At 43.3% G+C, this 144,179-nt stretch overlaps 3 protein-coding genes and 3 pseudogenes across 3 annotated transcripts; 4 read left to right on the top strand and 2 right to left on the bottom strand.

Moving 5' to 3' along the window:
- Positions 1-16,040: 16,040 nt before the first annotated feature.
- On the bottom strand, positions 16,041-17,406 carry LOC147463222 (uncharacterized). Its single transcript, XM_086528233.1, has one exon. The coding sequence runs from the start codon at positions 16,956-16,958 to the stop codon at positions 16,611-16,613; it is 348 nt and encodes a 115-aa protein (XP_086384359.1). The 5' UTR covers positions 16,959-17,406; the 3' UTR covers positions 16,041-16,610.
- A 37,397-nt stretch (positions 17,407-54,803) lies between these two features.
- LOC147463220 (uncharacterized) lies at positions 54,804-86,622 on the bottom strand. The gene is made up of 5 exons (XM_086487763.1): positions 86,220-86,622; positions 86,062-86,140; positions 84,726-85,338; positions 59,758-59,880; positions 54,804-59,674 (listed from the first exon to the last, which is right to left on the bottom strand). Exons 1-5 carry the CDS (start codon positions 86,521-86,523, stop codon positions 59,462-59,464), a joined length of 1,332 nt encoding a protein of 443 aa, XP_086343889.1. The 5' UTR covers positions 86,524-86,622; the 3' UTR covers positions 54,804-59,461.
- LOC147463221 (uncharacterized) lies at positions 67,387-69,100 on the top strand. The gene has a single exon (XM_086487758.1). The coding sequence runs from the start codon at positions 67,387-67,389 to the stop codon at positions 67,807-67,809; it is 423 nt and encodes a 140-aa protein (XP_086343884.1). The 3' UTR covers positions 67,810-69,100.
- Positions 86,623-87,167: 545 nt separating the features above from the next.
- Positions 87,168-119,480, top strand: LOC147463219 (pentatricopeptide repeat-containing protein At2g03880, mitochondrial-like; annotated as a pseudogene).
- A 603-nt stretch (positions 119,481-120,083) lies between these two features.
- On the top strand, positions 120,084-121,237 carry LOC147463218 (pentatricopeptide repeat-containing protein At2g03880, mitochondrial-like; annotated as a pseudogene).
- A 139-nt stretch (positions 121,238-121,376) lies between these two features.
- Positions 121,377-122,810, top strand: LOC147463217 (pentatricopeptide repeat-containing protein At2g03880, mitochondrial-like; annotated as a pseudogene).
- The last annotated feature ends 21,369 nt before the right edge of the window (positions 122,811-144,179 follow it).

The following is a 144,179-nucleotide window of genomic DNA, read 5'->3' as shown; positions in this document are numbered from 1 at the left end:
TCCTACGACGTTAAAAACCTCTTCTTGTTCTTCTTTCCCTTCCTCCATATCTTCCCTCTCTCTCTCTCTCTGCCTTCTCTCTCTCTCTCTCTCTCTCTCTCTCTCTCTCTCTCTCTCTCTCTCTCTCTGTGTGTGTGTGTGTGTGTGTGTGTGTGTGTGTGTGTGTGTGTGTGTGTGATGGATAGATTACCCCCTTTCCATGTGTTCACTGGACACACCCTCCTTGTCTCTCACACAGACCGAGACTACTCAGCTCATAAAAAAGGACTTGATTCAGTTAGACACTAGGAGGACATGGATACGGCCTATGGTTGTGCTTGGCACAAAGAGGGCTTTCTACAGAGAGCATCTCCTTGAGCTTATAGAGGATGGTTTTGTGACCAAACCCGACTAAATGAACAATCATCTATCCCATGGATTACGATGTGTTATTGGACAGATGTGCACATCATCACATCAGTTAGAGATTGAGGCTGGCAGATCTAGAGGAGTACCAACAGAGGCTAGGGTTGAGAGAGAACGAGGTGTGGCAGGAAGAGAGAGAGACAGAGAGAGAGAGTAGGAGGCAAAGAGAAAGAGGGAATATATGGAGAGAGAAAAAGAGAGAGAGAGAGAGAGAGAGAGAGAGAGAGACAGAGAGAGCAAGAGGCAAAGAGAGAGAGAGAGAGGGAATATATGGAGAGAGAGAAAGAGAGAGAGAGAGAGAGAGGGGGGGGGGGGGGGATGCCTTTTTTTTTTTCTTTAAAAGAGGGAGAGAGTGGGGGGAAGGGGGTGCCTTAGGGGGGGGGGGGGGGGGGGGGGAACCCCCAAGCCAAAGCAATAGCGATATTGCTTTGGTTTGGGTTTTTTTTCTTTTTTTCCCTAAGGCACCCCCTTCCCCCCCACTCTCTCCCTTCTTTAAAGAAAAAAAAAGAAGAAGGCCCCTCCTCTCTCTCCCTCTCACAATTTCTAAACCCCCCCCCCCCCCCCCCCCCCCCCCCATCTCTCTCTCTCTCTCTCTCTCTCTCTCTCTCTCTCTCCGTGCCACACCTTGCTCTCTCTCAACCCTAGCTTGTGTTGGTACTCCTTTAAATCTACCAGCCTCAAGCTCTAATTGATGTGATGATGTGCGCATCTGTCCAATAACACATCGTAATCCATGGGATAGATGAGTGTTCATGTAAACCCTCCCCCCCCTCTCTCTCTCTTCCTCTCCCTCTATATCTTCTCTCTCTCTCTCTCTCTCTCTCTCTCTCTCTCTCTCTCTCTGTGTGTGTGTGACATGGATAGATTACCCCCTTTCCATGTGTTCACTGGACACACCCTCTTTGTCTCTCACACAGACCGAGATCACTCAGCTCATCAGAGAGGACTTGATTCACTTAGACACTAGAAGGACATGGATACAGCTTATGGTTGTGCTTGGCACAAAGAGGGCTTTCTACAGAGAGCATCTCCTTGAGCTTACAGAGGATGGTTTTGTGACCATGCACAGCTAAATGAACACTCATCTATCCCATGGATTACGATGTGTTATTGGACAAATGTGCACATCATCACATCAGTTAGAGATTGAGGCTGGAAGATCTAGAGGAGTACCAACAAAGGCTAGGGTTGAGAGAGAGAGAGAGAGAGAGAGAGAGAGAGAGAGAGAGAGAGAGATGGGGGGAGGGGATGCCTTTTTTTTCTTTTCTTTAAAAGAGGAGAGATTGGGGGGGGAGGGGGTGCCTTAGGAAAAAAACCCCGCTCTCTCTCTCTCATTCTCTCTCTCTCTCTCCACCACACCTTGCTCTCTCTCAACCCTAGCTTGTGTTGGTACTCCTTTAAATCTGCCAGCCTCAATCTCTAATTGATGTGATGATGTGTGCATCTGTCCAATAACACATTGTAATCCATGGGATAGAGAGACAAGGAGGGTGTGTCTAGTGAATACTTGAAAAGGGGGTAATCTATCCATGTCAAACGGGGGGGGGGGGGGGGGAGGAGAGAGAGAGAGAGAGAGAGAGAGAGAGAGAGAGAGAGAGAGAGAGAGAGAGAGAGAGGAGAGGGAGAGGAGGGAAGAGGTGGGGCCAGGGAGAGAGGGGAAATACAAGGGGAGAGAGGGGTGACAGGGGGTGGAGACACACACACACACACACACACACACACACACACACACACACACACACACACAAAACACAGGAGAGAGACGGGGGGGGGGGGGGGGGGGGATAGGGATATAGAGTGATAGGAAAAGAGAGAGGAAAAAGGGAGTGGAGGACCTTGAGGAAGGGAGGGGGGTTGGTGGAGGACAAGATGGAAGAAGGGAAGGGAGTTATAGGAGTAGATGGAGAAAGGAGGTGGAGGAGAGGGAGGAAGCAAGTAATGGTTTCAAAGTTAGGGGGAGATATATATATATATATGTAGAGAGAGAGAGAGAGAGAGAGAGAGAGAGAGAGAGAGAGAAAGAGGTGGACCAAGCATGAGAGGGGGGGGGGGGGGGGGGGGGGGGGGGGTAATACTCTCCCACACACACACACAAATTCTCTCATTGTGTGGAGTGCAAAATGAAAGAGCTCCATCTCCTTCTCCAAGTTTGTTGAGAAGTAGAGAGCCTACACCAACACTCTTGGCTATGGAATGCAAATCCAACCAAGAGCCATGCTTCAATGCTTAAGCTTGCCATCTTCTTCATATTCATTACTATGCTATTATGCTATGCTAAGCAAGAAGAGTGATGATAAGTGAGGAACTATTTCTTTCTCCTATGGAATGTTTCTTCTTCCTCTTCCCTACCCTCATTCCCCGCTATCTCTCTCTCCACCTTCGAAGATGTTTGAGGCCTTGGGACTGAGGCTTGGGATAGTTAATGATGTTTGTAAAGTTTATGTTAAGCTCGTGATGCATGAAGCTTTCCATCTTCATAGCATCACCAAGGTCACAAGGAACACAAAGATTGTATTGTAACAAAGTCTCTCTTGATGGGAGAATCTATAATACAAACACCTTTTGGAGGGGGGACCGGCTCCAAGTAAATCCGGTCCTCATCTATTGTCATATTCTCGAATATTCTCTCTCTTGCAAAATTATTGTTCATGCCAAGTTAATTAAGTACTATGTTTATGTTTCTACCATCAATTAAGTTCACCCTCCAAGTTCTCAAAGTAATCTCACAAAAATGCTCACTCTAATTATCTTAATTCCACTATTCACAAAGTTCATAGGCCATTTGCATTACATTGATATCAGAGCATTTAGTTTCTCTTTTCTTGCTTAAGAAGAGAGTTCCTTAAGTAATGGTTGATTTTGTTAATTATATTAAGGTAAGTGGGACTGGGATCTATTATCGGTTTTGTTGAGCGCACTATGTGGGATATGGTGCACACCTCGGGAGCTTTGGTCTTAATCATGGAGACTTCTTAGACTTGCCTACGGCTTTACCATAATTGATCCATAAGAAGTCCAAAAGGAGCTATCCCTCAACAACTTTGCTATGTTAGACGCGCTCCACTACTCTCTATAATTAACCAATTTGAGCCGTGGGTGTAGATACTTAAGTGCCTATTTTCAAAGGCTAAGAGGAGTAGCAACTAAGGTTTTGAATTGCCAAAGCATACACTAAGTAAAGACATAAGTTTAATTAACATGGCTGACAATAACAAAGAGAGTAGAATGAACATTGACAACTTTGATTTTTCACATGAAGGTGCTAAAGATGATGCCCCCATGTTTGTTAATTACCTTGTTACTAGGTTGCAATAAGCTATGGGCAACCCCGATTTGCAAGCCAAAGTTACTCAACAACTTCGTGCTTATGGGATTTCCTTTCCTCTCCAAGAGGAGAGAGAGCTTAGGAGTCCTCTTGATGAGACCCCCAAAAGAAGACTCTCTCCCATACGAGAGGAGGAATCCAAAGATCAAGAAAGTAATGAGTCCCTAAGTTCCTCCGAAGATGTGGCTCCACGAAAAAGGCGGACTAAACAATCGCCAACTTCTCCCAAGAGGAAATTGTTAACCCATAGTCCTCCTCCTTGTCACTCCAAGAGGAAAGAGAGGAAACAAACGAAGAAAAGGGAAAGAAAGAGGTCACCCTCTTCTCCTTCTTCTTCACCTTCCTCCTCTACTGATGAAAGCTATGGCTATTCTCCTAGAGAATACAAGAGGGGAGTACATCGCAAATCTTACCCTGCATGGCAAAGGTCACAAAAGCTAAATAAGTTCAAATAGGGAGGAAAGGGTATCTCTTTTCTCACCTATTGTTAGCAGCAGCTAACACAGGCTACACCGAATATGCATTCAGCAGGAGATATGCTATGGTTGTGCATAATGTTTCCAACTCACTTTGTATAAGTCTTGGGCTCACTTGGAGTTCCAAAGTTGTATATGCTAGCATAGAGGGATCAAGCTTAAACCCATAGGAGAAGGGATTGTGTGGTGAAAGCCTTTAAAAGGAAGCCTTTATGCAAGGAGGCTTCATTATTGAGTATCCACTCTTGAGGATCCACTTTTGAGATCTCCCTCTCTCTTGAGTTTTCACTCTATGGCCTAGCCTTGAGCTTAATGTCCATGCTTAAGAGGCTAGGACTAATCCATTGTAATTAGAGTAAGCTCTTCTTGATTAATCTAATCCCTATTTTCTCATTAGTCTACTCCTTCTCTATATTTCATTATGTCATGAAGTAGTATTACACTCTCATTATTCTAGATTTGAGAGAGGTATATACTTCTTGCTATTAACCACTCCTATTCCATAAGCACTCGATTTGTGATATTTAGCAACATTAATTAGGTTGATGAAGTTGGGGGGTATTAATCTTGTCACTAGTGTGTGTGCCCTATTTTTTGCTTGTGTGTAGATAGGTTCTATGAAGCTCTAGCACCATTCACCTCGTGTGTGTAGCTATTGATGAAGTGTCGTGATTGACAGGTGGTAATTAGTGTGTGCTTATCATTAGTGTGCTTGGGGTTTTTAGTCTATGGTAAGTCAGATTGTGGTGGGCTTGATGTGTGTAGGAGTTTATTGATTAGTGATTAGAGTAGGTTTAGAGTTAGTCTTGTCATGACTAATCTCTACTTGCATTGGAGAGGTGATCTCTTGAATCCTCTATTTCTTTTCATCTGATGCTCGTGCTTCCATGCCCTAGCTGGGTTGCCGATCCACGGATTTGATAATTTTGTGTGGGTTGCAATTAGGTCATGCTAGAACGCCTCCGAACACCTATGATGGCACCTTTGGTGCTACCAACAAAGTATTGGCCTTCATCCAACAATTTGATGCGACCTTTGGAGACGAGGGCTTCACGGAGTCCTCCAAGCTACGCCATGTAGCTATGCACTTCCAAAAATCGGCTCCTCAATGGTGGGCTAGCCTTTGTAGCAACGGTGAATCCCCAAAGACATGGAAAACTCTACTAAATTCCATCATGAAGCAATTCCTTGCAAGCGATGCAAACGACAACGTGCTCACCGAATGGCGGAGTTTGAGGCTTCTCTCTCATGAGTCTATCCACAAATATGTGGACAAGGTTTGGGATTTACATCTCAAGGCTACTATCTTTCAAAAGATAGACTTTGCCGAACAAAAGCAACAATTTTGTGTGGAATTACCTGAAGAAATCGCCGCGTATGTCAACTCCCAACGGCCTGGTTCTATCACCGAAGTAATCCACCACACCGTGGTTTCTTCCCGCATCAATTTCCAACAAGGGGTTAGACGGAATGTCAAACCCATGGAAAACAAAGACAAAAATGATGCAAAGGAAAAAACCAATGCCCAAAATTCTTTCCAAGGCACTTCCTACAACAACAACAATAGGTCCAAGGAGAAGGGAGTTTACAAAGGTAAAAACAAACTCTCTCATGAAGAGCTTGAAGCTTTTTGCAAGGACCATAAGTGTTTTAAGTGTGGGGAGCAAGGACATGGCTATCGTTCTTGCCCCAAGAAAAATGCTCGCAATGAGACTCCTAGGGCTTCCACCATTGAAGCTCCAAAAGACGATGCTCATTGCAAAGGATCATCTCTCTCCTATGCTTGGGGAAAGGTAAGGGAGCATGATGCCTTCATCTTGTTTGACCCTGGCTCTACTCACAACTTCATATCAATGGAGTTGGCCGCCAAGTTGGGCATTCAAGATTTTGAGATGGGAGATATTGTAACGGCTGACACAACTTTCAAGGGACAGCAAGCCTCCGCTACTCCCTTGATTAGGAAGTTGAGGCTTCATGTCCAAAGCTATGTCAACAAAGAAGACTTTTTCATCTCTTCTCTCCAACATGAGGATGCTATTCTAGGGGCGCCATGGTTTGATTGCATGGCTGCCAACATGAAGTTGCAAGAGAGGAGAATCTACTTCACCTACAAGGGAAAGAACATGTATATAGATGCTAATGAGTCTAGTCGTACTATACCACTTGTAAATCCTCTTGCCCTTGATAAATCAATGAAGAGCTCAGTTTTTGCATACATGATTTTTGTCAAAGAGTCCCTAAAAGGTCCTAATGTTTCATCAAAGGTGAATAGTAGGAATCAAGAAGAGTTAGACTTATCTAACTTTCTAAAATAATTCCAAGATGTGTTCATCGATCATATCCCTATGGACTTACCTCCAAAACAATGGGATGATGACCATCGAATTGAGCTCCTATCAGGAAGCTCACCGCCTAACAAACCTCCTTATCGAGTTTCCCAAGCTCAACAAGAGGAGATCATGAGGCAATTACAAGAATTGGTAGACAAAGGGATGGTGAGGCCTAGCTCCTCTCCCTTTTGTTCTCCAGTCCTTTTAGTGCAAAAGAAAGATGGAACATATTGCATGTGTGTGGACTATCGCGCAGTAAACCATATCACTATCAAAAACAGATTTCCCGTACCTCGGGTAGAAGATTTGTTTGATAAACTATAAGGCTCTACCTACTTCAGTAGGATTGACCTTAAAAGTGGCTATCATCAAATAAGAATAGTGAAGGAAGATATCCTAAAGACTGCGTTTCGTACAACGTTTGGTCTTTATGAATATCTAGTCATGCCTTTTGGCTTGACCAATGCACCTGCCACATTCAATGGTTTGATGGAGAAAATATTTAGACCCCAGCACAAGTTCACTGGAGTGTTCTTTGATGATAACATCATCTACTCCAAGTCCTTGGAGGAACACAAGCAACATCTCCAAGTGATTTTTCAAACATTGAGGGAGAACAAGATTTTTATCAACCAAAAGAAAGCGAATTTTTTCTTCAAGAGATTCAATACTTAGGACATACTCTCAAGAGGGTATCTGTATGGATCCATCGAAGTTAGAGGTAATAAAAGCATGGCCTAATCCAAGGAATCTACATGAGCTAAGAAGCTTTATTGGTATGTGTGCATACTATAGACACTTCATAGAAAAATTTTCTCAAATAGCAGGACCATTACATGACTTAACAAAGAAGAACGTTAAGTATTCATGGACTGCTAAGGAGCAAAAAGCTTTTGACAATCTCAAAGAGAAGCTTACCTCTCAACCAATCCTCATGCTTCTAGATCTCTCAAAACCATTTGAGGTCCAATGTGATGTTTGTGGTGATTGCCATGGAGCAGTCTTGCTTCAAGAAGGGCATGCCATAGCATATGAGAGTCAAAGGCTCAATACAGATGAACAAGTCTTGGGCATTTATTAGAAAGAGCTTTTAGCTATTCTACATGCCCTAGACACATGGAATCACTATCTATTGGGGACTCCATTCATTTTACAAACAGACCATCAAAGTCTCAAGTACTTCATGAAGCAAACAAAGCTTTCCAACAAACAAATAAAGTGGGCAAATTTTCTTTCACAATTTAATTTCACATTGCTCACATTGCCGGTAAGCACAATCAAGTGGCTGATGCACTTTCACAACGACCAAAAGTTAATGATGTGTCTATAGCAACTCACAATGATCTATCTTCTATGATAGATGAGTATGCTACTGACCCTGACTTTAAAGACATAATGTCAGTCCTTGCTTTGGGGAAGAAAGAGGAACCATTCACCTTACAGGATGGTTATCTTCTCCATGGCAATAGGCTATGTGTTACTCACTCCCTTCGTGAGAAAGTCATGTTTGAATCCCATGCTCCTCCCTATGTGGTACATAAAGGCATTCAATCTACTCTTCGAGGAGTAGAGACGTACTTTTATTGGCCTACCATGAAAGTGGACATACAAGAGTATGTTTCAAAATGTGTGGTATGCCAAAATACCAAGTATGATAGAGGGAAGCAACCTGGATTACTCCAGCCATTGACAATCCCTAATTCACCATGGGAGAGTATATCCATGGATTTTATCTTTGGATTACCCAAGTCTATCCATGGGAATATGGAAATATGGACAATAGTTGACAGGTTTATCAAGCAAGCACACTTTATCCCTGTCAAGAAGACTATTAAGGCACACCAAATGGCAACTCTCTTCATATCCCAAATTTTCAAACACCATGGATTGCCAACATCCATCTTGTCAAATAGAGATCCTAGAATGACAAGTAATTTCTAGAAAGGTCTCTTCGAAAATCTAGGTACAAGATTGAATTTTTCTTTGGCCTATCACCCACAAACAGATGGCCAAAGTGAGATAATCAATCTTACGATTCTTGATCTACTAAAGACCTATGCTATAGAAGTAGATCAACGCTCACAATGGGAAAAGTACTTACCTCTTGTAGAGTATGCGTATAATAATACTATCCATACTTCTACGGGAAAATCACCTTTTGAAATCATAGAGGGAAGACCTAAAAGTCCCTTGCTACTTAAAGTACATGGGAAGATCTTCACTACCGATGAGTATAGCCGTGACCTGCAAGCATCTTTTCAAAAGATTAAGCAAGCTATATCCATCTCTCAACTAAGGCAAAAAGCTGTTGCTAACAAGCACAGAAGTGCCTTAATGTTCAAAGAAAATATTTGGGTCTTACTTAAGTTTCCTAAGGCTCGATTGAGGCAAACAAGGGGCAAAAATCCTACGGGCCATCAAAAGTATTATGCTAAACTAGCAAAAAGATACTATGGTCCTTTTCAAATTTTGAAGCCAATCAATGAGGTGGCTTATCAACTCAAGTTGCCTAACCATTCACTCATACACAATGCTTTTCATGTGAGCCTACTTAAGCCCTACAAAGGAGAGCCTCCAAATGAACCAATTACTGAAGACCATGTGCTTACGGATCTATCTCAACACTGGGCCAATGGTAAAGGGGTCCAAATGAGAGATGGTCTGTCAAAGAGCAATGCTACCTAATGGAGCTTAAAATACCTTAGGGTTAGCTTCATTAAAGACCTTCAAAAGTTGTTAAAAAGTCCTTTGACCTTACGCAAACTAGGGCTAACCTCGAGGTGGGAATCGTACCCAAGCATGAGGTGCTAAGACGCTTAAAGTGGTTGTGGGAACCTTGCCCAAAGCTTGAGGTGATTTTTATGCTTAAATGACTAAGGTTTTTGAAATGTTAAATTCGAAGATAAGTTCTCAAGAAGCATGAACGTCCATGCTTGGTTGAATAAGTCCTTGAAGTATTCCATTCAACCAAATGACTTGATAAGCATAAAAGACACAAGCTTGCTTGATTGAATAAGTCCTTGAAGTATTCAATTCAACCAAATGACTTAATAAGCATAAAAGACACATGCTTGCTTGATTGAATAAGTCCTTGAAGTATTCAATTCAACCAAATGACTTAATAAGCATAAAAGACACATGTTCAAATGATCCTCTACATGTGGCCCTCATGATGTGCTTGAATGCTATTGGTTAGGTTTTAAAGGGGTCCAATGAGAATTAAGATACATAAAAATAAATAATTAAGTTCTTTCTCTCAAAAGAGGAAAAAGAGGACACATGTCCAAAGGAAATAATAAAATAATACAAGAGAGGGAGAGGGAGAGAGAGAGAGAGAGGTCTGGACCAAGCATGAGACGGGGGGCGGGGGCGGTATACTCTCCCACACACACACACATTCTCTCATTGTGTGGAGTGCAAAATGCAAGAGCTCCATCTCCTTCTCCAAGTTTGTTGAGAAGTGGAGAGCCTACACCAACACTCTTGGCTATGGAATGCAAATCCAACCAAGAGCCATGCTTCAATGCTTAAGCTTGCCATCTTCTTTATCTTCATTACTATGCTATTATGCTATGCTAAGCAAGAAGAGTGATGATAAGTGAGGAACTATTTATTTCTCCTATGGAATGTTTCTTCTTCCTCTTCCCTACCCTCATTCCCCGCTAGCTCTCTCCACCTTCGAAGGTGTTTGAGGCCTTGGGATAGTTAATGATTTTTGCAAAGTTTATGTTAAGCTCGTGATGCATGAAGCTTTCCATCTTCATAGCATCACCAAAATCACAAGGAACACAAAGATTGTATTGTAACAAAGTCTCTCTTGATGGGAGAATCTATAATACAAACACCTTTTGGAGGGGGGACTGGCTCCAAGTAAATTTGGTCCTCATCTATTGTCATGTTCTTGAATATTCTCTCTCTTGCAAAATTATTGTTCATGCCAAGTTAATTAAGTACTATGTTTATATTGCTACCATCAGTTAAGTTCACCCTCCAAGTTCTCAAAGTAATCTCACAAAAATGCTCACTCTAATTCTCTTAATTCCGCTATTCTCAAAGTTCATAGGCCAGTTGCATTACGTTCAGAAACCCCCATAGGTTGTGCATTTGCCTCATTGGAATTTACATTCAAACTTCCACCACTGAAAAGAGGCAACAAAGTGTCATAAATGTCTTGTGAGCTTACATTATTGTCTCTAGTACATGGCAGCAAGGGTTGAACATAATCTTCCATAAACACAACATCCCATGAAACCAGAATACACTTTGCTTGTGGATGGTACAACATGTAATATTTTGCTTTCAACACTATAAGCAACAGAAATACATTTGACAACCTTATCATCCAACTTTTTGCGTTGTGTTTGTGGCACCAAAACATATGCCAAACAACCAAAAACATGCATGTTCTTGATAGGAGGCTTTCTATCATGCCATGCTTCATATGGAGTCATTGACTGCAAAGATTACCTGTTAAGTACGTAAGTGGTACACATGATGGCCTCAAGCCAAAATGAATGCAACAAAGTTTGACTTTTGACCATACATCATGTCATTTTCGTAAGTGATTTGTTTTTCCTCTCAGCAACACCATTTTGCTGAGGTGTATAAGGCACCATACATTGGTGTTTTATCCCACGACTAGCCAGAAATGCATCAAATTCATGAGACATACACTCCCCCCCTTGATCAGAACTGAGGGTGCCCATAGTACATTTTGAGACATTTTCAACCATAGCCAGAAATTGTTTAAAGCACATTAATACTTTGGACTTCCCTTTAAGCGGGTATACTCCATGCATGCCTAGAGTGATCATCAATAAAAGTCACCAAGTAAAGGTAAATGACCAAGGATAGAGCTTGCAAGGGCCTACAAACATCACTATGCACAAGCTGCCATCTTCACGTGGCCCTAACTGAACTATCCTTTGGAAACTTAGAATGCTTCATCTTACCAAAAATATAGCCTTCATATACATGCTTCAAGAGGCGGCAAAGAAACAACCATATCATATTTTGGCAAACGTAGCAAACTGGCAATATTTGGATGACCGAAATGTGCATGCCAAAGTTTTGCATCTGAAATAGCCTTAGAATCCACAACTGCATTTGCAAAATTCTGCCCACACTTGTCATACAAAGTGAGATTATACAACCCACGACATACAATGCCAGATACAACAATTTCATCACCAAAACTGAGATCATGTATTGTACATCTGTCATCCACAAATTGGACTACAAGACCAAGTCTAGCAAGTGCGGATACATACAAAAAACTTTTCTTGATCCCAGGTACATAAAGTGCATCAACAAGTGTGAAATAACTGCCATTTGCAGCAATAAGCACAATCTTTCCAACTCCCTGAACCGGATAAGAGGCATTGTTGGCACAAGTAACTGAATTCCTATGAGGGACAAACTCAAGAGAGGTGAAAAAATCACAATGTGAGGTAATGTGCTTTGTAGCACCACTGTCAAAATACCACACATGTGAATCTCTAGTAACTGACATGCATACATCATGGACAATAATATTATAAGTGCATTCTACAATAAAAGCCCATTCTGCATCAACATCAGTATCATAGTCTCCTTTCACAGAAGACTCAACAATAGTTGTATTTGTAGTGGAACCAACATTAGTAGTGGAACCAGTCTCTTTCTTCTTAGCCTCTTTGGCCTTCAACTTAGTACACTGCTTGATCAAGTGATCATTAGCTTTACAGTAATGGCAATGCATCTTCTTTTTGCCCTTATCACCAGAATTTCCAGACGAATTTTTTCCATCAGAAGCATTAGGAACATGTGATTTTTCACTCGCAGAAGAACCATGAGAACTAGCTGCATTAGTGTTACACTGGACACTGTCTTGTCCTGTTTTTTCTGGAAAGTAACTATTGCAGCAGCAATGTGCATAATGCATCAAACTTGAAAACTTCAAGATTTCCTTGGATCATAAGTCTCCAAGTACTAGCAAAATATTGGTAAGAATTTCGCAAGGCATCAAGAACAATCTGCACAAGGAAACTATCTGAAATGACTTCACCTGCAAAAATAAGTTGTTCATTAATATCCTTGACACTAGCAAGGAAAGTGTCCATGTCATCTTTCTCATGCATAATCTTCAATTCCAGCTCTTTACACACCAATGCAATTTTAGTCTCATTGCGACTTGCATAAAAACCAGTCAGAATATCCCAAGCCTGTTTTGCAGATTTCGTTGAATGAATGTGAGGAGTAATAGTGCGCTTCACAGACAATGCAATCAATGCATGAGCCTGTGCATATTTTACATCCCAACGAGCTTGTTTTGTCGTTGGCAAAACAACTCTAACAACAGCAATCCTTGCACAGCGAAGACCTGCAACATCCTCAACATCGCCTACATCCTCAGAACTAGGACATACATCAATGCCTTGCACAATATTCCAGACACCCTTTGTCACAAGAACATGTTGCATCATGTAAGCGCACATAGGGTAACTGTCCCCATCCAATCTGTCCTCAACAACAAACATCTTGAACACATCTGTGTTGTTGTCGGCCATGATGAATGCCTTCACCTAATGTGAAAACTGCTTGAAAAGAGGAGAAACAAAGCAAGAATAACATGTGCTATACAATACAAATTGTAGAAGAGTGTAAGGGACATGTTATGCAGAAAACGACACCAACAGAAAATCTACACAAAATGACGAAATAGCATGTGCAGTACTGCTTATAGTGGAAACGGAGGTCGAAATGAGCCCAATCAAAATTTTGAGCAGATCAAGGCCTTCAAGCTCTCCCAAAAAGTTGTCGAACTATGAACGCTCACCAAAGATCACAAAAATCAAAGAAAGTGAGCAGGCGTGTGTTGGAGCTACTTGCGACTAAGCCCAGGAGGACGCAACTTGCTCTGATACCAATTGTTGGAATTAGGGTTGCAAGAAAACACACACATCTTGGAGAAGATGAAGGAAGCTCAAGGCACACAATAGAGAGTATATTACTTAGTGTGCAATGGAAAGATTGATAGCCCTAGAGTGATAGGCGTATATACAATGCACGGGGGAAAAAACCTCCTAATGAGGGAAAAAATGTCTGACGGTCCTAAGTGTGTTCATACACATTACTACCACATGTATATGGTAACACTATTTTTGTATAGACTTGAGTAGGAGAAGTTAGAAATCTATGCCCTTTCCTAGTGGAATAGCACTGTAAATGATGTCACATACTTGTAAATGACACCATATCCTTTAGTCAATATACCGACTTCATCCAAAATGGACAAAATGTTTTGTGTATAAAGATGGTTCTTTTTAAATGATTGTCGAGATATTTGAAAACAATCTTATTATAGCACTTATCATCCAAGAGGCCAACAACATTTTTCCGATTCAATATGACACTGTAAAGAGCGGAGGAGATGGTTGTGTTGCACTCCACTTTCTTGTCGGGTGAAGCAAAGATTTAGGTATGCATGTCAAAAGTAAGATATATGGAAGAGCTTGAACTTAAACTTAAGAAGGATAGATAGACTTACTTGATAGCTTGTACTCTCTTCTTAGTTCCTCTCGAACCAACCTTCAAGTCCTCGATGTCTCGTAGTCTTCTTTCTCTTTGTCGAAGACCTAACACAATTTTTTTTCTCTGAGTTGTTGCATAAGCTCCTTGATGGTCTCCTTGATGCCTTCACCTTGTTGAACACATTGTATGACTTTCTAGTGAAAGCGCATATTCTCATTGCATGCAATGTCTCTCTCTTGTTACTGCAGAACATCATTTCGTACAACCAACTGTCTCATGTATTCATATAGGCCATTGTGGCCACCTTCCACATAGTTCACCATATCCTTGAAAGGTGGACTGGAGTTGTGATGGGATACTTAGGATACATTCTGCCACCCACCCAAAGGTCTGCATTTTTCATGCTTTGTGATCTAAAGTTCTGCTTCGAAGCTTCAGAAATGGTGTTTCACTTGCTTTTCTTGTAGAGGGACTCGTACTCTCATAAGAGTTGTACGTGCATATGATACACATCTCTTTGAAAATGGTGTTTCGTTTGCTTTTCTTGTAGAGGGTCTCGTACTCTCATAAGAGTTGTACGTGCATATGATACACATCTCTCCAATTTCCCATAGAGGTTCTTTGTGGAGAAGATATAAGCTTCGACTGAGACATAGAAGTTCTTTGTGGAGAGGATATAGGCTTCGACTAAGATATGACTAATTGAAATTGTCTATAGGAGGAGGTGAGGACAATGGACCAAAGAACATTAAATATTCGTGTGTGAGAGCACACATGAGGAAATGAGGAGGAAGAATGAACTCAAAGAGCAGATCTTACAATTGAATTTTCTTTTATCTCTCTCTATGCTAACATGGCATTTTTTACAAAGCCGAAATTTGAGTCCAAATTTTCCCTAATGTATTTGTCAAAATATGGGACTAGGTCATTCTAAGGTATATGACTAGGTTGAATGATCCACCTTGGGGGAAGTAAATTCAAAAAGTCAAAAATGGGTCTTCCAAGTAACAACAAAGAATTTATGTAGTGTCAAGAAGCATTCTTTTGAGTACATAAAGTTGTGTTTCTTGAGAAATGGCTACTCAAACTTTGAAATAAAGACATGTAAATATGTGCAAAATCGATTGTTGCCCAAAACTCCACCTACACCTAGAACTCATGCAAGCACATCAATGGAAGGTCAATTATGCAACGACAACGAACATGAACAAGCTTGATTAACAACTATCAAATATTAACGGATCATGCAAGCAACCCATAAGTTTATGAGTAAAGAGAACTAAACAAAAATTGACGCTAATTAGAGCTTGCATACATAAAGAATTGATGATCTAAACCAGCAAAATCATATACTAGAGGGTAATTTATACAGGTGATCCAAGGGAAACTCTAAGAGATGTAGATATATCCCACATCATTAAAAGTCATGTTGAGCCTGTATAAAAGGCACATCTTATTGATGCAATACACCATTAAAACTTGCCATAACTCAAAGCTCAAAATACACTCACTATTGTGAGTTTGGGAGAGGACAAGAAAAAAGTTGCCCTGACTCCAAACTCAAAAATTTACTTTATGGGTCCAAGTTTTCTATCTTAGATGCTGATTGACTTGAATTAAATATCTTATCTACAAACACTATGCACTTTATGGTTAGCTGAATCCGTAATTGCTAGCATAAGGTCACTACACTTTGCTAGCTACAAGTCACACTTGTTCTTCTTGATATTGGTTAGAGTCTTCTTTAACCTTAGCAATCCTCCCTAACTTACCTGTCCTCACAAAAGAATGACCTCTCTAACTTTGAGAAAGAGGTCATTAGATTCAAGCAAGCTACGATAAATGTTTGGAACTCGGAGCACTTCACACACTACATGGTAAGAGTTCTTAATTATGATATTCCTTATTTACCTCATGTTGATTTATCTACAAATAGGGTTGCATATTTACTTCAATACTCGAGTATAATTTGTGTTGTTTCACTCATACATCTCTTCCAAATGCTATCCATCCATTTGAAAAAACTTTCCTAAATAGAAACTCCCATGCATGTGGATGATATATGTTAGTATGATGCTGGCACAACAAACGGGAGACGCTCCCAAACGAGCCCATGTTTTGCAAGGTGAGGTATACAAGCAAAGATGAACCATTCATGATCACGGCGGTTTTTGAGAATGGCCCACAACGTATCCTTACCCTCACTCACCAAACATTGCATCCATAAAGAGCTTTCTTTGTCCAAGTTCGCCCATGGAAGCTTGCTCACCACATGCCATTTCACAACAAAGGGGTGATCCTCCACCTCGAGCTGCATCACTGCTTGTAACTTGATGTCTATGGCATATGCCACATCATTGACGATAGCTACGCTTTGAGGAGCACCACCAGTAAACCAGAGATCATGCGGCCACATGTCCGGCACAAGCGTCCACGAGTTCGTTATGGGGTCATAGAACTCACCTGATTGGGGGAGGGTGCTTGACATGCCTTGGGGCTCGCCTCCTACCACAAAAAAGCGCCTCATCATTGCAAGCCTGATGGTTGAAACTTCCTTTCAATTTACATGGGTGGCAGCATCTCCCAAGTCCACGTCTCCAAGCTGAGTCTCTCTGCACTGTTTGCGGCCATGAAACCATAACCTCCAGCAAAATACACATGCTTACCAACATGGGCAGCAGCAAATCCGTAGCGACCCACATGATGCATGGGCCTCCATGGAGTTTCCTTTGGGGTAAGCCAGCGTATATGCCACAAATCGAATCCTTGAAGGGAACCAGGCGCACATGACAATGTGCCCTCCCCATACCCATCCTCAGCTCCACTACACGTTTGGCCATCGCCAGCGGCCCCAAGACGAAAGCTCGCCTTCACCAGCAGCACCCGCCCTCCAGTAGTAATTACCTGCATCGTCGAGGTGAAGATATTAGCATCCGTTTTCCTGTACAGCACCCCTCAAGAAGAATGAATGGATACTGTGAGTACGGAGGGCAGGGCGCGAAAGGAAAAGCCAAGTAAAGTAGTGATCATCTTCAATGTCCAGCACGAAGATGGCCAGGAAATGGGGCCGGCGCAGGCGGGCATCAGGGTATTGACGCAGATGCAGAGGCCCAGGAGCGGGAAACAACTCGGCAGCGCGCCACCGCGTCCAGAGGTAGCTTGGCCAAGCAGAGCTTGCCCAAATCTGCAGGCAAGCCCATAATATCGGGGCCGACATCCTCCACTTCTGCCGTTCTCTAGCTCGATGGATGGCGCTACTGATGAGGGCCAATGACAGCAGTGCGTCGAGACTCGAGAGCCGAACGAGCAGCAGAGGTCGGGAATGCAAGTTGAGGTGCTAGGGAAGGAGAGCTTTGGTCTTTTTCTCCTCTCTCACTTTCCAAATGCCGGGTCCTATGGCTACTCTTGAATTTGACCAAGGAAATTTCTGCACATTTTCTTAACATAAGGCATTAGTCACACGATGCATAGTTATCCGTTACATTTTGAAATAGCTATGTCTCATGCATGGTCACACATGCATCAATTATTTGTCTTGCAAGCAACTATGCAATGCTTCTTGTAACTATGTTGATTTTGGCATAGTTGCATCAGTAACATCTTACTGAGAATTGATGCATGTGTGGCCACATCCTAAGAAAAGAAACGTCAAGAACATAACTGTACTTGGTATACTTTACCAAACATATTTCGGCTATTAAATATAGTTTCTAACTTCCTTGAAAAATCTAGAAGCTCAAGGGTTCAAAAGCATAAAGGGAATACTCAATTCAATGGAGAGCACTAACTTGTTGCTCAAGCATTTCTCTTAGAAGGTTTTCAATTCAAAAGACACAATTTTGGCAAGCTACAAAAGGAGCCATAAGAAAAACTAAACTCTTCACACCACAATACACATGCTAAACGTATAGGATAGTATACGATGCATTAACTACATATGTGCCATATAGAAGTATGGTGGAGATTTGGCATTGTGTCTCTCCAAAATTTATTAAAAACCAAAGTAGTTCCTTGCCCCATTGTCAATGTTGTCCATCCTAAAACATAGGCATAGAGATTAAGAGCAAGATATGGAGCCTCTAATTCTTAGCATTGTGAATGTAGTGTTTTTTTGTAAAGACTACGTCGTCAACCTGTTTATTGTTATGACATGCAAGGCAAGCAGTCAAACCATACAAAGAAAACATTAGATTCTTAATAAACAAGAACCTTAAAAAATGATTAGTATCCCTTGATTTCTATAGCATGGGGTGTCCTGCCCTCTCTCTTTTTCTCCATCTCTTTCTCTCCTCTCATTCTCTCCCGCTAAAACCAAATTTGAAGCTACCTCTTGCTAGGGGGATATTTTTTGGCAAGTGCTTTTTTGGAATCCGTCAAGCAGATTCCAAAAAGATTATTTTATCTCTTCTCAACTTTATTTCCTCTTTTGATCCTCTCTCTCTCTCTCTCTCTCTCTCTCTCTCTCTCTCTCTCAGATTTTTTCCCTTGGTAAACACACCTCGATCCCACATCGTCGTCACCATCCCTTTTGCTCCTTTTTTCTCTCCCTTGACCCTCTCTCTCTCTCTCTCTCTCTCTCTCTCTCTCTCTCTCTCTCTCTCTCTTAGATTTTTTCCCTTGGTAAACACAGCTCGATCCCACATCGTCATCACCATCCCTTTTGCTCCTTTTTTCTCTCCCTTGACCCTCTCTCTCTCTCTCTCTCTCTCTCTCTCTCTCGGAGAAGTATACACTTAAATCAATTTACATCAAGATTAGTGCTAACAAAAAGAGAGATTAAAAGTTGTATAACCCAAGATAATCCAAAACATCTTTGCCAAAGGTCCAATTCCTACCCAATCTATATCAACTTCGCCAGCTACAATACATGGCGAAAAATGTGTCACAAAATTGTACAATCTTGGGCTTCACTCTAAGTTTGGATATATGCATTCACAACTAAGAGCATTGTAGACATGTACTTTGCTTAGCACGGGTTGATGTATGAACATGTTTTCATTTTGGCTCAATCCAAGAACTCTCAAGAAAATAAAGTACAAGTGCTTGCAAGCCAAATAGATTTTTTCTTGGCCTCCCTATCGGTAAAATCAGGGCATGTGCAATAGGGTTCATCCTTGATGTGCACCTCATACACCCCCATATGTCCATCTATTGTGTGATGCTCAATCTTGAAGACTACATGTGCTTTGTCTACAATGCATTTCTCTTCAATCCCCTTAGCCTTTAAACAAAGAGCGAGACCAATTTTCTTAGCTGCCTCCTTTGAAATGGAAGTTCGAAATTTGACTCTTATGCCATTTCTTAGTATTGAACCACTGTTACTTGCTTTTGTTGAAGCGGAAGAGGAATCACCTCCACTCCTAAGAGGAGTTGGCATGGTTGTTGCACTCTCTCGATCTCTTCCAACTGTCTCCACTTGAAATCCTCCTTCAAGTAGTACCTCAACTTCTTCATCTGTGAGATTTGTTCCTAGATCAACTGGCCAAAACCAAATCCATTGTCTGAATAGCCCATTTGGATGTTTTCTATACAACTCAAAGGATGGTGCAGGAGTCCCTTTACTATATGCCACAATATTTTGTCCACATTTTTTTTCACCATTGGGAGTGTCACTGCATGTCACACGACTACCGATAGGGGTTCTTCTGATTGCCCACATAGCTTCATTATCCTTTCATTCCAAAACACAAAACTTCGTCTTCTCTTTGGAATTCTCACCCCCATCTACTACCCTGAATCTTTCGTAAAAATGATCTTCCTTGGCCTTCCGTGTGTTGTGCGGTTTCGTCTATTTGCATTGTACCCTGGCCTATGTGTCGATTCATCCTAAACATCAATCACAATCGATAGCCCTCACTTTTGTTGAACGATTTCTTTGTCTCCTTCAACTGGGGTACGAGCCTTATACATGGGTGTTCCAGATGTAGCCTCATTTATTACTCTTATAACTTGTGTTGGACTAGAGGAAACTCTTTCCTTGAGCCTCTCTAGTGAAGTAACCCTTCCAATATGTTTACCTTGAGAGTAAGGAAATGCCTTCGTGCTTTGTAGTATTGCATTTGCCGTATATGAAGTACATGCATCATACAATGAGGATTTTCTTTTGAACCCTTTGCTTACAAGCCAACTACCATGCTTGCTCTCGGCTAAGTTGGTTCTTGAAGTGTTTGCCCCATCATCACTTCTCTATATTGCTAACATGATGCTCCCCCAATGTGCAATACATACCTCCCACCAACTCAACCAAGAGTCTATTGGGGTATAAAGCCCAATGTGGTCGCCCAGGTAAGTGGGCGGGCCGCCAGGTATGTACACATATTCTTTTGTTAAAACCTAATAAGAACGCACTATGCTCTACACATTACAGTAGAGCGAGTTCACCATATCGTCGTGCTCTTCTTCTCGCACTCTCTCTCGCGTCGCACTTCCGCTCGTACTCCTTCAACTGGTATCATAGCTCAGATCAAGGCTCGGGGCAGCATTGCAGGAAGCCAAAGTCACCTGCTCAAATTGGAGTGAGATTCGATAGGCGAAGACATGGCCCCAAATCCTGTGGGATGGCCCGAAGCGCTGAGTGTGCTCAGAATTTCATTCTGAGGTCATCTCGGCCACCGTTCGGCTTCGACAAGGTTCTGCACAGGCCATTTTCGACTACGTGGTCTCGGCGGGTGCATATCCGGACTATGCAAATTTGGGGTTTCGGCCTACGACTGCAAGTGCTGAGGATATTTGCATTTCCAGAGTGCTGATTTGTGGTTGTCTACACAACGAAGAACGGCTCACAGTTCTTGGAGGCGTGTCACATACGACACGGGCGCACCTACACACACACTGTAGGCGACATCCACTAGTTCATCAGGTAGCTTGTGTTTGCTGCTTGATATTCCAAATTTCATCCTGACATTGCAGGTACTTCCACATGGGATGTATTGTCAGAGATGATATATGTCTGTTGAGGGTTTGTTGGCTGTGAGTCACGCAGCAAACAACCGCCGCAGCAGTTACAGCATACAGTGGGAAATTTGTGGATGTATGACTTTGTGGGAAGTCTATGTACTGTCAGATTTACTGCAGCCTTTGTTGAGGGTCGAGTGAGGTTTTATTGAGCTGGGGGATTCTCGAATGTTGAGATCCTTTCGGTGATACAGGTCTTGGAGCGATCCCTCGAGCACCCTTAGATAGGCAGCTAGGATGTATTGACTGTGAGTTAGACAGTTGGGATTGCATCTTTGCTTTACTGCCGTTGAGGCATTATTGCAGTCTATGCTTACAGGACAGTGACAGTCAGTACAGGTGCAGGACAGGTTTACCCGCAACTTACACTGTTAGAGAGACAGTGTTTTTTGAGCTGTTTTTGGTCAGTTTTTTAGTACACCAGAGCCATTTTACAAAGGAGACTCTGTCGAAATTTCTGTAGAATCTGAAGCTATCTTGGTTCATTTGACAGGTTGATATTGGTTCAGAGGTCAGTTTACAGGGGAAACTCTGCCGAATTTTTCCCAGGAAAGTAAACTACTGTGAAGCGTAGCTATGGCTGGATCACAGGACACTGCTCTTTACAATATCAGGAAGCTGGATGGAACCAATTTCCCATTGTGGAAGAAGCAGATTTGGCATGTGTTGGTACAAAAGAAGCAGATAAAACCTATAAATCTCAAAGGGATAAAACCAGAAGATATGGACGAAGATGAATGGAGCGAAATGGATGAATTGGCACTTTCTACCATTATGCTGACTTTGGCAGAAAGCGTTTACTTCAATGTAGCAGACGAGATGTCGGCTTATGAAGCATGGACAAAGCTGAGTGATCTTTATGAGAAGCAGAGTGCAGCTTCAACACTGGCTTAAGAAGCTTGTTGACTTGAAGATGAAAGAAGGGACACCTATGTCCAATCATCTGAATGAATTCAACACTATCTACAGTCAGTTGTCAGCTCAAGGTGTCAAGTTCGATGAACCTGTTAGAGCTATGTTCCTATTGATCACATTGCCGGAAAGTTGGGACACTTTTCGCACAGCTTTGAGTAATTCTGCACCTCCAGATGGTTTGACCATAGCAGGTGTAGAAGGCAGTCTTCTTACTGAAGAAACCAACAGAAAGACAATGGACAAAGGCAAAGGAACAGCCTTATTTGTCAGGGGAAGGACCAAAGAAAAGGACAAAGGTGGAAAGAGGAATCAGTCTCGTAGCAAGTCCCGCAGTGCTGAAGGCAAGAGTGACATAGAATGCTACCATTGTGGCAAGAAGGGTCACATGAAAAGAGATTGCAGAGAATGGAAAGCAGAAAAACGCAAAGAGAAAGCCGAAGACCATGGTGAGAAGAACAAGTCCTCAGTGAAGATTCAAGAAATAAATGTGACAAACACTGTTGCAGAGGATGACAGTCTAGTGTCAGGAGACATCTACTTCTTGAAGAATACAATGGACTCAGCTCTTCTTACAGCATCTGATGGACATGCACTAAGTGACTGGATTATAGACTCAGGGGCATCACTTCATGTGTCTCCAAACAAGGAGTGGTTTACCTCTTATGTGACCACTAAAGATCATGTTCAGCTAGGCAATGGGCAGACATGTGAGATCTTAGGTGTTGGAGATGTTCAATTGAAGTTTCAGAATGGCTCTTCTTTCACGCTGAAGAATGTGAGACATGTTCCCGCAATTACAAAGAGCTTGATCAGCACAGGTTTACTTGATGATGCTGGCTATGTCACCACTTTTGGACAAAACATGTGGAAGATATCCAAGGGTTCTATGACAGTAGCACATGGAGTAAATTCTGGAGGACTTTACATGATTTATGTATCAAATGTCTCTAAAAATGTAATCAATGTAACCGAGCAGCCGAACATTTCTTTGTGGCATAGCCGGTTAGGACATATGTCCAAGAAGGGAATGGAAATCTTGTCTCATTCTGGTTATTTGCCTTGCTTTTCATTTAATGATTTTGAATTCTGTGAACATTGTCTGTATGGTAAACAAACACAGCAGCCACATAAGCATAGAAGCAGTAGAAGAGATACACAATTGGCACTTGTTCATAGTGATTTGTGTGGACCTATGCCTAACCTATCTCTAGGGGGAGCTTCTTACTTTATGACATTTATAGATGATTACTCCGGGAAAGTATGGGTTTACTTTCTCAAGCACAAGGATGAAGCGTTTAGTGTTTACAAAACGTTTGTGACACTTATGGAGAATCAGAGTGGCGAGAAGCTTAAATGCTTACGCACTGACAATGGTGGAGAGTATGTTTCAAAGGCCTTTCAGGACTTTTGTGAGTCAAAAGGTATAAAACGTGAACTTACTGCTCCTTACAATCCTCCTCAAAATGGTGTTGCTGAGAGGATGAATAGGACCATACAAGAGAAGGTCAGAAGTATGTTGTCTAATGCACAACTGCCAAATGGGTTTTGGGCTGAAGCTCTATCAATAGTTGTTCATCTTATAAATAGATCTCCTAGCAAGGTTTTGCAGAAGGATTCAGTGGCAGAGATGGTATGGTCAGGCAAAATGCCCTCATACAAGCATCTCAGAGTCTTTGGCTGTGAGGTATATACTCATATTCCAAAGGAATTTAGGAACAAACTTGAGCCAAAGAGTAGAAAGTGCATCTTTCTAGGCTATGGTAATTTTGGTGAGATGGGGTACAGACTTTGGGATCCCAAATCCAGAAAGGTTATCCGCAACAATGATGTTCACTTTAATGAAGCCAAATATCATTCTAAACCAGAGAGGGTTGAGGAGATTAGAAGAGTTGTCTTCCAAGAAGATGGACCTGCACGTGCAAGACAAAATGTCAGGGCTCAAGAGGAGCAAGGACAGGATAGAGTGGAACCAGAGGTTGTGGCTGAGCCTCAGCCACCTATTCTGCGTAAATCAGGACGTATCTCACGACCTCCTGATCGGTTTTTTCCATCTATGAACTATGTCATGTTGACTGATTGCAATGAGCCTTCATGTTACAAGGAAGCAGTGCAAATGAAGGACTCTGAGAATTGGCAATTGGCCATGCAGTCAGAGATGACAGCTCTGCATAAAAACCAGACATGGAAGCTAGTTAAATTATCACGGGGCAAAAAGGCTCTACCTTGTAAATGGGTTTACAGGTATAAGATCACCACTCATGATAGTCAGCCAAGATACAAAGCAAGGCTTGTTGCCAAGGGCTTTAATTAAGCAAGAACAAGGCATTGACTTTGATGAAGTCTTCTCTCTGGTGGTCAAGATGACTACATTGAGAGGCTTTCTTGCATTGGTTGCCATATTAGATTTGGTGTTGCACCGAATGGATGTCAAGACAGCATTCTTGCATGGTGATTTAGATGTGGAAATTTACATGCAGCAGCCAAAAGGGTTTGTTGAGAAAGGCAAGGAAGATTTGGTATGCCAGTTGTTAAAGAGTCTTTATGGCTTAAAACAATCACCGAGGGCATGGTACCATAAGTTCCACAATTTTATGCTTTCTCAAGGCTACAAACGTAGTGAGTTTGAACATTGTCTATATACAAAGAAGCCTAAGGATGGCAGTTGGTTGATCCTTATTTTATATGTGGATGACATGTTGATTACTGGCAAGCACTTGGAAGAAATTTCAGCTTTGAAGTCAAAGATGGCAAAATCGTTTGACATGAAAGACATGGGTGAGGCAAGTCATATACCTTGTATGCGCATTGAGAGAGATAGATCACAAAAGTTGATTTGGTTATCTCAAACAGAGTATATTGACAAGGTTTTGCAGCATTTCAGTATGGAGAAGGGAAAGGCATTGAGTGTTCCATTGCCACCATATGTGAAACTTAGCAAACAAGATTGTCCTGTGTCTGAGGAAGGAAAGGCTGAAATGGATAAGATTCCATATGCGTCTGTAGTGGGTAGTTTGATGTATGCAATGATTGCTACACGTCCGGATATTGCATTTGCAGTGGGAGTGGTTAGCAGATATATGTCAAATCCCGGCAAGAAACATTGGGAGACAGTGAAAGGAATATTGAGATACCTGAAAGCTACAAAGATTATGCCTATATGCTATGGGAGTCAGGAGCTAAGTGTAAAGGGTTTTACAGACTCAGATTACGCAGGTGACTTAGACAACCGAAGGTCTACATTAGGGTATGTCTTTACATTGGCTGGTGGAGCAGTATCATGGCATTCTAGATTACAACATTGTGTTACTCAGTCTACTACAGAAGATGAATATGTTGCAGCATCAGAGGCATGCAAAGAATCAATTTGGCTTAATCGACTAGTAACAGATTTGGGAATCAAAGAAGAGATGCCTGTGTTATATTGTGATAGTCAGAGTGCTATACAATTGGCTCGCAATCCAGTTTATCACTCAAAGACAAAGCATGTGGATGTGAAATATCATTTCATCAGGGAAATGCTTGAGGATAAGAAAATTCAGCTTGTCAAGGTTCACACCACGGAAAATCCTGCTGATCTACTTACAAAAGGACTTCCCTCAGAGAGCTTTGCGCATTTTCGCAAGCAGTTAGGTGTAGGGTAGTACATCCCTTGTATATTAGCTTGTATAGTAGCTTCTATCACACTTAAAGTACCACATTGGACTTTAAGTGGGAGGTTGTTGGGGTATAAAGCCCAATGTGGTCACCCAGGCAAGTGGCCGGGCCGCCTGGTATGTACACATATTCTTTTGTTAAAACCTAATAAGAACTCACTATGCTCTACACATTACAGTAGAGCGAGCTCACCATATTGTCGTGCTCTTCTTCTCACACTCTCTCTCGCGTCGCACTTCCGCTCGTACTCCTTCAGAGTCTATTGCAGAGATGTTTTTATCCATGCAATTTTCATTTCGCCACCATTGTCGAAGTAGACAAGACTCTGCTGAAGCTGCCTCTTGTCAGGGGGCTAGACGCCAATTTTCGCACATGTCTTTGTGAGTTTGCTGAGATGAAGAGACAATGTACTTTGTGGTGTGTGCCGCCATGCTTTGTTTCCAATGAAAAAGGCAAGATCGCTCTCGATGTTGTAGAACATTGTCTTTGCCACCATTGAACATGATTGTGCAAACTGCATTCCAATTGGCTTGAGCTTCGTCCACCATGAATCCATGGAAATCCACTCTCTCACATCCATGACCCTCCATAACTTCATGTATGCACTACCATAAAAGATTTTGTGCTTCCATGTCTTCCTGTTTCATCTCACAAGTTGCAATAGTGAAGAGATCTTGCATGCTGCAACATAAGACAAGCACATTAGTAAACACGTTGCTGGTTGTTTCTTAAGATATGCCAAACTTTTGAAATATGTTCCTAAGACAACAAACCCTGGATCATAAATGTGGCATGCGATGGTCACCCAATCCGACACTTGGTGAGTGTGATCAAACTGCACCCAAGCGTGCCGAAGATCTCCAAGTCCACTTTGTCGCATTCAATTAACCAATTCCAATCCAGATGCAAGACCAGTTGTAGACATCTTGAACACAAAGCAATGCTCCGCTTTCGCTTCTTGCCCTCAAAACCTACTTTGTGGAAAAAATCATATCTGCAATCTCATTTTAGCCGCAACAAGGAGTCCATACCAAAGCTCTCCTTTGTTGACCCAATCCTAGTTGCAGCCACGGACCTTCGAAACCTGTATTTCAGAGATAAATTACTTTGAAATATTATGTCCAAATAAGAGAAACATGAAAGCATCCTCACCAGTTGTCCTCCACCAAGGGACCCATTGCCTCAACGACATTTAAAAATTCTTGCTCACCAAGTACATGGCTAGAGTCCCCCCTCTTGCATCAAAGTTGTCATCACAATTTCCTTTGGCGCACACATTTGTACCTTTCTTGCGCCTCCATGTCTATCCACACTTAGAACTCATGAAACCATTTCTTTGGTTTTATCGATGAGTCCTTTTGACGACCCATCCCGCATGTCATGTTGGTGAGTTCCTTGATGTACCATTAATCTACTCATGCTCTCATCCCTTGGCATGACATAGTATATGAAGCAATCACATGTACACAAACAAATGGGTGGTTGACCGCAATAGGGGCAAGTAAGCTTGCCACCAGGTCCGTCTCAAAACTCGCCCTTGCAAGGTAATTTTAGCATGCTGCCATTGAAATGTATTGTGTTTGACTTCCCAAAATTAACCAATTCGGGACAACTTTCTTTGAGACATTTTAGAGCACCTGCACACTGACTTTTGCAACACATTCCAAAAAATGCGATATTTGAGGTTTGCAGTTTGGTCCAATGGTGTGGATCATACTTATGTTTCATAGCATCCATTGGATGAATCTTTCCTAAGGTCGGTGGAAACTCAAACACCATGTTACCATTGTACACCTTTGGTATTTCCGACACTTGCTTGATTTCCACTATCTTTAAAAGAAGCTTCGTCAAAGTGTTGGGCTTCGTCATTGCATTAAAAAATGACAAAATACTTTTGTACTCCTTACCTCAATAGAGTTTTTCAATGCATGCTCTCCAAAGAGTTGTTCCTTTCTTGGACTAGTAAGGTCTATGTAGGGAACATCCACCAATGGAGCAGCCATGCCACTAGAATTTGAGACTGTATCATCTTCGACTAGCACCACAAACTTTGTAGAAAGAGATTCTTCCACAACATAAAACTCTTGTCCCAAGTGATTGCTTGTTCTCTCCATTGGCATTGTCAACTCTTCACTCCCAACCACGGTAATTGCATGCACAGCTGAAAAAGTTTGTGGCGAAACATGCCCCTATAGATATTTAACCCCAAAGATAATCTTCCCATTGGTAAAGGGAAAAGCCCTTTCGAGAGAAGGGAAGACTCTAGTGCATGACATGATAGTCGAGAAGAAATATGTTACAAGAGATTGAAAAGATGAGAGTGAAAGTGTTTGGTTGTGTTTAGAGGATTTAAGAGCATTTTATATTGATATTAGTAGTTATTAGTAATGTTTAATAATTTTTTGAAATTCATATTGAATTTTCTTTTTAAAATTGCATTGCTCTCTCTCTCTCTCTCTCTCTCTCTCTCTCTCTCTCTCTCTCTCCCCTCATGTGACCCGTCCCCTATCCCCCCCTCTCTCTCTTTCTTGCGTGAATCACCTCTCTCTCTCTCTCTCTCTCTCTCTCTCTCTAATGTGACCCGCCCCCTATCCCCCCCTCTCTCTCTTTCTTGCGTGAATCACCTCTCTCTCTCTCTCTCTCTCTCTCTCTCTCTCTCTCTCTCTCTCTCTCTCTCTCTCTGCGGCAAGGCGACGCGCGGGGGGGGGGGGGGGGGGGGGGGGGGGGGGCATGGCGACAGGGAGAGTGCGTAGGTGATGGTGAAGGGAGCAAAGGAAACGGGGACTACAAGGGGCAACCAGGGAGGGGGGGGAGCACATGACGACAGGGAGGGGACGTAGAGGGTGGTGAAGGGGGCAAGGGAGACGAGGATTGCAAGGGGTGGCCGGGAGGGGGGTAGGGACAAAGGGGGCAAGGGACATGCATGACAAGGGGAAGGGGAGGTCGGTGGGGCAACTGGGGGGTGAGGGGGGCAAGGGCCGTTGCGGGGCCGCTGCAAGGTCCACGTGGCAATCCACGTGGACCCTATAGCAACCCCTGCCCCCTTTTGTGCACGCCCCCCTGCATCCCCGCCTCCCTCACGTCCCAAGTGATTGCTTGTTCTCTCCATTGGCATTGTCAACTCTTCACTCCCAACCATGGTAATTGCATGCACAACTAAAAAAGTTTGTGGCAAAACATGCTCCTATAGATATTTAACCCCAAAGATAATCTTCCCATTGGTAAAGGGAAAAGCCCTTTCGAGAGAAGGGAAGACTGTAGTGCATGACATGATAGTCGAGAAGAAATATGTTGCAAGAGATTGAAAAGATGAGAGTGAAAGTGTTTGGTTGTGTTTAGAAGATTTAAGAGCATTTTATATTGATATTAGTAGTTATTAGTAATATTTAATAATTTTTGAAATTCATATTGAATTTTCTTTTTAAAATTGCATTGCTCTCTCTCTCTCTCTCTCTCTCTCTCTCTCTCTCTCCTCATGTGACCCGCCCCCTATCCCCCCCTCTCTCTCTTTCTTGCGTGAATCGCCTCTCTCTCTCTCTCTCTCTCTCTCTCTCTCTCTCTCTCTCTCTCTCTGTGTGTGTGTGTGTGTGTGTGTGTGTGTGTGTGTGCGGCAAGGCGACGCGCGAGAGGGAGGGGGGGGGGGGGGGGGGGGGGGGGGGGGGGGAGGAGGGGGGGGGCATGGCGACAGGGAGAGTGCGTAGGTGATGGTGAAGGGAGCAAAGGCAGCGGGGACTGCAAGGGGCAACCAGGGAGGGGGGGGAGCACATGGCGACAGGGAGGGGACGTAGAGGGCGGAGAAGGGGGCAAGGGCGGCGAGAATTGCAAGGGGCGGCGGCGGGAGGGGGGTAGGGACAAGGGGGCAGGGGGACACGCACGACAAGGGGAAGGGGAGGTCGGTGGGGCAACTGGGGGGTGAGGGGGGCAAGGGCTGTTGCGGGGCCGCTGCAAGGTCCACGTGGCAATCCACGTGGACCCTACAGCAGCCCCTACCCCCTTCCGTGCACGCCCCCCTACACCCCCCGCCCCCCTCACCCCCCCCCCCCCCCCCCCCCCCCCCCCCCCCCCCCCCCCCCCCCCCCCCCCCCCCCCCCCCCCCCCCTTTTGGACTCATAGTTACTCTTTATTGGCTTTCTAAAAGAAGCCTTAGTACTGAGTTGGGTTAGGCATACTTTCATTGTTTTCAGTGTCATGATGGAGACTTACCTTAAATGTTATTTCCATTTTAAAATATTAAATGGATCTGTCTATTTCACCTTTCATTTCACATCCTTACACTGCTTGACTTCACTTGCATTCTATTCTTTTGGACAAAAGCTTATAGGACACTTCGTGGGATGGCAATGAACTGTTCAAAATGGCTTAGACTACCTATGTCTTTGCTAGCGCAACTATTGTGGAAGGTAATTGTAAATTTATAATACATATGCATTAGGTAAGCACATGGGTTTTTTTTTTTTGGAAATGAGTTTGATTTAGCGATTTGTATTGTAGGAAGAGTTCGATGCAATGTATTGACTGCAAAAACAAAAAATCTACTAGTGAAGGGGAGTAGAGAGTATCACATGCACGAAGATGATTACAAGGCAAGCTATGATTTGGTTGTGAAAGAGACCGAGAAAATTTTTGTGCGAAAGGGACTAGAGATAGCAGTCATAGCCAATCCCAAATGGAACATATTTTTTTCAAAAATGCATCTTTTTTGTGGATTGGGGAGAGAAAGGTTGCAAAATGACCCCCTTCAGAGTCTCCAAGGTTACATGGGCGCGGATTAGTCCTTCGGAGTAAGTACTATCTACTTTTGACAGTGTTGTTTGTTCTCCTTAATTTATTAAGTATGTTATCCAATAATAAATTGTAAAAAACATCGCATGATTGACACATTGGCCAAGGGTGATGTGTCGTTAGTGGAAGCATCTATTCCGACAGAGGAGAAGCCCTTCTCACAATGGTTGACAATGCACGTATATTAGTGGTAGCTTGAAAGGTGAGTGTACTAACACTAGACTTTGGGGTCTTATCTAGTATTGCCACATTACTAATACTTAATGTGCAGGGGTGTATTGAGTGCGGCCAAAAATATAGAGGCCGAGAACTCCACGTTAAAGAAGCTACATGCACGCGCCGCACGTGATTGTGGTATGTCTCTAAGCAATGCACTGCATGCTTTTTGACAAAAGCACTTTGGCAAGGCTTTTGTGTGATGGAAGCAAACCATACGAGCTACCCACAACACAGAGGAGCATCCACATTTTGCTAATATTGTCCGATGCATGCTATATAGATATTGAACTATACAATATTAAAATTGTGTGTTATGAATGGTGGAGTTATTCCTCTTGTTTTTTGTAGATGGTGGTTGGGTGCTCTTAAAATAGGCCTTCGCAGTCCATACCCCGAGCATCCCAACGATGCGTGGGTGGATTCTGAGAGAGAGGAGAGCGGTCTCTATCTTGACGATTGGATAGAGAAGCTCCATGGTAAGGAAACATGGAGAGACTGTCCATGGTTTTTGGACTATTTGGATAGCGAATTTCCCAAAGACGAAGCTGAAGCATACAAGATAAAGTATTGTTTTTCTTGTTCAACTAATGTGTTTAATCTGCTATAGTCTCCTCACTTTTTTTGGACTTGCAGCATTGCACAAGAAGGTTAAGGGTAAGGGAAAAAGCAGAAGTTCCACCATCAATCAGCCTCCCACCGATGCCATTTCCCCTAGCATGACCAAGGGACATCGAAGCCCAAAAACTTCTCAGGACATACCTAAACAAGGTAAGACGAGAGGACGACCAGTCATCAATGATTTTTTAGAGTTCTCGGAGGAGTTTCAAAGTAAAAGGAGTAAGCATGAAGGTGGCAGGTCAGATTATGAGCAATGTGATTCTGAACGTCACTTGGAGTCATGAAGATCTAGTCCTTCCCAAGCCTCGAGATCCCGAGGTCCCAAGCGAACCATATCCATTTCTACTAGACACAACGAGGATACCCAACAAGTTTTTATTCGGCCACCCAAACCACTTGAATCCTTTCCAACAGGTAAGAAATGCCACCACAAACAAATGCCTATTTTGACAACAACAAAATTGTGATTTTGCGTTTGACACAGTTTTGACTCACTCTAACACACAAATGACAGAAATTTTAAGTATTGGGATAGTCCTAGTATATCTCAAAGAATCTACTGATGTATTCCATCTACATAAGGCTATCATGGATCCAAAGATTTCTTCTGAGTGAGTTTATGACACTTTGGCTTCCACTTTGAATTTGATAAGCACTCTCTCAATCTTCTTTTGCATGGTATCTATGTATTGCAGGAGCCTTTGAGTGATCCAACGTTTGATTGAATCTCTCTCACACTCTGGCAAAATGGAACCTGATCAATGACTTAGAGGGTTGTGACTTGTGTGGGAAGACCTTACCACACATTGCAAACTTGATTCCGACATTAGTGGCATACCCCGATGGAATGCATTCTCTATCAAGCTCGTTCACCTTGGCTGTAGAGTTTTTACTATTGGATGGCATAGTAGTCATGGCATCACTCATCACCGAGGAGTCCCGCTTACACGATTTTCGCCATCTTTGCACTATTTTTCTTTGTATGGTGTCATGCACGTACGCTGTGATAGATGACTTCACGGATCCAATAAGTTCTCAACCATTTCTCCACGAATGTCATGGTTGGTAGATATTGGTGTGTTTTTTGTTTGAAACGGTACTCATATTGCAGGTCAGGACCTTATTGCTGGTCATGGTCACAAGTAAAATTGAAGGCCTTCTAGTGATTCCACTATATGATTGTCAAGCAAGAGATGTTGCAGCTGACAACGATGGGTTCGAGTTTGATTGTGACATGATCCGAGAACCACTATGGGACTTTCCATGGATGCTAGATACCCTTGGAGAACCATTTTGGCATGGGGTGGAGAAGAGCTATTTCTTTGCTTGGTAAGTCTAGGAGGGCACCTTATGTTTGGTTCTTGCCATTGAACTAGTCCGCTAATGTGCCATTCAAATGTCTGCTAATGTTTGTGTCTTTGTAGACAGGTGGTTGTTGGGTACCTTCACAAAGGTTGGGAATGTAGTTTTAGATAGTCTAGGAGGTTGTGGTGGCTTGGAAATAGAGTGTGAGCATCTACAATGACATTGCATCAACATTGATCGGGACAAGAAATTATTTTTGGCACGTATTCAACAGCAATAGCGGCTTCCTACTAGTCTAGGATCGACTTATCATGTGGGCCACGTATCTCGTAGAGCACAGTCACAGCCACCCTTGTCTCCTTTACGACGTCGCCAAGAGTCGATTATGATATTTGTTCCTCCTCCGAGTAGACCTCCAGCCATAGTTCCTCGTTGGCTAAGCTATGGTCAACCGCTCTATCGGCCATTGTTTCCCACACTGCCCATGGTGCCCCCACTTGCACACGTCCCAGTAGGGCAACCCCCATAGGATTTGCGACCACCGGGAACCTAATTCCCGACTTGTATTGATTACTCCATATTAACTTATTTCTATGTAATGGCACACCTGAACTTACTTGTTAGTCATACTATGTTTTAATTTTCGCTCAATCTGATATGTGTGCTCTATGTTTGTTTTTATTTTTGTAACTATGTTTAATTTTTGAAGGCAAGTCAATCGATGGTGGTTAATCTTTGTCTTCGTAATATTTTAAGTGAAATATTGCGAAGGACATGATGTGAATGACCCTTGAAGTAAAGACGCTTAGGTTTTTTTATAAATAGCCAAAAGAACACAATGTTTCATTCATTCATTCATTCATTCATTCATGTGCAAGTCTCTCCACTGAGTATCTATTTTCTAAAGTTATTCCTTGAATTGTTTCTCATTCACATATTTACCATGCCTAGGCGAAATCGCAAACAATGCGATCAGTGTGGCCAACCCCCTCCCCGTGTTGACGATATCAATCAAGTTACGACACTAGCCAACAATGTAAGTATGATTTGGGGGGAACATGGTTTTCGCACCCCACAGGAGTGTGCATCCTTCGAATGACACGTGGAGACTTGGGTAGAAGTGTGGATGGCATACATTGTTGGGCATGGAATAGCCAATGGAGCCAAGAACAACGACAACAACTAGATCTCACCTTTCCTCGCTAATGTTGGAGAAATAAGGCCTTGACACCATATTAGCATATTGTATTGTTTTTTTTTCCATATCTAGCTTATTATAGTTGTTGTTTTATGTTGTGTACTCTAAACCCTTTTAATAATATTCTGTGGTGTTTTTATTGCAGTCTTTAAATGTTGTTCAAAATCGAATTTCATTATTATGGAGTGTAAACCGTTGAAATTGATTTGTTACATTTGTACGAGTGCTCACAAGTGTGACAAAATAGAAGGACACTTATCACGTTGGTGGTTTATCTTGTTGCCCAACATATATCGCAACAAATGAGAAGACAAGTCACATGTATGAGTGAGAGGATAGTGACACACAAAGCATTATAAATTATGAATGTTTGAGAGAGAGAGAGAGAGAGAGAGAGAGAAGAAGAAGAAGAAGAAGAAGAAGAAGAAGATGATGGAGAAGAAGAAGTTTGGGTGGTATAGTGATAGAACCATTTATCACTTTTTTTTACACACATACAACCATCGCCAAAGCACACACATATCTGAGAGAGAGAGAGAGAGAGAGAGAGAGAGAGAGAGAGAGAAAATAATGTTGAGAAGGGAGAAAGAATCTTCTTGGAATGTGCTCGCCGGATTCCAAAAAAAGTGTTCGTCAAAAAATGCTCACCAAAAAATTACGTCCCTCTAACTTTGTGGGGATCATGGAGCTATCCACATCAACGTGCTTAGAACATAATCACACACTAATTTTCATGAGCCCAATAATAAATCAGTGTACGATTATGTGGTATATGCATTGCATTTATCAGCTTGCAAAACCCAAGATGAACCCTATAGAATTCTTCATCTCATTATATCTTATTATTTATATAATTCCATGTTAAGCATCAAGAAATCGTCATCTTGCTCTTGCATGAAGTCAATGGAACACATGACATTGAGGATGGCCTTGTGTGATCTTCTACCATGAGAAACTTAAATGCTCTTGATGCACTATTTAGAGGATTATGCAACAAAATCTAATGGCTATAGCCTTAGAAATCATATTGTACATTGAAATAAGCATATTGAAGGGTTTGAATCTCCTGGGTCCAACATGTCGATCCTTATGTAAAGATTCTAATGATGATGATGACCATAATGTCAATATAAATGGAAATGATGACCAGGGCCATATAACCCTGTAATTTTATCCACCTTACCTATTTGTGATTGATAACAAAGGAAACTATTTTATTTAAGTAATAAACCTTGTATGGCTAGTCTAGTCTAGGTGGTAGACTTGTAAATCATATTTTATAGGGAGGGCAAGCATAAAGTGAGTGCAAAGTCCAATGCTCCATGCAAGGAAAAAAAACATTGAGGTGCACTACTACATTAGGGACAAGGTCTTTTGGAGAGGAGCTCCATAATATAGAATAGGTTGCTCACAGATATGTTGATACATGTAGACAAAGTGCATACACATAGACCTTGAGATTTATGATATTGCCATATGTTACTTTCCACAAAGGTACCATGAAGGGTCTCCATTTGACTAATTATTAGGAAATTATCAAATATCTTACCACCAAGGGTGTCTTGCTAGCAAGAGATTCTAATGCTCACATAGGAAACCGTCAATCAACTTCCTATAATACATTAAGAATTCAGTGGTTCATGTCCCATCCTAAGCAATGATATCCTTTATCCTTCTCTACATGTAGCCCATGTCTTTGGTTCTGCCTAGGGTCTGGAAATGTTTTGTGAACAAGAAATTCATTTATTCAAACATCTAAAAGTGGAAAATTTCACAAAGCAACCGAATCAATATGAATTATAGCTCAAGGAGATTCCCAATGGGCAATTTTTAAAGAACGAGGTTATCTCCAACTATTGATATCATAGAGAAAAAACCTTCTTTTTTCCATGAATTGTGTAGACTTCATAAGCTTGAATCTTTTTATAGTTTTCATTGACACGTTGATTTCCAAGCGAGTGACTTATGAAATGATGTGTTCATCTTAATGACACCATGGAAAGTCATACAAATCACATGCTTAACAAGATGACCCCAAAAAAGGCCCAAATACTATCTAAGCTCATAGAGTTTTTCTTGTGTCACATTGGGACTTTAAGAGAGGACTACAAATAATTTTTTGTGTGTCTAAGTCCTCCTCTTCTTGGTCATCATCCATAGGTTCATATGTTTCATTACCCTGAGTCTACATTGACCAAAACCAAATTAAACAAATTAACATCTCAAAACAATTAATACAATATGATTTTTTTAGACTTACTGCTAGTAGAGATCCGACTATTGAGTCAAATTGTTCGCGAGAGATGTGATGGTTCTCCAACAACCATCGCCAAATATCGAATTCTGTGTGTCACTCTTGATACTTGACCATCTCTCTGGTCAAGCGAGCTAGAGTGATATTTTTCTAAGTAAGCAATAACAAAAGAAATTCATAAATTAAACCTTTTTTCAAACAATGTAGGATCCAATTCAAAAAAATTTACATATTTGTCCTTCCAAGCTGCTTTCCCTTTCGAACCATAGTGTGTGGGAGTTTGTCTGGCTCGAGCTTCGCGATGTTGTCTATAGGATGAGCTCGTTTTGCAGCTTGTTCGCCCTTTTCTTGCATGGCCCACTTCCACTCCGAATCTGCCATGTTGCCTCCGCAATAGCTCTTATTTGGATTTGCAACTTGGTTGGCCATTACGCACTGTACACTTGATTCCTTGCTTTTCAAAACTGTTTTAATGTATCCCTCCAACCATTTTGCTAAAAAACGCTCATTCGGGGCATTTGGGAATCGAACATGTAATGCTTCCTCGATGTAGCGTGCATGATCGAGATGCCTGTCTCTGAATTTTACAAAACAATTTTTATACCTCGGGTGTATAGGAATCTAAAGATGGCATCAAAACGCTCTCTCTTGTGTTGTACCAAAGTCCACTTTGTCGCCATACTTTACTCTATAGTAGCACCCATGCGTGTCTAGCATGGGTGCGTCAGTATCCTTGTCCTCTACGGCTGGGCGGCACACTCTGAAATAGGGGACACTATACCCCCCCCCCCCCCCCAACTACCAAAACAAGCAAAGCCACATGATCCCTCGCCGCTCCCCCTCTCTCTGCACTCATCATCGCTATCCTGAGAGGAATGTCGACGTGCACGCTACCCGAAGAAGTACATCAATGATGCTCGGGGGAAGCATGAGTGGAATGGAGTGGGTGGGGTCCTCGGATGGAAGGGGAGTAGGACCCTACGATGGAAGGGGTGTAGGTTGGTAAGAAGGGACTATAGAAGGAGGTGTCGGTATTGCAAGGCTCTGGATGTAGGTAGTCCCTCCTTGGCTCCCCCATGGCGTGGTCTTCTGAGAAAGATCGTAGGCCGCAAGCTGATGTGGAGTGTAGCGTCCAAACAATCCCTTCGTCAAATGGAGGTACTCATCTCGTAAAGAGAGTGCTCGTTGGAGGCTTGGAGCTACCATCAGTGGAGGAACCTGGGTAGGCCGACACCTCCGTAGGTGTAGAAGGTCCATGCCTGCAAATAACAAAGAGAACCCTACACAGACTTGGGCCACTAGAGACGACGTCCACCCTGAATGGAGACCCGTTTGGGATGTGAACCAACCAAAAGAAGAATATGGTTTCTCCTCACCAGATGGTGTCTCGTCTAACATCTACATTAAAGATTGATAAGTATCAGGACCTAACGCTATATCTAATCTACATACCTCTACATGTCTACATCCAATCCACTCTCTACACCTAAACATACGTATTCATCTACCCCTTTATATATCTCTCTATATCTAGCCCTTTCCTCTCTTTCTCTCTCTCTCTCTCTCTCTCATGTATAGAGAGGGTAGAGATGGATAGAGATTAAAGCTTCGGTCACTACTTCTCTTAGCCTTCAAAAAAATATACTCAAGTAACAACACCCATGGTTTTGAATATTCTTTATTGCAAAGAGTAGTGGAGTGGGTTTAACAGTGCTAAGTTGGCATCGGTTCCTATCAAACTTGCTAATAGCTCAATAATGGTTAAGCCATATAGGAAAGTCTAAAAAGACTCCATTATTAAGACCGTAGTTCTCGATGGTGTCCCTCGAACCCTATAAAGAGGAGTGCCAACGGAGATAATAAATCCCAATCCCACTTACCCTATTGCAATGAACAATTCCAACCTTTTGTAGATTAGAGGAGTGCATCTCTTCTTAGGTAGACAAGAAACAAAGTTAAGCTCTAATCACTAGCTATTGATCTCTACCTCTCTCTCTATCTCTATGCCCTCTCTCTCTCTCTCTCTCTCTCTCTCTCTCTCTCTCTCTCTCTCTATCTGTACTCTTTCTTTCTCTCCCTCTCTCTAAATCTCTAGTCTCCCCTTCTCTCTCTCTCTCTCTCTCTCTCTCTCTCTCTCTCACTTTATCTCTACTCTCTCTCTCTCTCCCTCTCTATCCCTCTTCCTCTCCCACTCTATCTCGTCTCTCCCTCTATCTCTACTCTCTCTTTCTCTCCCTTTGTCCCTCTCTACTCTCTCTATCCCTTTCCTCTATTTCTCTCCCTCTCTCTCTCTCTCTCTCTTTATTTTTACCTCTCTCTCTCTCTCTCTCTCTCTCTCTCTCACACACACACACACACTATGTTTTTATTTTTACCTCTCTCTACTCCACATTGGCTCTCCTCTATATCTATTTAAATCTCTATTTTCTTCTCTTTTTATAATTCTTCTTTCTCTCTCTCCATTCTACTCTTTTTATTTACACTTGTATTTTTTGTATTCTTTTTTCTACTCTAATATTTCTTTTTTCTATTCTAATCTTTAACTATTCTACACAATCTCAAACAAACCTAATAGTTTACCTTAACTTGTAGACACGGTTGACGGTTAGGTTGAGCATCCAAAGTAATTCGCGGTAAGTCCCCCTTTAAAAAAACTCTTTCCAAAGAGGTATAAAATTGTGTGTGTATGTGTGTGTGTGTGTGTGTGTGTGTGTGTGTGTGTGTGTGAAAGAGGAGAGAGAGAGAGAGAGAGAGAGAGAGAGAGAGAGAGAGTTTGGGGAGAGGTAGAATAGGGGAGATGCTTGGGGGAGCAGGTGCGATGGCAAAGGGAGTTTGAGCAGGGTATGTTGTAAATGCACGGCATAGTCTATTCTCCCCTTCTTTTTTAGGTGCCAATTATTACCGGAGCATTACCGCAGATATTACAGTGAACATTACTGCTACTATTACCGCGAGGCCTTTTCAAATAGACACAAAAGTATCCGAGGTAGCAAGGGGGTACAAACCACCTCCCTCTATGCTTAGATTATAAGATGTCCTATCTATAGTCTTTTAATGTTTTTAATAAAAAAAATTTAAATGATAGTTTAGTAACTTTTGTACTAACATACTATTGAAAAATTAGCCATCTACTCTAGTAATTATTTAGTGTATAGAGCACATGAGTATTTTTACTAATTTTTTATTCCTTTTGTACCACTTACTATTGAAAATTTAGCCATCTACTATAGTAAATATTCTAGCTATAGGACCCATGTATCTCTTAAATTATTTTAGAGCTTGTTTTTAAGTTAGTATAGTTCTCTTTAATTCTAACTCTCTTTCACGCGTGTGCAATACGACTGGGATGATCATGGCTCTTCAAACGGACCTGAATGTGATCAATGGCTCAAGGACAAACTCCCTTGCCCTTGCACCAAGTGCAAACGAGCAATCTCTTGATTGAGCGGCATTGCTTTGGAGCACGTGGAGAATGAAGGGCTTGGACATCCTCCAAAAAGTGTTCGAGTAGATGAGAGCGCCTCCCACCCCTCACTTGAAGAGGTCCCCCATTGTTCTATGTTTGGTGGTGGTGCTCTAGTATGCAAGGCCGAAAGACAATGACAAGAGCTATTCGAAATAATCATGGCACATGGTGACCCTCCCACTATCTCTACTTTGACAGTTCCTCCACACGCGTCTCGGGGACACTTTGAGCTTGAGGATAAGCACATGTTTGACATGGTTGATGAGTTATTGGCTCACAAAGCCAACATGTGCAAGGAGGATTGTAGACCATGCACTCGACAGGCAGTAGCACAACAGAGGATAGGTTGTTGTCGAGTACTCGAACACCTCTTTACCATGGGGCACAGTACTCAATGCTCGAGGCATTGTTGAAATTCCTCAACTTGCAAGAAAAATTTGGTTGGATCAATGCAAGTGTAGATGCACTACCTGGGTAAGTTCTATCCATGGATTTTTATACATGGCACTTCCTTCATGGCGCGGGTTTGCATTTGTATTAATAATCTTTTTTTGTTGTGGTTTGATGGGCAAAATGCTTCCTAAAGATCACCACATGCCTATGGATTTCTAATGAGCTAGATTGTACGTCATTGCACTTGGCATGGAGTATGAGCGTGTTCATGCATGCATCAACGATTCCATACTATATCGTAATGAGCACACACATGCCACCTCATGTCTCGTGTGCGGGGAAGCACGCTACAAGATAGGAGTGAGCAGGGCGCACCTGTTTTGCAAGGTATTGAGACATTTTCCACTAATCCCTCGCATTCAACACATGTTTTAAAGCAGGTCTATGGTGGAACTTCTCACATGGCATGCCAACCATCACTCAAATGATGGAATGGTACGTGCATGTGCTAATCCATCTGCATGGAGGTACATAGAGACTCAGTGACCAGAGTTTCAGCTAGAGCCTCGACACTTGAGGCTTGAGCTGGCAAGTGACGATGTCAATCCCTAACACCAAGTTCACTTCATGGAGCACTTGGCACATGTAGTGATCATCAACTACAATATTCCACTGTAGGAGACAACCAAGAAGGGCAATATAATTATTTCCTTGTTTGTGCCAGGAAAGTATAAGGTGGAAAATATTGATGTCTACCTCAAGCTCCTCATCGAGGATTTGGAGGAGTTATGGAGAGGTATCACCGTTGTAGATGTCTCACTTCCAAAGGAGAGGAGAGAAATCATTGTGAGGGGGATCTTTATGTGGACTATGCACGACGATCCTGGGGTTGGAATTTTTTTTATGTTATTTTCATTCTCCTCTCTAGTTACCATTTGTAGTTTGAAGCTTCTATCTAACAAAGTGTGTGCAGGGTTGTCCACATCGCGCCACAATGCTTGCCCTCCTTGTGGGTCATCATTGGTGATGGAGAGGCCTTGCGCAAGGTAATTTATCCAAACAACCATCATTTCTTACCCCAAGGCCATAGCAAATACAAGGCTCCAAAAAATGGGAAGACACCTCTAAAGTGTAAGATGGCAGATTGGGCAACTATTTGGGATGAGCACTACAACAGTGATATGGTGCCAACTACTCCACCAAAAGGTATGTCAAGGTATTCCATATTTTTAAAGCTTTCATATTAAAAGGACTTAAAAATACAACACCTCTTGGATCCCATGCACATATTCAAGAATGTAGCTCACACCCTGTGGGTCCACATTATTGGCCAAAAAGACTCATTGGGGGTGAGGGAGGATTTGAGGGCCTTAAAACGTCTCCCCGTTGTTACCATATACATGTGATAGTGATGTGTGTGAACACACTAGGACCGCCGGGGCATTTTTCCCCTCTTTAGGAGGTTTTTCCCCTCGTGCATGTATATACGCCCATCACTCTAGGGCTATCTATCATTCCATTGCACACTAAGTAATACACTCTCTGTTGTGTGCCTTGAGCTTCCTTCATCTTCTCCAAGCTGTGTGCATTTCCCTGCAACCCTAATTCCAATAATTGGTATCATAGCACGTCACGTCCCGGGCTTAGTTTCCAACATTGCCAGAACACCTTTGCTCATTTTCTTAGATTTCAACAAGCTTTGGCGAGCTTCAGTAGGTCTCCACAGAATTTCATTTCAAGCTCATTTCGACCTCCGTTTCCACTACAGCCAGGTCTGCACATGCAATTTTGTCATTTTGTGCAGAATTTTTGTTAGTGTCAATTACTGCATAACATGTCCCATACAGTCTACTGCGGGTTGTGCTATATAGCACCTGCTGGTCTCACTTAGTTTCTCCTCATTTCGAGCAATTTTCACATCAAGTGCAAGCATTTTCCATGGCTGACAACAACACACATGTGTTCAAGATGTTTACTATACTGAGGACAGATTGGATGGGGATAATTACCCTATGTGGGTTTAAATGATGCAACATGTACTTGTATCAAAGGGAGTTTGGAACCATGTCCAAGGAATTGATGTACGTCCTAGTACTGTGGATGCAGGCGATGTTAAGGATGCTCCAAGTTTTGCTACCAGGATTTTTGTTGTACGAGTTGTTTTCACTACGACTGAGCAGGCTCGTTGGGATGTAAGAGATCCACAGGCTCATGCATTGATTGCATTGTCTGTGAAGTGCACTATCACTCCTCACATCCGTTCAGCAAAATTTGCAAAACAGGCTTGGGATATTCTAGCAGGTCTTTATGCAAGCCGCAATGAGGCTAAAATTACTTTGCTGCGTAAAGAGCTGGAATCGAAGATTATGCATGAGGAAGATGAAGTGGACACTTTCCTTGTTGGTTTCAAGGATGTTAATGAGCAACTAATTTATGTAGGAGAAGTCATTTTTGACAGTTCACTTGTGTAGACTGTTCTTTATGCTTTGCCAGATTCTTGCCAGACTTTTTCTAGTACTTGGAGATTTATGACCTAAGGAAATCTTGAAGTTGTCAAGTTTGATGCATTATGCACATTGCTGTTGCAAGAGTCACTTTCCAAAAAAACAGGACTAGGCAGCATGCAGTTGAACAAGCTTTTATCGCAGCTCAACGAAGGGCGGGAACGGCAATGTAAGCACTTCTTATGGTTCTACTACGAGTGGCAAAACTTATGTTCCTAATTCTTCTGCTAGTAGAACTTCGTCTATAAATTTTGGTGATAAGGGCAAAAGAAGATGCGTTGCCATTATTGTCCAAAATTGAAGGCAAAAGAGGCAGTGTCCAAAATTGAAGGCAAAAGAGGCTAAGAAGAAAGAGGTTGGATCCACTACAGGGTCCAATACAAGTGCATTGATTGTAGAGTCTTCTGTCAAAGGAGATTGTGTTGCTGATGTTGATGCAAAATGGGCATTTAGTGCAGAGTGCACTTATGATCCTATTGTCCATGATGCATGTATGTCAATTACTGCAAATTCACATGTTTGGTATTTTGATAGTGGTGCTACAAAGCACATTACCTCACATCATGATTTGTTTACCTCTATTGAGTTTGTCCCTCATGGGAATACGGTGACTTGTGCCAACAATGCCTCGTATCCTGTTCAAGGAGTTGGAAAGATTGTGCTTACTGCTACAAATACAGTTCTTTCACACTTGTTGATGCATTGTATGTACCTGGGATAAAAAAGAACCTTTTGTTTGTATCTACACTTGCTAGACTTGGTCTCGCAGTCAAAATTTGTGGATGACAAATGTACAATTCATGATCTCATTTTTGGTGATGAAATTGTTGCATCTGGCCTTTTGTGTCGTGGGCTGTATAAGCTCATTTTGTATGACAAGTGTGGACAAAATTTTGCAAATGCAGTTGCAAATTCAAGGGTTGCAAAATTGTGGCATGCATGTTTTGGGCATCTGAATTTTTCCAGTTTGTTGCGTTCGCAGAAATTTGATATGGTACTATTTCTTTCTCCTATGAATGTTTCTTCTTTCTTTTCCCTACCTTCATTCCCCAGTAGCTCTCTCCACCTTTGAAGGTGTTTGAGGCCTTGGGACGGATTTCAAAGTCTATGTTATGTTGGTGATGCATGAAGCTTTCCATCTTCATTGCATCACCTAGGTCACAAGGAACATAAAGATTGTATTGTACCAAGTCTCTCTTGATGGGAGAATCTATAATACAAAAGCCTATTAGAGGGGGGATCGCTGGCTCCACATAAATCCGGTCCTCAATTGTTGTCAAGTTCTTTAAACTCTCTCTCTTGCAAAAGTATTGTTCATGCCAAGTCAATTAAGTATTATGGTTATGTTGCTACCGCTAATTAAGTTCACCCTCTATATTCTCAAAGTAGTCTCACAGGTATGCTCACTCTAATTCTCTTACTTCCGCTATTCTCAAAGTTTATAGGCCATTTCCATTACTCTCTCTCTCTCTCTCTCTCTCTCTCTCTCTCTCTCTCTCTCTCTCTCTCTCTCTATATATATATATATATATATATATATATATATATATATATATATTATGGGGCCAGGTGTGTTGGGTTTGCAACAATGTCCAACATAATAAGAAAGAGTGTTGTCAGCTCAGGGCCATCGTCATAAAGGTCAATCTAGTCAATAGTCACACTGAAGCCATGGTAACATTAGTTAGAAGCTTAAAAATGAGAGAGAGAGAGAGATAGATAGATAGATAGATTTTATTATCGTCCTCGGAGGTCAAGTATGACCTATGTGACCAAAGTTACATGTGATGTAGTATGTGTATGGCTAATGAGTGGCTCTCGATGCTCCAAAATTGTGGTGATGAGAGTCGCAATGGAGAGCCCACATTGTGACTGAGAGAGAGAGAGAGAGAGAGAGAGAGAGAGAGAGAGAGAGAGAGAGAGAGAGAGAGAAGCTGAGAGAGGTTTCTCGGTCCCTACATATCGACCAGAGTTGTGTGAGAGAGTACGCTTCCCGTCTTGACGGGGGGGAGAGAGAGAGAGAGAGAGAGAGAGAGAGAGAGAGGGAGAGAGAGCGGGGGGGGGGGGTCACGCCTCCAATTTCCAATTACCAAAATTCCCCTCTAATTTGTGGTTATTCCCAAAATACCCCTCTAATTTCAAAACTTCCCATTATACGCCACCAAAAATTCCCAAAATACCCTTTAATTTCTCCAAATTTCCCAAACTACTCCTAGCTTGGAAATGTATATGGGCTGGAAACAGCATTTTTGTTCAACAATGTTTTCCTATCATGACTGCCCATGACATTTATAACCTAGTAAACATCTCTAAAAACAAATTTTTGAAGTTTTTTTTCACCTTTTCATAGGAAAATTGGTTCTTCCTCAATAGAAGATGATATAATTAGGATTTGATATGGTATTGTGGACTCTTAAGATGAAATTGCTCATCTTTTTTAGACACGAATGTCTCTACTTGTGAACGCACTAGTAAATAGTTTCGTCTAGAAAACTTAAAAATGACTCTCCCTTGTCATAAATATATGCAAAAATCAAGGCTAACCCATCCCAAATGCTACAAGGGTATATTACGAATTTTTGAAATTTGAGGGGTACTTTGGGAATTTCCAACAAATTAGACACATATTTTGGTAATTTTCCCTAAATAATATCATCATCCTCAGTAGAATCTATGTTTTGAAGTCTATGTAAAATCATGCATGCATATCTCCTATTTTGCCCTACTAAAAATCTCTATTAATGATGAGTCCTTTCTAAGGAAATTGCTAGGATACTAGCATCCAACTATGCCTCAGCTTCACATGCTTGTTCGGAGAGAGAAGGGTACTAGCAACAGTTATACTTTGCCACCATAGTAGTGCACACCCTTGTCGACACATTGTCCTTTCTAGGAGGCACATGAGAGAGAGAGAGAGAGAGAGTCTCGATAAGGCCACAAAAATAATAGATAGACTCCACATGCTTGGAGGGGTAGATCATATTATAATTGTGATCAACTATAATATCTTGATGTATCGTTCCATAATTCTAAGTGTTTTTGGAAGAAAGATGAATGAGCAATTTCTACTAGTGCAACTGGTGCCCACAAAAAAGGTACAAATTTTGGTAGACAATGGCTATTATTTTGGTGGAATACGCTCGGTTTTTGGTTCGCTCAAAAAAACTTTCTTGGTGTTTGGTATTGAAAGTATGCTTTTGGAATTGAAATGGATACCCATGGAATGCGGGGCTTGGCATTGATGAACTAACAAGAAAAGTTGATGTTGTACTTCATGTTGAAACTTGGGAGCATGATACACAAAGGATTAACGGCTTGGAGGATTACAATGTACATTCATTGATGTGGTCAAAGAATCTCAAGCAACAAAGAGGGCAAGGAGGGGTAGCATGTATGGTTAAGAAAGGATTGGAAGATTTTGTATCAATTGTGAAAGATGACAAGTACAAACGTTATGTATGGCTGAAAATTATGACACCAAAAAGAGCACACATTTTTGTAGTCGGTTGCTACATTTCTCATCATGATTCCCCCTTTTATGCTTGCATGAATAGAGATCATCCATTTTTTTATTTAGAAGAGGACATTGAATTTTTTCAAGTTCAAGAAAAGGCACGTGCATGTGGAAGATTTTGGAGAAACTCGAGGGGCAAACGGGTTGAGAATTTTGGTAATTTAAGAGTCTTGTGGGATATGTACACACATTGTAGACAACTATATGAGCAACCAAATTCTGAAAAAATGCCATTTTATAGTTCCCTCCCATGTATGCCCTCTTTTTTTACTATTGAGGATGTATGTGGTGGGCTTGAAAAATTGGCCACTCACAAAGCGCAAGATCTTCAAGGTAACAAGCCGGAGATGATTAAATGGTTGGGCATGTGTGATATGTTCAACCTTGCACTTCAACATGAGTGCATGTGTGATATGTGCAAACTTGCACTTCAACATGGTATGCCTTATGATTGGAGTACTAATTGGGTCAAGACGTTGCATAGAGGGGATGTAAAGAATGTAAACAACTATCGGACAATAATGATTGGGTCTCTTATGGCAAAGTTATTTTGGTCCATAATGAAGATGAAATTGAGTGATTGGGCTGAAGAGAATGACAAACGTGCAAAAGGACAAACGGGTTTTCGTCGATGCCATAGCACCATTGATCATCTTGTCACTCTTCATGTTCTCATAGAGGAAAGTCGGTTGAAAGGAAAGCGGTTGTATTATATTTTTGTGGACTTTAAGTAAGCCTTTAATATGATTCCACGCAACAATTTGTGGAGAAGGATGGAAGAACTTCAAGTGCCAAGTGAGTTTATGCTTGCAGTTTCTCAAATCTATGAGAAAGTGATGCGTCAATTGCGTATGGAAAGAGAAATTTCAAAAAAAATTGTAGGAACTATTGGAGTTAAACAAGGATGTCCATTGTCACCAACTCTCTCTGGTCTATGCATCGATCAATTGGAACAAATGGTACCTGACTTTATGAAAGAACAAGGCATTGAAGAGGTCACTATTTGCAATGCGGTAATCATGCTTTTGTTGTATGCGGATGATGTAGTGCTTCTAGCACACACTTTAGAAGATGCACAAAAGCTTATGGTTGTCCTTGAGAACTTTTTCTTGCATATTGGGTTGATTGTGAATGAATCCAAAACAAAGGTTATGCTTGTGAAAACCAACCATAAGGAGAAGCCATGCATTGTGTACACCAATGAGACACTTGAATTTCTTGAAAGCTTTAAGTACCTTGTCCTTGAGGTTCTGGCCAATCTTGCACTAACCAACCCCGCCATCCTCTCCTCCCTCTTCCCTCTTGCATCGTGCAGACTCTGGTGCAGAGAGAGAGAGAGAGAGAGAGAGAGAGAGAGAGAGAGAGAGAGAGAGAGGATCCTCAAGGGCTGCAAGTGTCTCCATGCTTTTGGCAAGCTAAAAATTATGCATGTCCCTTATGTGTTGCAGACCCTAGGAATTCAAGGCTTGTCTTACAGGCCATATCTATAGAAAGAGGCGAATGCAGCTCCCCGCATTCGTGCTCTAAGCTTTGATGACTCGACTAAGAGAAAGAGAAGAAGAAGAAGAAGATAATTTTAACGTTGTGGGAAACTATCCCAAGAGACTTTAAAGATCTATCAGACGAGAGTTGAACTCAAGACTTGTTATGATAGAGAAAGAGAGAGAGAGAGAGAGAGAGAGAGAGAGAGAGAGAGAGAGAGAGAGAAAGAGAGAGAGAGATTGAATCATCATCCACGGAGGTCATATATGACCCATGGGACCAAAAAACACAACATTACAACAATTCCTTCTCAATGGGAGCTGATACATATTACTTAAGGACTGAGGGTCCATCAATAGGGTAGAATAGAGCCAAAAAAAGAACAAAAGCTAAGGAGGGTTGGCTGAGGGGAGAGACGGTTTGGGATTTCGAAACTCCTGGATGATCGTTTTTCCACCTTGATAGACTGCCCATTTGCCTTGCTTATGTGCTTCATGCATCCTCTTGAGCTCACTCGCTTTACTCTCGAGTTGATTCATGGTCAATCCTTTAGCAATCCAAAGCTTTTTTCCCTTGAGAAGCCGAGATTGACATAGTAGCTTCATACGCTCGTCTTTGTCCTTGAAAGTGAGTATGCAATGCTTGGGTGGCACCTAACTATGTGTGTCGTTGATCTAAGCAATAGTTTCGGGCTTGAATAGCTTGAAGAATGTCATTGAGCTTCGTGATTGCTTCCTCAAGGGTGTCCTCCGTGGTACACCACGGTGAGTGTAGTCCCCCAAATCCTGACCTTGAGGCCAAGAGATTCTTGTAGCCAGCATTCTTGTAGGGCCGCCTCTACTTGGTGTCAATTTTCTTATGTGTTGCTTCATGTGATTCTTTCTACACTGCCATGACGGTTTCAGTGAGTGAGGCTTCAACTGTGTGTGCTTTTTCAAGCAGAGCTTGGCTCTCTACTTCCTTCGCATCTTCAAGCTTGCGTAAACGTTCTTTGAGTCTCTCATTCTCCCCGATGAGTTCTTGAATATGAGCCTCAAGGGCTGTGATTCGTGCTTCTTGGCGAGTGGAGGGTTCCTTCCTTGGTGCCGCAACCACCGCAAGAAAGCTCTTGCATGCAGTAGGAGTGCCAAAAGACAACATCAATGCCACAAATGGGTAGTGATGCCTGCACAAAGGTTATTCCTGTTGAACACATAGTGATGCTTGGGAACGCTTGCAACTCTGTCAAAATGAGAGTGTGGTGAGATCAAAGGCTTATTTGATTTAAACAATTGGAATGGAAGGCTTAAGCTATACTCTGTGTAGGCGGGGTGGCAGAGAAATAACGATGGCATATGTTGAAGAAGCAATGTGTGCCTTGGATGCAGGTCGGTAGGAGATGTCGAAGCCATGTTGTGCCTCAGCAGACAAAGTAGAGAGACTTAACCACTGGCGAGCAAGTCGCGCATGGACTAGGTAGCATGAGTCGAGCTTGGGCATGGGAAGAGCTCGTGCATTGACGCCCCCCACAAGGCCACCCTCGCCCAGGGGAGACGCGCAGAGATGAGAGTTAGGGTTTGAACAAGCTGAGAGAGAGAGAGAGAGAGAGAGAGAGAGAGAGAGAGAGAGAGAGAGAGAGAGAGAGAGAGAGAGAGAGAGAGAGAGAGAGGAAAAGGGAAGAGAATCCTTCTCTTCCCTTTTCCTTGAGGTAATCACCCTTCCCTTTTCCTTCCCAAGCTAATGGAAGTAATTTTCAATTGAAATGAATTGGTCCCCCTATTCTTGGGGTTGTTCCCACGAGGTTCACACTTCTCCTCTCTTCTTCTTCTTCCTTGGGTGATTAGAGAAAACATATTGAAATGGGATACAGAGAGAACTTGGACTAGATTTTCTTTCCCCCATGGCACACGTATGGCACATCACCAAATTTCTTTTCTTGAGCTCTCCACAGAATCAAGATGGGTTAGGTCACCATGGGGTCTCAATTTTTACGAGGAAAGATCAGTAAAAGACCTTTCCCAGTTTAGTGTAATCCCACCTACAAATTTTGAAATTTACCTCCAAGTTTTATATTTGAAGGTGAGAAAACCTACAAAATTTTTAAAAAAATAGTGTAATTCAAACCTTCAAATTTTTTCAATTTACCTATGTTGTTTTACATTTGTAGGTTTGCGAAGTTTTTGGAAAAATGTTTTTTTCGAGCACTCCAAGGGAGGGGGGCCAAGCACTGGTCTCTGACCACAAAGGGGGTGCAGTTCTACAGTGTGAGTACATCCTCCTCACTATCTCACACGATCCTGGCCCAAGAGGGGATCAATGGCCCACGCCCATTTCGGGGATCAGGTGCAATCCGCGTTGTCAGATGCGCTTTCTGTAACTTCGAGAAAATAGGTAAACTCGGGTGCATCAAAAATTGTAAATTCGGGCCGCCCCCTCCCTTCCTCCCCCAGATTCGAACCAAGGACATCCCCTTTGCAAGCTTACCACCTCGCGTGCGCATGCTTATTGAAAGTATAGGGAGAAGGTTTCCTTTTATGATGAACCCGTCGTTGTGTAAATTCGGGTCAGTTGTGTAAATTCAAAAAAATTGGTAAATTCGGGGGGCGTCGCAACATCAACGGCCCACGATTCCCGCACTCCATGTAGGCCATTGATCCCCTCATGCCCATGCCCGTGTGAGATAGTGTTGAGGGTAGGCGGGTGGGAAAATAAAGAAGGAGAAGATTGCATCTACAAGCTTTGTGAGACTATCTCTGGGAGCTATAGACGCAGGAGCGATAAATTGGTGGATGGGGCGGATGTTCGATCTATTATTATATTTAAGATACCACTGCTTAAATCATAAGGGCTTTGGGCCCCTACATACAATGATGCATATTGAGGACCAAAGATGTTTAGGTCTCTTTCTCTTGGAGCTCTAGAGATGTCAAGCAATCATCCTGTAGGAAAACAATCCTCACTAGCCACTCCCATTGAGGCAGAACACATTCATCAGCTTCTTTTTTGTCAATCAACCAATTTTGGGTAGTACTAAATCCATCACTCATGCTTCATTGACTTCGTCATAGATACATCATTGGGGGTCTTCATCTTCGAGAGGTGTTGCCTTGGATGGAGAAGCAACACTCACCGAAGTGAGACAACCAGCTCCATCCAAGAAAAGATGTAGACACCCACATCACAAATAGATTAGAGCAATCATTGTCTTACCGAAGTGAGACAACCAGCTCCATCCAAGAAGAGATGTAGACACCCACATCACAAATAGATTAGAGCAATCATTGTGCACCATTGGAGGTGGGCATCATGACATCGTTTTCATACATACCTACATCTTCCCTTGAGGGTGACACTACATAGAGAGAATATTTTAGGGATACCTTGTGTGATTGCATTGTCAATGTAATTTCTACACATAGGGCTTCAAAAAGTCTAGCATGGCATACATCATGACCTTAGTTAGTAATATTGATTAATTACCACCTTGATAATCTCAGAAAAAGAATGCTGGGAAAAGTTTGAAGGGAATTTATCATCACAATCACTTACAATCCTCTTTTGCATAGACTGTCAAGGTCGCTGGTCGGCGGGCAGTGCATCCTGGCCCTTCATCAACTGTCAATTCTGGAGCGGAATCTTTACTGCAGCCGACGGATTGACGACAGGTCAACAGCCGTAATAATCGAACTGCAGCCTCTCAATCATTGTGAATGATTCCCAGCCCCGTCAGCAGCTGTAATTAATCGATCAAGCTCTTTTCAATCATTGCCACTGATTTTAAGCCACATCAGCACCCGTAATTCACCCCTACCCCCATCACCCGGCTCATCAGCACGTGTTCTCTGCTGAACTGTACCTCTACTGTTGCAGGTTGTACCCAACATGCAAGGCGAATTCGTAGGTGCAGCAGCAGCCTTGCTAGAACATCAAGTGTGTAACATGCGACGATCATGGCCCGCCTCCCAGCGACCCTTGACGGTCGGGAATGGACACTAAGTGTCCATTCTCTCATAATACCTACTCCCCTATGGCTCCCGGCCTCCGCAGGTCGCCAAGGGGTCGCAGGTATTATGAGGAATGGACACTAAGCGCAGGTATTATGAGGAATGGACACCGTAGTGTCCATTCCCTACCCATCAACGTCGGGGGTCAAGGGTCGCGGGGCAGTCCCTCCCAACTGTCAATCTACTACACGTTCTACAGTAGAATCCACACTTGCACCATTAGATGTACGACAGGTCAACACCTAGAATCCAGTACTCCCATGCATCCAATGAGGAGCAGGCATGTCAGCGCAAGGAAAGCATGAACTTATAATACCTCAATCGGAAGAATTTTTGAACTCAAATGCTCACAACCTGCCACCTCAGCTCTCGAAATTTGGAATGTCTAGAGATTGTCCTTGCATGTCAAACGACACTATCGCCACACAGGTTGGCACGATTCCCACTGTGATGACGTGTCTGCTGTAGGTTCTTCCAAACATGGCCCCCGACCTTGATGGCCGGGAATGGTCCTGTGGTGACCATTCCCTACAATGCTTGCTCCTCCATGGCTCCCGGTCTCTGCCAATCACCAAGGGGTCACAAGAATTATAGGGAATGGTCACCGCCACGGTGACCATTCCCTACCCCATAATGTTGGATATTTCCTTGGTTAAAAAGAAACCTATATTTGAAGGAATAAAAGTGGTATTGATTGGAATCAAATGTGCCGCTTTACTGAGCATGTCATTCGGAGGGTGTTAAGGGCCTTGGAGTGACTTGGACATATGCCTGTAAGGAAGAGATCCACTTCAAGCAAGTCATTCAAAGGGTTAGCAAACTAACTAACATAGGTTTCAACGATAATCTTTGATGGCTATTGATATTCCTTATCTCCCAAGGCAGCTTAATCAACCTTGTCCAAAATTGGGTTGTTGACAATTCAAATGCACCCAAAAGACATTTTAGCTAATGGAAAGTAACATTCATGGTTAGAGATAATGGAAAGAGTACAATAGAGCTCCTTATATAGGAAAGTTGTTGGCATCTAGGCTGACACACACCATGGTCTAAGCTTGCAGAGTAAAAAATTCACCCCTCACTCATAGAGATCCTAGCTAAATCCTTGCACTTGCTATGGGAGATTCTCCAGAAGATACAAGACTCATCATGGTACATGTTCCAACTGGTAGTAGAAAGACAACACCCAACAATCCTAACCTTGGACTTTGGATTGATGACTTATGGAGACATCCTAACACCCAAACATAGTAAAAACCACACATGTTTTGCTTTGATTAAATATGGACACAAAAACTCCCTTGCCCTTTTGAGCGAGTGCCCCTCCATACTCTGTGTGTATTTACGCAACTAGATGGTTGTGTTATTATTGTCTAAACAAAAGTAAGAGGCTCCTCCGCCCCTTCCTCTCTCTGCCTATTTATTGGATGATGGTTACATAAGTTAAATTCTGCAAAAAAAATGTAATAATAGTATCAAAGTGTTGGGTTTCATTTTTATGACAATCCAACTCAACCCTTTTTTTGAGCTTGATGGGGGGTTTGATATTTGATATAATGTCAATGAGTAATAGGGTAAGCCTTGATCTTCTTGGTAAGTAACCAAATTTGTGTAAAAGGAAGCACATGTGCTTGCATGGAAACACTCGTTTAGAGTCCATCTTGTGCACACTACATTGGTGAAGATGATTGGAATTTTTCCCCCTCTTTTTGATTTGTCATTTTGGCCACCTAACTCTGATCCTCAACCCTCCCAATGCCTCACATTCAAAAAACTTCCAACTATAACAATTTTAGCATGATTTTCTGAGACCTTAGAAATTTCTCCTCTTCCTCTCTTCACTATCATTATCTGCTCATCCACAAACCTCCATATGGCCCCAAGATTTACTCACTCTTAGTTATAACATTTTTCAATTAAACCAACTACAAGTTTGCCAGATAAACTTGGTCGAATTCTATGGCAAGAGCGATTGTTTCTGCATTGAATTTAGCTTTTGCACATTCCATGTAAGCTTGCACACTACCCTCGTTATTTATAATTCATACGTATTGTGCTAACCTTGCTAGTGTCTAATCCTTAACAATCCCTTGCAAGCAATATTAAATGCTTTCCTCTTCACACTAGTTAAACAAAAGTGGTAGATCAAGATTTAAGATGCAATTAATTTTGGTAGGCGGCAATCATGTATGGCAATGCTTCAATGCTTCACATAGTCACCAAAGCAATTCATCAGATGTAGCCTAAATATGACACAACCACTTAAATGAAGCTCAATTGAAGATGCGTTTTGGGTAGCAATGTAATGAAATTTCACAATTGAAATCAGTCACCCCAATGTTGCTACAACCTTTTTAGCATGATGAGGTTCCTAGTCAAGCCCTCAATAATGCGATCAAGCAAGGCAAAGTAAGGGTGAAAAAGCTCAAAAAATCGGGATTGATGGGTGAGTGGATTGTTCCCCACATTAAGCATTGCATGTGATTGTGTGTTGAGAGCCCACAAAATTAACAAATAAGCATGAGATGCTATGCTTGAAAATAATTTAAAGGTCATGCACAAAAGGCAAAGCCTTTAAACACTATGAAGGAAACAATGGAGGAGACAACTCGGGGAATAGTGAATGAATTCCCCGAGAATGGTCATCAAATTTGACACAACTAGGAAGGAATGGAGTTGCCAGATGGAAGAGTGGCTTGCATATTCACATAGATGAGCTCATGATTTCCCAAATAGGTGGCTTGCATATTCACATAGATGGGGTGGGGCTAAACTTTTCAAATATCAAGATCTCAAACGCTTTTCCTAGTTAAACAATCTCAAGGATTACCTTCTCCACTAAATTAAAGCCTCCAATAAAAATTTGTAGAAAGTTTATGAAACCTTTCATGTGGAAGAGTGATTTTGAGGGTGCAAAAGAAGGGGTTAGAATGCATGACATACCCTTCCAAGTGAATAGTTCAGCTCTCATGTTAAGCCTAACTACACTCGGTACTCTTTATGAGACATGCAAAGTGAGTCATTTGTTGGAGTTTTAAAAGATTGGTAGAGTGAAGTGCCAAAACTCAGAAAGATGGCAGAGAGAGACTTGTCAACATTTGAATGGAGTCTTGATTCTATCGTCGGTGGGTGTGGGCACACACACACAAGCTTCCGAGGTGTCATTGAACATACAGAGCCAATTGTAACGAGACAAAGTGACCAAAACAAAGTAGTATGCAACATCAAACAATGTGTGGCTCTCAATTAGTCCATACACACGACCTACTCATATATTCTCTCCACCTATACAAATATGGCATTGCATACTTGTATGCTCTCTCTCTCTCTCTCTCTCTCTCTCTCTCTCTCTCTCTCTCAAGCATATACCTACTAGTATCTCTCTCTCCAAGCATATACCTACTAGTATGTTCACTCCAATGTGTGTGCACGCTGGGGCGGGCGGGGGGGGGCGGGGGGGGGGGGGGGGGGGGGGGGGAGGGGGGGGGAAGAGAGAGAGAGAGAGAGATGAAATGAAAAAAGTGCTATATTAACGTCTTATTAAGGCCATATTGACCTATGAGACCAAAGAGTTACATCATGGTGAATCTAATACAAGCTCAGAATAAAAAGAAAGAAACTAACTAAAGAGAAAACTAGTACAGTTGTAAAAGAGGGCTTGAGAGGTACATATACAAAAAGTGGGTGTGTGTCTCAAAGAACAGATACAAAATGGTGGATGTGTGTATCAAAATCCAGAGATGGCTCGCATCGATCACTGCATGATCGTGTCGATGTCCTCCATGGTGAGAGTCTGCACAAGGTGTCTCCCATGTTTAGATATGATCTTGTTGCAACCTCCTCCGTTGATGGGAGCATCCCCTCATCCTAGGCCTCTTGGATCTCCCCAACTTTGCTGCTTAATCACACAGTATACCTCTACTAGTGATGTGCCCTCTATCCCTCCTGTCTCAATGGTGTTGTCTTTGCTCAATCTCTGCATGAAAGAGCATTGCGATCTGTCTCTCGGTGTGTCTCCTGATGTGTGTCAGTAACCCTACTTGATATCACTAAATCTCCAAAAGATAGAGACAAAGACATTTTTGATCATGTTATCGCATAACTCTAGATAAGAGGCCCAAAACCCTCTCTAAAGAGGCAATGAAAGCGGCCACGCATCTCATACGATGTTGTACAATGAACTTGGCCTCAATTGAAATGCCTCGATATCAAACAATCCCAAGCCCCAATCTCCAATTGATGTGATGATACCTGCATTTGTCCAATAGTACATCGTAATCCGAGGAACAAGTGACTGTCCATGTAGACAGGCCTAGATAAGAACACATCCTCTGTGAGTTAAGAGAACATGCTCTCTATGTGTAGTCATCTTCGAGCCTAGCTTTTGTATAGATTGTATCCATGTCCTGGCATCCAACTAAAACAGATCCCGTCATAGAAATCTAGTGACCTCCTTCCGTGACACACACACACACACATACAAAGGGTGCATCTAGAGAATATTAAAAGGGAGGGAGCTATCCACAGGGAAAACATGTAGCACAAACCATGCTACCATTTGTGCATGCCAACATGATGTATCTCCCTATGTTGTCAAGTGTCAGGAGGACTCCAAGGCAGCCGAGCATAATGATCTCATGCGAGCTCCCATAATCTGTGTATGAATGGCATTGATCTCATAAGAGCCTCAACCACCAAAGGGGAGGGGCAGCCACGTCTACTTGGAGGATCACATGAAGAACCGAGGCCTTAGCCTTGACAATCCTGGAGATCATGGAGATAAGTGGTTTCTCCATGTCTCGCCACCCATATGTACGTCCATGATGACGACTATGATGATCTACTAAGGGTCCCTATATTTGCACTCCATATAGCATAGTTGAGGCAACCAGAGTATCAAAAAGCCATAGCTTGGTGAGAGGCTCCTCAAACTGAACCTCTGAACACATCCTCTTCAAACCTCCCAAAGTTGTCTATGCTCTAGTCAGTCTAGTCTCTGCCCCTCTCCTCATGGAGAAAATCGGGCCACAAAAGTAAGCGTATATCGTATACCTGTTTACTCCACTCGGCCATGTCCATAAGTAAAATTGGGTGTTGATCGCCTGACCCATTGCACTGTAGTATTGAATACCATAGCCTTCATCTTCCCAAGGTCAAGAGACATTCGAGTATCCTACACAAATGTGTGTAAAGCTTCAAGATGGAGTTGCATCCCCTCAGTTAATCTGAAATAAGCACAATATCATCTACGTACAACAATAGGGGTATCCACGTCCCTGACAACTGAGCTCCTTTGTCGCCCTCCCTCTCTATGTAGTCTGAATCCGCATCCACATACATGCCAAAAAGAGGGTGATAGTGGGCAGCCCTATTCCACCCCAATGGTGCAGTGAATAGAATCTCGGTAGTGTGTGTCCAATCATCGCAGTACTATAATTCTCAAGCAAAGTAGGGTCCCCATATTTGACAATAGATATAATCATGGAAACCCTCACACATAGCTCTATTAACCATCAATGCAAGAAGATCCTCCAAAAGACCCTTTCCAAGTATAAAATGCTCCGCTACCAAGCCATCATGGTCATATGCTTCGAAATGAAATGAATTGTTATATTAACGTCTTCGAAAGGCCAAAATGACCTATTAGACCAAAAGTTACAACCGTAGCAGACGTGATAAATCATCTGAGATAATGGATAAAAGAAAACATCCTAGATCCTAAAACTATCCCACTAGGAATGGTAATGGAGCTGGTAGGCAAGTAGGATACAATCTCATGTTACAAATCTTAGAATGGGGGTATGGCAATGAGTAATCCCATGAACTCTCGCATAGGCCGCTGCAGCATAGCATCAATGAGAGAGAGAGAGAGAGAGCTTAGCTGTCTACTAATCCTTGCATTGCATTAATAACCCATTAACACGCATCTATAAGGGGTATGAGCCTCCCGAGAACGGCCACGGGAGGGGACCCCCCACCTAGACACGCTAGCCTCACTCCACGCACTCGTGCACCGTGGGGACTCCACGCAAGGTTCCCCAGGGCACGCTATGACCCTCCGTGAGTGCGGCGGAGCTTGAGGCTACGTGGGGCTAGGGACCCGGAACGCAAGACCCGCGAAACGCAACACGGCCGTCGACCCATGGAACGCAACCACGCCCGAGCCGGTCCCGTCCGAGCCGGGCCCCCTTGAAGGCAACTCGACCCGAGCCGGGCCCTCCTGAGCCGGTGCCGTCCGAGCCAAGACCCCTTGAAGACAACACCTCGACCCGAGCCGGTCCCGTCCGAGCCGGGCCCACCTGAGCCGGTCCCGTCCGAGCCAGGCCCCCTGGAAGACAACACCTCGACCCGAGCCGGTACCGTCCGAGCCGGGCCCACCTGAGCCTGTCCCGTCCGAGCCAGGCCCTTGAAGACAAAACACCCCTCCGCCCGAGCCAGTCCCGTCCGAGCCGAGCCCTTTGAAAGCAAACTCGCCCACCACGCACCTCTCCGTGACGCGCCCAGCTCCTGGGGCGTCACACTTGGTATCAGAGCTTCAGACCCTCGTGCCCGACGCGCACGTTACTCACGACGGCCCCAACCTCCCGGGTCGGGTCGTCAAAACGCGGTGAAAGAGCTCCAGGAAGAGAACTCCACGTCCCCCGTCCACGTGACGCGTCCAAACCCCGGGCCGTCACCCGTGACCCGCGCGGGCCCCGATCCGAGCCGGGCACCTCCAACACAAAAAGGAAAGATGCGAGCCAGACAGGGCTCTCCATATCAAAAATCAGAACAACCCAAAAACGCGACGGACCAATCCAACTGTGTTCGTCGCACCCCGGCCACTTTTGTGGCCCATGCTGAGCTGAAGACCCATTCAAGTCTACAAAGAGACCACAAGGCCCCGAGCTAGCCCTCCAAATGACGTCCACACAAGGACATACAGGGATCAGTTTGAAGAGTGAAGTTTCAGCCAAAGCCTTCATGGTGTCATGACGCGCCAAAGCTACTTCGACCCGAAGACTGCATCTAACCAAGAAACCTTGCCCGATTCAAGATTCGGCGATTGGAAACCAAAGCTGGTGTCAGCCTAAGTCTACAACGCGCGTCCCACATGACGGTAAGCTTCCTTGCAACTTCGCAAGTGCTGCATTGCGACGGACTCTCCTTCCAACTCGACTTTCAAGAAGTCTCCGCGCGGGCCAACGCAGCAGGTGGCTCCGCGCACATCGGGTTACCTCTCGGGGAATGCTCAAGTATGGGGAATTCTACTTGGGTGTTCAAAGCATACATTTTTCAGCCTTCTGCCAAAAATCCCAAAAATACACACACACTCATTCTCAAAAAGTCCAAAAACAAAGCATGTTTTGCTACTTGCATTCGGGTACAGTTTTTTTCTCACTTACACTTATATGCACCCCTTAGTCCCTTGGCCTCATGCATAGCCAAGCTCTCTTTTACCCACGTTCGACGAGGACGTCGAACTTTCTTCAACCGGGGGTGTATATAAGGGGTATGAGCCTCCCGAAAACGGCCACGGGAGGGGACCCCCCACCTAGACACGCTAGCCTCACTCCACGCACTCGTGCACCGTGGGGACTCCACGCAAGGTTCCCCAGGGCACGCTATGACCCTCCGTGAGTGCGGCGGAGCCTGAGGCTACGTGGGGCTAGGGACCCGGAACGCAAGACCCGCGAAACGCAACACGGCCGTCGACCCATGGAACGCAACCACGCCCGAGCCGGTCCCGTCCGAGCCGGGCCCCCTTGAAGGCAACTCGACCCGAGCCGGTCCCGTCCGAGCCGGGCCCTCCTGAGCCGGTGCCGTCCGAGCCAGGACCCCTTGAAGACAACACCTCGACCCGAGCCGGTCCCGTCCGAGCCGGGCCCACCTGAGCCGGTCCCGTCCAAGCCAGGCCCCCTGGAAGACAACACCCCGACCCGAGCCGGTCCCGTCCGAGCCGGGCCCACCTGAGCCGGTCCCGTCCGAGCCAGGCCCTTGAAGACAAACACCCCTCCGCCCGAGCCGGTCCCGTCCGAGCCGGGCCCTTTGAGCGCAAATGCGCCCACCACGCACCTCTCCGTGACGCGCCCAGCTCCTGGGGCATCACACCATCTTAGCAGACAAATATACAGAGATTCAGCTTTAAGGCTTAAAGCCAAATGCACTGGAGCTGAAACTTGCAATGCAAGATCAGCATTCAGCCTGTGTGAAAGATGTAGATAAGGATTTCAGTAACCTGCGCTTGTGAGGATGGCTCAGCCAGCATCTGGCTCCGAAATCAAGTGCCACCCCTCTTTCATCCTTATCCGATTGGGGTCGCAAACAACTGTTGTCTTTCCCTTGTGGTTTAAGACGCGAATCTGTGTTCAATCTTGAAAGATTTTCTGCCGGTTGACCAATGCCCTGTGTGGTTGAAAGTTTTTTGAGTTTGGCCTTGTCAATTACCAATACACCATCATACAGGAATGGAAACTCTGAAGGCTTACCTTCATGGGTTTCAGCAGATCAATCTGAGAATGGTCGAGCACACATTGCCCTTTGTCGCCAACATGTATGAAGTCAACATAGTCTCCCTCCCAAACCACATCACCATCGCATACAAAGTAGTCCTGTTTTCAAAAAGGCCAAAAGCACAAGTCAAAACAAAGTTCATCCTCTTGCAGTCTTCAGGAAAATCAATTTTGTAACCAGAGACAGTCCCTTTTTCAGGATTTTCCAAGCGGAAATTTTGAAAATTTGAGCTAAAGTTTACTAAATTTACACTTTTTTCTCAAAATCTAGGGGGGATTTTTCCTTTTCCTCCTCACTTGGCATTTTTCAATTTCAAAGCAGCACGATTGTAAGCTGGGAGGCACTTTCCCACACTGCAAAAGAGCAATCCATTTACAAAAGGCGCTTTGAAATTGAGCTTCAAGAAGTTGCTAGTAATAATTTTGCAGTTTTCACACGTCACCCAAGTCAGCAAAGCTACCTAAAGAAAACCTTAGGAATGCTAACAAAAAATCTTTCGTAAAAGTGCACATTATGGGCAGTAAATTTCAACTCTAATCGACCTCAGCTGAACCTCTTTTCAATCACATCAAGTAAATGCTAAATATCTTTCATCATTTTCCTCCACTTTGTAGTTAAAACTTTCTAGAACTCCATTTTCGCAACCTTCGATGTGGTGTCTCTTCTTGTTCCTCGGACATCACAAGTAAAAGTGAGCCGTGTCCATCCTATCTTATGTCAAAGTGGGAGAATGGAGACCTTGCCACATGCAACAAAACTGTTCAAAACATGCTTCATCTTAGCAGCGATATACCTTCACAAAGAGGTGCTCAAACATATAAAGTCATAAGCTGTTGAAATAACATTACAGTTCTACAAAGACCTTTCATTGCATACAAGTCTGCTCTACGAGGGCAAAATTCTGAAGAGCCCATGTCAATATGCTTAGGTTTGATTATCATTGAGGGAATATGAACCAGTAAGGCGGCATTCACATCATCCTCAATAGATCATTACACATTTGTGATAATTCAGACTGTTTTCATCTGAGTGTAGACTAGGGTATCAAACACACACACTGCGCATTGAGATTCTCTCATGGCACTAGACTAGTCATGATGAACCGACACTAGGAACATTTTTGAAGGCCAGGGGATAAACACAGGCCCTCAAATACCCACAACTTGTCATATACTAAGTTCTAACTGCAGAATGAGATTTTGTGGATTACTGCGTAGTCGATATATCACTAACCACCTTTTTATGACCTTACTGCAGCTACAATTTACCCTTCTACATAAAACAGATATCTATTTACAATCCAAAACAAAGAAAGCAAATAAATAAGGGAAGCCCTGTAAGCTAGAAACCACCAACGAGCGGCGCAGATATGAGAAATTGTTTTCTCCCTTACAGAAGAAGATACCCAGCACTATAAAAGTCCCAATGAAGAGCCACATGCAATCTGACTGTGATACTAGCCTATGTGAAAACGGTTCTCCTGACAAGTGAATGGACGGATTACCTTGAGTCTTGCATAGAGCATCAAAGTGATTAGCATTTCGAATGCAGTTACTAAACCATAGCCTCCAATTATGTGGCACTTTTTTTAATAACATTTATTCTTGTGAAATGTAGCACATTCGAATGTGCTCAATGCAAAACCGTACTATTGCCAAAGTTTAACTAAAATGGCATTCTCACAAACCGACATCACAGACAATATATGAGACTGTTTCAGTATTGTTGCTAGAGATTCTTTTAAACCATGATAAATTGGTGTCATTGCACAAAGCCTAGAAATAGCTCAAGCATTTACAAGTGAGGCTTTCCACTACCTTGACCCAATAGTTATGAGGAAAGAGAAAACTCTACAGTATGCAGTAGTAGACCTGCAAACAATGTAAATTATTGATCGCCAGAAAAAAAAAGGTTGCCCTTCAAAGTGAAGGAAACTTGAAAGGACTACACACTATGCAGTAGCAGAATTACAGGAAAGGGAACGACTATGCACTATGCAGTAGTAGTCCTGCAAACAATGTAAATTATTAATCACCATTAAAGATAAAAGATTGGCATTGAAACAGTTCGTAATGTCATAACAGGCTTTAAGTTGATTACAGCAATAGCACTTCACAATTCAGAGATGTACCTCTAAATGGAAGACAGGCTGCATTGACGTCCTCTCCATACCCATCACAGTTAGTGAAAATGAAGCATCACCTTCATACAAAGACTCGATCGTAGGCCCATATACTGGGCTTTTCTTATCTATAATGTGCCGAACCATCAATCCATATCTCAAATAGGAGACCTGCTACACCAACTCTCTCTCTCTTTCTCTCTAGCACGGCACCCTGAGTGTCGATCAGGGTAGGCTTCTACTACTGCTATATTATATCATGGTGACACTTATCCCCACCTTGTACCTATGTGTCATGATACCATTGCTCAGCCTACCAACCACCCATAGGAGTCGGTAGCACTCCTATCTCAGTGTTTAGTTTGTAGTTTTCTTTGTTTGCACACAGACTTGGTACTAGACTCATCATTGTAATCAGTTGGTCTCATAGGTCATTTTGGCCTTTTGTAGACGTTAATATATCATTTCATTTCATTTCATCTCTCTCTCTCTCTCTCTCTCTCTCTCTCTCTCGTGTTGCCCCCCCCCCCAAGCGCGAGAGAGCGAGGGAGAGAGAGGGGGCGCACGAGAGGGGGGGGGACTACAGGGCAGCGCTAGGAGGGGGCCCCTCCCCCCCCGCAGGTACAACAGGCAGTCAGATTTTCTGCGCAGAATTTTTTCGAAGCAGATCAGAGCAGATTTTCAAATACTGCAGATTTTCAGAAAATAGCAAACAGCAGAATTCAGAAATTGCAGAATTTTAGAAAATTGCAGAACTGGTAGAAATTGCAGAAATGTACGCCATGTATGCTTAATGTGGGAACATGTATACATAATGTGGAAGCCCGGGTGCGTGTAGGTCTCCTTCCGTCGCAATATTTCGTCTCGTTTGTCAGCAACGACCAACCACCTTAGAAGATGCAGTCCAAAAGTGCAAAGAAGAAATGGTCGAGACCATTAACAAGATCAACCGCCACCTATTAGGTACAATAAAACTTCTTGAAGATCGTGTTTTGGCCCAAGAAAGCAAGACACTGCAATGGGAGATCGTGTGACAGCCCAAGAAGAAGAGATTGTGTTACTCAAGAAAGAGCTCACGGAGGCACAATCACGAAACACGCTTGAAGAGGGAGAATTGCAACCCTCGGTAATAGAAGAACTCAACACAATCAAAGAGCAAGTGCGAGCCATCAAAGAGGGGGAAGAGCAGCATAAAGAAAAGACGATCTCTTGGGTGGACGTTATCACAAAGACTCAACAAAAAGCAGATGAGGCTGAGAAATGGATTGAGGTTGCCAAGAAAGGGAAAAGTAAGGAAACAACATCCACACCCACTATTATCAACCTGACACTAGAAGAGGAGCAAAGAAAACCTGTACCCTCTCTACATGTGAGAATTTGCGGCCTAAAAGACAAAGATAATGTAGACGAAGAGGTAAAAGAACTCGTGGCTTTGATGGCAGTTCATGAGTTGATGCACTCAAGAGCTTGGAGAGTGGGTAACAAGAAAAGTGGGAGCAAGGGGGAACCTCGAAAGAAAAGGCACTTATCACAGGATGGGGAACATACTGAGTATGGACGGCACTTGATAGACATGGGGATTGCACATGGATTGGCCATCTTGAATGGCCTACAAAGATTTCCTGATGTGGATACAGCCAGGAGGACATGGATACAGCCAGCACAGACGTTGGGCACGAAGATGGTTTTCTACAGAGAGCATCTTCTCCAGCTTACGGCGGACGGTTTTGTGACGAGGCCAAGATACATGGACACCCACTTGTCTCATGGGATACGATGTGCTATTGGCCAGATACGCACATCTTCACACTAGCTGCGGATCGAGACTGGGAGATACAGCGGAGTACCAACAAAGACCAGGACATGCCCCCTGTGTGACATGGAGCCTGAGACAGAGTTACACTACACATGCCACTGTCCCGTCTACTACGAGATACGAGGCCGCTTCCACTGCTTGTTCAGAGAGGCCTTTGGACCACCCTCTACAATCATGAGGTACGAGGATCAAAGATGCCTAGGTTTGTTTCTGCTCGAGCTGCGTAGACGCAGAAAGAGCCTGATGAGAGGCGAGGCCAGCCAGTCTCAGAGACACGTCACAGACTTCTTTAGAGCAGTCACTGGACACCCAGAGGAGCTAGTACCACGGCAGATCTTGTCACCTAACACCAGAGGCACACTGATCGACCGAGCGACTGAGTTGGGGAAATCCAGACGCCCACGACTACGGAGGACTACACAACATCGACAGAGGCTACATCTGAGGATTCGGATCACTTTGGCCCGACATGCACTACACACGGTCAGACCACTTACCATGGAGGAGATTGATGAGATCCACCAGCAACCAATGCTGGATCTCTTGTGACTTGTGATTTAGCTATCCCGGCTAGCTGCTTAGTTCACACCTACCAACTTAGGATTTCATAGTATTTCATTTTGTTACTCTGACTTTGTATCAGATTAACCACATTGTAACGCTCTGGTCTCATAGGTCATTTTGGCCTTTTGAAGACATACGTCCGTCCGTCCGTCCGTCCGTCTGTCTGTCTATCTATCTATCTACCTACCTACCTACCTATCTATCTACCTACCTAGCTACCTACCTACAAAGGAGATCTATAGTCGCCTATGTGCAGCAGCCAGGCGAGGACTTTCAGTAGAGGATATCACCATTCTACTAACTAAGACGTTGCATGATGCAGCAACAGAGGGATACCCACACACTCAGTCTGATCAGAGACGCCGTTCTAGAAGCATGCCCCATTATAGTTGGTATGACGAGGAATGCAAAGAGACGAGCACAGCTTCAAAGGGATCTTCTACTAGGGGTCATCAATCACAGACAGTCTCGGATAGCCTTCCGGCGCCTGGTGCGACGGAAGCGAGCATTCCTAGCTCAAATGGAGCGAGACTTTTACCAACTGTTCTTGAGTAGAGACTCAAGAAAGGCATGGCGTCTCTTTCATGAGCACTCCCCTTCTCTTGTGATTACTTCCCTTGATGTGTGGGGTCAGTATGCAACTTCCTTATATACGGTCCCTTGAAAGACACCCCTTCTAGACCCTCATGACCAATGCCCATCTACAAGTACCTTCTTTACCACTGGTGAGGGTCTCCCTGAGACTTGGAGACGGTCTCTTATTGTGCCTATCTTCAAGGCAGGTGATCCTACAGAGCCTATAAACTACCGTACTATTATGATTGGACACACACTAGCACGGTTTCCTTGAGCAATAGTTAAGCAGATGGGCAGAGAATGAGGGCATACGGGTAGCGGGGCAAGCTGGTTTTAAAAGGGTTTTCTCCACTCATGACAATATTTTGACACTCAGAGCCATCATTGAGGAGGGCAGAGCACATGGGAGACGGATTTACTGTAGCTTCGTGGATTTCCGCAAAGCATTTGACATGGTGCCCAGACAACAGGAGATGGGAGTGCCCAATGAGTCGATTTGGGGGATCATGGGTCTCTACAAATCAGTAATGGGACATGTACGCACTCCAGAGAGGATATCTGATTTAGTTCATGCCACTATTGGAGTGAAACAAGGTTGTCCATTGTCCCCTACTCTATTTGGTATTGGCGGTGAAGATGAGGATTCCTTGCCACGTGAAAAAGGTACATCTGAAACACCAACGCAAACCACTTTGCCTAGTCGCACCTCTTCTCAAGCTTGGGTGAAAGAGCGTCAGAGGGTGGCAGAGATGGAGATATGTCGCACTCTTATTGAGTGCAACATATCTTTCAATGTTTTGCGCACAGATCAGTGGAAAAGAATGGTATAAGCCATTGCACAGGTGGGGCCTACTGAGTCATGGACAGGTCTTGATTCCACCAAGATGCGCACCACTATGTTAGATGAACAGAAGGCCTTAATTGACAAGGCACTTACACCTGTGAAAGCTGGATGGAAGGAGTGGCTGCACCATTATCTCAGATGGTTGGGCAGACATGCGCAGACGACACATAATCAATATCCTTGTGTCTTCTGCTTTGGGCACCTATTTCTTGCATGCTGTGGATGCAGGAAAAGCAGGGGAAAAGATCATGGCTGAGTTTATTTTTGGTCACATCAAAACAGCCATAGAGGAGGTTGGCAAGGAGAATGTTGTGCAAGTGGTGGTCACAGATAATGCAGCTAATTGCAAGGCAATGGGATTTATGGTGGAGCAACAGTTTCCTGGCATAGTGTGGACTCCATGTGCTGCACATTGTTTGGATTTGCTCATGGAGGATATTGGCAAACTTTCATGGGTGCAGCCCATAGTTGCAGATGTAGTCAAGGTCACCACATTCTTTCGTAAGAAACATCAGGCTCTTGCTATCTTCCGCAGCCATAGCACTTTGGATATGGTTCGACCTTCAAAAACCAGGTTTGCCTACATTTACTTGGTTTTACAGAGGCTCTACAAACTTAGAGATCCACTACTCCAGACAGTGGTGGATCCAAAATGGCGAGGCATGTCAAGATCGCAGGATGAATCTACAAAATACTTGCAGAGGCGGATCCTTGATGAGAGCTTTTGGCAGGAAGTGCACGCTCTTTCAGTGGCACTCAAGCCAGTCTACGTCCTCCTTCGATTGACGGATATGGAGGGATCGACCTTGGGACTAGTCTATCATCTGTTTATGCAGATGAAAGACCACGTTTCCAAATGCGATCTGTTGAATATTGATCAGTAAGGGTTCCTCATGTTCTAATGGTTGTCTGTTTTAATCATGAAGTCTAAGTTCTAACTTGTATTGACAAGTTGTTTTGATATTTCAGCCGATCAGATTTATTGGGATGTGTTGAGAGCCGCTGGACTTTCATGAGCCGTCCCATACATGCGATGGCTGCCATGCTTCATCCTCTCTACAGGTCGCCAGAGCTATGGAGTGATACCTTGCTCAGCACAAAACAATCAGAGTATGTTGGGCTCATGTTTTCAGAGGATGATCAACTTGGGATAGACAAGGAATTCACCAACTACATGAATGGCATTGGCGCTTCTTTCACGAGAGCAGTTTCTTTGAGGAAGGAAGCCACAAAGTATCCTTTGACGTGGTGGCACTCGTATGGGAGAGTTGGTCTTCCCAACCTCTCACGCATTGCTCTTCGTATCCTTTCTCAGGTTAGGAAACTGACATCCATGTATTACTTGACACTTGTCACTCTCCTAATTTTGTGTGCATTGATGATTGCGCTCTTGCTTGAGCACTGAGCAGGATTGCTCAGCTGGAGCATGTGAGCGCAATTGGAGTGCTTACTCTCTCATACACACGAAGATTCGAAATCACCTTAGCACTTCTCAGTTGGAGAAGTTGGTGTATTGTAGAGCCAACATAAGGCTTGTGCGGAGTTACCATTCTTTGGGGCAACCCAAACAGGTAAATTATCTTGATGTTGGCCACTTTAAACTCAACCTGCAAGCATATGCCATAAATAAGTCATTTTAACTTTATTTTACTCTTCAACAGGTTGATGCGCCAGAGCTGAAAATGGTAGATGATCCTAGACCGAAGGAGGTGGACCGACAGATTAGAGACGAGCAGAAGCAGATTCTCAAAGAGCTGCATAGAGAGCTCGAGAGCGTGGATCGTCGTGTTACTAGATCACGTGCACGAGCTCTTAGCCTTCCTCTACGCACGGTGGGAGGAGATCCAGACACTGTGAGACAAGAGAGTATTCGCAGGGGGAAGCTTCATATTCGCTCCAATCGCAGGCGAGCGAATGAAGCTGTCTGGCTCATCCATGCAGAGATTGCCGATATGCCTGAGGAGGCTTGTGGTGCAGAGGTGCTTGTACCAGAGTTGACATATGCTAAGCCTGACCCTGAGTTTGATGACGAGGGCAATGTCCTTGATGATGGGGGCTTGCTCTCTACCGACGATTCATCTTCCGCATCTGACACAGACTTTTGAGGCTGCACGTCTTAGTGCACACTGGTGACTGCATGCTTTGGAGGACAGGCTGCAGCAGACTTTTATTGTTATTATGGCATTGTAGTATTTCACAGTACTTTGTTTTGGACCTTGATTCAATTTGTATGGTATATGCCGACTTCTGGCTGATGCCATGGACATGATGTTTGTAGTTGTTATTTGGTTTTATGATTTATCGTCATTGGTTTTCTCATTGAGTATTGAGTCTTGAGTCATTAAGTTTTATGATCAATATGTTCATTTTAAGCATTGCATTGTTAATGAGACTGAATTTTGAAAGGTCTGTGAACTTAAATTTAGTTTAATTATCTTTTTTTACAAATGGTACGTACCTATCACGTACCTAAAGGTTTGTTCAGTACAGAAATACGTTTCGTATGTGCAGAAGAAGCATGTAAGCTTAGAGCGACTACCCAGTTCTTCTTCTTCCTCTTCTTTTGACAGTTCTTCTAGCTCTTCTGACTCGAGCGAGGAGGACAGAAAGGGTAAAAAGCGAAGCAAAAAGCAAAGCTTCAAAAAGGGCAAGAAGAAGGCAAAGAAACTCAAGTTCCGCCCAGTTTCTGATAGCTCTACAAAGGAGTCATCCTCTGACACTTCGGACTCCAATGACCATATGTTTTATGCAAAGAAGAAGCACTTCTACAGAGCCAACCAATATGACTTCCTCGAAGACAAGAGCAAGAAAGCTAAAGAATTTAAAGGTGGACAATAGATAAAATTTGAATCCTTTTTTGGATTCTAAGATGCTCCGAGGGCTTTGGCCTTCATCCTGCAATTTGACATAGCCTTCTCTGGAGGGCATTACTCAGAGCACTCCAAGATTAGGAGGGCTGCATCTTTTCTCAAAGGAAATGCTCAAACCATAGTTACCTGGAACGAGAAATCGGAACGAGAAACAAGGAACGGCAACATGCATGAAATGTCATTCCCTGTTTCGGATACTCACGTCTGAAACACGAAACCGCAATCCGAAACGGGAAATTGGGATGGGAATAGGGAACAGGGACTTGAAAATGGTCATTCCCTGTAACTATGGCTCGAACATGGTGGTCGACCCTTCTTTTGAGGAAAGAAGCTCCAATCAAGTGGTTGAAATTCAAAAGGCTCTTTATTTCTTCTTGGCTTACCCGGGAGTGCAAACAGGATATAAGAACCGTTTGGAACCATCTTCGGATGACCAAGGGAGATTCTTTGGACGCTTATTGCGACAAGTTTTGGGACTCTTTTCTACCAACCTCTTCATTTAAGAAGGTCACTTTTAAGGAACGGATTGAACGGTTTTGCTGCGGACTCCCTATAGAGATTCAAGACTACTGCCTGGAACAAAAGTCAAATTCTATCCAAGAATTAATACATTCGAGAAATTTAACTTATCCCACTGATGAGATCATCTCAGAGTATATCATCAGATCAGAATCGCTCCGAGAGATGTCTACAAGACAGCCTTTCATTTCGGTTTGTACGAATTTTTGCTGATGCCTTTTGGCCTCACCAATGCTCCAGCAACTTTCAACCAAATGATGGGTAGGATTTTCCGAGATATCGATCTTTTGTTGGAACTTTCTTTGATGACATTAAAGTCTTCTCCAAGGACGAAGCAGAACATCGACACCATCCGCTACAGGTCTTTCAGGCATTGCGGGGTCACAAATTAATTATCAATGCCAAAAAGAGTGAATTTTTCTTGCCGGAGATACACTTTTTGGGACACATCGTCTCAACAGCAGGAGTACAGATAGACCCGGCCAAGATTGAGACTATATGTGACTGGCCAGATTTGAAGAACGTTCATGAAGTTAGAAGCTTCTTGGGCTTGTGTTCTTACTACTGGCGGTTCATTCGAAAGTTTGCAAAGATAGCTTCTCCTTTGCACTTTTTGACTCAAAAAGGAGTCCCTTTCTCGTGGGGACCGACAGAGGTGACTGCCTTTCAGACACTTAAACAAAAACTGACTACTGGACCAGTGTTGACTTTGTCGGACTTGCAAAAGTCATTCGAAGTATATTGTGATGCTTGTGGTCGTTGTAGGGTGCAACGGAATGAATGTTGTATTTTCTCAAGATGAGTGATCCATATTTACTCAAGGTTCCTTTTAGTTCTTATGGAAGGGAGAGCCTTCCGTTCTTAATGTAAGAGTGTTGTGATCACGAACAAAGTGAATGGACGCTGTGCGTGCAAGTGTATGAGACTGAGAGAAGAAGAGAAAAGAGATACGACACCAGAGACGTTGTAAAACTCTCCTCTGAAGGCCCCACTCTCGTCGGCAAGAGTGGTCTACTATTGATTGCACAAAGTGGTACAATGATGCTGCATGGAAACTGATGCAACTTGGGACTATGTCGGTGACGATGACTAGGACGACGTCGATGACTTTTTTTTTTCCGAGAAAAAGATCCTTCTATTAGTTAATGAAAGCTGCCCGTAGGGCTACAACCGCCTCTGCAGGAGAGGGCAACAACAAACATGATGGGGAGACTCTCCCGATGAAAGAACAACATATATACAATGAGGCTAAATCAAGGGATGGGAGGAGGGAAGAGCCACACAGGTGGTCGGTAGTACCATCTGAGCACACCCTAGACAATGGTATAGAAAGGCCCCGGGCGCCAAAGTCGAAGGAACGACGTCGATGACTTAAGGACTGAAACCTGTGATCTTCTATCTGCTGTCCATTAAAACGCTATGGCTGAAAATCTGGGACTGATTCGGGGCTGCTGAAAACGCTGATCTGGCTGTGTTTTTGGGGGCTGAAAATGGTGTGTATCTGCAGAGATCTAGGGCTGAATTTGCTGCTGTCCTTAATGCTGAAAACGCTGGGACATCTGCCTCGCTGAAGGCTGAAAATGAAAAACGCTGGCAGCTTTTGTAGCGTTAGTGAAAACGCTAGGTACCCGGGGATGTTGGCGATGAGGGCAAAGCTGAAAACGCCAGCTTGGGGAGATGATGGCGATGACCAAAAACGCTAGGCTGATGGATAGGTGGGAATCGCCAAGGCTTGACGGTGTCTGCTGAGAGAGGGGAGTACCTACTGCCTATGGCCTATTGTGCTCCTTGCTCATCTGCCAAAGAGTGCTAACTTGGGTTTGCTTATATATTAACTTACCCAATTTGCCCTACTCAGTTCCCAACAAAAGTCACTTAATAAATAAGTGAAAAATGTCAAAAATAGGAAAAAAATAGGCTAAAGTCACTGGAAAAATCCCCTAACTAATTCTAATGGATTCTGATGGGAATATTGATGATCATGCTGTGTGCAACCAGAGGATATGCATCTATACTAAGTGACTGGGCATGCACGGTCTACGAATAGACTCACAAAAAGTGCCAGATCACTTCTAATCTAGACTGACTAGACTTGACGGAAACCCTGTTATGGTGTCGCTTGTCCATGGACACATAGAGTTGGATGTGTCACGTGACATCCCCTCCTTTTCAAAGTGAGGTACTGGTACCGAACTGTATGGCATAGCTTGTCCACGGACACATAGAGTTGGATGTGTCACGTGACATCTCCTCCTTTTCAAAGTGAGGCACTGGTACAGAACTATATGGCGTCGAGGGAGATCGCCAATAGCATCCGGAATCTTGGAAGGGACTCTTCGCCAGTCCACTTTGATGTGGGTCGTGCAGTACTTGAACTTCATAAATGTCTGCAAAGCCTTCTTCTTTGGGCCGCGTCAAAAGCGACAAAGTCTGTTGTGGCTCTTTCGATGCTTCAACTTCGTGTAGAGTCCTGCTTCTTTCTTCTTCAAGAATCTCCATGGCTGAAAATTCCTGAAACCACTTCCAACACAAAAACATGAACATACCCATTCCATGTAAAGTGAGTGGAAAAAAACTTGTCTTCCTAAAAGATTGTGCATGCAATGTAGATGAACAAATAGACGGAGTGCCAAACCGTTCATCCCATACACGAAAACAATGAGATCCAATCTTTTTTTCCTGATCTAAATCGATCAAATGTGGCAATTCACAATGGAAATGCCTATGCTTGGTGCTCATACTTTCATGTGCTCTTTCTGCAACTGTGTCATGCCAAGGAAGAGACATGAAATGTAACTCCCTTGAATGCATACTTTTCACCTTTTCATGAACAATCCGCATACAATCGTGCTCATTCATGATGGAAACTGGCTCAACGTACAATATGTCATGCCTAAGAAAAGGGATCGCATAAAGATGCTGACTAAAATACAGGAAACGATCACGAATGAAACACTCGAACAATGTATGCGTGTCAATCATGCGAACACATAATACTTCCTGTGAGGGTTCTTTGGACCTAGGCTCGAGAGCCAAGATCAGTTCTTCCTGAATGGTCAAGTCTTCCTGTGTGGGTTCTTTGGACCTCGACTCGAAAGCCAAGATCGATTCTTCGTGATTGATCGAATCTGCAACGAGGTTAGCTTCGCTAGAAAAAGCATCCACTAACACATCATCCTTGTGAACAATCACATCATCTTCATGCAACTCATCATGCTTGTGAGAAATCACATCGTGATCATCATGCTTGTCATAATCATCCAAATCCTTATGCAAATCATTGGCATTCAAATCATCATGCAAATCATTGTCATTCAAAACATCGTCATGCAAATCATGTGTATCATGCTTTGGAGAAGAAGAGACTGAGAGAGTCTCCTTTTCCCGAATCTCTTGCAGTTGTGCCTGAGCTTGAGAAAAGAGTCGCAAGAACTCTTCCATGTGTTGGTCGCCCTTTCCTTTGACGGCGGTTGCCATTCTTTCTTGGTGTCTGCGTTCCATTTCTGCGTTTCTTGCTTTGCGTTCTAACTTCCTTTCCATAAACATCCGCTCCAACGCCTCCATAGGAGTTAGTGCAATCTTTGACGTAGATGGGGAACGGGGAGGGTCGGAAAAACCTCCTCGTGGGGAAAATTCTTCTTCGACTCTCTCATGCTCATCACTTCCAAGCGAAGTATCCATTCCGCTTCGAGTGATGACCATTCTGAAGTCGTAGGTTCTTGTGGGTTCTTATGGTCTTGGGTTCTTAAGTTCACGAGGAACTTGGGTTCTTGGGGGTCTTGGTTCTTGAGGTTCTTGAGGTTTTCTTTCGCTTGCAAACCGTGTTTGAGAAGGATCTTCTCTTCACCCGAGTTCTACTCCTTTCCGCGGGCGCACCCCTTGGCAGCCTTGCGCTCACACCAAGGTTCCTTTTTCCCACCTCACATCAATTGGCCGGCCGCTAAGTGCACGGTCCGCTCTCAATGAGTGAAAAGAGACACAAGGGGAGGCTGGACAAGCCCTTCTTTCCTGGGATTCCTATCACTCTTCAAAAACACGATTAGGAATCGACACGCCCAAGCGAACTTGGGTTCGTGCGACCGTGACAAGCAAAAGAAATTCTTGTGAGTCTTGTGGTTCTTTCCTTGAGTGACTGCCAAAGCTCTGATACCAATGTTAGGTGCAGCGGAATGAATGTTGTATTTCCTCAAGATGAGTGATCTATATTTACTCAAGATTCCTTATAGTTCTTATGGAAGGGAGAGCCTTCCGTTCTTAATGTTAGGTGCAGCGGAATGAATGTTGTATTTTCTCAAGATGAGTGATCCATATTTACTCAAGGTTCCTTTTAGTTCTTATGGAAGGGAGAGCCTTCCGTTCTTAATGAAAGAGTGTTGTGATCACGAACAAAGTGAATGGACACTGTGTGTGCAAGTGTATGAGACTGAGGGAAGGAGAGAAGAGAGATACGACACCAGAGACGTTGTAAAACCCTCCTCCGAAGGCCCCACTCTCGTCGGCAAGAGTGGTCTACTATTGATTGCACAAAGTGGTACAATGATGATGCATGGAAACTGATGCAACTTGGGACTATGTCGGTGACGACGACAGGGACGACGTCGATGACTTAAGGGCTGAAATCTGTGATCTTCTATCTGCTGTCCATAAAAACGCTATGGCTGAAAATCTGGGACTGATTCGGGGCTGCTGAAAATGCTGATCTGGCTGCGTTTTTGGGGGCTGAAAATGGTGTGTATCTACAGAGATCCAGGGCTGAATTTGCTGCTGTCCTTAATGCTGAAAACGCTGGGACATCTGCTTCGCTGAAGACTGAAAATGAAAAACGCTGGCAGCTTTTGTAGCGTTAGTGAAAACGCTAGGTACCCGGGGATGTTGGCGATGAGGGCAAAGCTGAAAACGCCAGCTTGGGGAGATGATGGCGATGACCAAAAACGCTAGGCTGATGGATAGGTGGGAATCGCCAAGGCTTGACGGTGTCTGCTGAGAGAGGGGAGTACCTCCTGCCTGTGGCCTGTTGTGCTCCTTGCTCATCTGCCAAAGAGTGCTAACTTGGGTTTGCTTATATATTAACTTACCCAATTTGCCCTACTCAGTTCCCAACAAAAGTCACTTAATAAATAAGTGAAAAATGTCGAAAATAGGAAAAATAGGCTAAAGTCACTAGAAAAATCCCCTAACTGATTCTACTGGATTTTGATGGGAATACTGATGATCATGTTGTGTGCAACCAGAGGATATGCATCTATGCTAAGTGACTCGGCATGCACGGTCTACGAATAGACTCACAAAAAGTGCCATATCACTTCTAATCTAGACTGACTGGACTTGACGGAAACGCTAATATGGTGTAGCTTGTCCACGGACACGTAGGGTTGGATGTGTCACGTGACAGTCGTAGTCTGAGAGCGGTCTTAATGCAAGAAGGCCATGTGATTGCCTATGAAAGTCGATTGTTTTCAAGGCCAGAATTGACAACACGGATTTAGGAGAAAGAGCTTTTGGCAGTGATCCATGCTCTTACTCAGTGCCGACATTACCTACTTGGAGTCAATTTCACGGTCTATACTGATCATCAGAGTTTACGCTACTTGTCACAGAAGCAGCTTTTGGAAAAGCAGATGCGGTGGGCTAACATCTCGTCACAGTTTCATTTCCACATTGTCCATGTTCAAGGACTGAAAAACTTGGTGGCAGATGCATTGTCTCGGAAGCCCCTAGTTTTGGCTATTTCCGCCATTCATCACAAAAGCTTCGAGGACATGGTCGATCAGTACGCCACAGATCCAGATTTTTCCGATGTATTCACTCGAATACAGAATGGGAAGATAGTAGCGGGATATTCCATACGGGATGGCTACTTGATGAAGAAACGATGTTGTGCGTCACACAGCCGTTGAGGGAAAAGGTTTTGATTGAATGCCATTGTCCACCTTTTACGGGTCACCACGGCATCGACACCACCTTGAAAGGTGTGGAGCGTTACTTCTTTTGGTTGAGACTCAAGAAAGATGTGGATGAATTTGTTCGCAGTTGTTTAGTATGCCAGAAGGTCAAGTTTGACAGGCATAAGGCACAGGGATTACTACAACCTTTACCCATTCCCACCCACCTCTCAGAAAGTATTGTAATGGATTTCATTTTTCATCTCCCGAAGACGCAGAGTGGACATGATGGCATTTGGACTGTCATCGACAAATTTAGCAAGCAAGCTCACTTCATTCCAGTGAAGAAAACAGTCAAGCCGGATCATTTAGCGAGATTGTTCATTGCACAGATTTTCCGACTACATGGCATCCCTGAGACAATAGTCTCCAACAGAGATCCCCGATTCACGAGTTAGTATTGGAGGGCTATTTGGGAGAACATTGGCACGTGGTTGCAGTTCTCATCATCATTCCACCCGCAGACAGATGGGCAATTTGAGATTGCAAATTCAGTTGTTTTGGATTTATTAAGTCTTACATTTCTGATCAGAAGACTCAATGGGAAAAAAATTTTCCCTTGGTGGAATTTGCCTACAACACGATCCACTCTTCGACGGGGACGGCGCCATTTGAGATCATTGAAGGTGCTCCAAAGGTTCCACCCTTCCTTAGCACTAAAGATAAGATTTTTGAGGCCGACCAATACACAAGGGACTTGGACAATGCTTTAGCCAAGGTTCGGGAGGCTTTAGCAAAATCTCAAGAGCCACATAAAAAGGCAACAGATCGACATCGACGAGATTTGAAATTAAAGGAAGACGATTGGGTGCTCTTACGTTTAGAGAAGGCACGCCTAAGAAAATGAAAGGGAAAGGAGCGGCTTTCCCCAAAGCTCAACATGAGGTATTATGGCCCTTTCCAGATAAAAGAAAAGATAAATGACGTCCCCTTTAGACTCAAGCTACCCAATACTTGGAAGATTCACAATGCATTTCATGTGAGTCTATTGAAGCCTTTTAAAGGCGATGTGTCAGTTAATGGGGAGCCTGATGGGCAACCCGAAGTAGAGGAAAGCAAGGAGATACTCGTTTCAGAGCAGATTTTGGCACACAAGGACAAAAAGATAAAAGGTAAAGCGATTAGCGGTTCTTGGTTAAATTCAAGAACCATCCTACATTGGATGCGAAGTGGATGGAGGAGGAGGAACTAGCAGATACTCCTCATATTTTGGAACTTTACCTTGAAGCATTCGGTATAGTATAGTCTACTCCGATAGAACCCCGAATTCAGCGAGGTTGAATCTAGTGCAGCGGGTATACACAAGAGGGGAGTCACTCCGCTCCTTTGTCAACGGATTACCTTGATTTTGAATAAAGTCACTGATGTCCTCTTTGGGTTTCAGGGATACTAATGGACTGACCAGTATTCTGCTAACTTTATGACAGGAATTCCCGAAAGCGAATATGATTGATTTGTACTGACTTGTTTGAGTGCAGGAACTGAAAGACGAAATGACTGCAACATTTCAGTCTCATAAATCTCTATAGACATGATCATGATTGCAATAAGGATTAGTTAATCGGGCATCAGTGAGGTCCGGAATGGATTTATAAGCGATTACTAAATACGTTGCTGATGGTCATGGTCTGAGATTTGGAATGAATTTTTCTGTGATTTGTCATGTGATGTCCTTTGATGTCAAGTGATGTATTATGATGTCCTGTGATGTGACTGTCGTTTTGTACAAGTGCTAGATGTGTCGTGTCTAGTGCGTCGATACTAACAGTCAGTGTCTACTAAGACAGTTTATGGCCTCTATTTGTTTTGCAGGCGTAATCGAGGACGATTACAAGAGGGGATATGTCACAAACTGGTGACGTGGCAGAGCCACCCGCACACGCACACACACCCCTTGCAGGCCGGCGGACAGGCTGCCTGAAAAATGCACTGACAAGCTGACATGGAACTGTACGCACGGCCGCTTTTCGCGCTGACTTGCTGACGCGTACGGATTTCTGCGAATCCCACAGGCTTTACGGATCTCCACAAATCGCACTGACTGTACGGATTTCCGCAGATCGCACTGGTTGCTTTTGGGGCCTCTTGCTTTTGAGTTTGAAGTTTTTGGGGCTCTGCTTTTGGCATCCCATGTAATGTTTATAAGTGGCCTTAGGGGCTCACTTCTCAGAGCATCTAGACACAAAGTCTGTAGCGAGCACCCGTGGGCTCAATTGTACTTTGCTCACAGATTAATATAAAAATAAATATCAAAAGGGGCATCAGTCTTTGGACCAATATCTCTTGGCACGGAACTACGCCGGGCCGTGTTGACTCACTTTTGTTTTGTGAGTTAATTTGAAGTGAATCTCTGTTGTGTCACAGCAAAATCTTGACTTGGGGTGTCTAAGTTTGTTACATGGCAAGTCAACAGTTTATGACACGTAGACACAGGGAGAGTCTCTTTAGGAGATTAGATAGTGGAAGACATTTGCAGAGAGAGATCACTGACTTCTTTAGCAGAGACCCGGCAGTCAGATGAGCAAGCTTCACAGTAGACTTTAGAGTCCACCTATATATTGTGACTGCCGAGCAAGCTTCACAGTAGACTTTAGAGTCCACCTATATATTGACTGACAAAGCCGTTGAGCTTGGGAGAGCTAGACGGCCACGTCTACGAGGGCCACCACGACATCGACAGTGGCTCCATCCGAGGAAAAGGATGACATCGGAGACGTCCAGTACAACTATTTACAGAACCGGACATTGACGATGCTCTTCAGCGATCGATGCAGTACATCCTCAGACAGCGCCCAGATGCCATACATCCTCGGACACTGATATTCATTTTATCTTTTATCTTTACTTCATTTTATTTTGTACCTAAACATTGTATTAGATCCACCACGATTGTATCAATTTGGTCTCATAGGTCATTTTGGTCGTTTGTAGACGTTTAATATAACATTTCATTTCTCTAAGCTCAGTTGTTTTGAAATGCTAAAAGTTTGTTCCAGTTTGTTCTTTCATGCAGAAAAGGTTCAAATTCATGAGCCTTGAAACCTACTAAGAGAATGAAAATGCTATGACCCAAGGTGCCGCGCAATACTCAGCCCCAACAAGCTATCGTGGGTGGAAACACAAAGCAGGGAAGGTAGGAATCTGTCACGAGGACGTGGCAACTGTTAACCTTAGTTGTTGGTTTCTTTTCGATGATTTTTTATTTAATTTTTGGGACCCTCTTTTTTTTTTGAGAGAGTACAGGAACTTTGAAACACACACACACACCCTATGTACAACGGCCTCACAAGTAAGGAGAGAGGCATCCCATCACAAGCACACACACCCAACTGGGAAGAGTCCCTAACGACTTGGAACATGTCTTCAGGTCGCCAAGGGGGGATTGAACCCAAGACCTTAGGCACATAGACTATGACTCTACCAACTGAGCTAGCACCCGTTGACTTGGAAGTTGGGACCCTCTTTTTGAAGTTGCACATGGTTGAACGTTGTATGGCCAGTATGAAACGGTTGAAGGCCGAGAGTTTCACCCGCAATCAAGAAGGGCAAGTCGCCACGAGATGGTCAGGCCAGTCGCCACTGGAATCCGAGCAGTAAAAGGGTGTCTAGGCTCAGTTCAAAGTCATTTAGGCACCTCACTACACTTATACGTTGGTGGGTACTAGGAAATTAGCTCAAAAGAGGCAAATTGGACACATGGCAGTCTGTGAGCTATTTGCCAAGTCCAGCATGAAGAGAGAGGACGTTGAATTTTGCTCCCAAAAAAAAGTGACTACAAAGTGTGGGTGAGTAATGGGTGCAGGATGACTACCTCTTGGACATAGATGTCCTCAAAGCACAACTTTGAACTCAGCAAGGTAATTCCACTCATGGACCTATGAGACCCCTACTTCATCATAGTGAAAATTGTTAGGTTTTGTGCCTCACTGCCTAGCTCACACCATGGATGTCACGAGTTTGTGGCAACTTTACTTGTTGATTTCTTTTTGGGGGAATTTTATTTGACTTGTTTTAAAACACCCCTCTGGAAATGCCAATGCCTGAGTTGCATGGTGCGAGGCGGACAATGAGAGTCTAGGCCGGACGGCCAGTGAGCACTGAAGTTGGGCAAATGGACTAAGGTTAGCCACGGTGGGGCTACGAGTGTAAATCACCCTCTGGAAATGCCAATGCCTGAGTTGCATGGTGTGAGGCGGACAATGAGAGTTTAGGCCGAACGGCCAGTGAGCACTGAAGTTGGGCAAATGGACTAAGGTTAGCCACGGTGGGGCTACGAGTGTAAATCACCCCTCTGGATGTCACGAGTTTGTGGCAACTTTACTTGTTGATTTCTTTTTGGGGGAATTTTATTTGACTTGTTTTAAAACACCCCTCTGGAAATGCCAATGCCTGAGTTGCATGGTGTGAGGCGAACAATGAGAGTCTAGGCCGGACGGCCAGTGAGCACTGAAGTTGGGCAAATGGACTAAGGTTAGCCACGGTGGGGCTACGAGTGTAAATCACCTGATAGCTCGCCGACATTGCATTTTCCGATGTGGTTCCAGTGGTGATTGATGGTCAGACGACCAGTGTGAGTGCCGTGGAAGCATCTCCTAAAATTTAGGGAACTGCTATTTTGGGCCGTGATGTGTCCACATACGACTGAATATGCAGACGCAGCTTTCCAATGATGGGATTAACGCACTCTGAGTGGCCAGGACATGCCAATCCTGCCTCTGCGGTATACCCCATTTCTTCAGCTCTGATGCCCAGGTTCATAGCTAATTCTGGCGTGATAAAGTTTGCTTTGGCACCTGGATCAAAGAAGATAAGTGTCATCTGGTCTCTAACTTTACCCCACGCTCTGCATAACTCACTGGCATCTGTACTAGGCCTGTCGTCCAACATGTCTGGCACTAAACCTGCCGAGGGCATAGGCTTCTTTTCTTTCCTGTCCTCTTTGTCATCTAAGTCAGCTGGCCTTTTCTTTTGTGGATAGTTAGCTGCAAAATGACTAGTCTGCTCACATATAAAGCACTTGTTTTCAGCCATCAAGACCTTTTCCTCGGGCGTCTTACGCTTAAAAGGCTTCCTTTTCTGCTTCCTTGTCTGCGCTCCAGAAGTCCTGGCTGAATCCTTGTCTTTGGTGGCCTTTTCTGACCCCTATGACACTTCAAGAGCCGTTTTCGCAAAGGGCTTCTTCGCTGAATTTTTCTTTTGCTGCCCTCCTTTCTCGTTGCTCGGAAACCCACTATCTTCTCCTTTCAACAAGGCAAGACCAGTGTTCGCAACTTCCATAAGCTAAGGGAGGGTAGCCACTCTGTTCTTGGTACAGTAATTGCGAAGCCCTGTAGGCAACCCACAACAGTACTTCTCTATCTGCTTTGTCAATGGCACAAATCTGTAGGAGGTCACTAAGAGTAACGCTTTACAAAACCTCCGATTGTATTCCAGCAAGCTCTTGCATGTAGCCGAAATAAGTTGGTGCCAATCTGTCATGACATCGGCTTCAAATTCATTTGACAGCCAAGCAGATGCAAACATTTGCTTGAAGTAAACCCAAGTGGCGGGTGCTTGTCCTTGTATTAACAATGTCGTCCACCATGTGAGCGCATTGTCCTTTAAGAAAGTGGCAGCTTTTCTTACTTTAGAAGCCTCTATAAAATTCCCTCCTACATAAGCCGTATCAAACTGCTGGAGGAAAGTGAGTCTTTGCTTTATCCTCGAAGCCACTAAAGGTGTTGAACTTCACAGCTGCACCACCTTCTTTGTATGGTTTTGGCTTTTCTATTGGCCCCAAATTGTCATAGGGAAGCGTCTGCAGCATGGGCACTGTAGTAGGGACCATCTGTGCCCCTTGGTCATTGAGATTCTGCATCAAAGGTGCCATATCTAGCTGCTGTCCAGAAAAACCAGCCATGCCAAAATTGACCGGTGGCACCCCAAACTGGCCCTGATTGCTCTGAAAGCCTTGTTGCATGTCAATGTTACCATACATGGGGTTTGGCGTCATGCCATGCATACCCCCAAACACTGTTCCAAGCATGTACTGCTGGTTTCCAAGCGCATAACCAACCATACTTTGGAAAACGGATCCACCCCCGAAATACCCAGGATGTACCGTGGGTGGTGGAAAAACCTGATGCATTGCCTTGAGACTGGTTCCCTATCCATTCGATGCAACATTTTCACCCTGAAAGGTGGCGGGCTGAACTGGCAAAACCTGTGGAGTAGGGATCCTCGCCACCTGTTCGCAACATGTGACTCCGCAACATGTGAATGCTCTCTATCCTGCTCAGTCGCATGGGGGACCTGGGCTTGACCCTCAACGGGCTTTGTACGTTGAGGGCATTCCCTTGCCTGTTGTGACTTTAATGGTGCTTGCAGATAATCCATAAACCTAGGATTCTGCACCAAGTGAAGACATTCACAGCAGCAACTAATTGTGTCCTGAACGCATCCTCTTCAAAGTGCCCAGTCATGAACCCTTGAACATGTTCTCGTTGTGCATCCACACGAACAAAAGGCGTAGACAGTGGCGATCGTGAACTCTTGCCAACTTCATCCTGTAAAGGAATAGCCTGTCTATCCTCGAAAGAGGAACCCTCTTCTCTAGCATTGTCTGTCCTGTCAGCCATAATGTAATTCCAAATTCCTGTGCTTTGTGTCTTCGCCGCAAACCATCCAAGGCTCACTTCTTAAGGAAATAGTGATCTTGTCCCGGCGACGGAACCATGAAACCGGCCCAAAATAGCAGTTCCCTAAATTTTAGGAGATGCTTCCACGGCACTCACACTGGTCGTCTGACCATCAATCACCACTAGAACCGCATCGGAAAAAGCAATGTCGTCCAGCTATCAGGTGATTTACACTCGTAGCCCCACCGTGGCTAACCTTAGTCCATTTGCCCAACTTCAGTGCTCACTGGCCGTCCGGCCTAGACTCTCACTGTCCGCCTCACACCATGGAACTCGGGCATTGGCATTTCCAGAGAGGTGTTTTAAAACAAGTCAAATAAAATTCCCCAAAAAAGAAACCAACAAGTAAAGTTGCCACAGACTCGTGACAATGGAGCACTTCCCCTAGCACAATGGACTAGAAACATTGCACTTGGCCTAGAGGACTCTTTGTTACTTTTGGTGGATACCTCACATGACTAGTACCTCCCAAATAGCCACACAAGTTGAGCTGATTCTTGCTTCTCATCACTCATGATGTCAGCAGATCCTCTTCCCCTCGGCCTATATAATGGCCCTTATACTTGGTTCATTTTGCTCAATCTAATGAAGCCTACATTATGTGCAATAGCCTTGTCGTTGGGTACTCCTAATTACAATTAGCATTACTCAATTAAGGTTTTCATTAAGCATGAATGCTGGTTTAATCTACCCACCATAATCTCCTCCATCATCTACATGTGGTATCAAAGCTTAAAGCTAGTTTTTCACTAATCTAGCACTAGATCCTAGCTAGTTTTTTCCACACTTCCAAAGCTAGATCACATCAAGTGTGTTCCCTCTCTCTTACTTGATGTGATTGTCAAATCAAACCTTCTTTGCATTGCATATCATCTCCTTGGTCTTCATAATCTCCTCCATCATCTACATGTGGTATCAAAGCTAAAAGCTAGTTTTTCATTAATCTAGCACTAGATCCTAGCTAGTTTTTTCCACACTTCCAAAGCTAGATCACATCAAGTGTGTTCCCTCTCTCTTACTTGATGTGATTGTCAAATCAAACCTTCTTTGCATTGCATATCATCTCCTTAGTCTTCTTCTAATTTACCCTCTTTGGTGCTTTTGGTTGATGGTGTATGTACCCCAAATGGGATGTGTCACTACCCATAATCAATAGCTCAACGAGGACCATTTTCTGCAATTGACCAACCCTCTACATCCCCTTGTTGAGAGCTTTTACATGCACTATCAAGCTCCAAGTTTGGTGGAGAACTACCCTCTCGAATGCCCTCTACGCACCTGCAAATATCAACTCATATCTCTGATTTCCTGCACTATCTACTAGAAAGCGTGTATGTACCCCAAATGGGATGTGTCACTACCCATAATCAATAGCTCAGCGAGGACCATTTTCTGCAATTGACCAACCCTCTAAATCCCTTGTTGAGAGCTTTTACATGCACTATCGAGCTCCAAGTTTGGTGGAGAACTACCCTCTCAAATGCCCTCTACACACCTGCAAATATCAACTCATATCTCTGATTTCCTGCACTATCTACTAGAAAGTGTGCAAGGCGGGTTGGCTAGCATAAGTTTGGTAAAGCTATTCTAGGGCGTGTGTGCTCAAGCTCAAAACTCGCAAAACCTTTTTTTTCAAAGTGGGCATGTGGACGGACCCGCAATCCAGATTTCAATCAGGCCTATGGAGAAGGCACAAATTCCGCTAACGGACTGGCTAGCAGCAATTTCCGTCTGCGCCCCTCATCGGCCGGGCGTTTTAAAGTAACAAGGAATGGGCGGAACAGGGCCCTCCCGTTCTTCCTAGAACATGTTCCAGGCAGGTTTTCTCGGCGGAACAGATATGCTCACGGAACGGTGTTCCGTTCCAAACAAGTAACTGGAACGCTGGCCGGAACGGCCCCCGGAACGGACAGAACGCTGGCCGGATTCCCGCAACAAGGAACAGACGGGCGGGCGAAACGACAGTTTGAAATTCAAACAAAATGGCTGTTTGGGATTTTTTGACAATGTGGCTGTTGGTGCATAGGAACAGGGAAGGGTCTAGAATCTTCCAAGCTCCCATGCTCTCCTATATAAGCCCCAAGGCTCACCCTCTTCCTTCATAAGTTTGCCTCTCCCTCAAGCTTGAGCTTTGAAGTGTTTGAAGCTTCCCCCTCAAGCTTCAATAGTCAAGGACTCGAGGCGTTCTCTCCCTCTCCCTTGGGCCTCAAGGCTTTAAGCCTCTAGGCTCAAGCTTGGAGCCCCCTCTCCCTCAAGCTCTCCATCTCTCCATCTCTTCCCCTCTCCCTCAAGCTCTCCATCTCTCCATCTCTTCCCCTCTCCCTCAAGGCTCAAGCTCTCCATCTCTCCCTCAAATTTCAAGCTCTTCATCTCTTTATCTCTCCCTCTCCAACTTTCAAGGCTCTCTCTCCCTCCCCTTAGGCTTTACGCCTCAAGTGCCAAGACTCAAGCTCCATCCCTCTACAACCTGCCACGTCAGCATCCGTGTGTTCCATCTGCTACATCATCGCTCTGCCACTCGTGAAGGTCCTGCCATGTCATCACTCTATGACACTTAGACATAGCTTGTTGACCAAGGCTCTGCAAAGGCAGAATACCTCTCATGGTAGAAAAGTTAAAACACTTAAGACATAGCTTGTTGACCAAGGCTCTGCAAAGACAGTATACCTCTCATGGTAGAAAAAACCTTAGGTTTCCACTAATGTAAAAGTATGGCTTGTTTGCCAAGGGGCTGCACTGGCAGTATGCTCTCATGGTAGAAAAACCTCGGGTTAGAACTAATTTAAGATGACAGTCTTGTCTGAGCCTCAATTATAATATGTATACAAAATCATTGATAAACCAAAACAGAAGGCCCCCAGAAGGACGACAATTTAAAGGCACAGAATTGATAACCTCAATATCGCTGACTTCAAAAGCCTTGACATTCTTTTATCAAGGGTTTAGCTCCAGTTTCCCGGAAAACATTAATGAGAGCAGCTAGCAATGATCAAGCAAGAAACAACAGAATTACCTTTAGAAAAGCTACATAGAAACCTTGAAAGAAGGACAGAAAGCCTGTGCCTTGCCTTACAAGCAGTCCTTCCATGCCTTTCCGTCCCTTGCGCCTGAATCGTGCAACAGTTTTTGCTCCTTCAAAGGTAGCTGCCCCAAGCCCTCCAGCATCCACTTGAAACCCTTCCTGCTGGAGGATTTCATTCACAGCACTGCCTTCCAAAAGGTCTGCAGATGCACACCTGATATTTGCCACCATATGATTGATAAGAGTAACAGTGTGAGTAACACGTTTCCATCTGCTTCGAGCATCTGTTCTAGGTAATGTAGATGGCATTGGCTCTCCCTCGCTTGCTTTCCCCATAGTAACACTTGTTGCACATTCTTTTGGCATGCATTTTTTCGGAACAATGCTTGAAACACCCAGATTAGATGGAGGTTCTGTTGTTGCTGAATACAACTGTATTGGAAAAATAACAGCTTCCTGCTTTGAAGAGCACAGACCAGCATTTGCAGAGCCTTTGGCAGAAATTACCTGGGTAGGAACTTCTGAAATGGATGACTGTGAGAGGAAGACTTTAAGATCTTTACAAAGAGCTTTACCGGCTTCATCCATAATTTCATCAAACGTACTGAACAAGACCTTCAAGTTTAAGAAGATTTATAACAACCTGGATCTGCCTTTGTTTTTCACTGCAAATTGCTGCTCAGGGTTTTCCTAAACTATGAGTAATTGCGAAGGCGATTCTCTAAGTGTTCACAGCAGCATCTACCTCTTGAACAACATAACCATATAAAAAAGTAATGTCTGCTTTCTATGTCTCTCTTTGTGTTAGTACACCCCTTCCCTTGTCCAAGAAAAGTTGCAGATGGTGAGAACATGCTGACTCTTAGCAATCATCTACTGGATCCTTTGCAATCAAGAATCTTAGTGGGTTAGATCCCTTAAATATAACTGGCAATGCCTGTCCTCACCAAACGCTGATGGCAGATAGGAGAATCCAGCATCAAGTCAAAACATTGTGTATTTTGCTGCCGCTTGCATAGCATTACCAGCACTTGCAATCTTAGGGGTCCTCTTGTAGGATGTACTATCCAATCCTCGTTTATACTAAATGCAAAAATCAGTCCAGCATATCCATTCATATATGCTCCTTTATGTTACAAAGATTGTTCTGAGCTGGTTATATTTACTGGAACTATAATACCACTGCTTCCTTCAAATCCAAACCCATGCTTTCGATTTGAAGCTCAGTACAATAAGGCTGATTTCTCTAATGCTTAGAAAATTAGCCAGCACAACCAAAACAATCAAGACTGTAAGCATCGATCAAGTAAAATCTGCATGTACAAACCTATCTTTACTCAACCCTAAAACCATTTCTGCAGTTACTCCCTTGAAAGCCTTTACACAAGCTTCTTCTTTTCGCATACCTGCGACAATCACAGTTTCTGAACATGCAAGCAAAGTTCTTCGCAGTTCTGTCTCTGTTTGCTTAGATTATCAGTCCACATTGCTTCTGGTCATTTCCTTGATGCCGAGGTCGTGTATGACAGCACACAGAAAATGAGTGCTTCTGTTCTTCTATCCTATCTCTTTTCTTCTTCGTGTTGGGTCTCTGCGTGCTTAAGAAGAGCTGTAGCGGTCGAACATGGGTGGGGGCAGTACTGTAGTTCAGCTCCATGGCCTTGAAGAAGGGCATAAGCATGTGCTTCGCACAGTTTACCAAACCCGCAAAGTGCTGCTGGGCATGTGCTAAAGCCCTCGAGATGTCACGCTTTTGAAATTTGCAATTGATAAGAACGTCTCCATACATCCGAACACCCCATGTGTCGTATGTTGGGTTGTCAATCAAAAATTCTGGAACGCACGGTTTTCCTCCTCTGTCTTGCGGCGGCGGCCGGGCCCTCGTGCCTTAGGCCTGTGTATTCCAGCAGATCAACCAATCTCAGCCGTTCGTTGCATTAACGTTCTTACAGTGAATAGGGACAAGAACGGTGCAGTCAACACAATTCCACCAATGGAATTCACCTAGAGAGAATTCCAACCAATCGTATCACACAAACAAGATTCTAACCAATCAAAGCATGACGGATGGGAATCTCCCTCACCCCCACTGTTCCGGAACACGGAACCGGCTCGGCCTCCGCCTCGCCTACTCGCCTACTCTCTCTCTCTCTCTCTCTCTCTCTCTCTCTCTCTCTCTCGCTCTCTCTCGCCTTAAACCCGACTTCTCTGCACAGTGCCGCCTTGCCCGCCTCGACCCCGACTTCTCGCCCCTGCCCGCGACTTGGTGTTCCCCCGCCAATAGCCCCATTTGAGTGTAAGCCAATTGCAACCTAAGAGAGAGTGGTGTTTTCCCACCACTGCAAAAGTTCGTGGCGACATTCAGCCTTGGTTTCACTGCCAGTAACCTCCTAGCCGAAGCTCACCCACAATATGCAACCCCGAACAACAACCATGGCTACCCGAGCATCATCCCGCAGCAAGGCCACCTTCGCAGCGATTGTGGCAACGCCTCCCAAAATGGACAGCACCATACGACTTCAGAATGAAGTCGAAAGACTCCGCAAGGAAAATGACGAGCTGAAACAAAGGCTCGTAATGATTGAGACTCGGCTCACTGCAATGGAGAACTCCAAGAAGGAAGAAATGGAACAGATGGAAGCCAAGCTCAACAAAACAAAAGAAGAAGTAGAAACCACCCTCACAAAGGCGGTCAAAAATCAAGTACAGGAGGTCATTTTCAACAAAGTTGAGGATCGCGTGGCATCCACGCTACGCGAACAACAACGGCAAGAGAACCTCGCCCTTAATGTTCGCATTGGCGGGCTTCCAAGCGATTGGAAAAGAGAGGGAGACCTCAAGTTCCATGAGTGCTTTACTCGCATCCAAGCAACAACCCCCATGATAGAGTGGGACCCAGCCACAATCACCTTCCTTACACATGAGCAACGCACCAACCATGCGATCTTCACTTTCAAGACCAAGGCGGACCGAATCAAAATCCTTGAGCAATCAAGGCTCCTCAAGGACACTAAAATCTGGTTTGCAGAAGACCTCACACCCACCCAACTCAAACACAAGAAGGTAGAACTACAAAAGGTACGAGAAGCGCGCGCGGCAGGAAAATGAGCAGTCTATCGAGGAGGAAAGCCATTATCCAGGAGTTTCGAACTCCCAAAATGGCTCCCCCCTCTCTCTCTCCCCCTTAGGTTTTTGATTCTATTTATCATATCTTCCCTTTTGTTCACCCCTCATTGGACCCTCAGTCCTTAACTGAGATGTAACGTTTTGCTTTTCGGTCCCATAGGTCATATTTGACCTCCGTGGACGATAATTCTATCTATCTATCTATCTCTCTCTCTCTCTCACACACACACACACACACACAAACACACACACACACGTGCGCGTGCACATACACCTCGGTTCTTAAGGAAGTTCAAGAGGTGGGAACTATGCCAAGCAACTAAGAGCACATATCACAAGGAGCACAATGTCGTCCAATTTGTCTAAAGTAAACTTCGATGCGACATAGAATTGGACATCTACGTTTACAAATCTATACACATATAGACATAGGCTTTTCAATACACATGCACAGGTAAGGTTGACAACGCATAGGATGAGGTGTGGGAGGTCACGCATTTGAAGCCTGAGTGGTGCATGGGGTGGCCCTCTTTCTTTTGCCACAAAGTAAATTGGGTCACTTGAAGATAAGGATGGCCATCTAGGATGGTAGATCACATTGCAAGGGTCATAGAGACCATATGGCCCCTTAATGTTGTCATGCACCTAGTGCTCTCATCACTAAATGACAAGGGACATTCACGTTGGTGCAACCAAAGCTGTCGGTGGTCCAGCAAGTGAGAAAGATAGTTGTGGTTGCAAGCCGCCACAAGTTTGTACGGCAGCTAGGTGCCATGGCAAACAAGGGAGTCAGAATATGTACGTAAAATGTGGTTTTTGGACCAAATTTGGTGTTTTTTTGGACTCACCAGTCGGATCGTTTTAAAGCTAAAATTTTGCGGGTTCTTTGCTGAATTTTGAAGTCCTCAATGGGCATCATGACCTTGTTTTCACAGCTCATCGAAAGAAGCTACCAGTAGGAAGTTATGTTAGTTTAAAGTTTCAGTGGTTTGAAGATTTGTGCAATGATGGTGTTAATGTATGTGCGCCCCAAGGGCTGGTCAAGGTCATGGCATTTTGAAATGCAGAGCATGCTCTCCAAGCCGGACTTTACAGATTTCAAATTGGAGAATGAAGAAGATATGAGCAATTGAAGTTTTCTCGGGGGCTATGTAGTAGTTTGGTCTGCTTTGAAATGTGTGCATCGAGATTTTTGTTCAGCTAACCAAGGTTCCAAATGGAAGTGTTCAATGCAAGTTGTAAGATGGGCTTTATGTCTCGTCGATCGGATCATTATGTTAGGAGATATCCTCAATTGAAGTTGGCAACAAACAGGAGCAGATGAAAATAAAATATTCCAAGTTTTAGGCAGTTGGTACAAAACAAAATAAATTTGAAGTTTTTTGGGGGTCTTGAAATTTTTTTAGGGGGGCTACCCTCCCTGTGCCATGTGGAATGGGAATAATCCCACATGGGGTTTTTCGACAGGATATGACAGGCTATATATATAAGAATGGGACACCCTCATTATCAACACAAAGGGGAGAGAGAGGGAGCTCCCCTCCTCCCGTGGTTATGGCATCTCTTGCCTCCATTGCAGGTGCTTGAGGGACTAAGGAGAGAATTATTTTTAGGAGGACCAGCGGGAGGAGAAAAGAGGAAGACGAAGAAGAAGGCTTTTGGTGGTGGTGGGGGGGGGGGGGGGGGGGGGGGGGGGGGGGCGCACTTAAGGAGAAGAGAAGAAGGAGAGGTTTTGCACGAGCTCAAAGACAACTTTGTCAATGATTTCGCTTCCCTATGTGAGAGGAGGCTTGCAAAGAGGTTTGCTGAAAGGTTTGGTTTTGAGAGAGTGAATCACTCTTTTAGCTAATCAATAAATTAAATTGATGTGTTGTACTCGGAAATTGATGAAAACCTAGAGAAGAAGCATCCTCTGATCAACAAACCGACTTTTGGTTTGGCTGCTCTAAATTCGCTTAGGGTTGGCCATGTAAAGCCACTTTTGTTGCTCTATATCAGCTTTAGGTGGCATTAGGCAAGTTCTTCCCGCTTAGGGCTAGCTTCTTAGGGCTAGCGACTTTTGGTTTTGCCGCTAGGAGTTTTAGGTCAAAGTGTTAGAGTATTAGGGTTTTTCCATTACATGCATTGTCATGTACACGTGGGTGTGTACTTATGTTGCATCCACGAATATAGGCATCAAACAATAAAGATGATAGTATAACCCGGTGAACTTGATTTTCATGCACCTCTAGACCAAGGTGTACAAGGATTGGGCATGGCTAGAGAATGTGAGGTAGTTTACATTGTGCCAATGTAGAACCTCTAAAGGACTAGAGGCTTTTGGTTTGACCGCTTAGGGTTAGCCATAGTTGGACGCTTATGGTTGGTGGTTTTAGTCCGCTTAGGGCTAGCTAGCCGTTTGTTCAAACTTATGTGTTAAATGTTATATATTGTAATACCATACTAGCCATTTGCACTCACTATTACTTGTTAATTTGTTGTGTGATCTCTATATTAATTATGGATAATAGGATGGCATGCCTTTGTGTATTATGTAAGCATCAAATCTTTAAAAAACAAAAGATTTTTTATCAGCATATACGCAAGAACGGTCTTTTTTTCATAGAGCAACTGCAAGATCTGTGTTATCAATCTCATGGTCAAGAGATAATAGGTCAACCCCCACTCTTAGATATTGATTCAAATTCATCACAGACTCAATAGAGGAGGCAAATATCGAATGAAACGCCATCGGTGGAGTCTACCCCACCAACACTCGATGCCACATTCCCAGAAGTTGAGATGGAACAAATGTTGAATGTCTTCTTTGACATGGACCCTATCATTGAAAGCCAAGGTGGATAAAGCATTAAGAAACACTACCTCTCAACCTCGATCATCCCATCCACATCGATGGCATGAGAATGACAAAGAGGAGGGAGAGATGATGCGAACTCTTTCCCGCATGCCGCTTTACAATGGTGCCAAACTTTGTGTTCTTCATACAGCTTTGGCAATGTTTAACAATGATGAGCAATAACTACCAAATGTTAATCAATTTATCTAGTTCCTCAAGACATTTTGATAACTCTTGACCAATCTATTCTAGTTTGCTTGCTACCCTTAATGTCAGTGCTAGGAACTCCATCGGTAGTATGGAATATAAACCCAAAACTAGATTGAATAATGTCAAGTATAAGGCTCTTATATGGTACATAGTACATCCCAAATGTTGTATGAAGTTGCATTTACTTGTTGACTTGACAACCTTGGTTAGAACTAGATTTTGTTGGTATATTTTACTTGGTCATTGTCATGTGGGTAACAAGGGGTAGACTTCTTATGGTTCACCTTGGACTTATTCAATAAGTATTCAATAACGTTGTTTAAGAAGTGAGTTCCCCTGTCATGTCACTGACTATCTTAATTGGTAGTCCATACCTCATGAAAACATATGTAGGAATAAAGCCATAGTTCTTGTGTCATTTTTTTGTGTCACTTTAGCCTCAACCCATTTGATCGAGTTATTGGTTGCGACAATAATATATTGGGCTTAAGTCCTTCATGATCATGGTTGAATGAGTCCCAAAAAATCTCCACCCCATTTAGCAAAGGCATGTGCTCCATCACCGATCCCAGTGGCATATTGTCTAGTTTGATAGCTCTCTGTGTGTGTTTCCAACTTTTCATACAATGTCCTCTTGGAAAGATATTTGAATATAATTTTTCCTGTTTTGGAACTATACTTATTTGGAAGAAAGCTCAAAGAAAATTACCGATGAAAATTGAAATACCTTCTAGCATTGACTACAATCGTTAACATAGGCATTAGCACATTTGCATTGCTGGCCAATAAACTCCAAGCCACTTTAATCCCTTCATTGTTTGGTCTTTAGCAAAATGAATACCACTTGCGGTTCAATGCACATTAATAGTCCAGATGGAGTTTTTCTATATGATTTGCTTGCTAATAATTGATATAATGCAATTGTCATGAAGCTTCTGAAAGGAATTCATTATGGCGAAAATGCTAGTGATCCATTCATGGTTTAGTTAGTATGTTAATCGCAAGAGGTTAGAGAGAGAGAGAAAGAGAGAGAGAGAGAGAGCGAGAGAGATTGAGAGAGATTAACACTAATGCAAGTAGCAAAGCATACAATATATTGGTCAAACTAAATGCAAATATCAAACTGGGCTCAAATGATGGGGTAGTGATCAAGTACAAAGTGTGTAGATTGGGATTTTCTTATAGGAGAAGGGATAGAGCATCTAGTGTCATAAGTGATGATGTCATATGTAGGCTTCCAAAGTAGAGGGGGTTCCACTAATTGGTGGTGCGGATGTGTCACACACCCAAGAAGCCTCCCTTTGTGTCAAAGTAGCACCCAAATAGTACAAAGAGTGTCCTCCCCTAGATATTCTCAACTAGGGTGTAGAAACCAAAGTCAAACATCCTCCCTAGAGATTTGTCAACTCGCTATAAGTTCAAAATGCATGTCCCTAGACAATTTAGCAGTAGAGTATAGGCCAAAATACACCTTCCTTAGAGGGTGGTAGTCAACTAGGTGATAGGTCAAAGTCAATCGGTGCTTTCAAAAGAGTTCCTCTAATGTCGGAGGTCAAACGTGAATGCATACTTCAAATCTTTAAAGATTTTGTCGTTGTGCCTTGTTGTTGATGTCAGTTGCAAAGTGTTTTTGTCAAGGTTGTTGGATGATACTTCTCCTTCCCTCAAAATTGTGTCCAAAGTAGTCAAAGTGGATGTCAATGGTAACATATCATATAAATCAAACCTTGTGAAAATGTGTGCAAGTGAAGATGGTCTTACCCATGGCAGGGCAGTGTCTGATCCTTCTACAAATATTAAATCACATCATGCTTTGTATGTATGCAAATATGAATACAAGGAGTTTGTGCAAATGCGGAAGACCTTGTGCGAATGCATGGTTTGAGGCTATTTGGGTTTTGAAAATCTAAAAATTGGATAAGGCATACATAGCTTTGTGTTTAGGCTTTGTGAAGACCTTTTCTTATGACTCTTGAAGATCAAAGCCTTTTGCTCTCGATGATGAGAAACAATGCTTGGCCATGTGGGATTCACTAGTCTCTTTTGTATGATACCACATGAGTGTACAACAGGGGTTTTTTTTTTTGCAAGTGTGCATAACCATATACGATAGGGTAGCCCCCCAAAACTTGTATACACAGGGGGGGGGGGGGGGGGGGGGGGGGGGGGGGGGGGGGGGGGGGGGGGGGGTTAGGATGATGGGGGGGAGGGAGGTAAGGGGGAGGAGGAAGGAGATAGATAGAAGATACCACTGAGAAATTTATGGACTTCCTAATCGACTTCAATTTCGAATTGAACTTGATTGACGGACCCTGGTCTACCGAACGTCGCTTGTCGATCGACTGCTTGCCATGGTGTTGCCTCCCCAATTGGTTGATCCATGTCTTGACCAGAAAACCTGTTCAGCCTAGCATGACCATCTTTCCCACGGGTCGACCACCTTGAGCCAATTCACACCAACATAAATCTTAAGAAGAGTGTCCATTGGCTACAAGCCTTTCGGCTTCAAGACCAAGCATACGAGGGATTCACTAATACTCGGGAGGGGATGCCACCTACATGCATCCTACTAGGAAAATCCCCTATATATGGTCCCTAATGTAGTAGCCCGCCCCCCTATCTACAAAGATTGAAGCATTAAGATAAACCCCTACATATGCTCTCCTTAGTGTCAACAATCACTTCACGAAAAAAATTGGCCTCCTTACTAGAGTCTCATTGTCATAAAATATAATATCTAGGTTTACCAAATGATTTTCTCATATTAAACTGATCATTTAATATGGGAAGATCAAAAGGGGAACAAGAGATAGGATATAGATATGTGCTTCTAGACCTATCTCAGTAGGGGACCAAAAGGAGAGATGGTTGCATCTCAATAGGGGTTCAAAAGAAGACGGCCTACCAAAGAGCAATGTGCAATAAGTACTTCTTGTCATAAAATCTAATATCTAACCAACCCAAATGATTTTCTCATATTAAATTGATCACTTAATGTGGGAGAATAAACGGGAACAAGTGTTAAGGTATAAATATAGCTTATAGATCTATCTCAACACGGGGCCAATGGTAAAGGGGCCCAAATGAGAGATGGTCTATCAAAGAGCAATGCTAACCAATGGAGCATAAGACCTTAGGGTTAGCTTCATTGAAGACCTCCAATAATGTGTGTAAAAGTCCTTTGACCTTAGGTAAGCTAGGTCTGAGCTTGAGGTGGGAACCCGACCCAAGTTCGAGGTGCTTGTCCTGCTTGAGGTGCTTGTCGTGCTTGAGGTGCTTGATTAAGGTGCTTGAGGTGCTTGACTTTCCCCATGCTTGAGGTGCTTGACTTGCCGCTTGATTAAGGTGCTTGAGGTGTCTTGACATGCTTGCCTGAGATGCTTGTGGGAATACCCCCTAGTTCAAGTGCTTTGTCATGCTTGATGATTAAGGTGCTTGAGCTCCTAAAGTCAAAAGCATCCCTACAAGAGGGGGGGCGAGCCCTTTTCCTAGGGATTAGTGAGAGAACACACACAAGGGAAGCCCCAAGCTTGAAGAGGCAGCAGGGACACATGTCAGGCCCCTACCCATGTTACCTTCATGTGTTGCTTGAAGCCTATTGGCTAGGCTTCAAAGGGGTCCAATGATAAATTACTTGAATTATCTAATTGTTTTTGCATTTATCAAGTCATCTCTCTCAAAGGGGAAAGGGGGACACTTGTCCCAAGCCTACACCTAATGCTAGAAATGGCCCAAGCTTGTGATTGGCTAGGCTTGGCAAGAGCCAATGAGCTTCAATTATGAGCTAGAAGGGGGGGTCGACCTAGCAAGGAGGGGGCTTGCTTGGGGGGGTATACTCACCCACACACACTCACATGCACTCTCATTGTGTGCTATGCAAAGTGCAAGAGCTCCCTCTCCTTCTCCAAGCAAGTAGAGGTTGAGAGCCTACACCAACACTCTTGGCTATGGAGTGCAAATCCAACCAAGAGCCATGCTTCAATGCTTAAGCTTGCCATCTCCTCCTTCTTCATTACTATGCTATTATGTATGCTAGCACAAGAGTTATGATAAGTGAGGAAATAGTTCTTTCTCCTACGAAATGTTTCTTCTTCCTCTTCCCTACCCTCATTCCCTGCTAGCTCTCTCCACCTTCGAAGGTGTTTGAGGTCTTGGGACTGAGGCTTGGTATAGTTAAAGCTTTCTTCAAGTTTATGTTATGCTATGATTGTGATGCATGAAGCTTTCCATCTTCATTGCATCACCTAGGTCACAAGGAACACAAATAATGTATTGTAACAAGTCTCTCTTCATGGGAGAAAGCATAATACAAATGCCTATTGGAGGGGGGACCGGCTCCACATAAATCCGGTCCTCAACTGTTGTCATGTTCTCTAAATTCTCTCTCTTGCAAAAGTATTGTTCATGCCAAGTTAACTAATTGCTATGATTATGTTGCTATCTTCAATTATGTCTACCCGCTATGCTCACAAAGTCATTTCTCGAAAGTACTCTCATTAATTTCCGCTACTCTCAAGTTGAATAGGCTAATTCCATTACACTTCTAGACTTATCTAAGTAGGGGACCAAGAGGAGAGATGGTTACATCTCAATAGGGGTCCAAAAGGAGATAGTCTATCAAAGAGAAACATACATCTAATGGAGCTTAAAAGACCTTAGGGTTAGCTTCATTAAAGACCTCCAAAGGTGAGTGTTAAAAGTCCTTAGACTAGGACCTTTAGGTACTTTAGACCTTAGGCAAGCTAGGCCTATGCTTGAGGTGTTTGTCATGCTTAATAACTAAGGTGCTTGTCATGCTTGATGACTAAGGTGCTTGTCATGATTAATGACTAAGGTGCTTGACGACCAAGGTGCTTGAGGTGTTCAAGTCAAAGATGAGTCCTAAAGGTAGGGGCATGAGAGAGAACACTCACACACACACACATACTCAAGGCAAGCCCAAGACTCAAGAGGCATTAAGGCGACATGTCATGCCCCTAGCCATATTGCCCTCATAATGTGTCTGAATCCTATTGGATGACCTATAGGAAGGTCTAATAAATTTAGATTCAATTAAATAATTAAGATCTTTCTTTTAAAGGGGGAAAGGAGGACACTTGTCCAAATACTACGATTTAATAATTAAGATCTTTCTCTTAAAGGGGAAAAGGAGGACACTTGTCCAAATGCTTCAATTAAATAATTAAGATCTTTCTCTCAAAGGGGGAAATGAGAACACTTGTCCAAATGCTACACCCCTTGCTTGTTATGACTAGAGCCATTCATTGGCTAGTCCAAGGCTTGAGCAAATAGGTTTGTTACAAGAGTAAAGTAGCAAAATCAAATCCTCTCTCTCTATCTCTCATATAAGGCAGAGGCCACACAAACACTCCCCCATTGTGTGTTGTGCATACAGGTCATCTCCTTCTCCAAGCTTGAGAAGCGGAGAGCCTACACCAACACCCCTTGGCTATGGAATGCAAATCCAACCAAGAGTTATGCTCATAACAATGCTTATCAATCTCTCCATCCTTATCATCACTATGCTAAGCTATGCTCTAAGAGTGATTATATGTGAGGAGACTACTCTTTGTCGTAGAGATACATCTTCATCTCTTCATCTTCGTCACTCTCTGCTAGCTCTCTCCACCTTTGAAGGTGTTTGAGGTCTTGGGATTGAGTCCGGGGGCAAGTTAATGTTTTTGCAAGTTAGTTACACGCATAATATTGGTGCATGAATCTTACCATCTTCATGGCATCAACAAGGTTTCAAGGAACACAAATCATGTATTATACCAAGTCTCTCTTCAAGGGAGAATATATAATACAAAAGCCTTTTGAAGGAGGGACTAGTTCCAAGTAAATCGATCCTCAACTGTTGTCAATTTCTCCAATTCTCTCTCTCTTTTGCAAGTATTGCTCATGCCAAGCTAACTAGGTATAATGTTTATTTTAGTACCTTAAATCAAGTACTCTTCTTATCTTATGTTCATTAAGAATCCTCTTAAGGAAATGCTCACTATTATTACTTTAATTCAGCTACAATCCATGTTATTAGCCATATTCCGTTACACTCATGATGTTGGAGTAAGGAACCTATCTTCAAACTATTATGTGATTTCCTTGAAGATATGAATGATATGCCGAAAGCAATAAAGGAAAGCATTCGTAGTGCATAAGATCGTGCTAAGACGAATGTTGGTAAAGGACAAAGAATGGTTACCTTTGCAAAAGGTGACATTGTATTCCTAAAAGTGAATTTACGATATGGTCTAAACTTTTTCTCCATGAGACGATTGAAAGTAGCTGGTGCATTAGTCAAGCCAAAAGGCATGACTAGATATTCATAAAGACCAAATGTTGTGCAAAACGCGGTCTTTAGGATATCTTCATCCACTATCCTTATTTGATGATAGCCACTCTTAAGGTCAATCCTACTCAAGTAGGTAGAGCCTTGTAGCTTATCAAACAGATCTTCTACCCGAGGCACAGGAAATCTGTTTTTGATAGTGATATGGTTTAGTGCTCGATAGTCCACACACATACGGTATGTACCATCTTTCTTTTGCACTAAAAGGACTGGAGAACAAAAGGGAGAGGAACTAGGCCTCACCATCCCTTTGTCTACCAATTCCTGTACTTGCCTCATAATCTCCTCTTGTTGAGCTTGTGAGACTCGATAAGGAGGTTTGTTAGGCGGTGAGCTTCCTGGAAGGAGCTCAATACGATGGTCATCATCCCCTCGTTTTGGAGGTAGGTCCATAGGGATATCATCGATGAACACATCTTGGAATCCTTTTAGAAAAGTAGACAAGTCTAACTCTTCTTGATTCCTATCATTTTTATTTGATGAAACATTATTAGCTTTTAGAGACTCTTTGACATAAATCATGTACGCAGAAACTGAGCTCTTCATTGATTTATCAAAAGAAAGAGGATTTACAAGTGGAATAGTGCGACCACGCTCACTAGCATCTATATACATGTTCTTTCCCCTGTAGGTGAAGTAAATTCTCCTTTCAGGGAACTTCATGTTGGCAGCCATGCGATCAAACCATGGTGCCCCTAGGATAACATCTTGATGTTGGAGAGGAGAGATGAAGAAGTCTTCTTTGTCGACATAGCTTTGGACATGAAGCCTCAACTTCCCAATCAAGGGAGTAACGGAGGCTTGTTGTCCCTTGAAAGCTGCATCAGCCGTTACTATATCTCCCATCTCAAAAGCTTGAATTCCCAGCTTGGTGGCCAACTCTATTGATATGAAGTTGAGAGTAGAGCCAAGGTCAAACAAGATGAAGGCATCATGCTCTCTTACCTTTCCCCAAGCATAGGAGAGTGATGATCCTTTGCAATGAGCATCCTCTTTTGGAGCTTCCATGGTGGAAGCCCTAGGAGTCTCATTGCGAGTATTCTTCTTGGGGCAAGAACGATAGCCATGTCCTTGCTCCCCACACTTGAAACATTTATGGTCCTTGCGAAAAGCTTCAAGCTCTTCAGGAGAGAGTTTGTTTTTACCTTTGTAAACTCCCTTCTCCTTGGATCGATTGTTGTTGTTGTTGTTGGAAGTGCCTTGGGAATTATTTTGAGCATTGGATTTCCCCTTTGCATCATTTTTATCTTTGTTTCCCATGGGCTTGACATTACGTCTAGCCCCTTGATGGAAATTCATGCGTGAAGCAACCATGGTGTGGTGGATTACTTCGGTAATAGTACCAGGCCGTTGAGAGTTGATGTATTCGGCCATCTCTTCTGGTAATCCCGCACAGACTTGTTGTCTTTGTTCGGCAAATTCTATCTTTTGAAAGACAGTAGCTTTGAGATGTAAATCCCAAAACTTGTCTACATACTTGTTGATAGACTCATGAGAGAGAAGCTTCAAGCCGCGCCATTCGGTAAGAACTTTATCTTTAGTATCACTTGGAAGAAATTGCTTCATGATGGAAACTCGTAGAGTTTTCCATGTCTTTGGGGCTTCTCCATTGCCACGAAGGCTAGCCCACCATTGACGAGCTGATTTTTGGAAGTGCATAGCTACATGGCGTAGCTTGGAGGACTCTGTGAAGCCCTCGTCCCCAAAGGATGCATCAAATTGCTGGATGAAGGCCAACACTTTGTCGGTAGCACCAAAGGTGCCATCGTAGGTGAGAAAAGAGATACTCTTTCCTCCCTCCTTGAACTTCTTTAGCTTTTGTGACCTTCGCCATGCAGGAAATGATTTGCGATGTCCTCCCCTCTTGTATTCTCTAGGAGAATAGCCATAACTTTCATCGGAAGAGGAGGAAGGTGAAGAAGAAGGAGAAGAGGGTGACCTCTTCCTAGCCCTTTTCTTCCTTTGTTTCCTCTCTTGCCTTTCAGAGTGATGAGGAGAAGGACTATAGGTTGCTCTTTTCCTCTTGGGAGGAGTAGGCGATCGTCTAGACCGCCGTCTTCGTGGAACCACATCTTCAGAAGAACTTAGACTGTCATTGCTTTCTTTCTCTTTGGATTCCTCCTCTCGAATCGGAGAGAGTCTTCTTTTGGGGGTCTCTTCAAGAGGCCTCCTAAGCTCTCTCTCCTCTTGGAGAGGAAGGGAAATTCCATAAGCACGAAGTTGTTGAGTAACTTGGGCTTGCAAAACAGGGTTGCCCATAGCTTGTTGCAACCTAGTCACGAGATAATTCACAAACATGGGAGCATCATCATTAGCACCTTCATGTGCAAAATCAAAGCTATCAATGTTCATTCTACTCTCTTCGTTATTGTCAGCCATGTTAACAAAATTTATGTTTATACTTAGTGTATGCTTTGGCAATACAAAACCTTAGTTGCCACTCCTCTTAGCCTTTGAAAATCGGCTCTTAAGTATCTACACCCACGGCTCAAAGTGGTTAATTATAGAGAGTAGAGGAGTAGGTCTAACATAGCAGAGTTGCCAAGGGCTAGCTCCTTTCGGACTTCTTATGGCTCAATAATGGTAAAGCCGTAGGCAAGTCTAAAAAGACTCCATTATTAAGTCCAAAGCTCCTGAGGTGTGCACCATCCCCCACATAGTGGGCTTAACAAAACCGATATTAGATCCCAGTTCCACTTACTCTATTATAATTAACAACATCAACCATTTATAGGCTACTTAAGGACCTCTCTTCTTAAGCAAGAAAAGAGAAACCAAATGCTCTGATACCAATGTAATGGAATTTGCCTATTCAATTTGAGAGTAGCGGAATTTAATGAGAGTACTTTCAAGAAATGATTTTGTGAGCATAGCGGGTAGACATAATTGAAGATAGCAACATAATTATAGCAATTAGTTAACTTGGCATGGACAATACTTTTGCAAGAGAGAGAATTTAGAGAACATGACAACAGTTGAGGACCGGATTTATGTGGAGCCGGTCCCCCCTCCAATAGGCATTTGTATTATGATTTCTCCCATAAAGAGAGACTTGTTACAATACATTCTTTGTGTTCCTTGTGACCTAGGAGAAGCAATGAAGATGGAAAGCTTCATGCATCACCAACATAACATAAACTAGAAGAAAGCTTTAACTATCCCAAGCCTCAGTCCCAAGACCTCAAACACCTTCGAAGGTGGAGAGAGGTAGCAGGGAATGAGGGTAGGGAAGAGGAAGAAGAAACATTTCGTAGGAGAAAGAATTAGTTCCTCACTTATCATACTCTTGTTGCTAGCATACATAATAGCATACTAATGAAGAAGAAGGATATGGCAAGCTTAAGCATTGAAGCATGGCTCTTGGTTGGATTTGCACTCCATAGCCAAGAGTTTTGGTGTAGGCTCTCAACCTTTACTTGCTTGGAGAGGGAGCTCTTCCACTTTTCATAGCACACAATGAGAGTGCTTGTGAGTGTGTGTGGGTGAGTATACCCCCTAAGCACCCCCCTAGCTTTCTTGGGTCGACCCCCCCTTGTAGCTCATGCTTGAAGCTCATTGGACCCCTCCAGGCCTAGCCAATCACAAGCAGAAGCCATTACAAGCAACAGGGATAGCCTTGGGACAAGTGTCCCCCTTTCCCCTTTGAGAGAGAGGACTCGATAAATTCAAAAACAATTAGATAATTCAAGTAATTTATCATTGGACCCCTTTGAAGCCTAGCCAATAGGCTTCAAGCAACACATGAAGGTAACATGGGTAGGGACCTGGCATGTGTCCTTGCTGCCTCTTCAAGCTGGGGCTTCCCTTGTGAGTGTGAGTGTGTTTTCTCTCTCTAATCCCTAGGAAAAGGGCTCGCCCCCCCTCTTGTAGGGATGCTTTTGACTTTAGGAGCTCAAGCACCTTAGTCATCAAGCATGACAAAGCACTTGGACTAGGGGGTATTCCCACAAGCATCTCAGGCAAGCATGTCAAGGCACCTCAAGCACCTTAATCAAGTGGCAAGTCAAGCACCTCAAGCATGGAGTAATTCAAGCACCTCAAGCACCTTAATCAAGCACCTCAAGCAGGAAAAACACCTCAAGCACGACAAGCACCTCAAGCAGGACAAACACCTTGAGCTTGGGCCGGGTTCCCACCTCAAGCTCAGACTTAGCTTACCTAAGGTCAAAGGACTTTTACACCCATTATTGGAGGTCTTCAATGAAGCTAACCCTAAGGTCTTATGCTCCATTGGTTAGCCTTGATCTTGATAGACCATCTCCCATTTGGGCCCCTTTACTATTGGCCCCGTGTTGAGATAGATCTATAAGCACATATCTATATCTTAACACTTGTTCCCGTTTATTCTCCCACATTAAGTGATCAATTTAATATGAGAAAATCATTTGGGTTGGTTAGATATTAGATTTTATGACACAAAGTGTATTTTACGGCTAATCCATACGTTAATTCTAATAGATCGCATAGAGTGGAAGCGATAGAAATTCTCATCATGTGGATTATTCATCTAGGATAACTCTAGTATGTGAAAAATATAGCTGTGAGAGAAGAGAAGAGAAGAGAATTTCCCTCCCAATCCCTATTCTTTCCCGTAGGCAATAAGGATACTGGGCTAAAAGCACGCTTTGGTGGTACAAAAAGGACTATCCTTGACAACACCTTTGACAAATCTTCGAGCTACAATTTCTACATGTCACATGAAAAACTACCTATCATACTATATATCAGTGGATAGATCTTCAAAAGGAGAATCTAAAAACACAAGGTCCGAAAAGTTTTGACCCAAACTACAAAATTCTTACCAGTCCCCACTTTTTCATTGGTAGAAGTAAAATAGGTCTTTTTTTTGTACCACCAAACCACGCTTTCACCCACTGCGGGGAGAGATGTACTTGTAGCTAGGAGAACCTAGAATTTGTAGAGAGAATGGATTTCTAAGAGTGGGAGAGATAAGTTTGGTTAGAGAGGGAGATGATATTAGAGACATATGTTGGATTAGAGGTGAAAAAGAAAACAACAAGAAATCAACAAAATATCAAAGTAGAACACATCTTACTTGACAAACCCTTCGGGAGTTATTCACCATTTTTTATGGAGAGAGAAGAAGAGGAAAGACTTCAAACCTTAATTGATGCACCAAGTTCAAATCATTCTTTGATTAGATCTTATCTTCCAAGGATAGCTTACAAGAATGGCTAGTCTTCCTCTAGGAGTAAGTGTAGGCTTAGGCTTATGTTTATGGTGGCTAAGTACAATTAGGCATTACTACTATCACTCCCTCATGAATTCCTCTCATCAATGGCTTGAATGGCTTGAATGGTTTTCAAGGAAGAAAAGGTCCCCTTTTATAGGTGAAGGGAACCCCCAAGGGTTTACACAAGAAGAGAAGAGCCGGTGTGAACAGAAACTGAAAAAGTTGGAAATGAGTTGTCCCTGCATGATGTGTACAGATTGGGGTCCAGTGTTTTGATCATGTCGCCTCAACCATGGCTCCAAATAAAGAAAAAAAATAGGAGCACAAAATTCAGCTCATTAGCTATGACTCCCATTTTATATACTTTTTCCAATTCGGATTGGAACCTTGTGTTAAAAAATCATCAAAATAGGGTACAGTTTTGGCAACAAAAGTCTTCTTGTGGTCCCCTTAGCCAAGATCTTTATTTGATTCCAATGGACATGTAATGCAAATGGTATATGAACTTTGAGAATAGCGGAATTAAGAGAATTGGAGTGAGCATTTTTGTGAGATTACTTTGAGAACTTGGAGGGTGAACTTAATTGATGGTAGCAACATAAACATAGTACTTAATTAACTTGGCATGAACAATACTTTTGCAAGAGAGAGAAAATTAGAGAACATGACAATAGATGAGGACCGGATTTACTTGGATCCGATCCCCCCTCCAAACGGCGTTTGTATTATAGATTCTCCCATCAATAGAGACTTTGTTACAATACAATCTTTGTGTTCTTTGTGTTGGGGTATAAAGCCCAATATGGTCGCCCAGGTAAGTGGGCGGGCCGCCAGGTATGTACACATATTCTTTTGTTAAAACCTAATAAGAACTCACTATGTTCTACACATTATAATAGAGCGAGTTCACCATATCGTCGTGCTTCTCGCGTCGCACTTCTGCTCGTACTCCTTCAACTGGTATCAGAGCTCAGATCGAGGCTCGGGGCTGCATTTGCAGGAAGCTAGAGTCACCTGCTCAGATTGGAGTGAGATTTGACAGGCGAAGACACGGCCCCAAATCCTGTGGGAGAGCCCAAAGGGCATGGTGTTCACAGAATTTCATTCTGAGGTCATCTCGGCCACCGTTCGGCTTCGACAAAGCTCTGTGCATGCCATTTTTGACTACGTGGTCTTGGCGGGTGCAAATCCTACTCTGCAAATTTGGGGTTTTCCGCCTACGACTGCAAGTGCTGAGGATATATGCACTTCCTGAGTGCTGATTTGTGGCTGTCTACACAACGAAGGACGGCTCACAGTTCTTGGAGGCGTGTCACATACGACACATGGCGCACCTACACACAGACTGTAGGCGACATCCACTAGTTCATCAGGTAGCTTGTGTTTGCTGCTTGATATTCCAGATTTCATCCTGACATTGCAGGTACTTCCACATGGGATGTATTGACAGAGATGATGTATGTTTGTTGAGGGTTTGCTGGCTGTGAGTCACGCAGCAAACAACTACCGCAGCGGTTACAGCATACAATGGGAAATTTGTGGATGTATGACTTTGTGGGAAGTCTATGTACTGTCAGATTTACTGCAGCCTTTGTTGAGGGTCGAGTGAGGTTTTATTGAGCTAGGGGATTCTCGAATGTTGAGATCCTTTCGGTGATACAGGTCTTGGAGCGATCCCTCGAGCACCCTTAGATAGGCAGCTAGGATGTATTGACTGTGAGTTAGACAGTTGGGATTGCATCTTTGCTTTACTGCCGTTGAGGCATTGTCGCAGTCTATGCTTACAGGACAATGACAGGACAGTGAGAGTCAGTACATGCGCAGGAAAAGTTTACCCGCAGCTTACAGTGTTAGAGAGACAATGTTATTTGAGCTGTTTTTTGTCTGTTTTTGAGTACACCATAGCTATTTTACAAAGGAGACTCTGCCGAAATCTATGCAGAATCTGAAGCTTTCTTGGTTCATTTGACAAGTTAATATTGGTTCAGAGGTCAATTTATAGGGGAAACTCTGCCGAATTTTTCCCAGGAAAGTAAACTATTGTGAAGCGTAGCTATGGCTAGATCACAGGACACTGCTCTTTACAATATCAAGAAGCTAGATGGAACCAGTTTCTCATTGTGGAAGAAGCAGATTTGGCACATGTTGGTACAAAAGAAGCAGATAAAACCTATAAATCTCAAGGGGATAAAACTAGAAGATATGGACGAAGATAAATGGAGCGAAATGGATGAATTGGCACTTTCTACCATTATGCTGACTTTGGCAGAAAGCGTTTACTTCAATGTAGCAGACGAGATGTCGGCTTATGAAGCATGGACAAAGCTGAGTGATCTTTATGAGAAGCAGAGTGCAGCTTCACAGGTATACTGGCTTAAGAAGCTTGTTGACTTGAAGATGAAAGAAGGGACACCTATGTCCAATCATCTGAATGAATTCAACACCATCTACAGTCAGTTGTCAGCTCAAGGTGTCAAGTTTGATGAACCTGTTAGAGCTATGTTCCTGTTGATCACATTGCCAGAAAGTTGGGACACTTTTCGCACAGCTTTGAGTAATTCTGCACCTCCAGATGGTTTGACCATAGCAAGTGTAGAAGGCAGTCTGCTTACTGAAGAAACCAACAGAAAGACAATGGACAAAGGCAAAGGAACAACCTTAGTTGTCAGGGGAAGGACCAAAGAAAAGGACAAAGGTGGAAAGAGGAATCAGTCTCGTAGCAAGTCCCGCAGTGCTAAAGGCAAGAGTGACATAGAATGCTACCATTGTGGCAAGATGGGTCACATGAAAAGAGACTACAGAGAATGGAAAGCAGAAAAAGGCAAAGAGAAAGCTGAAGACCATGGTGAGAAGAACGAGTCCTCAGTGAAGATTCAAGAAATAAATGTGACAAACACTGTTGCAAAGGACCATAAGTTTATGCTTTCTCAAGGCTACAAACGTAGTGAGTTCGATCATTGTCTATATACAAAGAAGGCTAAGGATGGCAGTTGGCTGATCCTTATTTTGTATGTGGATGACATGTTGATTGCTCTCAAGCACTTGGAAGAAGTTTCAGCTTTGAAGTCAAAGATGGCAAAATCGTTTGACATGAAAGACATGGGTGAGGCAAGTCATATACTTGGTATGCGCATTGAGAGATACAGATCAAAGAAGTTGATTTGGTTATCTCAAATAGAGTATATTGACAAGGTTTTGCAACGTTTCAATATGGAGAAGGGAAAGGCATTGAGTGTTCCACTGCCACCATATGTGAAACTTAGCAAACAAGATTGTCCTGTGTCTGAGGAAGAACAGGCTGAAATGGATAAGATTCCATATGCGTCTACAGTGGGTAGTTTGATGTATGCAATGATTGCTACTCGCCCAGACATTGCATTTGCAGTGGGAGTAGTAAGTCGATACATGTCAAACCCAGGCAAGAAACATTGGGAGGCAGTGAAAGGAATATTGAGATACCTGAAAGCTACAAAGAGTATGCATATATGCTATGGGAGTCAGGAGCTAAGTGTAAAGGGTTTTAAAGACTCAGATTATGCAGGTGACTTAGACAACCGAAGGTCTACATCAAGGTATGTCTTTACATTGGCTGGTGGAGCAGTATCATGGCGTTCTAGATTACAAGATTGTGTTACTCAGTCTACTACAGAGGTTGAATATGTTGCAGCATCAGAGGCATGCAAAGATTCGATTTGGCTTAATCGACTAGTAACAGATTTGGGAATCAAAGAAGAGATGCCTGTGTTATATTGTGATAGTCAGAGTGCTATACAATTAGCTCGCAATCCAGTTTATCACTCAAAGACAAAGCATGTGGATGTGAAATATTATTTCATCGGGGAAATGCTCGAGGATAAGCAAATTCAGCTTGTCAAAGTTCACACCACAAAAAATCTTGCTGATCTACGTACAAAAGGACTTCCCTCAGAGAGCATTGCGCATTTTTGCAAGCAATTAGGTGTAGGGTAGTACATCACTTCTCTACATCTCTTGTATAATAGCTTCTCTCACACTTAAAGTGCCACATTGGACTTTAAGTGGGAGGCTGTTGGGGTATAAAGCCCAATGTGGTCACCTAGGTAAGTGGGCGGGCCGCCAGGTATGTACACATATTCTTTTATTAAAACCTAATAAGAACTCACTATGCTCTACACATTATAGTAGAGTGAGTTCACCATATCGTCGTGCTGTTCTTCTCGCACTCTCTCTCGCGTCGCACTTCCGCTCGTACTCCTTCACTTTGTGTCCTTGGTGATGCTATGAAGATGGAAAGCTTCATGCATCATGAGCTTAACATAAACTTTGCAAAAAAAAATTAAAAAAATCCCCAAGCCTCAGTCCCAAGGCCTCAAACACCTTCGAAGGTGGAGAGAGCTAGCGGGGAATGAGGGTAGGGAAGAGAAGAAACATTCCATACAAGAAAGAAATACTTCCTCATTTATCATCACTCTTCTTGCTTAGCATAGCATAATAGCATAGTAATGATGATGAAGAAGATGGAAAGCTTAAGCATTGAAGCATGGCTCTTGGTTGGATTTGCATTCCATAGCCAAGAGTGTTGGTGTAAGCTCTCCACTTCTCAACAAACTTGGAGACGGAGATGGAGCTCTTGCATTTTGCTCTCCACACAATGAAAGAATGTGTGTGTGTGTGGGAGAGTATACCCCCCCCTCTCATGCTTGGTCCACACCTCTCTCTCTCTCCCTCTCTCTTGTATTATTTTATTATTTCCTTTGGACATGTGTCCTTTTTTTTCCTCTTTTGAGAGAAAGAACTTAATTATTTATTTTTATGTATCTAAATTCTCATTGGACTCTTTTGAGACCTAACCAATAGCATTCAAGCACATCGTGAGGGCCACATGTGGAGGATCATTTGAACATGTGTCTTTTATGCTTATTAAGTCATTTGGTTGAATGGAATACTTCAAGGACTTATTCAATCAAGCAAGCATGTGTCTTTTATGTTTATTAAGTCATTTGGTTGAATGGGATACTTCAAGGACTTATTCAATCAAGCATAGACGTTCACTTATCTTTGAATTTAACATTTCAATAACCTTAATCATTTAAGCATAAAAGTCACCTCAAGCTTTGGGCAAGGTTCCCACATTCACTTTAAGGGTCTTAGCACCTCATGCTTGGGTATGATTCCTACCTCGAGGTTAGCCCTAACTTGCGTAAGGTCAAAGGACTTTTTAACACTAAGTTTTGGAGGTCTTTAATGAAGCTAACCCTAAGGTCTTTTAGGCTCCATTAGGTTGCATTGCTCTTTGACAGACCATCTCTCATTTGGACCCCTTTACCATTGGCCCCGTGTTGAGATAGATCCGCAAGCACATGTCTATATTCTAACCCTTGTTCCCGTTTATTATCCCACATTAAATGATCAGTTTAATATGAGAAAATCATTTGGGTTGGTTATATATTAGATTTTATTATACGACACCTCATGCCATCTGAAAGCATGACATTGCTACTTAACAAATTTTTGTAATCATGCTTGCAATAATGCATTAAAATAGGTATATCTTTGAAAATCATGACACCTAGTGTCCCACTAGGGTTCCACTAGGATATGATTCCTTCCTAGTAGCTATTAAAAAGAAATATAAGAAATATATGAAAAATACATAGAATATATAGTCGCTTCTTCTCCAACTTCTAGAAGCTCTTTTTGATGGTAAATTAAAAAAAAAATCTCACGTCTCTACGCTTCTCTTCTTCAATAGCCTCATTTTGTTGGCATTTTGTAATGTAGGCATGCATTGACAATGAGTCCACTGGATCATTCCATCCTGTTTCTAGATGTATGCAATCACCTGCTTCATGTAGAATCTCTTTTGTAAGCTTTCCCCTTTTAGCTAATTGCATGACATTTGTCCAAATTTCACCATGATGGTCACTCACCTCTTCATCACTAAGATGATCAATTTTTACTCCATAAGTAGCTGCCTCAATTGAAGAGGTGGCATGGTTAGTTGCCATATCTTCAGCTAAGGTTTGCACTCCCCCCTTCCCAAAGTTAGTTCTCAAGGGTAGACCTGTCTCTCTTAAGTGGATTTTACCATCCTTAAAAAAGACAACATCTTTTGTCAAGGCATCATTGAAACTATCACAATCCCTTCTTCCATGGTCTGTACTATCACACCAAATACATCTATTAACAAAACCTTCTTTGGGTTGTTGTCTCTACCTAGGAAGTGGCCCCGATGGTTGGCCTTTTTCTTCAAGCTTTGCAAGCTTCACCTTCAAGTCACGCATTCCTTTCACAAGCTCATCTAGCATGGACTCATCAGACTTAGGAGTTATAAAAGTAGGCTTTACCATTTTGTCAGAAGTTGAGGTTGAAGGACTTGTAGTGTTTACTACCATCTTGTCCCTTCTTCTTTGTCGTTTGGCAAGCAGTGAGATAGCATCTTCAACTTTATTCCAGTCGGTCTTTAGTCCTTGCTCAGCATCTTTATCTTCAAGAAGAACCTCCAAATTTTCTTGAAACTCTTTACCTACATCTTGTAAGAAAAGATCTGTCTTCTCTGCATCTAGTGTAGCCCTTTCTGTCCTGGCGAGTTGTGCATAGCGCCACTCAAATTCCCTAAGTAGCTATGTTATTGATAGTCCTTGCTTTGGCTTGACTACCCATTGTAAGAATGTCCTTTTGGTTACTCTCTCAGAGTCCTCCATGAAATATTCCTCCTTTAAAGCTACTTTGAGTTCTTTCCAAATTCTCCCATGCCCATCTTTAATTCCCCTACTAGCTCAAAGCTTTGAATCATCTCACCTTTTGACAAGCGATACAACTCCATCTCCTTCACATACTCGCGCAAGTACTTGGTTACATCTTTGCCATTGATGTGATCCATTCTATTGACGATCGCTTGTATGGCTTTGGTTTTTGAAATCTCCCTTCTTTCAGTGGCATGTTGTTGTTGCATAAACATTGCAAATGCTTAAAACATTTGCATTGTTGTTGGGTCAAAATGCATACCCTGTTGCTCCACATGATCACCCATGGTCACCCACAAAATCTCACCCTAGTAGATTTGCATCGAGTTCACCAAAAATATGTCAAGAAATTTGCGATCTCGCCAGGAAAGCACCGGGCTTTTGGCTATGATAGTTTATGAGAGAACTCCAAAAAACTATATGAAGGAGTTAAACCATAGATGAGAGAACTCCAAAAACTAGTTTATGAGAGAACTCCAAAAAACTATATGAAGGAGTTAAACCATAGATGACATGAAGTCTAGGGTTTGGAAGGAAGTGCAATCAAAGAAGCCCTACTCTTTCTCTCTTACACTCACACACAAAAAGAAAGAACACAAAAGAGAACATCAAAACAACACAAAGATGAAAACATCAAGGCTATGGTCATATCGTATCATGGGTAATATGAAAGGGTTAATAGATGAGTTAATGGCATTCAATCTTTGCAGACCAAACAAGCTACGAATTGTTCTTTGGAATTGTAGTTTTGTGCTTACCATAATATATATGTTTTGTCTAGTGATTAGGATTAATTGTGTGTACAAATCCTCTTGGTTCATATCAAGATAACTACACTTACGTCAAAAGAGAAGTTATAGTCTATAAGAGGTAGTATGATGGGATCCGGTGAAAGAAGTATTTCATCGAGCCTTTCTGGGCCAAAGAGAAACACTATACGTTGTTGAAAGTGTATTTTACAACTAATCCATACGTTAATTCTAATAGATCGCATAGAGTGGAAGCGATAGAAATTCTCATCATGTGGATTATTCATCTAGGATAACTCTAGTATGTGAAAATTATAGATATGAGAGAAGATAAGAGAAGAGAAGAGAAGAGAATTTCCCTCCCAATCCCTATTCTTGCCCGTAGGCAATAAGGATACTGCGGGGAGAGATGTACCTATAGCAAGAAGAACTTAGAATTTGTAGAAAGAATGAATTTCTAAGAGTGAGAGAGATAGGTTTGGTTAGAGAGGGAGATGAGATTAGAGATATATGTTGGATTAGAGGTGAAAAAGAAAACAACAAAAAATCAACAAAATATCAAAGTAGAACACATCTTACTTGACAAACCCTTCGGGAGTTATTCACCATTTTTTATGGAGAGAGAAGAAGAGGAAAGACTTCAAACCTTAATTGATGCACCAAGTTCAAATCCTTTTTTGATTAGATCTTATCTTCCAAGGATAGCTTACAAGAATGGCTAGTCTTCCTCTAGGAGTAAGTGTAGGCTTAGGCTTATGTTTATGGTGGCTAAGTACAATTACGCATTACTACTCTCACTCCCTCATGAATTCCTCTCATCAATGGCTTGAATGGTTTTCAAGGAAGAAGAGGTCCCCTTTTATAGGTGAAGGGAACCCCCAAGGGTTTACACAAGAAGAGAAGAGCCGGTGTGAACAAAAACTGAAAAAGTTGGAAATGAGTTGTATATGTACAGACTGGGGTCCAGTGTTTTGATCATATCTCCTCAACCGTGGACCCAAATAAAGAAAAAAAAAATAGCAGCATAAAATTCAGCTCATTAGCTATGACTCCCATTTTATATACTTTTTCCAATTTGGATTGGAACCTTGTGTTAAAAAATCCATCAAAATAGGATACAGTTTTGGCAGCAAAAGTCTTCTTGTGGTCCCCTTAGCCTAAAATTTTATTTGATTCCAATGGACACCTCATGCCATATGAAAGCATGACATTGCTCCTTGACAAAGTTTTGTAATCATACTTGCAATAATGCATTAAAATAGGTGTATCTTTGAAAATCATGACACCTAGTGTCCCACTAGGATATGATTCCTTCCTAGTAGCTATTAAAAATAAATATAAGATATATATATATATATATATTGGAAGTTACCCTAGATATAGGATCTAGATAGGGTGTAAGATGATAATGACATAGTAGAAAGAAAGAACCAATCCTTTTTGCCCCAAGTTAAAGAGGCGAGCTATTGACGCTTTTCCCATAGTACTTTTTGACGGTAAAGTAAGAATATGTTACCCTTGAGATAAATAATAGGATGAGATAGAAAGCTTATTATTATACTTAGATATGCATATCTACATTATAGGAAATATACTTATGTATCTAAAAAGTCACAAGATAGATATTGTAGCATTCGTTCCCACTATGTACGTGTCACATCACGACAACGCTTCTTTGTCTTCTCTCTTGCACGCCTTCCTTCGCGACATGACTCGATGTCATTGACGAAGCAACACGACGCATCGACGCCATTTGCAGAAGCTGCAATTGCATCGCACTTCTTCACCGCAATTCAAAGTAACTCGACTGCATCGACGCTTCTCGAAGATAGAGCCAATTTGTCTCGCATCGCATATGCATACGGCGTTGGGCATACCATCACGCACATTTGAAGCACTGCATCATGCCGTCTTATGATTTTCTTCACCTTGACCCACTCTTTACCAACCAATAGATCGAGCTTCTCCAACAAGATGTCCAAGAGCTCCAACATCAACTTGTTGAACATGAAAAACACGAACGTGATGTCGAGCTCAGCGACGAGAGACTTGCCAAAATTCTCAAGGCCACTTTTGACAACCAAGCCAACCGTAAAGAACATAAAATTAGTCGTCGTGCCTTCACTTTTTCCCGCTACGATAGCCGCAAAATTGGTAACATCGTCCTCTCTTGTCTTAGTCAATTTGATGATTACTTTGCTGATGAATCCTTCCCCGAGAAGGACAAAATCAAGTGTGCTACAAACCACCTAACGGTAAGGCTTTTCTTTGGTTGAACGTCACCCGCAACAATGCACAACGCCCCATCCACTTGGCTTGAATTTCAAAACCAAATCAAGCACAACTTTCTCCCACCCCAATTTCACTTGCAGGCTCGACGTGCCTGGTTTGCTTCCTCTTGGATAGAAGGCGAGACAGTGAGCCGATACACTGACAGATTTTGGCAACGGCTACTGCTCATGTGCATGGTGGAGGATGCTCCCAAAGATACGCTTCAAACCAAGTATGAAGACCGACTTCAACGCGGTATTCAAGCCAAGCTCCATTCTTTGAAGCTAGTCACTCTCTACAAGGCAATTTCTTATGCACATGATGTTGAAAAGAAGATCAATTCGATCACGCATATGCTACAAGTTAATCCACCATGGTACCAACCACCTCCTTTCAACAATAATTGCAGGTATAATCCCAATAATTATCAAACACCACGCACTCGCAATTTTTCACATGCACGTGCTTTGTACTCCTCCACGTAATACACCACATCCACGCATTGTCTTTGCCTCTGGTCCACAACCCCCTACATTTGGGCAGCCACCTCATAGTTTCGCATCTCCACCGAGTGCACCCAACACTCCACCTTCCACAAACAACGTCCTCGCATAGTGTGTCTTCGCTGCCACAAGATTAGCAATGTCATGGCCAATCCTGTGGCAATTGGCCATGCCATGGCCAATTTCCCTCTCAACCGCCAGTGTCCCAATCAAGTGGCTCAGCTTCACACTCTTGACACAAATACAAAACTCTACAATGACTGGACTACCGATCCCTCACTTGTTGATCTCAACGTTGCCGATGCAACAAGTAGTCTTATTACTATACACTCTTTGTTGCGAATGACTGCTTCTATACAGAATACAATCGTTCTCTTTTGCACGACAACGACAATACGCATTATTTTATTTATGAACGTCTTGCAAACAAACTTACATTTAACTAAAATAAAGTCACGCTTTAAAGTGAAGAGTGCATTCCAAGGTACACACTTTAATGGTATTTACATGGTTAATGACGTTGAAATCACTTTAGGTGCATATACCCAAAAATGTAATTTTCTCATTGCACGAATGCAATCTACCAACATAATTTTAGGTATGCCTTTTTGTCATGAGCATAACCCCACTATTGACTACTCGACGCACACAATGTACTTCACTTTCAACGGTCAACACATCACTCTCAACCCCAAACTTGAGACACACCCACTCTTTTCACACACTCAAGTTAAACGTGCACTTAGGAGAGAAAACAAAGCGTACATGATATAGGTGACACAGGTTGAGGAAGAGAAAGAATCCCTTCTCTCTCCTCAACAACAATAATTGTTGCAATGCATATGATGATTGTTTTGCTCACGATTACCCACCTCACTTACCTCCTTCTCGAGGTGACATGACCACACAATAGAAATCATCCCTGGCAGTTAACCACCGCACCATGCACCATATTTCACAGCCCCATGCACCAACCTGAAATCCAATGCCATGTCTCCGACCTCCTAGAAAAAGGCCTTATTAGACCTAGCTCTTCTCCTTTTGGTGCTCCTATCCTCCTTGTCCAGAAAAAAGATAGAACATTTAGGATGTGCATAGACTAGGCTCTCAACAAGGTCACTGTGAAGAATTGCTACCCTATTCCCTGCGTAGATGACCTCCTTGATAAGTTACAAGGTGCCTCTGTTTTTAGCAAGATAGAACTCAAGTCCGGGTATCATCAAATTCGTATGCACCCAAATGATATTTTTAAAACAGCATTTTGCACACAATTCGTGCACTATGAATTTTTTGTACTTCCCTTTGGTCTCACAAATGCACCAGCAACATTCTCTCACATGATGAACAAAATCTTCTTGGAGCACCAACATTTTGTTATTGTCTTTTTTAATGATATTTTAATTTTCAGTAAGTCACAAACTGAACATGAACAACATTTGCAAACTGTCTTTGTTCTTTTACATGATCGTGATCTCTATGCTAACCCGATAAGAGTCACTTCTTTCAGACAACAATAGAGTACTTAGGTCACATCGTCTCTAGTGACGGTATTCACCCCGACCCCAAGAAGAGAGAGACCATCCAAAATTGGCCAATCCCCTAGACTGTACACGAAGTTTGATCCTTTCTAGGTCTCTTTGGCTTTTACCGTAATTTTGTAAAGAATTACTCTCACATTGCACTCCCTTTCACCTTTCTCACACGTAAGCTTACCCCTTTCTCCTGGGGTGAAAGTCAAAAAAATTCATTTGACACACTCAAGTATTTTCTCACACATGCACCTGTTTTGCAATTGCTTGATTTTACACAACCTTTCTTTGTTGTAATCATTGATGCTAGTGGATCTGGAATAGGTGCTGTGTTAATGCAAAATGACCACCCCATTGCATATGAAAGTAGAAAGTTCAGGCCTAGTGAATCCAACTACAATGTCTATGATAAGGAACTCCTCGCAGTAGTTCATGCATTAGATATATGGAAACATTATCTTATGGGATCCGACGTTCTCATTAAAACTGGCCAACAGGCTATCAAGCACCTTCTCTCTCGATCTACTATCTCTGATAGACACATCAAATGGTTCAGTTTTATTCAAAACTTTCACCCAATGATACAGTAACAACCTGGCAAATCCAATGTTGTAGTAGGCCAGCTGTTGATGATGCGCCACCCTCACACCTTCACTCTTACATGTTTGCTCACATTCAAGCGGTGTATCTTAATCGTCTTTCTGTTGCTAAAATTCAATCTTTTGATGCTATGATTGATGCTTATGAAACATATATGGATTTTTCACATGTCTGGTCTGATTTGGTTGCCAATAATTACTTGCTATCGGTGACTATTCTTTTTCAAATGATTTTGTCTTTTATCGTCAAAAGCTTTGTGTCACTACACACTTTCAAGAACTTGCTATTCACGAAATGCATGCACCAAAGTATATGGGTCACCGTGGTATTCAAAGCACTCTATCTGCTTGCACTGACTATTTCTTTTGGTCTGACATGAAGCACGATGTTGCACAATTTGTCTCACACTGCATTGTTTGTCAACGTGTCAAGAGACACCATGATAAAACTCATGGACTTCTTATGCCACTGCCTATTCCAAAGGGCCCTTGGGAAGAGATTTCCCTGGATTTTATCACAGGTTTTCCACCCACCTCTTCGCACAATGATATGATTTGGATTGTCGTAGATAGGTTTAGCAATCAAGCATATTTTATTCCCTGTAAAAAGACTCTAACTGCACCTCAAGCTGCAAAAATGTTTTGAATACCGTTTTTCCTCACCATGGTTTTCCTAAAGTATTAATTTTTGATCGTGATGGTCGATTTTGCAATCATTTTTTGTCTGCACTATGCACTAATCTAGGCTCCAAAATGGACTTCACATCTTCTTTCCACCCTGAAAGTAATGGCTAGACCAAAGCTACCAATAGTATTATCCTTGGCCTCCTTAGGGCCTACACAATAGACAATGAAACAAATTGGGACCATTCCTCTCCTCCAATTTACTTACAACAACACTCCCCACTTTGCCACTAACAACGCTCCCTTTGAGATTGTCTATGGTAAGAAGTTTCCTATCCCTATGACCACCCTCACTAGTAATGTTCCTGTGGATAACACCCTTGTACAAGATCAAGAAGTCACCACAACTATCCAAAAAGCCCAAGCATGCTACACCACACAAGCAAACAAAAAGCGTAAGTTCATTGAGTTCACTTTAAATGATTATGTTTGGTTGCGTATTGAAAATTGTCGTTTGAAGAACATTGGAAAGCACACCAAGATCAAGTTAGCCCCTAGATTTTATGGTCCCTTCAGGATCACCGAAATCATTAATCCCAATGCATACAAGCTTGACATTCCACATCACTCATGCATCCACAACTCTGTTCATGTTAGTTTGTTGCAAAAATTTAAAGGTACCCCACCTATTGCACCTGTTTTTGACGACCCACCCTTACTCGAGGATGAGGAAGAATTGTTACTTCCTGAATCAATTATTGATCATGATTTCACTACTACACGCACCGGTACACAATATCATAGATATCTGGTTAAATATAAGAATCACTCTGTTGAAGAATGTCAATGGCTTCCTACAACCACTTTAAGTCCCATATACCAATACTTGATTTCTACATACCACAATCACAATAACGCATTTAGGCATGACGAGGAACCTTTAGGCAATGCATAGCATCAACTTTGGTGGAATGGTTTGATTGTCGCTCAATACAATAGAATACAATGATTGGACTTTATTGGTACATTGGTTGGTTTTTATGGAATTGATTCAAACACATGTTAGAGCTCCTACACCTTTGATAGGCAGGTCTCTCCGTTATGCAAGTGATCTGAAAATTATTGTTGTTGTCTACATGTGTGTTAGAGATCCTATGCCTAGTGAGGCAGGACTCTCTTTGATATTTACATGTGGAACTAGCCCACCACATCTAAATACCAAAGAGAGTCCTACCTCACTAGGCGTTATGAACAACTGAGGTCAGTTGCTTTTGTTACCCCGGGGTATGTTATGGAATGGATTCTGAGAAGTTGGACACTAACATTTATGGTCATGTGTGTGTGATGTAGCCGATCAAGGTAGCTGAGTCGTGGGCAGGTGGCTGACAGTAGATAGCAGGACATGGAATAATTCAATAAGATTTAGGGTTTTTAGTTAGTTCAATAAAGTCCTTTATCCCCAAAGTGGAATGTAAATAGACTCATTTATAAGTTCTCCCTTTTTGTAATTAATGTAAATACATGCCTAGAGTAAGCCATCTCACTCTGGGCATGGGGGGATGATTGTACCCAATGCTCTCTCTCTCTCTCTCTCTCTCTCTCTCTCTCTCTCTCTCCCCATGCACGGCACCCTCGATCCCGAGGGGTGTGCACGCAAGTATGAGATGTGTTTCTTGGCTATCACGATGTCCCGATTCACAAAAGTAAAAGTTGCATCTTGGTCGATCGCCTTTTGATCGTAGAGTCAGGGAGGTGGGTTTCAGGGGGAGATCAGTTGGTCGTAGTGCCTGACCAATCGGACCAATGTGGACATGCATGCCTCACTATAAAGAGTCTGAGAATGAGAACGAAAGCTCATTCTTCTCATGGCTGGGTGGTAAGCTATCGACCAAAAACCCAAAAATCATCTCATAGAAAGAGGGCTCAATTTTTACTACTTTTACCATGATATCGGTTGAGCATGGTTGCCTTGATGTAAGCCCTAGATGCCCAACTTCTCCCATGTAAGAGGCCAAGTTGTACACAATTCTCAATAACAAAAGTTGTGTCTACTTTTTTGTCTTTTCATTATGAATGGTTCATTGGAGTATCCACCATAACCCAGCAAGGCATTTTCCAACAACCCCACATGTTAGTCTATAGCAAGGGTTTTCACATAAGCCATGCAAAAACATAACTATGTGGTCACATATGTACATTTTCCATTCATATACACTAACCAAATTGATTAGGTGGCATGATGCCACCTTGGGAAGTTAATCCACATTGTAAAGTAAGGTTGTGCATTTGAATTGGCCATAACCCATCAAAAGTGCACACAATAGTGGTGGCTAATTGTGTACGTAAAAGGTAGTTTGTTGCACTACATGATTGTGTATCTTTAGCCACAAATTAGATTTCTTTGCCCGTTTAAAAGGGCAAAGTGGAAGCATTCTAACATCTAGAAATTGATATAGAGATAGATAGGGAACTTTGGATTGGTGGTCGAGGTACTTTAGGAAACTTAAAATCTAGAGGATTCTAAGGAACAAATCCATGAAATAATAACCATTTCAACACGAATGATCAAAATGCATGATTTATAATCATCATGGAAATGCATCATGGTAAAATGCAGCTATCGGATGCTTTGCCAAATCAGTATGTTTTTGTTTCCATCTTGAAGGCGTGTGCAAAGACCACAAATCTGCTATTTTACATGGAATTCCCTGATCGATACATATGCTCGTCTTGGAAAGCATGATGAAGCATTCATGTTGTTCAGGACGATGCTCATGGTGGGTGTTTGTCCTGATCAGGCCACATTTGTTACTGTGATGCATTTGTGTTCTGGCATGGCGTCTCTTAATCAAGGCCAAACTGTGCATGTTCAAATCTTTGAAACTGACTTTAGATTTGATCATGTTGTCAGAAGCAGCCTCATCGATATGTATGCTAAATTTGGAAACCTTGAGGGTGCCCGTCGTGTATTTGATGGCTTAAAGCTAAGAGATCTTGTGACATGGAATGCGATGATTGCACTGTATACACAGCATAGTTATGGGCATTTGGCTTTTCAGCTTTTTGCACAAATGCAGGAGTTGGGCCTAAAGCCTGATAAGTATACGTTTGTGAGCATTGTCAAAGCATGCACATCAATAGGAGCTTTGGATTAGGGCAAACAGGTGCATTGTTTCATTCTGGAAGGGGGTTATGAGTCAGATGTCTATGTTGGAAGTGCCTCGATTGACATGTACTGTAAGTGGCATAGGCTAAAGGATGCCTTAACTGTGTGTGAAGCAGTGCCGCAGCCTAATATTGTGATCTGGAATGCCATGTTGTCTGGTTATGCTCTATGTAGGGACTTCAAGGAAGCTTGGGGTCTTGTCGAATCAATGAAAAGTGAAGGATTCAAGCCGGATGCAGTGACCTTTGTCTGTCTTCTATCCGCATGTGGCCAGGAAGCTCTAGTGAAACAAGCTTTTGACCATTTAGAGTCTATGGATACAGCCCATGGAATGAAGCCTTCTCTTAATCATTTGACTTGTATGCTTGATATCTTAGGGCGTGCAGGGCGCTTGGATAAAGCTATACAGATCCAACAACAGATACCGTTGTTGCAGTCTGATACAGGTTGGAGATCTTTGCTTAGTCACTGCAGGACACATGGCAGTTTTGAGCTTGGAAAGCAATGCTTCAACAAGATTACAACCTTGGACGAGAGTGCCTCTGCAAGTTATGTGCTCATGTCACGGTTATGCACAGATGCGTGTGAGTGGGGAGAAGCCATCGAACTAGAAGAGAGGAGAAAATCTATTGGTGAGCAGAAGAAACTTGGCATGGCGTTCATAGAGGTTAACAATCAGGTGCATCATTTTCTGGTCGGTGATTTGAGCTATCCAGTAGAAGACAAGCCGTGTTCTAAGATGAAACGGCTCAAAGAACTCATGTTACAAGGGGGATACATGCCTTCATTGGACTCAGTATTTGCAGTAAGCACCCGCTACGCCCTTCCTCTTCCCTTTGTATCATCCCTTAAAGGTAGAAAATAGTAAGATGCATTGGCTCTTCTCAATAGAGGGGCTAGCGCCCTTGCAGTGAGCAATGTAGATACTTGTAAACCCTTATTTTTCAGAGCACTAGTTGTCCTGAGTGAAGCCATATTGCCAAGAAAATTGTTCTTGTTATCCTATGATTGCGGTGCCACCAGCATGATAGAGCTGGTCCCTGAAAAAATAGTTTTTTGAATGACTAGCGTCACCATTGGCCTTTGAACATGCATTTGGTCCCAATATAGGGCTTGTTTATGTACATGTGTAGATATAAATTCTTCAACTGGCAAAAAGTTGAGTAAATTCTCTGCGGAAGTCATGTTGTGGTTATAAGGGTCCAGTGCTGTAGGAAAAATGGATTTTAAAAATTTAGAGCTACCATTCTTGCTTTGTGTTCGTGATTTGGTTCTTCAATAATCAACAGTGGTTCATGTGTAGACTGGTTAAGAGATAATCAAGAGAAAGATGCCTAGTTAAGAGGAAATAAGGGAATAATGGCCATTGTCACATTTCTTTATGTGATCCATTTGTCCTTACAAATTTCAAAGTCTTCTTCTAAGCGAGCAATTTCCAGAAGATAAAGATTGATCGACAAAGGTCAAGATGAAGGAAAAGAAGAGCTTGACAATCTTTAGCGGCAAGAAAATGCATCAATTGATGCTGACGTGGTAGCTTTGGTTGGTGCCACCTCAAGATAAGATTTCTATATTATCAACCTTTGCCTCAATTAGAGGCAAAGGGCAACCATCGATCGAGGACAAAATAGATGTAAGAGGTGCCACATTGTGGCAGGCTGGAATAGCGATAGGGAAGAGGGTAGGTCACGTACTGTAGGTGGCAGGAGGTGCGTAGGTGGAACCTGGTGGTAACAAAGACAACGCTGTAGAGCAATAGGGACATACAAGTGTTGCAGAGAAAAGCCTCTTTTTTTAAAGGGAGAAGGTGCATAAAGACTGCAACACCAACTAGTGGACAAGTGGTTAGTGCAACGCGTACAAAGGCATCGAGGTATGCGCTCATGAACCCAATTTTCAAGAGCTTTTGAATGAAAATTTAGCTTCATAGGAGGGGGAAATCACTTGAAGGAATCCTTGAAGATTCCACGAAATGTGAAATGCAAGTGTGTGTGTGTCTGTGTGTATATATATACATCAGCATGTGGCCAGGAAGCTCTAGTGGAACAAGCTTTTGACCATTTGGAGTCTATGGATACAGCCCATGGAATGAAGCCTTCTCTTAATCATTTGACTTGTATGCTTGATATCTTAGGGCATGCAGGGCGCTTGGATGAAGCTATACAAATCCAAGAGCAGATATCGTTGTTGCAGTCTGATACAGGTTGGAGATGTTAGCTTAGTCACTGCAGGACACATGGCAGTTTTGAGCTTGGAAAGCAATGCTTCAACAAGATTACAACCTTGGACGAGAGTGACTCTGCAAGTTATGTGCTCATGTCACGGTTATGCAAAGATGCGTGTGAGTGGGGAGAAGCCATAGAACTAGAAGAGAGGAGGAAATCTGTTGGTGCGCAGAAGAAACCTGGCATGGCGTTCATAGAGGTTAACAATCAGGTGCATCATTTTTCTGGTCGGTGATTTGAGCTATCCAGTAGAAGACAAGCCGTGTTCTAAGATGAAACGGCTCAAAGAACTCATGTTACAAGGGGATACATGCCTTCATTGGACTCAGTATTTGCAGTAAGCACCCGCTACGCCCTTCCTCTTCCCTTTGTATCATCCCTTAAAGGTAGCAAATAGTAAGATGCATTGGCTCTTCTCAATAGAGGGGCTAGCGCCCTTGCAGTAAGCAATGTAGATACTTGTAAACCCTTATTTTTAAGAGCACTAGTTGTCCTGAGTGAAGCCATATTGCCAAGAAAATTGTTCTTGTTATCCTATGATTGCTTATTGCCATAACAATCTTTTGGAACAAGCTGTGCTCCTTTTCAAACAGATGCAAGAGGCAGCGTTTGAACCCGATTGTGCCACGTGGAATTCCCTGATCAGTGCATATGCTCGTCTTGGAAAGCATGATGAAGCATTCATGTTGTTCATGACAAAGCTCATGGTGGGTGTTTGTCCTGATCAGGCCACATTTGTTACTGTGATGCATTTGTGTTCTGGCATGGCGTCTCTTAATCAAGGCCAAACTGTGCATGTTCAAATCTTTGAAACTGACTTTAGATTTGATCATGTTGTCGGAAGCAGCCTCATTGATATGTACGCTAAATTTGGAAACCTTGAGGGTGCCCGTCGTGTATTTGATGGCTTAAAGCTAAGAGATCTTGTGACATGGAATGCGATGATTGCAGTGTATACACAACATTGTTATGGGCATTTGGCTTTTCAGCTTTTTGCACAAATGCAGGAGTTGGGCCTGAAGCCTGATCAGTATACGTTTGTGAGCATTGTCAAAGCATGCACATCAATAGGAGCTTTGGATTAGGGCAAACACGTGCATTGTTTCATTCTGGAAGGGGTTTATGAGTCAGATGTCTATGTTGGAAGTGCCTCGATTGACATGTACTGTAAGTGGCATAGGCTAAAGGATGCCTTAACTGTGTGTGAAGCAGTGCCGCAGCCTAATATCGTGATCTGGAATGCCATGTTGTCTGGTTATGCTCTATGTAGGGACTTCAAGGAAGCTTGGGGTCTTGTTGAATCAATGAAAAGTGAAGGATTCAAGCCGGATGCAGTGACCTTTGTCTGTCTTCTATCAGCATGTGGCCAGGAAGCTCTAGTGGAACAAGCTTTTGACCATTTGGAGTCTATGGATACAGCCCATGGAATGAAGCCTTCTCTTAATCATTTGACTTGTATGCTTGATATCTTAGGGCGTGCAGGGCGCTTGGATGAAGCTATACAAATCCAACAGCAAATACCGTTGTTGCAGTCTGATACAGGTTGGAGATCTTTGCTTAGTCACTGCAGGACACATGGCAGTTTTGAGCTTGGAAAGCAATGCTTCAACAAGATTACAACCTTGGACGAGAGTGACTCTGCAAGTTATGTGCTCATGTCACGGTTATGCACAGATGCGTGTGAGTGGGGAGAAGCCATCGAACTAGAAGAGAGGAGGAAATCTGTTGGTGCGCAGAAGAAACCTGGCATGGCGTTCATAGAGATTAACAATCAGGTGCATCATTTTTCTTGTCGGTGATTTGAGCTATCCAGTAGAAGACACGCCGTGTTCTAAGATGAAAGGGCTCAAAGAACTCATGTTACAAGGGGGATACATGCCTTCATTGGACTCAGTATTTGCAGTAAGCACCCGCTACGCCCTTCCTCTTCCCTTTGTATCATCCCTTAAAGGTAGCAAATAGTAAGATGCATTGGCTCTTCTCAATAGAGGGGCTAGCGCCCTTGCAGTGAGCAATGTAGATACTTGTAAACCCTTATTTTTAAGAGCACTAGTTGTCCTGAGTGAAGCCATATTGCCAAGAAAATTGTTCTTGTTATCCTATGATTCCGGTGCCACCAACATGATAGAGTTGGGCCCTGAAAAAATAGTTTTTTGAATGACTAGCGTCACCATTGGCCTTTGAACATGCATTTGGTCCCAATATAGGGTTTGTTTATGTACATGTGTAGATATAAATTCTTCAACTGGCAAAAAGTTGAGTAAATTCTCTGCGGAAGTCATGTTGTGGTTATAAGGGTCCAGTGCTGTAGAAAAAATGGATTTTAAAAATTTAGAGCTACTATTCTTGCTTTGTGCTCGTGATTTCGTTCTTCAATAATCAACAGTGGTTCATGTGCACACTGGTTAAGAGATAATCAGGAGAAAGATGCCTAGTGAAAAGGAAATAAGGGAATAATGGCCATTGTCACATTTGTTTATGTGAGCCATTTGTCCTTACAAATTTCAAAGTCTTCTTCTAAGCGAGCAATTGCCAAAAGATAAAGATTGATCGACAAAGGTCAAGATGAAGGAAAAGAAGAGCTTGACAATCTTTACAGGCAAGAAAATGCATCAATTGATGCTGACGTGGTAGCTTTCGTTTGTGCCACCTCAAGATAGGATTTCTATATTATCAACCTTTGCCTCAATTAGAGGCAAAGGCAACCATCGATCGAGGACAAAATAGATGTAAGAGGTGCCACATTGTGGCAGGCTGGAATAGCGATAGGCAAGAGGGTAGGTCACGTACTATAGGTGGCAGGAGGTGCGTAGGTGGAACCTGGTGGTAACAAAGACAACGCTGCAGAGCAATAGGGACATACAAGTGTTTCAGAGCAAAGCCTCTTTTTTTAAAGGGAGAAGGTGCATAAAGACTGCAACACCAACTAAAGGACAAGTGGTTAGTGTAACGCGTACAAAGGCATCGAGGTATGCGCTTATGAACCCAATTTTCAAGAGCTTTTGAATGAAAATTTAGCTTCATAGGGGGGGGGGGAATCACTTCAAGGAATCCTTGAAGATTCCACGAAATGTGAAATGAAAGTGTGTGTCTGTGTGTATATATATATATATATATAATGTAGAAGACAAGCATTGGATTCCGGACGCTATTGGAGATCTCCCTCGATGCCATACAGTTCGGTACTAGTACCTCACTTTGAAAAGGAGGGGATGTCACGTGCCACATCCAACCCTATGTGTATGTGGACAAGCTACATTATGACCAGGGTTCAGTTCAGTCAAGTCAGTTTAGAATAGGAAGTGATCTGACACTTTTGTGAGTTTGTTCGCAGACCGTGCATGTCCAAACACTTAGAATAGATGCATATCCTCTGGTTGCACACAGCATGATCATGAGCATTACCATCAGAATCCATCATGAGCATTTTCCAGTGCACAGAACCTATTTTTCCTATTTTTGACATTTTCACTTATTATTTTTAAGTGACTTTTGTTGGATAGTAGCTAGGGCAATTTTGCTAAGTTTGTATAAGTAGAAACCTAGCACTAGCACTTTCTGGCAGAAGAGGCAGCAGGAGCACCTTGCTCAACAGGCAACTTCTCAACATCACCGGAACAGCATGGCCTAGCGTTTTGCAACAGCATCAAGCTAGCATTTTTTGCAAGACAGATCAGCCTTGGCGTTTTTGCATTGCAGAGCAGCTTCGGCATTAGCAGACACAACTGTTCCACTTGACAACATCCCTTGTGTCGTACTCTCTTCTCTCTCTATCTCTCAGTCTCAGCACCTTCACGCACAGTGTCTAATCTCTTTGTTTGTCATCACTTGCACTCTCTCACTAAAGCACGGAAGGCTCTGCCTTCCCTAAGAATAAAGAACCTTCAGCACAATTTGGAGCACTCATCTTGACCAAAGTTAAACATTCACTTCCGTTGCACCTTACACTAGCCTCTGTCGGGACCCGTGTTTCATACCACCAAGCCCACACCATTACGGGTGTGTGGATAGAGCTGCCAAGGACCTAGAGTCAGGGTGTGGTGATCACACAAGATGTCTCACAAATGAGACCCAAGTCCTATTTATAGGACTTCATAACCTATGGGCCAGGTTCACACTGGCCGGGCATACTGTAGGCGCCCATCCTAATGTCTGGAGATGTAACACTTCCCCCCTTATTTTAAATTGTTGTCCTCAACAATATCCTCGGACATTTTCGAGCATGGACCAGTTCGGATCGTTTCGGAATTCTTTGGTACCCTAACGTACACCCACATGCCCTCCTGGAGTTGAAGGGGTTGTTGATGTTGATTAGCGTAAAAAGTGGCACAATCTTGTGCCGTCTTTATGCTTTCTTGCACGATATGCAAGATTTGTTACGTCTTCAGACATCAGGATGGGCGCCTGCAGTATGTCCGGTCCTTTTAAAGGACTAATTTATAAACAAACTGTTCATACTTCGTAAAAATGTAGAGTGGTCACTTAAAAGAGAGGGGCAGCCATTTTGTGCGGTATAAATAATAAACATAAAAAGTGAAAGGAAGCAGCAAACAGAGTGAGGCGCCGCGTGGGATTTATGCGAAGCTGAAAAAAAATACACCGTCATAAGGTATAGCTGCCCCAAGGTGGCCGCCCTCGTGCTACCACCTCAAAGCTTTCGCGCATACGTGTTGACTCCTCACCGTCCAAAGTTGCCGCTTGCAACATACGCGCGTACAAACGTAGGCTTACGTTTGAAACCAGTAGGTGAGTGTGAAACCAGCAGGTGGGTAGGACAAAGTTAGTGCTGAGAACAACACCATAGTGCAAAGCCATGACCCGTTGCCCATCGTATGCATGAGGCTGGAGGTGATCGCATGTACATTCACACGCACACTGTCGACGATTTGCCAATTGCTGCCCCATTTGTTGATGATCTGCAAACGTACGATGGCTCACAAGAAGGATATTCGGGGATGCCCAAGAGTATTCATATTGGTGGAGCACTCCTGCACTATTTCCACCTTGGCCATCATGCTCGCTTGCTCTTCTAGCGAAAGAGCAAGTCGAAGTGTCGACTCCGCGGTGTCGGAGGAGGGGGCTTTAGTAGAGTCCCTTTGAGGTGAAGCAGGGGCCGCTATCCAGTGTTTGTTGCTGAAGATAAGAAGGCGAAGACGTCGATGAAGAACACCAGTAGGCTGAAAACAGCCCACAGATAGCGTGCGAGGGTGAAGGGACTTGGGAGGATGGGGGCTGGAGGTGAAGGGGTGCTGCAAGGCGGGGTGAGGGCAATGCAAAGCAGGGAAAAGGGGCGGGCAGGCTGGCAGTGCGAGGGGGGGGGGGGGGGGGGGGTAGCGATGGCTGAGAGGGAGCAACAACGAGCTAAACACGCCAACAAAGTGGTAATCAGTTTTTTAGGTTTTGCCTTCGGGCATATTTAGTAACTTAAAATAGTACTTGCCCTTGAGATTAGTACCATTTGGGCATTTTGAGGGATCTTTTTTTTTTCCCCAAGAAAGAGATCCTTCCATTAATTAATAAAGCTGCCCATAGGGCTACAACCACCTCTGCTAGAGAGGGTTGCAACAATAGCAAGGGGAGACTCTCTGTAAGGTGCTGCGGAAGTGAATGTTGAACTTTGCTCAAGATGAGTGCTCCGAACTGTGCTCAACTTTTACTACGGAAGGGATTGCCTTTCGTTCCTTTAGTGAGAGAGTGCAATGATCACAAACAAAGTGAATGACACTGTGAATGAGGTGCTGAGACTGAGAGAGAGAGAGAGAGCACCAGACTGTTGTCAAACCCTCCTCCAAGGGCCCCCCTCTCTGTGGCGAGAAAGGTCTATGCTATTGATTGCACAAATCTGGTACAATGGTCTAGATGCAATGGACTTGCCGACGATGTGGACGACAATGATGACGGCGACGAGATTGGCTGAAAACTGAAAACGCTATGGGCTGAAATCTGCAAATCTGCTAACTGCTGAATTTTGACACTGTGTCGGCAAGGAATTGCGATGGCGATGACGCGACAACAATGCGCTAAAAACGCAGATGCTGAAATCTGCGGACAACGGGCTGAATTTGAAAACACTGGCTGATTTGACCGTGCGGCGAGGTTCTGCTGCACGGAGGTGAGATCTGCGAGGTTTGGGGCTGTACTTGCACAGTCTAAGTGCTGAAAATAGAAAACGCTGATGCTAGGGGCTGATTTGGTGGCGACAAACTGCAAAACGTTGATGTTGATCTGCAAGTTGCAAAAACGCCAAGCTGATCTGGGATCCGCAAAACGCCATGGCTCATCTGGATTTGAAAAAAGCTAGGCTGAAAACGCTAGGGTCTTCCGTCGGTCTTGCTGAGAAGGTGCACTGCAAGTTGTAGGACTTCTGCTACCTCTTCTGCCAGAAAGTGCTAGCACTAGGTTTCTTTTATAGAGCTTAGCAAATTTGCCCTACCCAGTTTCCCAACAAAGTCACTTATTAATAATGCTGAAAAATGGATAAAATAGGGAAAATGGGTTCTCTGCACTATAAAATGCTCTTGATGGGTACCGATTGTAATGCTGATGATCATGTTGTGTGCAACTAGAGGATATGCAACTACTCTAAGTGCCTGGACATGCACGGCCTGCGCACAGGCTCACAAAGGTGCGAGAACACTTCCTAAGCTGACCTGAACCCTAGGCCTAAAGTAGCTTGTCCACATGCACATAGGGTTAGATGTGCACGTGACACTCTCCCAATGAAAACACAGAATATCTACAATGGGCTAAATCATGAAATGGGAGGAGGAAAAAGCCACACAGGTGGACGGTAGTGCCATCTAGGTGTCCCCTTGACCATGGTGAAAAAAGGTGCTAGGTACCAGTGTCGCAGGAAAGCCTCTTTGCGCTCCCGCATGCGATCGGAGCCGCCCTGGAGTCTCTCGAACTGGCCGCTGAGAGTGTGAATCAGCTCCAAAAAAAAAAAATCGAACAGTCTACTGAGGGGACAGGATGAGCCTCGAAGATGCAAAAGAAGCGGGCCTGCCAAATGAACCAGAGTGTCAGGCCGTAGATGAGCTCCCAACACACCTCTCTCTCACTGCACCACTCTAGGGAGGTAAGCTCTATGGCTAGCTGGAGTGTCGGTCGACTCCCCTGGATCACTATCATCCTGCTGGTGGAAGCCAACTCAAACTGGAGCGCAGGGCCTGTGAGTGTGGATCAAGCTGCAGCACCCCAAGTGTACTACCGGGCTGTGGAGAGAGCTGGCATCAGTTGAAGAACCTGAAGCCAATCCTACTGTGCCATGGGGCAGTCCCACAGACAGTGCCACTAACTCTCCAAAGGGTGACCTCAAGCTGCACAGGCTGCCAAAAAGCCACTGTGCAGTAGCCAACTCCCAACTGCTGTAGCTGTGTGTGCAACTAGCCACTGGAACAAAGTGGCTCGCCTCGGCTGTTTGGAGTCCCACTACTGCGTCCAAAAGCCTGACAAGAAATCAGCTAGGTGTCCCCTTGACCATTGTGAAAAAAGGTGCTAGGTCCCAGAGTCGCAGGAAAGCTTCTTTGCGCTCCCGTATTGGATCCAAGCCGCCGTGGAGTCTCTCGAACTGGCCGCTGAGAGTGTGAATCAGCTCCAATAAAAAATTTCAAACAGTCTGCTGAGGTGAAAGAATGAGCCTCGAAGATGCAAAAGAAGCGGGCCTGCCAAATGAAACAGAGTGTCAGGCCGTAGATGAGCTCCCAACACACCTCTCTCTCACTGCACCACTCTAGGGAGGTAAGCTCTATGGCTAGCTGGAGTGTCGGTCGACTCCCCTGGATCACTATCATCCTGCTGGTGGAAGCCAACTCAAACTGGAGCGCAGGGCCTGTGAGTGTGGATCAAGCTGCAGCACCCCAAGTGTACTACCGGGCTATGGAGAGAGCCGGCATCAGTTGAAGAACCTGAAGCCAATCCTACTGTGCCATGGGGCAGTCTCACAAACAGTGTCACTAACACTCCAAAGGGTGACCTCAAGCTGCACAGGCTGCCAAAAAGCCATTGTGCAGTAGCCAACTCCCAACTGCTGTAGTTGTGTGTGCAACTAGCCACTTTGTGTGCAACTAGCCACTGGAACAAAGTGGCTCGCCCTGGCTGTTTGGAATCCCACTACTGCGTCCAAAAGCCTGACAAGAAATCAGTTGTGAGACCATCCTCTTGCCAATGAAGTGCTGCAGCAGGACGAGCCTCTCTTCGTGCTGCTAGTATGTGACGCCCCAGTTGAACAGTGTACTGAAAGAAAGGGATCCCAGAGTGGTCGGCTGAAGAGAAGGGGCCTCTCCAAAACCCTCTCCAGGGTCCCACTGCACTTGTGCCAGAGGGCAGCTCTCCCAAGCCCAAAGCTTCCAGTGGCCTAGACCTGCTGGGTGAGGATCTATGACACAAGTCCTCCCACAGATGCCCGCTACTCGTATCCTCTGAAAACAACACTTTGCAACTTGTGGAGCCTCTACTGAGACTCTGTGTAGTCGACCCTCGCCCTGGATCTCAAAGAATATAGAGGGTATAGACTCTGAGCAAGTGTGCAATGAGTCACTTGAAGGCTCCTATCTATTTGGGAGTTGTTGTCTCTATAGGAGTGAGCCACTCAGTTGGTAAGGCCTCTGTGATGCCCTGGCACATGCTCTGCACCCCTCTCATGCCCTGTAGCTAGATTCTCTGTACCTCCTTTGGCAAACCTGAAAACTGAAGCAAGTCGCCTAAAGTGCGTGTTGGACCCCCCTTCCATGGGACCCCAAGAAACATGAGGCCTACTACCAACCAAGTGGCCTCTCTGAGTGCTAACCATGGGGTTGCAAACAAGGGGCTATCTCAAGCGCTCCTCCGTGCACGTGGGCTGGTGTTGCTCCAGGCCACTCCGCAATTGCTCCCAAGAGCGAAGCAGGCTTGCAGCAGATCGATCCTCCAGTCTCCTGCTCACATCAAGTCTGCGCATCTCTGTAAAGATCCACGTGATGGATGGTCTCCAAGGGCCTTCCGCATGAGGCACTTGAGCTCTCAGCCGCTGAAGCAACAACTCCTTCCAGGGCTCCTCTCCTGGAAGCAGTCCTCTGACAAAACTTCCGAAGAAGGACTCTGCTCTGCTGTGCTGGGTCTATAATCCCCAACCCCCTTGAGAACATGGTAGAGTGATGACCTGCTAGGCTACTTTGGCTCGGGCTGACTGGGTATCATGCCCTGACCAAAGAAAATTCTTGATCAGCCTCTCGAACCGACTGACACAGGAGCTCGAGAAGATCCAACAAGATGTAATGTACCACATAGTAACCAACAACACCTGGTTGGCCACTACAACTCTGCCTGCCAAAGAGAGCCGTGCCGAACTCCAGTGTAACAGCTTTCTCTTGATGGAGAAGTGTCATAATAATCAATATCTAATTCTCCTAAATGATTTTCTCATATTAAACTGATCATTTAATGTGGGGAAGTGCCAAGGGAGAAAAAGATAGAATATTGGTTAAGTTAGCAGACCGGCCACAGTAGGGATCCAAAGGAGGGAAAATAGGGATCCAAAGGGGGGGCCATCTGCAAAAGAGCCATGTGAAACAATGGGCCAAAAAGACCCTAAGGTTCAGCCCATTAAGACTTCCAAAATGCTAAGGTTCCAAAATTCAAAGGTTGTGTCCAAAGGTCAACCCTAGGGAAAATTGGATGCTTAGTGTGTGCCCTAAAAGTCTTTGCATATCCCTACATGGGAGGGGGCGAGCCCCAAAGCTAGGGGATGAGAGAGAAAGCCACACACACACACACAGGCTCCCTTTACACAAAGGGAATGAGGGACACATGTCAGCTCCCTAGGCCAGATGCCCACAAGGTGTGCCCAATTCCTATTGGAAGACCCTTGAAGTGGACCAATGAGAATTAAGCTAGAGTAAATCTAGTTTAATTAATTTAAAAACATTTAATAAAAGAAACCAATAAGAATTAAGTGTCCTAGAAGACTATTGGGCAGTCTCCCAAAGGGTCCAATGAGCATTCAGGAGCCCCATGGCTTGCCTGATTCCTATTGGCCAGGAGGCAAAGGGGTCCAATGAGAGTTTAGTTTAATGATTTAATTACCTAAAGCTCTCACAAAAGGGGAAAGGGGGACACATGTCAGAAGGCTATCACTTATGCTGCTTAATCCCTATTGGCTTGACCTGGGGAGGTCCAATGAGGCAAAAGCCAGACTTATTTAGCAGCTAGGGCTCGCCCAAGAGAGGGGGGGGGCTGATTTTTGCTTGGCATTGACACACACACTCTCACACTTGACCATGTGTGAAGGGAAAATACTCTATCTCCTCCCAAGCTTTAATGGAGAGCTCATCACCTACTCCAAGCTTGTGAGATAGAAGCCTACATCAACACTCTCTTGGCATGTGGATGCAAATCCAACCAAGAGCCAAGCTTCAATGCATGCTCATCTTCTCTACCAAGCTAATTACTAAGCTAAGCTATGCTAATATGAGTGATTATGTGAGGAGATGTACTTCTTTCTTGTAAGATACTTCTTTTTCCTCTCAATCTACTCTCATACCCTGCTAGCTCTCACCATCTTCGAAGGTGTGTGAGGTCTTGGGTCTGAGAACGGGGATAATTCAAGTTGTGTTTGATTAAGTGTTTTGCTTGGTGTATGAAGCTTCCATCTTCATTGCACTAGCTAGTCTTGAAGGAACACAAAGAATTGTATTGTACAATGTCTCTCTTGATGGGAGAAACCATAATACAAAGCCTTTTGGAGGGGGGACCGGCTCCATGCAAATTCGGTCCTCAACTGTTGTCAATAGCTTAATTGCTCTCTCTTTTGAAAGTATTGTCGATGCTATCTAACTAGGTGTTATGCTTTTTGTTGCTCTCTCCACCCAAGCACTCTTGTAATTCTCATTAGGAATCAACTCTAATGAAATGCCCACTATGTTCATGCTAAATTCCGCTACACAAAAGATTTTAGGCCATTAAATGTTACATTGGTATCAGAGCTCAAGGTTTCTCTTTTCTTGCTCAAGAAGGGAGGTCCTCAAGCTAGCTACAAATGGTTGGTATTATTAATTGCCTGTGAGTAAGTAGAATAGGGATTTTTCAGCCTTTCAGTGCGCCTGCCTTTGTGCAGTTAACGGGGCATCACCGTCGAGAGCTATGGTCTTAATAGTGGAGTCCTACGGGGCTTGCCTACGGCTTAACCACTATTGAGCTATTAGAAGCTTGACAGGAGCCGGTGCTGTTTTGGTGTCGAAAGACCCTCTCTTCTATTCCTTGCAATTAATGGTATTCGAGCCGCGGGTACAGTAGCTTGAGTGCTTTTTCTAAAGGGGTAAAGAGGAGTAGCAACTAGGGCTTGAAGTGCCAAAGTACACCTAAAAAGTTTACACCTAAAAGTTGTTAGAATGGCTGACAATATTAAAGAGAGTGAAATTAATGTTGATAACTTTGATTTTGCTCATGAGCAAGCTACTAATGATGCTTCAATGCTTGTTAATTATCTTGTTTCTAGGCTTCAACAAGCCATGGGCAATCCATCTCTCCAAAGTGAAGTGCAACGGCAGCTCCGTGCTCACGGGATTCTCCAAGCTCATCACCATGACGAGAGAACACCTAGGAAGCCTCCTTGTGAGACTACCAAAAGAGGTCTCTCTCCGATTCGGGAAGAAGAAGAGAATCCATATGAAGGGCTCAAGAACTTACTTCTTGATGATGCATCTCCTTCCCAAAGGAGAACTCAAGAGCCTCCACCGAAGGAACGAGAAAGAAGCGAGTCTCCCGCCACCTCGGCGGAGATGGCTCCACGAAGACGGCGGGCTAAACGCTCTCCATCACCACCAAAGCGGAGAAGACCATCACACTCTTCTCCACGCCATAATTCAAAGAGGGATGATAAAAAGCAAGAGAAGAAAAAGGCGAGAAAGAGGACACCCTCTTCTCCATCTTCTTCATCCTCTTCCTCTTATGAAAGCTATGGTGAAGACGACAAAGATCAAGAAAAAAAAAAGGCGAGAAAGAGGTCACCCTCTTCTCCACCTTCTTCAAATTCTTCATCCTCTGAAGAAAGTGATGGTGCAACTTTTGAACCATCAAAAAGAAGAGGCCATAGAAAATCCTATGCCGCATGGAAGAGGTCGTCCAAGCTGAAGAAATTCAAAGAGGGAGGGAAGAGCATCTCTTTCCTTACCTATGATGGCACCTTCGGTGCTACAGACAAAGTTTTGGCCTTTATCCAGCAATTCGATGCGGCGTTTGGAGATGAGGGCTTCACGGAGTCCTCTAAGCTACGCCATGTAGCTATGCACTTTCAAAAGTCCGCCAGACAATGGTGGTCTAGCCTACGAGCCAACGGTGAAGCTCCACGAACATGGAAGGCTTTAAGAGCTTCCATTATGAAGCAATTTTTGGCCACCGATGCCAAAGACAAAGTACTCACCGAATGGCGAAGCTTAAAGCTCTCTCCCAATGAATCCATCCACAAATATGTAGACAAGTTTTGGGACCTACAACTCAAAGCCACTGTCTTCAAAAAGTTGGATTTTGGAGAGCAAAAGCAACAATTTTGTGCGGGCTTAACCGAAGAAATGGCGGAGTATGTCAACTCCCAAAGGCCACGTACCATATCGGCGGTAATACACCATACTATGGTGGCCTCGCGAATCAACTTCCAAACGGGGGGTAAAAGAAATAATAAGCCCCCGGAAAACAAGCGTTCCAATGAGCCTAAGGGGAAGGACAATGTCCAAAAGTCTCCTAAGGGCAATTCCAACAAAGCTAAAGAGAAGGGAGTTTACAAAGGAAAGAATAAACTCTCTCCTGAAGAGCTTGAGCGTTATCGTAAAGATAACCGGTGTTTCAAGTGCGGCGAACAAGGGCATGCGTACCGCGCTTGTCCCCAAAAGAACAACCGCCAAGATCCTCCTAGAGCTTCTTTGGTTGAAATCCAAGAGGAGGAGATTCACCAAACTCACCACAAAGGATCTCCTCTATGCCATGCTTGGGGAAAGGTAAGAGAACATGATGCTTTTATTCTCTTTGACCCTGGTTATACTCACAATTTTATATCTATGGAGTTAGCCACCAAGCTAGGCATACAATCCTACGAGATGGGAGATATCCTACCCGCAGACAGTGCCTTCAAGGGGCAAGAAGCTTCAGTCACTCCCTTAATCGGGAAATTGAGGCTTCATGTCCAAGGCTATGTGGACAAAGAGGACTTCTTTATCTCTCCTCTCAAGCATGAGGATGTAATCCTAGGGGCACCATGGTTTGACCGTCTGGCTGCCCATGTTAAATTTCCTGAAAGGAGAATCTCCTTTAAGTTCAGGGAAAAGGACATGTATATAGATGCTAGGGAGATGGGTAACACCATCCCCATTGTACATACACCAGCTTTCAACAAGTCAATAAAGAGCTCTATTTCCGTGTACATGATTTTTGTTAAAGATTCTCAAAATGAACCTAATGCTTTAGCAAAAGAAAATAAAAGCAACCAAAAGGAATTAGAGTTATCCAATTTTCTCAAGGGGTTTCAAGATGTCTTTATTGACGACATCCCTTGTGAGCTACCTCCTAAACGAGGTAATGACGACCATGCAATTGAACTTCTTCCAGGAAGTTCACCACCTAACAAACCTCCTTATAGAGTTTCTCAAGCTCAACAAGAGGAGATTATGCGGCAAGTGCATGAGTTAATTGAGAAGGGCATGGTTAGGCCTAGCTCATATCCATTTTGCTCACCTGTGCTATTAGTGCAAAAGAAAGACGGCACATATCGTATGTGTGTCGACTATAGAGCACTAAATAGGATCACTATCAAGAATAGGTTTCCCGTTCCACGGGTAGAAGACCTATTTGATAAGCTACAAGGATCGACCTACTTCAGTAGGATTGACCTAAAAAGTGGCTATCATCAAATAAGGATAGTTGATCAAGACATTGTAAAGACCGCATTTCGTACTACATTTGGTCTTTACGAATACATTGTCATGCCTTTTGGCTTGACTAATGCACCAGCCACATTTAACCGCTTGATGGAGAAGCTGTTCAGACCTCATCGAACCTTCACTGGAGTGTTCTTTGATGATATTATCATCTACTCTAATTCATTAGAGGAACACAAGCAACACCTCCAGGTAATATTTCAAATTTTAAGAGAGAATAAACTTTATGTTAATCGAAAGAAAAGTGAATTTTTCTTGCAAGAGATTCAATATTTAGGTCACATTATCTCTCAAGATGGAATCCAAATGGATCCATCCAAGTTAGAGGTAATAAAAGGATGGCCTAAACCAAGAATCTTCATGAACTAAGAAGCTTTATAGGTATGTGTGCATACTATAGACGCTTCATAGAAAAGTTCTCACAAATTGCGGGACCATTACATGACCTAACAAAGAAAAATGTTAGGTATACGTGGTCTGCTAAGGAGAACAATGCTTTCGAAAAGCTTAAAGAAAAGCTTATCTCTCAACCTGTGCTTACACTACCGGATCTCTCAAAACCATTTGAGGTCCAATGTGATGCTTGTGGTGATTGCCTTGGGGCTGTTCTGCTCCAAGAAGGGCACGCCATAGGCTATGAGAGTCGAAGGCTCGACCCTGTTGAGCAAGCTCTAGGCATATACGAAAAAGAACTCCTTGCAGTTCTACATGCCTTAGACTCATGGAAGCACTATTTATTGGGGACTCCTTTCATTCTGCGAACGGATCACCAAAGTCTTAAGTACTTCATGACGCAGACCAAACTCTCCGACAAACAAATGAGGTGGGCAAATTTCCTTTCGCAATTTCATTTTCATATTGCTCACATTGCTGGCAAGCATAATCAAGTAGCCGATGCACTCTCAAGACGACCGAGAGTGAATGCGGTTTCCATAGCAACTCACAATGATCTATCTTTAATGATAGATGAGTATGCTATTGATCCCGATTTTAGAGATGTGATTTCAGCCCTTGCATTAGGGAAGAAAGAAGAACCATTTACTTTACAAGATGGTTATCTTCTCTATGGCAATAGACTATGCGTTACTAACTCACTACGTGAGAAAGTAATGTATGAATCTCATGCTCCCCCATATGCGGGGCATAGAGGGATTCAGTCTACCCTAAAGGGAATTGAAACATATTTCTATTGGCCTACCATGAAAGTGAACATACATGAGTATGTTTCCAAATGTGTGGTATGTCAAAAGACAAAATTTGATAGAGGGAAGCAACTTGGATTGCTTCAACCCTTGCCAATCCCTAATTCACCGTGGGAGAGCATATCCATGGATTTTATCTTTGGATTGCCTAAGTCTATCCATGGGAATACGGGAATATGGACGATAGTAGACAGGTTCAGTAAACAAGCTCATTTTATAACTGTCAAAAAGACTATCAAAGCCCATCAAATGGCAACCCTCTTCATTTCACAAATTTTCAAGTACCATGGCTTGCCAATGTTCATAGTGTCGGATAGAGATCCTAGAATGACCAGTAATTTCTGGAAGGGTCTCTTTGAGAATTTAGGAACAAGGCTAAACTTCTCTTCGGCCTATCATCCACAAACTGATGGCCAAAGTGAAATAGCTAACCTAACTATTCTCGATCTACTAAAAGCCTATGTAACGGAAGTAGATCAAAGATCCCAATGGGAGAAGTACTTACCCTTAGTAGAGTATGCTTACAATAACACTGTACATACTTCTACAGGAAAAGCACCTTTCGAGGTAATTGAGGGAAGATCAAAAAGTCCCTTGCTACTTAAGGTACATGGGAAGATCTTCGCTGCAGATGAGTATAGCCGAGACCTACAAGAATCTTTCCAAAAGATTAAAGATGCTATCTCTATCTCACAGCAAAGGCAAAAGGCTGCTGCTGACAAGCACAGAAGAGCCCAAGCCTTTAAAGAAAACGATTGGGTCTTGTTAAAGTTTCCCAAGGCTCGATTAAGGCACACTACGGGCAAGAATCCTACGGGCCACCAAAAGTACTATGCTAAACTAGCAAAAAGGTACTATGGTCCCTTCTAGATTCTTAGGCCAATCAATGAGATGGCCTATCAACTTAAATTGCCCAATCATTGGCTCATACACAATGCTTTTCATGTGAGCCTCTTAAAGCCTTACAAAGGAGAGCCACCTCAAGAACCAATTATTGAAGACCCACCGGAGATCGAGGACCACGAGGAGGTGCTGCAGCCCGAGTCCATTCTCCGACATGAAGACAAGGTATTAAGAGGCGGTAAGACTATCAGACGATATCTTATTAAGTTTAAGAATTATCCTTTTGAAGATGCTAGATGGATGCAAGGCATACAATTAAAGGATAACCTAAACCTTGTCAATGCTTACAATGCTTCCCAAGAGTAAGCAAATGTACAAAATGTTAAAAATGAACAAAAATTTTTTGTCTTATAAGACTCTCTTTTTCTTTATTTGTGCACAAAAATGAAGTAGTATGCATGCTTAGATCAAGTTTGCGGAGACGACGTCTCCCGAACACCAAGTAGAGCTTGTCACTCTACTATGGAAGACTGATAGGACTAATGTGCAGACATGCTTGCGGCAGCCTCAGGCTCTCAAGCGCCAAATGGACTAGTCATCCATTATGGAATGATGTCGTAGGGTAACTTAGGGATCCTCTACCCGCTAAGAAAAGGACTCATGCATATGCTTTATCTTCTCTACACCATAGTCGAGGACGACTATGATTTCTAGAGAGAGGTAATGTCATAATAATCAATATCTAATTCTCCTAAATGATTTTCTCATATTAAACTGATCATTTAATGTGGGGAAGTGCCAAGGGAGAAAAAGATAGAATATTGGTTAAGTTAGCAGACCGGCCACAGTAGGGATCCAAAGGAGGGAAAATAGGGATCCAAAGGGGGGGCCATCTGCAAAAGAGCCATGTGAAACAATGGGCCAAAAAGACCCTAAGGTTCAGCCCATTAAGACTTCCAAAATGCTAAGGTTCCAAAATTCAAAGGTTGTGTCCAAAGGTCAACCCTAGGGAAAATTGGATGCTTAGTGTGTGCCCTAAAAGTCTTTGCATATCCCTACATGGGAGGGGGCGAGCCCCAAAGCTAGGGGATGAGAGAGAAAGCCACACACACACACACAGGCTCCCTTTACACAAAGGGAATGAGGGACACATGTCAGCTCCCTAGGCCAGATGCCCACAAGGTGTGCCCAATTCCTATTGGAAGACCCTTGAAGTGGACCAATGAGAATTAAGCTAGAGTAAATCTAGTTTAATTAATTTAAAAACATTTAATAAAAGAAACCAATAAGAATTAAGTGTCCTAGAAGACTATTGGGCAGTCTCCCAAAGGGTCCAATGAGCATTCAGGAGCCCCATGGCTTGCCTGATTCCTATTGGCCAGGAGGCAAAGGGGTCCAATGAGAGTTTAGTTTAATGATTTAATTACCTAAAGCTCTCACAAAAGGGGAAAGGGGGACACATGTCAGAAGGCTATCACTTATGCTGCTTAATCCCTATTGGCTTGACCTGGGGAGGTCCAATGAGGCAAAAGCCAGACTTATTTAGCAGCTAGGGCTCGCCCAAGAGAGGGGGGGGGCTGATTTTTGCTTGGCATTGACACACACACTCTCACACTTGACCATGTGTGAAGGGAAAATACTCTATCTCCTCCCAAGCTTTAATGGAGAGCTCATCACCTACTCCAAGCTTGTGAGATAGAAGCCTACATCAACACTCTCTTGGCATGTGGATGCAAATCCAACCAAGAGCCAAGCTTCAATGCATGCTCATCTTCTCTACCAAGCTAATTACTAAGCTAAGCTATGCTAATATGAGTGATTATGTGAGGAGATGTACTTCTTTCTTGTAAGATACTTCTTTTCCCTCTCAATCTACTCTCATACCCTGCTAGCTCTCACCATCTTCGAAGGTGTGTGAGGTCTTGGGTCTGAGAACGGGGATAATTCAAGTTGTGTTTGATTAAGTGTTTTGCTTGGTGTATGAAGCTTCCATCTTCATTGCACTAGCTAGTCTTGAAGGAACACAAAGAATTGTATTGTACAATGTCTCTCTTGATGGGAGAAACCATAATACAAAGCCTTTTGGAGGGGGGACCGGCTCCATGCAAATCCGGTCCTCAACTGTTGTCAATAGCTTAATTGCTCTCTCTTTTGAAAGTATTGTCGATGCTATCTAACTAGGTGTTATGCTTTTTGTTGCTCTCTCCACCCAAGCACTCTTGTAATTCTCATTAGGAATCAACTCTAATGAAATGCCCACTATGTTCATGCTAAATTCCGCTACACAAAAGATTTTAGGCCATTGAATGTTACATTGGTATCAGAGCTCAAGGTTTCTCTTTTCTTGCTCAAGAAGGGAGGTCCTCAAGCTAGCTACAAATGGTTGGTATTATTAATTGCCTGTGAGTAAGTAGAATAGGGATTTTTCAGCCTTTCAGTGCGCCTGCCTTTGTGCAGTTAACGGGGCATCACCGTCGAGAGCTATGGTCTTAATAGTGGAGTCCTACGGGGCTTGCCTACGGCTTAACCACTATTGAGCTATTAGAAGCTTGACAGGAGCCGGTGCTGTTTTGGTGTCGAAAGACCCTCTCTTCTATTCCTTGCAATTAATGGTATTCGAGCCGCGGGTACAGTAGCTTGAGTGCTTTTTCTAAAGGGGTAAAGAGGAGTAGCAACTAGGGCTTGAAGTGCCAAAGTACACCTAAAAAGTTTACACCTAAAAGTTGTTAGAATGGCTGACAATATTAAAGAGAGTGAAATTAATGTTGATAACTTTGATTTTGCTCATGAGCAAGCTACTAATGATGCTTCAATGCTTGTTAATTATCTTGTTTCTAGGCTTCAACAAGCCATGGGCAATCCATCTCTCCAAAGTGAAGTGCAACGGCAGCTCCGTGCTCACGGGATTCTCCAAGCTCATCACCATGACGAGAGAACACCTAGGAAGCCTCCTTGTGAGACTACCAAAAGAGGTCTCTCTCCGATTCGGGAAGAAGAAGAGAATCCATATGAAGGGCTCAAGAACTTACTTCTTGATGATGCATCTCCTTCCCAAAGGAGAACTCAAGAGCCTCCACCGAAGGAACGAGAAAGAAGCGAGTCTCCCGCCACCTCGGCGGAGATGGCTCCACGAAGACGGCGGGCTAAACGCTCTCCATCACCACCAAAGCGGAGAAGACCATCACACTCTTCTCCACGCCATAATTCAAAGAGGGATGATAAAAAGCAAGAGAAGAAAAAGGCGAGAAAGAGGACACCCTCTTCTCCATCTTCTTCATCCTCTTCCTCTTATGAAAGCTATGGTGAAGACGACAAAGATCAAGAAAAAAAAAAGGCGAGAAAGAGGTCACCCTCTTCTCCACCTTCTTCAAATTCTTCATCCTCTGAAGAAAGTGATGGTGCAACTTTTGAACCATCAAAAAGAAGAGGCCATAGAAAATCCTATGCCGCATGGAAGAGGTCGTCCAAGCTGAAGAAATTCAAAGAGGGAGGGAAGAGCATCTCTTTCCTTACCTATGATGGCACCTTCGGTGCTACAGACAAAGTTTTGGCCTTTATCCAGCAATTCGATGCGGCGTTTGGAGATGAGGGCTTCACGGAGTCCTCTAAGCTACGCCATGTAGCTATGCACTTTCAAAAGTCCGCCAGACAATGGTGGTCTAGCCTACGAGCCAACGGTGAAGCTCCACGAACATGGAAGGCTTTAAGAGCTTCCATTATGAAGCAATTTTTGGCCACCGATGCCAAAGACAAAGTACTCACCGAATGGCGAAGCTTAAAGCTCTCTCCCAATGAATCCATCCACAAATATGTAGACAAGTTTTGGGACCTACAACTCAAAGCCACTGTCTTCAAAAAGTTGGATTTTGGAGAGCAAAAGCAACAATTTTGTGCGGGCTTAACCGAAGAAATGGCGGAGTATGTCAACTCCCAAAGGCCACGTACCATATCGGCGGTAATACACCATACTATGGTGGCCTCGCGAATCAACTTCCAAACGGGGGGTAAAAGAAATAATAAGCCCCCGGAAAACAAGCGTTCCAATGAGCCTAAGGGGAAGGACAATGTCCAAAAGTCTCCTAAGGGCAATTCCAACAAAGCTAAAGAGAAGGGAGTTTACAAAGGAAAGAATAAACTCTCTCCTGAAGAGCTTGAGCGTTATCGTAAAGATAACCGGTGTTTCAAGTGCGGCGAACAAGGGCATGCGTACCGCGCTTGTCCCCAAAAGAACAACCGCCAAGATCCTCCTAGAGCTTCTTTGGTTGAAATCCAAGAGGAGGAGATTCACCAAACTCACCACAAAGGATCTCCTCTATGCCATGCTTGGGGAAAGGTAAGAGAACATGATGCTTTTATTCTCTTTGACCCTGGTTATACTCACAATTTTATATCTATGGAGTTAGCCACCAAGCTAGGCATACAATCCTACGAGATGGGAGATATCCTACCCGCAGACAGTGCCTTCAAGGGGCAAGAAGCTTCAGTCACTCCCTTAATCGGGAAATTGAGGCTTCATGTCCAAGGCTATGTGGACAAAGAGGACTTCTTTATCTCTCCTCTCAAGCATGAGGATGTAATCCTAGGGGCACCATGGTTTGACCGTCTGGCTGCCCATGTTAAATTTCCTGAAAGGAGAATCTCCTTTAAGTTCAGGGAAAAGGACATGTATATAGATGCTAGGGAGATGGGTAACACCATCCCCATTGTACATACACCAGCTTTCAACAAGTCAATAAAGAGCTCTATTTCCGTGTACATGATTTTTGTTAAAGATTCTCAAAATGAACCTAATGCTTTAGCAAAAGAAAATAAAAGCAACCAAAAGGAATTAGAGTTATCCAATAACCTCAAGGGGTTGCGAGATGTCTTTATTGACGAGATCCCTTGTGAGCTACCTCCTAAACGAGGTAATGACGACCATGCAATTGAACTGCTTTCAGGAAGTTCACCATCTAACAAACCTCCTTATAGAGTGTCTCAAGCTCAACAAGAGGAGATTATGCGGCAAGTGCATGAGTTAATTGAGAAGGGCATGGTTAGGCCTAGCTCATATCCATTTCCCTCACCTGTGCTATTAGTGCAAAAGAAAGACGGCACATATCGTATGTGTGTCGACTATAGAGCACTAAATAGGATCACTATCAAGAATAGGTTTCCCGTTCCACGGGTAGAAGACCTATTTGATAAGCTACAAGGATCGAGCTACTTCAGTAGGATTGACCTAAAAAGTGGCTATCATCAAATAAGGATAGTTGATCAAGACATTGTAAAGACCGCATTTCGTACTACATTTGGTCTTTACGAATACATTGTCATGCCTTTTGGCTTGACTAATGCACCAGCCACATTTAACCGCTTGATGGAGAAGCTGTTCAGACCTCATCGAACCTTCACTGGAGTGTTCTTTGATGATATTATCATCTACTCTAATTCATTAGAGGAACACAAGCAACACCTCCAGGTAATATTTCAAATTTTAAGAGAGAATAAACTTTATGTTAATCGAAAGAAAAGTGAATTTTTCTTGCAAGAGATTCAATATTTAGGTCACATTATCTCTCAAGATGGAATCCAAATGGATCCATCCAAGTTAGAGGTAATAAAAGGATGGCCTAAACCAAAGAATCTTCATGAACTAAGAAGCTTTATAGGTATGTGTGCATACTATAGACGCTTCATAGAAAAGTTCTCACAAATTGCGGGACCATTACATGACCTAACAAAGAAAAATGTTAGGTATACGTGGTCTGCTAAGGAGAACAATGCTTTCGAAAAGCTTAAAGAAAAGCTTATCTCTCAACCTGTGCTTACACTACCGGATCTCTCAAAACCATTTGAGGTCCAATGTGATGCTTGTGGTGATTGCCTTGGGGCTGTTCTGCTCCAAGAAGGGCACGCCATAGGCTATGAGAGTCGAAGGCTCGACCCTGTTGAGCAAGCTCTAGGCATATACGAAAAAGAACTCCTTGCAGTTCTACATGCCTTAGACTCATGGAAGCACTATTTATTGGGGACTCCTTTCATTCTGCGAACGGATCACCAAAGTCTTAAGTACTTCATGACGCAGACCAAACTCTCCGACAAACAAATGAGGTGGGCAAATTTCCTTTCGCAATTTCATTTTCATATTGCTCACATTGCTGGCAAGCATAATCAAGTAGCCGATGCACTCTCAAGACGACCGAGAGTGAATGCGGTTTCCATAGCAACTCACAATGATCTATCTTTAATGATAGATGAGTATGCTATTGATCCCGATTTTAGAGATGTGATTTCAGCCCTTGCATTAGGGAAGAAAGAAGAACCATTTACTTTACAAGATGGTTATCTTCTCTATGGCAATAGACTATGCGTTACTAACTCACTACGTGAGAAAGTAATGTATGAATCTCATGCTCCCCCATATGCGGGGCATAGAGGGATTCAGTCTACCCTAAAGGGAATTGAAACATATTTCTATTGGCCTACCATGAAAGTGAACATACATGAGTATGTTTCCAAATGTGTGGTATGTCAAAAGACAAAATTTGATAGAGGGAAGCAACTTGGATTGCTTCAACCCTTGCCAATCCCTAATTCACCGTGGGAGAGCATATCCATGGATTTTATCTTTGGATTGCCTAAGTCTATCCATGGGAATACGGGAATATGGACGATAGTAGACAGGTTCAGTAAACAAGCTCATTTTATAACTGTCAAAAAGACTATCAAAGCCCATCAAATGGCAACCCTCTTCATTTCACAAATTTTCAAGTACCATGGCTTGCCAATGTTCATAGTGTCGGATAGAGATCCTAGAATGACCAGTAATTTCTGGAAGGGTCTCTTTGAGAATTTAGGAACAAGGCTAAACTTCTCTTCGGCCTATCATCCACAAACTGATGGCCAAAGTGAAATAGCTAACCTAACTATTCTCGATCTACTAAAAGCCTATGTAACGGAAGTAGATCAAAGATCCCAATGGGAGAAGTACTTACCCTTAGTAGAGTATGCTTACAATAACACTGTACATACTTCTACAGGAAAAGCACCTTTCGAGGTAATTGAGGGAAGATCAAAAAGTCCCTTGCTACTTAAGGTACATGGGAAGATCTTCGCTGCAGATGAGTATAGCCGAGACCTACAAGAATCTTTCCAAAAGATTAAAGATGCTATCTCTATCTCACAGCAAAGGCAAAAGGCTGCTGCTGACAAGCACAGAAGAGCCCAAGCCTTTAAAGAAAACGATTGGGTCTTGTTAAAGTTTCCCAAGGCTCGATTAAGGCACACTACGGGCAAGAATCCTACGGGCCACCAAAAGTACTATGCTAAACTAGCAAAAAGGTACTATGGTCCCTTCTAGATTCTTAGGCCAATCAATGAGATGGCCTATCAACTTAAATTGCCCAAT

This window comes from Adiantum capillus-veneris, chromosome 2 (assembly GCF_014529385.1).
Source record: "Adiantum capillus-veneris isolate H3 chromosome 2, ASM1452938v2, whole genome shotgun sequence".
Lineage (NCBI taxonomy): Eukaryota > Viridiplantae > Streptophyta > Polypodiopsida > Polypodiales > Pteridaceae > Adiantum > Adiantum capillus-veneris.
This window is presented reverse-complemented; position numbering and strand designations above follow the sequence as displayed.

Coding starts and splice junctions, on each gene's coding strand:
- LOC147463222 (XM_086528233.1), bottom strand. CDS start 16,958: ATGCAGGTAATTACTACTGGAGGGCGGGTGCTGCTGGTGAAGGCGAGC.
- LOC147463221 (XM_086487758.1), top strand. CDS start 67,387: ATGGTAGATGATCCTAGACCGAAGGAGGTGGACCGACAGATTAGAGAC.
- LOC147463220 (XM_086487763.1), bottom strand. CDS start 86,523: ATGTATGGAGACGTTCTTATCAATTGCAAATTTCAAAAGCGTGACATC. Junction 59,881..84,725: donor TCTATGTAGCTTTTCTAAAG/GTAATTCTGTTG, acceptor TTTTGAAAACAG/GACTACTTTGTATGCGATGG. Junction 59,675..59,757: donor ATCTGCTGAAACCCATGAAG/GTAAGCCTTCAG, acceptor TCAACCACACAG/GGCATTGGTCAACCGGCAGA.